Source organism: Nipponia nippon, unplaced genomic scaffold (genome assembly GCF_047370975.1).
Source record: "Nipponia nippon isolate SJK-2023a ecotype South Korea unplaced genomic scaffold, ASM4737097v1 scaffold_8, whole genome shotgun sequence".
Classification (NCBI taxonomy): Eukaryota; Metazoa; Chordata; class Aves; order Pelecaniformes; family Threskiornithidae; genus Nipponia; species Nipponia nippon.
Genome location: NW_028262402.1, coordinates 40468224 through 40612402, shown reverse-complemented (window position 1 = coordinate 40612402; position 144179 = coordinate 40468224). Strand labels below are relative to the sequence as shown.

The 144179-nt window shown below is 39.6% G+C and overlaps 2 protein-coding genes across 4 annotated transcripts in view; both read left to right on the top strand.

Moving 5' to 3' along the window:
- Positions 1–8320, top strand: part of CNTLN (centlein) — a 196653-nt gene extending 188333 nt beyond the window's left edge. Inside the window, exon 27 of the mRNA XM_087741617.1 lies at positions 7578–8320. Within this exon, the coding sequence (XP_087597743.1) occupies positions 7578–7679 (102 nt within the window). The 3' untranslated portion in view covers positions 7680–8320. The remainder of the gene's footprint in view (positions 1–7577) is intronic.
- A 29390-nt stretch (positions 8321–37710) lies between these two features.
- On the top strand, positions 37711–140983 carry SH3GL2 (SH3 domain containing GRB2 like 2, endophilin A1). Of its 3 annotated transcripts, none has more exons than XM_087741659.1 (9): positions 37711–37878; positions 118030–118098; positions 122598–122670; positions 127702–127845; positions 129688–129821; positions 131126–131284; positions 132786–132889; positions 136244–136374; positions 139500–140983. In XM_087741659.1, exons 1-9 carry the CDS (start codon positions 37834–37836, stop codon positions 139697–139699), a joined length of 1059 nt encoding a protein of 352 aa, XP_087597785.1. In that variant the 5' UTR covers positions 37711–37833; the 3' UTR covers positions 139700–140983. The 3 variants fall into 3 exon arrangements, with proteins under 3 accessions (XP_087597785.1, XP_087597788.1, XP_087597786.1); XM_087741662.1 differs by lacking the exon at positions 37711–37878 and adding an exon at positions 38114–38156; XM_087741660.1 differs by lacking the exon at positions 37711–37878 and adding an exon at positions 63322–63343.
- Positions 140984–144179: the final 3196 nt, after the last annotated feature.

Here is a 144179-nt window from a genome sequence, read left to right as displayed (position 1 = left end):
AGGAAAAAGAGATTTTTTATTATGTGCCTTTAAAGTTAGTAGTTGATATGGACACCTGAGGAGTTCATGGGTTTCAGTGACCTTTTACTGTGGACCTGTTTCCAGTCAATTCATGTTTTCCTCATAGCCAGACAGCTGTTTATTATCGTGTCTTCCCGCATTCTCTACAATATTTTCTACTGAGACCTCGAGCAGCTTGTTAGTGGGAAGTAAATATTGATTTGGCATCCTGTCAATGCAGAAAGAATGAAAAAATTTCCACCAGAGGCCCCTCAAACATTTTCCTATCGACATTTTCTGGGCAGAGAGGAAAGCTGCATAGAGGATGACAAGGCTGAGACTAGCAGAAATCCCTGAGGGGTCCATTGAGACTGCCGCTGTGACCTGTGTGATACTTTTTCTTCTCTTTCAAGTCTTTTTTTTAATACACACAGAGTCTGCTGGGATGCTCCCCTCTTGTAAGTGATCAAGGGCAGTTTATTGGCAGGTGAGAGCCCTGCTTTTCTAGCCATAGTCAGCTTTTGTTTGGACATCACTGACAACATACACTGACTCTTGAAACTTTTCCACTATATTTTAGTTGTCTCCTTTATTCAGATGATGGGTAGCTGATGTCTGAAAAGAAATAAGATTTGATTTATAAATCCAGTGTTCCTAATGCATATTCACTAGCATGAGTCCATTAGCAAGGTAGTTAATTCCTGTTAAGAATGTGAATGATTGAAAATATTTTGAAAGCCATTTCAAGGGAACAACAACATTCAGATTTATGTATTTTATCATTAATAGCTTTTGTGTCTAGATTGTGTCCTATGACCAGATTTTTAAGAAATGACAGTTTTCCCTCTTTCATTATCAAAGCTTACTACCACTAAGACTGCTTAATTGCTGCAGTGGAGGGGATGGAAGTATCAGTTTGCTTTTGCTGGCTTCGTCAGAAATACGGGCATTTTAATTTAACCTCAGAGTGTTACATGGAAGTCAGCACTAAAAGCACGAATATTTCTATTCACTAAATTGCCTTAATTTTAAGAATTTTTAAAAAATCTATAAATTTCAAGATTCTGTCTATATTATGGACTACAAAATAGGAATCAGATTCATGGAATACGACAGAGAATTCTTATTCTATTTTTTGTTATCATTCTTTGGCAGATCATTAAAAAATCCTGAGGAGAATTTCATCACTTCTCTTTGTCTGATACAGACAGCAAAAACCGGGGCACGGAGAGTGAGGGTGTTGTTGACTATGTAACCAGCGATATTAGGATTGCAAATGTTAGCTAAGGGTAGGGGAGATCATTGCTCTTAGCTGTATCAGTTTGTGGACAAGTTAATAGTGGTTTTCAGTGATTTTTGCTCCATCTTGTGGGGTTCCTCAGAAGGAGCTGTGAGGGTAAAAGTAATTCTTGGCAAGCCAACCATCTTTAGAATCATGAGGAAAATAGTGCTTTTTGGGAGCAGCCAGCTCTGCTTTTCATTGCTGTCCATGTTAAGTTACATGGATGGAAACTGCTAAGATTTCTGGGTCTCTCTCTTAGGGAGCAGCTCATGGAAGAGCTCTATGCCCTTTGAAATGCTTAACTGATATCTTGTAGAGAGTTTGGTTGTGGTTTCCTTCAGTAGGTGCTGGTAATACTTCTGATCAGAAAATAAAAGCTTAAAGTGAAATGAAAGCTTTCTGTCAGGACTTTGCTCATAACAGACTGCTCGCTTAATGATACAGGTTGGCAAACTGTGTACCCGTTTGCATCCTGAACAAAGATGCAGGCTTGCCCTTTTCTGTTATTCTGAGAAAATGTTCGGTTGAAAATTGCATCAGATCACTTAATATTGCAGTTTGATATAGTGTCTTTTTGTGCCATTGAGCCAGGACTTTGGAACATAATTGCCCAGCAGTATTGATTTAATTGCCTAGGTTTATTTGTGGACTCCTAATTATTGACTGGAGGTAAATTTAATGGAGAAGCCTTTATGAACACTGGGAAACTGCTGCTGTTGCTGTTATACATAATGAACTGCATCATATCCCTTTAGATCATTCTTCAAGCTAATTTTATTCCGCTGTGACAGTACGATAACATTTAAAATGTCATAGCCATTTTATTTTTATTACTGACATACGCCATTTTACTGCTGCATTAGAATTTTGGGGGGGACTGAGAGAAGCACTAGTTGCTTTTTACTGTCATTTTATAGATTCCCCTAAAGTGTAATGATAAAGGATAGCACAACTCTGTCTTACACTTCATCTGTACCTTTATTTTCCATACCCCTATGACTTAAAGAAGTCTAATTTCTGTCAGCTTTACAAGAATGTTAATATTTCAGTGATAAATATTTTTGCATTCCTGAAGCTCACAGGCTCCACTCAGACTTTGTGTCTCCTTATTTTATCAACTACTGTAGAAACACTTGTGAAGAAACTACACCACTGCTAAGAAGCTTACAATTTGATAGAGACGTCTCTGCATCAAGATGTTATTCTGTAATTAAGAATCATACAATCAAAAAGTACAGTCATGTTCTGAATTCTGCAGAGCTGGCAAAAATCACTTATTGTGATTGTGAAATCACAATTGTGATTGTGAAAACCTATGTCTTAAATGGCCAACAAGTGTTTTTTCAGTTGCCTTTTTGTATTTGTACATTAACACCCAATGACAAGAGTGTTCTCACTAAAGTATAAAAATGAAACATCTTAATAACTGACATTAGGATAAAAGGTAAAAGGTTCTCTTGCTTATGAAGAACCTGTATATGGAGAGGCTTCACAGGAGTGCATGCAGATATCTGCTACCTGCACAGGGGTATCTGAGACATGTATAGAGACATCAGGCTGATTATACATTAGTGATTGGGCATGGGAGAAAGAAGCTGGGAGAGATATCACATTATAGACCATTGAGTTTTGAGCAGTTCATGGTATTTGGGAGAGGAGGGAACAAGTATGGTTATCCATTATGTACATGGTTTTGCAGCTTGTATGGCAAGTGATGAGGCTTTTACCTACTTTCTCCCTCACACCTGGGTGTGTATGTCTTTATTATTTGAACCTGGCACAGTATAGTAGCACTGTCTTTTCGTAATCATAAAAAGAAAAAAAAAAAACAAACCATCAACCTTCTCTAGCTTTTTCCCATCATAGGAAACTTATATAGCTATATCACGACGATGACTTCTTTTCACATAGGTTAGACAAGATTTCTTGTACTACCCAAGGCTTTCACTCATTGTGACTGTAAGGAACAGCATCTCAGAACAATCCATTAATAATTTTGCACGTGAGTACAGCATGTTAGCCCAATCCAGATTACTGCCTGTAGTCTCCAAGAACTATTTTTTAATAAAATACAAATCATCTGCCTAACTCTTCCAAGCATTGAACCAAATGACAGCATTAATTTAGCAAGTCCCTTATCAGATATACAGCAGCACTTGCCTTCCCTCCCTCCTCATGTACTGCTCAGGGTATCACATCTCGCCAAACAAAACTGCCTAATAAAATCTTTCCTTTCATGACCTCGTTATGAACCTACAAATCATATTCCAATGGTGAAGACTTCCAGAAAAACTGCCTCCCCTCTGTTCTGTGGGGTTTCTGTAGGTATGTGTACAATCCATCTCTAGAACAGGGCTTGGAGCAGTATATTCACTCTTCATCGGTAGGGATTTTACCCAACCCCTTTTTAGGATTTGAACTGGCTTCTAAATGTAGATTTCCTCTGGTGTCATCTAGGAATGTGCACTACAGCTCTGGTTGTTTCCCCTCAAATTTCTTGGGTTGGAACTTGCCTGCTTTGCTTTCATTAGCGTCCCTCCAGCCTGTGTCTGTCTTCTTCTCTTTGAACAGGTCTATGGTCATTGCCTGTCCTCTGCTCACATGCACCCATGTATTCACGCATGCATAAACACACATGTGCACGCTGGCCACTGCCAGCATCACCAGGTGTTTCAAGTACTTGCACCTTAAAAAGCAGCACCAGTGCAGTCTGAGCCATATCCGGGGCACCATTAACATTGGTATCAGACCATCAGAAAGTAACCATGATTTTCTTGTCATTACGAGAATAGGAGCTCAGTCCTGTGCACTGACAATCCATTATGGTATAAATCTATGTTTTATCTTATGCACAGAAACAACACCACATTACATCACTTGTCTTGGACTGAAAACAAGGAGAGATTGGCTTGATGGCTCAGGATAAGAATACAGACAGGCGCATATATAGTTATATAATCACATATATACAGCCATCACAAAGCAGAATGGACAAAGAACAATAGTGAAGTGAAGCATTTCTCTATTTTTTTTAAACTTTGACTTTTAGTTTATAGTGAAATTAGGAGGTTTTTGTCATTATAATCTGAGTTTCTTTAGTTTTATTTCAGGATGTTCTTTGTGGTTCACTTAATTCAATTTGAGGCAGCTTTGCAGTGTGTTTCAATAGTTTTGTTGGGCAGATTATACTGATGATCCATATAGGGAGATTTAAAATAGGTGTAACCACTAATTCATGTATTCCAGAAATTAAATACTTTTATTTTTATGTTAACACATTTTAGAAATTGTGAAGCAGAGGCCAAGTAACATTGTACTCTGTGAAAGGAAATGTTATGTCTCATTAGAATAACAACATTGCCTTGCATTCATTATGTGTCTTTTCACTGGCAGATCAGCGTATATTTATGCATTTGGCTGAGTGAGACTCAGTTGTGTCGTGTAAAGTCGATAAATATTACTAGTTTATTTTTTATGAAGGGATCTCCGAAAGAAGTATACTCAAGGTCAGAATAAATAGGTGAGAGAAATAGCTCTCTGCATTCCTGACTCTTTAGGATCATATTACCTTACAGTTATCCATACACCAAGATATCTGTCTGATAAGTTGTGTAAGAAATACGCCATTTCATTCATATGGCTTTCTATTATCAAAGAAGAAATCTATAATTCTGGTAAAGATAAATAAATAATATAGTTTGCGCTATCAAATTTTCTGAATTTATACAAATCAATTAAATACTACTTCTCTTAAAGCCTGCTATAATGTACTGATTTAGGATCGCTATCATTGTTACTGCTTAGTATTCAGATAAATTGGCTGTGGCACAGATAACTGGAAAACATTTGAAGAAAGTATCATTCTGTATTAAAATATATAATTATCAGTGGTATAAACAAGCTTTCACTCCTTAGGTGTGCATTTAGCACTCACTGAACTCCCAAAGCCTTCCCCAAGCATATGGCAGGTTTGGAAGCTGGGATGAATACTTTGGAGTAGAGACATCTTCAACGGTTGTGAAGTTCTGGGGAGAAATGTAGAGGGAAGCTTCCCAGGATAGTTACAGAGCCATCATTAAAAGTAAATCTGACAGGCTTATATTAAAGATGAAGACTGTAGAGATCATCCAGTTCTGGGTGTCTGTATGGAAAGAAAACCAGATAAAAACATTAGGCACTTTCTCTGAAACCAACAAATGTTGAAAGAATGACATAACGTTCAACTTTCAAATGCTCTTGATTTAAATGAATGATTTAAATGGAAAAAGTTCTTGAAAGATCACTTTGCTATGACATGGAAGCCACAGAGAGTAGTGAGCAGCAAGTAAAATGTAGCTAGAATTATATGAGCCAGAGACATCAATAAGAAACCATTCATCTCAGGCACAACATTAAGGAGGTGAAATGTATCAGAAATGAATGTAGTCAAGCTAGGGAAGAAGAATTAGAGACTTTGAGGTAATGGTATAGTGTTCTCATAAAAAACATATTTAGACAAGGAGGGAGAGCAATTAGAGTTAACGGGATGCTGGGGTCAGTGTTTTTAAAGCACAGTAGCAAGTAAGTGTCACAGCATTTCAGATAAGATTATGTCTTATATTAGTCTGAATACATTTGTGCTCAGTGAATTGCATCCCTCTATTCCCCAAAAAGTCATCACAGTAGCGTACAGGAGAAAGCTGACAGGTGTAGATGTCTACTAGAAAATTCGTACCATAGATAGAAGTTACTTATGACAGATGGAGACATGTCTGGCCAGCAGGTACCAGCCCTTCAAAACCCCCTTTCCTGTAGAAAAGGAAAATAATGCATATTATCATCCTTTTTCTGTAATTGCAAAGTGACTGTTGAGCAACATGTAGGATTGCCACTACAGCCACTTCATGACAGATGCTTGCTATTAACAGGATTTTCCTTGCTACCATTTTAGATTTTTTTTCTGACTTGTTAGTAATTATAAATATCAGTATTTAGATTCATATCTGTATATTAGTTCAGACATTGCACCAGCATTTGTATTTGATGTACTTTTATGGCTGGGTTTTTTTGTTTGGTTGGTTTATATTTTTTGTTTTGTATATCTAGGAAACAGGCAGTATTCTATCTGATGTAAGTACCATACAGTTTTCTCTTTAAGATGAAATATTGCACTGAAAAATAAAATCAGGGCAGCAATACTCAAATGTGGAACTAGAAAGTGGTTCTAGACGCAAAAGTATTGCCTTGAACTACAGTTGTGAAAAGCAGAGGAAGCTGGTGATTGGCCTGCTCAACCACCTGCTATATTTTACCTAATTTATTTCTGGTGGCCTTATTAAGGTAAAATTATCTCTCCTTCTGATATGAGCATCAGCTGTTACTTCTGATGTGGGACTGACCCCTTGGTCACCGCTGGTCTCACCAGGAGTTCAGGAAAGCTGACAGAGCTCTGTGAAGCTGACAGAGACTTTCCAAGGGTGAATGAAAACTGTTCAGCTCTCCTCTGGTGCTCTGCCAACCACCCTCTGGGTGGAGCTGCAATGACTAGTGTTTTGTACCACCTCCAAAAGTACTTTGCAGCATACACTGCACTGGTGCACCAAGACTGTGAAAGAAAACCTCTTTAAGCATTATAGTAATAACACTGAAAAATAAACCAAATAGCTTTCTTTGAAGATGTCCATTGTGCGAATACATCTCTTGTATCAGAGGAGATATAAAAGAGATTTTCACTTTTCTCTGTAAATATGTAAATACAATTTTTTAGTATCATGTTTTAGAGGAGCAGACATTTGTGTAACATCCCAATCAATGCAATTGGAGCTTTTGGGGTTTGGGGTTTTGTTTTGCTTTGTTTTTTTTTATTTACAAGTTTTCATGTGTGAGTCTAAGGCAGTTGCCGCAGCATTGAGAGCTGTACTGTAGTTCTGTCTCATCCTCCTGAGAGTAGTGAACATACACTACCATTTCTGCATGCCCTAGAGTTGACTGTAACCTCTTATTGATCAGCTGATTGAAGATAAATGACAGAGATGCTGGTACTGCAGTTTACATCATTAACACGGTCAGTAAAGCATGAATTGTTCAATAAGGCGTTTATCTTTTTCATTTTACTCTGTTCTTTTATCATTTTTATGATAGAGAGCAAATTTTCAGACACTAACCAGGTGGGTGAACTTTAAAGATCAGATGTGTGCATGTGTGGTAGTTGTCAGAACTAAGTGAAAGCTAATGGTTTAAAGATATTTAATAAGTGTTTTTCACATGAAGAAAATAAAGTTCAATGATCATTTTTCTTACTATGTTTCTTTTTCAGTTTCCGTTTGCCTCATACTTAATGGATGCTATATTGGAAAAATTAAACGAGAAGAAGAAACTGGTAGAAGAGTACAGTTCTCTCATGAAACACACTGTATGATGTTGCTAAGACCTATCTTTGCAAAGTGTGACTGAAATATGTGTGCTGTTTACTCATGTCTTTCCTCTTCACATAAAGAACTGTCAATATGCATGTTCAATACATAAGTAGAAACTGTGAACTAATTAATTGTTGAACAAGAGGAATTAATTACGTTCCTATTTAGAAAGGAGTGTGGTGTTTGATTCCTGAAGACAAAAATTGCTGCTAATCAATACAAAGATAAAAATTATTTTCCTTTAAATGCATTAGCAGTGAACACCGGTGCAGGCCTTGTAGAGAGAGGATGTTTTTGATACGACCAATACTCATCTGTACAACTCAGAAAGTACAAAAAGCAGCAAACTAACTCCTGATTGTACTTGTCAGAACATTAGAAATAGGATTTACAAAGGAACTGGGAATATCATTGGGATTTTGAACACCTAATTTCTTTTAGCTTCCTTGTAAATCCCAGCTTTATGATATATGCTACATAAAATGATATGCTTTCTTTATGTTGGAAAAAATGAGAAAATTAATGATTGTAGAAAAAAAGTATTCAATGTAGAATAATACTCCTGGGAAAAGCTGTATTTTCTTCTGAGTTGGAGTGTATTGTGTACAATGTATTTCAATACAATAAAGTTATTTCCAGTGTTGTTTTTTTTTTTCGTAAGTAGTCCCAGTTCTTTCTCAGCTGCAAGCCATCACTTTCCTTGGGAAAACAATACATTTGGTCAGTTGTTTCCACCAAGATTTGTCTGGCAGTACTAACAAATTATTGTTGCTTCTTCACATCTTTGATCTTAAGAGTTTGTATTCCTCTGGACTAACCCACCTGGAAAAACGAAAGACCCAGGTTTCTGAATTCATGTGGTAATAACATTTAGCTCTTATAAATAGCTCTTCACCTACGGATATCAAGTTGTTTTACAACAGATATTATTATCATTATTCATATTGGGTGGGGAATCAGAAGCAAGATCTATTTGGCCTAAGATCACTCAACAGAAGCATGAAACAGAAAAGTTTTCTGCATGTCAGTCCAATGCATTTCGTAGCATGTCACTGTGCTTCTTTTAATTTATGGAGTATGCTATTTGGTGTCTCTACGAAAGGGATGAGGAAGGGAAGACATCACTAAACTTCTGCTCAGTTACACCTGGTGACAACAGGGGCTTGAGAGATTTTTTTATTGGAATTACTGAAAATCATGCAAACATATTCCACCTGCACCTGTAAATTAAGACTTGAAACTAGCCCTACATAAAAAAAGAAACACATGTTTAGGAATGGTTGACCACCACCTTTTCCAAAGCAAGAAATAAGTGACATCATATGAAACTATCAATCAGGTGACATATTCAAAGCAAGCAAAAGGAAGCTACTCCCATGCAAAGGGAATTGAGTTGTGGAACTACTTGCCTCAGGGTTTTACTGAAGCTAAAAATTTACACGGGCTCCAATATCAATACAATTATGCCGATAAAAATTATGGAAGATAAATCCATCAAAAATACATGGAAACTATGTTCATATGATTTTCAGCAATTCCAGCAAAATGCATTTGAAAATAATTTCAATGTAACATCTATTGCTGGGCAGTGGAAAGAACTTCATGAGGCCAAAGCTCTGTGAAGATTAGCCCCTTTGTCTTCATTTCCATGCTCTGCAACACCTGCTGGTGCAAGTCTGATCTTGGTGCTGATCTTAGCGCTTGCTGATCTTTTGTCTTAGTGAAAGAGCAGGGAATATCAGCTAATTCACATAGAAAACAAGGAACTTTTGGAGGCAATTTCCCAGACTAGTACCTTTTTCTTGTAACTCAAACATCTTGCTTTACTGGCCCTGCAAATTTCTGTATCTCCTGGGTGCCTGGTTATGAGAGCTCTTTTCTTGGACTGAGAGTAAACAAGACTGGTGAATGCTGCAGAACCAAATTATTATCTACTTCATCTGAAGAGAGAGAGTGAGGAAAACAAAATCCTTAAACCCAGGTGGTGCCAGAATTATCACTATTTTTTTCAAGGAATGGAAAATACAGCAAGTGCTATTTATTTGCAACTGTTTCCCTTGTGCATCATGTTACAAGAGACCCAAAAATGCTCTACAAAGAAAATTATTTCTGCATAAATCTCTGTAGCGTAGGCCTTAAGGGTGGGATTCATTTTCTCCTTCTTTTGAAAATTGTTAGGATTAATAAGCCTGATAAGTTTACTTGGCCAAAACATCGTATTTGGACTCTTTACCAAAACAAGCTCTGCAGGACATACTTCAGTACAGATACATCTCTTTCCTGCTACCCAAGTCTTCTGCAATTGTTTGCCACTTCTCTGATGAGACTTTAACTCCTTCAAGTAAATGTTTCCTTGCTAACTAGTGAGCCTGCAGAGCTGCCATCAGTGCTTGTGCTCCATGGAAGAGGCAGATGACAGCTCACTCTGGGAAAGCGAGCAAGCCACTGATGGCAGCAGCGCAGTGCCTTGATCAAGTGAGGAACAAGCTGGCTACGTGGGGACTGCACATCATACCCTTCCAATGAAGGAAAGAACTTCTTCACTTGGTCCAGCAAAAGGCCTTTAGAAAAGATCACTTAAAGGACTTTTGACCTATCTTGTTGTCATGGGCAACAAAACAGCTTCATGTAGGGGAATTTCCATCAAATTAATTTATTGGCAATTAACAAGCTTTTATTTACAGGAACAGGCTGCCCAGGGAAGTGGTTGAGTCCCCATCCCTGGAGGTATTTGAGACAGGTAGACGTGGTGCTTAGGGACATGGTTTAGTGGTAGACTTGGCAGTGCTGTGTTAACGGTTGGACTTGATGATCTTAAAGGTCTTTTCCAACCTAAACAACTCTATGATTCTATGATTCTAAGTGCTTAGGGCAGTCCCAGACCTGGTCCCACACACGTCGCCTGCAGCCGCCACCAACACCTGCCAGCTGTGCCTGGTGCACTCATAAGTGGATGCTCTGTCCCTCCTGCCTGCGTGTTAACCTGGAAGATTTACAACTAGACAAACTTTAAGGAAAGGTCTCAAGTTTATACCGAGGAAGCATGTAGTTAAGTACCTGATTTAAAGGTTGGAAACAAAATTACAAAAATTTGCATTATTTTAGCTGCCTTAAGTCTGCATGGCATCGCATCCCCAACTGCTGCTTTGGGATTTTGAGTGGGGTGGCAGTCTTTGGCCTGCTCTAGCAAGCAGTCCTCAGAGAGCTGCTCTGGAGACCTGGCTGCTTTCTTTGGTTGTAGGTCTTAGCGCTTGCTAATCCAGTAGCAGAGTGAAATGAATTCCAAAAATAAATCATGGCCGCTATAGTGTTGCTTTTTCAGTTTCTAAATTTAGAATTAGAAAATACAGTCCATTACTACCATTCCTGCTGTTCTGCTCAGAGAAGTTGGTGCACACAAGCTTTGTGAGCCAGGAAAAATGCAAAATGAACAGTTGCCAGGTCTGTTTTCCTCAGTGCCTCAAGCAGCCTCTTTCTGGCTGGTGCTTCCCCTCTAACGCAAATGCGTGTAGAGAGGCAGAAGAAATCTCTTACTATGTTTTATTTGCTACACCAACTTGTTCCTTCTGATGCAGAGAGGATTAACTTAAATCGTGTTTTTTGAGAAATGGTTTTTAAAACCCTACCTCCAGAACTAATATCTTGTTACTTTGTCCCCTCTGAAATGTAAAAAGAAAGCATTTTGAAAATAGGAGCATGCAGACTAAGGGATGTCTCCCCTTGGATTCTGGTGTGTTTGGTGTTTCTTCCATGGCATTTATCACTTTCTTGGGTCAGTGGTGTGCCCTTTATCTTACAAATCAGCTTCCAGCCTTGAAGAGCATCAAGCTGGGGGAGCAAGGCTCAGATCATAATTTACTGTCTCAGTTGTGCAGTGAAAACGCTGGATCAACCCACTTGGATCTAGACTCAGCCTAGAGCCTGGGAGCTCAGTGTCTTCCTCGCTGTGCCTCAGGGATGCCTTCCCTATGGGAGGGACAGGGCCTGGGCATCAGTGAAATAGCTCAAGCTCTGGCCTTCAACCTCCATCTCCAACGCCTGCCTATAAACCATGCTGCAGCACCTATTGCACCTATTTCCATTCAACTTTTCTAATTTGATATAAACAAATGAAAATGGAAGTATCAGTCAGCATTTCTCAGTGAAAAAATTTTCATCTAGTTTGCGGTATTTTTGTAAGGGAATAAAAAGGCTGCAAGTCTGAAGAAAACAAATTTTTACCTTTCTCTGTCACAAATGTTGAATTCTGTCTCTGCAATGAACATATTTGTTTTTACTGCGTATTTAATCTTTGTTCCACCAGCAGAAGAAGAGAGGGCTTCTGAAACAATCTTTCTTACTGTAAAAGGACTAAAAGTATTTATCTTGATTATGGTTTATGAACATTTTAAAAATCCCTTTTCACTGGAACCAGGCTCCGATTACATATGCATGTTACAAATTTAGTGAATAACTGATTCTGCTTTGGGAAGAAGCATCAGCTCAACACTTTCAAGATGATATTGCAAACAAAGCTAAATATAAAAGATATTAAGGGCAGTGCTGTTTTGAACTAACTATACCTACTAACATCCAGAAAATTCACTTAATCTGTTTTCCTTTTATTAAGGTAGTCGTTGTATATCTGATGCTTCCTGATACAGTCTCTAGATGGCAAACTTTCACAAAAAATGGGTTCAATGCTGGCTTCTGACGGCAGCCGGTGCCGGGTTCCCTGCGCAGCCTGGCCGGGACCTTTGGTTCCTGCAAGCTCTGAAGTACTGTGTCAGACAGACCTGTCCCTCGGGCAGCAATAGCTGGTATCTCAATATATTGGCTATTTACAGCCATTCTGTACAGTGTCACAAGGGTGAGTGCCTAAAATATAGCAACATATATATATATATATGCAGACATATGTGTGTACGTGTGCATGCATATGTCTATATACATATATAAATATGAAAGCTTCAGAGTTGTGCAGAGCTTCAAAGTTGTTTAAATGTTCTAACCCTTTAAAAAAATCTTCATTATGTACTCTAAAATGTTAAAATTAAAGTAACAGTATCTGTCAATAGTGATTTCTCACACTATGTTTCTGTAGTGCCATCTGTTGAACCCACACAAATCCTAATTTACCTTGATGGGAATCAAAGACATGAGTCTTCCAAAATGTAGATCTCTTATTACAAATGAGATCTATCTGCTACTGTCCTGAGGATTCTCAGTTAGAGAGGGCACTGTGTATATCTCCCCATGTCCCTCAGCACTTCCTCATTGTCTGAATAATCCAGTTATCTTCTGAGGTGCAATTTTTAAGGCTAGGTATTGTTTACATGAATGAAACTCCGACTGGTAAGTGTAATTATATGATATGACCTAATGGTTACAATAAAGATGAGTTCAGGGAGAAATCAAAAACATTTCAAAGTGTTCATGTAGCTATAATGCAGTGTCTTACTCCATTCTTGGAAAAGAAGAAACCTACTTACACCATTATTTTTTCTGTGTAGTGCCCTGAAGTAAGATACATTATATTCAGCAGAATAAAGTATTATTTTAGGTCTACAAGTCCTTGAACCCACTTCATTTACTTCCATGCTTTGCTTTGTTTCATTATGTACTATTCTCATATATAAAATAAGGGTCTATTTTTGAGATTTCCTGATCTGAGATTTGAGAATTCCCAGGGTATAATTATTTGAAATTTCCTGTGGTATAGTGAATGATTGAGAGAGCTGGGAACACACCCTGACTTCTGCTGTAATCACATATTTAGAAATTAATTCAGTTGTGTTGATAGCTGTGTTAAGTTTTTGTTGTTATCTTCAGGAATGCAGAGAGGCTATGGAGTCAAGAAGGTCTGTATTTTAATTCTGGCTGTCATTCCTTCAGTTAGGTTAATTGCCTTTTCTGTTTCACCTATACAGTTGAATTAATATTTAGCTAAACTAAGAGCTGAAGATCAGAACAAGAAAAAGGGGAGCTAATTTCAATAGTTGTGTGCCATTGTACACAGTTTATGAATAAGCATTGGATTGCTTCATATGATTAAAACTGAATGTGAAACTAGTATATGAAAGGAAGATGTCTCCAAACAGGTCCAGAGCCAGATAAGCAAAGAGTCCAGCTTGTTGAGGATATTGGCTCAATATCTTGAGGTCTTTTAGTTTGAGATAACAACCCTTCTGAGATAAGTGGATTAGTATTTGCATCTTGCTCAGCTATATAAAAGTCCAGCTTTCTGTGAGGGCCACTGTACAGCATGTTTAACTGGTTGGGGAAATTTAAGGCTCATGCCTTTGGAAAATCCAGGCTAACAGCCTATACAGATATCTGTTATCAGATGCTATAGAGAAGGTTCAAGTGACTCCAACCTATTGCAGAGCACAGATTTGACATCTTCCTGAAAGAGGGTAACTCCCTTGGTAAAGGAATCATACATCATTATAATTCAACCGATCCTAGATTTTGAAGGATGACAGTCAGATTTCCTTCATGGTTGGTTGTTGTTGAATGAAACAGAACTTGCAGCATAAAACGTTACAATTTGTATTTAAAAAGGTACCCAACCTGGGCTGAAGAATTGATGTGATGGACAATCCAGTACAGTAGCCCTATGATCAATAACTCTCACAGCTCGAGATTTCCCATTGAAATTGTCTAGATTCACTTTCAAAGCCTGGCATTTATGACTATCAAACAAATCCCCCCGTGCAGGTAATCAAGGCTGTGAGCTAGACAAAACTTTAATTATAAGTCAAGGTGTGCATTTGGGGAGGAGGGGCATGAGTGGACCACAAGCATTGTGATGCATCTTTGCTACATCTTTACACATTGCTCATTCTGCAGAAAACCTGTTTAAAATATGTGCCAAGTAATGATCTTGCTACATGATTATTATTCAAAAGGCAGTGCTATTTCCCTATTCTATTTGATCTCTCTCTAGTTATACATGCAAGGAACACATTTACCCTCTTAGCTACGACTTTGCATTAGGAACTAATGCTGAACTGGTTATTTCAAGGGATTAACCCTCATTCTGTAAGTATGACCAAGGTAGTTTTTCTTCTGCTTATGACCACACCTCAGAAATAACTGTAGTCAACAGGAGCTCTACCTATAGCTTATCAGTGTGAAAATCAGGGTTTACAGATGTCAATTGAAAATGCAGTGATTTTTACTCTAAAAATATTGATTTTCTTTATGGTGTACCTTTTACAAATGTAAATGAAAGAATAATATTGACCTTCTGGAAAAGATAGGATGAATGGTTACTTAAATGCTTATTTATGTAACTTAGTATGTATATTAAATTTAATTTAAGGTGTTCATAAAGTGAAACTGCTGATTTTGCACTTGTTTTTCAAATTTAGACTTTTAACTTCTGAAGAAAAATAATACATTAAAAATGAAAACTGGTTGTACTAGCAGGATATCATATACGTAAGAAATTTACTGATTTAGGAGCGCGTTGCTGTGTTCCCCATACAGCCTACCTTTGAATATCTGGCTCAAGACAGGAATTTCTCTTGCCAATTTCTCTTACTGTCATGCACGTTTTCCTAGCACTAAAAAGTGAGGCTACTAGCTGGCACAAGCAAGACATGAGCTAGCTCCATGGACCTGTGATCTGTTTCAGACAGAACAGACTAGCCTAATGGCCTGAAAATTCAAAGATACTGTGAACTAGGGCTCCACCCCACTGACTTCCCTGGGCCCTGCCATGCCTGTGATGGAGGCCATGTGCTTACTCCAGAAGCACAGTCTCCTCCAGCACCTGGTCCCAGACATGGTGAGATGGCTCCCATGGCATGGGCCAAAGAGCTGCAAGGGAAGTGTTCTGACAGTCACCGTTTGAGTGACAGACCTGCAATCATCAGGCAAAGTGAAGTGATGACTCCTGTCCCACATCAGCCCAGGAAAGCCAAACAACAATTCAGCAGCAGCAGGAGACAGGACTGGAGACGGGCACTCCTACAGCATAGCTCAGCCCAGGACCAGTGCCTAAGCCCGAGCTCAGGTGGGCTCCTGAACTGAGGGGCTGGGGGTGCTGGGTGATGGTTCCCCAAAGAGCCTTATAGTTCTGAGAGCACTCTTCCTTGCTTCTCCTGCAGAGCAGAGTTCACTTCCCACTTCAGGCCATGAGGCTGTGTGTTGGCCCTCTCTTAGCTTTGCTTTGATTCCTTGCTCTTTCTTGGCTCCTGCTCACATCCTGATCTGGCTTTCCAAGCCTTCACAGGTAGGACTACATGGCTGTGAAGTTAATGAATGTTCATGTCATTGATCTAGTTATTGTTGTCTTGATATATTATTTTAGAAGTAATGCATACTAGGTAAGAACACCTGTGAAGTGTGAGTTTGAACTACTAGAGCTCATGAAAAAAATCTAGTACATCTGTTCAGGACGGACTGATGGTCAGAGTCATCATCTTCAAAAGACAGCAAAATGAGACGCCATGGTCTCTTCCTCTGTCTGTCAGTTCACATGGAAAAATAACCAGTGATAATTTTTTAAAACATTCTCTCAATAAAATAGTCTCCTTCAGAGGAAGACTTTAGCGGGGCTTCTTATGGAAGGAATTGATTACAGAATAAATTCTCAGTCTTTCAAGACTGAAACAGCCATGTCCTCCAGATAATATAGACCTCCCCTCCAAACAATGAATGAACAGGGAGCACATTGTTTGCAATTGATCTGAACTGCCACTAAGACAAATGGGATTCAAACGATCTTTTAATTTTTCAGAACATAGAATTGCTCAGATCACTGTGATCCTCTTCATTTTCTATGTTTAGCATTTGAAATTCTGTAATTGAATTAAAAATGGAATGTTTCTAAAACATTTTAAAATAGCAAGTGGGTGGATATTGGACATATGTACTGTAAACTTGCAGAGGTAAATCAGGAACAGAAATATTAAAGCAGCAGATTACTTTTTTTAGGTAAATGACCTTGTGTCTAACACTGGATGGCACTGAAGTACACACTATAAAGCCAAGTAGGGTATAGGAAGTGTCATAAATTCCATTACAAGGCTTCTTTTTACATGGAATTAACTGGATAAGGGTTTTTCCTGGTATTAACTTCCCCCAGAATAGCATCTGTATTTAAGGTGCTATGCAAAGAGGATTTATAAGTCACTTGCGAGGTCTGATTCAGAATTAATCCTGGCATTATGACAAAAACTCAGCAGACACTTGGCATAGTGATGATTTAATAATTTAGATTGAGGCTTCAAGGCAAAGTATAAACTCTATTCTGATACAATGCAGACTAACTTTCTGTGTGGTTTCATATGACCCTGGCTTACCTACTGACTGACATATGCAGTTTGTTGAGAGTTGAGTATATGCTCTCTATTTAAGAGGGAGATTTCAGTATTCATCAATATGAGTGGTTTGCAGTGGTGCAACCCAGATGAGGAGGAGAATTGAGCATGTGTTGAATTGTAAGCACACTACAAGTCCCCTGGGTATTAAGTAGCCTCTTGAATTGCTACTGACTCTGTTGTGAGAAGAATGAAGACTGATGATGCAATGCAAGCATCAGATGAATGGCAACTCCTCCTTCCTGCCTTCTCAAATCTGCATCTGCTGTGTAGTCTGCAGAAGGAAAGTCTCAAAACAATCCATTTAGGGGTGGTTTTGAAGAAGTTGTCTTGCCTATGTTTTAAGTTTTGCATTTTTGTTACTCTTAGAGCTCTTTTGGGTCTTGACATGCCTTGTGTTCAGCAGAGCAATGAAAGGGCAGGATCCCTCCTATTCTGAATAAGTCTAAGACCTTGTCAAGTCACTTGTTGTTTGTTATGACACAGAGGCTATTTGCAGGAGGTGGTCTGATTCCCTCATATGACTTTCCTTTTTTTGTAAATTGTAATAGGCAGTATTTTCTTTGATTCACTGTTCTTTTCCAACCATAATGATACATTACAATTTATTTCTACTCTTGTCCTTGGATGTGTGCTGTTAATTTTTATCCTTGCACTAACTTGGAATATGATTCTGTATTTAGTCAGAGATAGGTAAAGTACCAGAGACTGCTCAGTTCTTCCAAAAATCGCTTTCCTTGAACAGTATAACATAGCCTAGTAATAATTTTAATATTATAATTTTTGTTGCAATAATTACCAGCTTCCTGTATATGCAAAGTCTATTCTTCAACAGCTTTCCAGCAACCTCCAAAACACCTTATTAGTTATGACTTTGAACCAGAGGATGTTCTGTGTTGCAGGTGTAAGCTAATCATAGCCTAATTCTGACACTCAATCTAAGAAGCACCTTTGTCCACAAACTATTGAGATCAGTAAGTTTTCATCTACACAGTTGTGTGATGGAGACTGGCACATGGTGGCAGCATCTGGAACCAGACTAGCATCAGCATCTGGCTGGTAATTAATATTTAAACTCAGTGATAAAAGCCAACACACAGATATGACCTATCTAGTATTATTTATGTCTTACCTTTGAGAAACACTTTACACCCAAGGAACTGAAATCTGGGGACAAGACTACTGTGTCCATCCAGAGATATAGAATGAATCAGTCATAGTCCAAGTCAGGCATAAAAACCAGAACTCTGTTTTCCAGTGCTGCACAATGCAGATCACAGATCATAATCAGATATGACAGCCTGTGGAGTTCATGTTTCTTTTATCTGAGATGGGCACCCACACTGCTTTTGCTACGTTTTACTTCTCCTGGCATGCTGCTTTGCTGTCCTGTGCCGGTAGGTTATACTTCAGATGCCTGAACCTAAATGCCTAGTTATTCTGTTTTGAATCTATGCTCAAAAAACTTGAAGTCTGTGCAGATACTATGACAAGGATGGGAAAACTCTGCAGCAAGGAGGTAACCTAAGAAGCACTTTTTAATAGTTAGATTATATCTCTTACAAACAACTCCAAGGAAAAAAGCACACTAATATAAAATATGGTTTTAAAAAATATTTTGATCATTCATAAACAGAGATGCAAACCTATCATATTCTAACATAACTTTTACATTATCCAGTAATAAAATCTGATGTCAGTGACTCACTCCTTCACTCCCTATTCCCTCCAAACTTTTATGAAGATTTTGTGACAGGGACAAAGAGTGGCTATTCACTTTTAAGCCCTATTCCTCTGAAACTTGCTAACTGAAAAAGAGTAGTGACTCATTGTTCTTGTGTGTGGTTCTTTACTTCATAACATTTGTTGATAATGTGTGAAGTGCTACGCACATAAACCAAAAAGAATATGCTTCTTGTTATGGCCTGTGGGTTAGAGTCATAAATCCTAAAATACTGCTAAAAATACAGTGACTTTCCAACAAGTGAATGAAAAGTGTCTCACCTTTTCATCAGTTGCTGATATCCCCTAAGTAATCAATGAATTGGTTTTAAAGAAAGTGCGGATGGAGAGGAAAACAAGCCACCCTTCTTGTGAAATATCCGATGGCACTTACTTTACAGGGGTTACACAGCAGTCTATCAAAATAGAGAGAGAAAAATAAATCAGTTGTAACATGTCTATAGATGGTCCCACAAAATAATCCTGATCGATGCTCATGTAATTTTCAGTAGAGTTCAACCCTGAGTAGCAGTAAATTGCTTCTGACATTGCAGTGGTTTATATATCATTTTTATTGGCTTAATGAAATATACATGTGTACGTTCTCCCTTGTCTGCCCTTGGCTCTTCCTAATGAGCTCATCTTTTGGTAGCCTTCATTTGCCATAACAACCACATTAAAGCAAAAGGAAAAATATAAACCATTTGATAACTGCTGTGAGTTAAACTTGATATTAGATGTATTCTAGGTATTAGACATGTTCTAGGCTTCATACAGTTGCCCATTCAAGCTACCTGTCCTAATTCTGCTTATGAAAAAATATCAGATGTCATTGAAAAAAAAAATTTTCTTAGAGAAAATTATTTGGCTATAATTATTCTGATCAGCTTATTAATTATTGATTACTAATATTTATATTAAAATTTTATAACCCACCATAAAACCAAGAAGGCAATCAGGAAGAAGTGATAGTTTTTAATGAAGAAGAGGACTATGCTTTAGATGGTGATTCCTAATCAAACTCAAGTCACAGGATAAATGATCGAGTTCACTCTGGGAATAGGATACTGCTGAGATCTTTGAACTTCGGTAACAATTTAGGACCAAAGAGCAGCAGTCTGGGATACTTTGCTGATTGGTTAACCCATGAATGAGGTTGATTTAAACCATGGTTTTCATACTAGTGGTAGCTGAAGGGGAAAGTGCACAGAACAGAATTAATTTATTTAAATTCTGATGGTATTGCTAGGTCAGGATAAGCTCCTCACTCTGAATCTTATTCACCTCCTCTACCATACATTCTGCTTTGCTGTGACACCATTTTTTCCTCCAGTGTCTGATGCATAAGTGTCACAATTGTCCAGCCTTATTCCATTGCCAGAAGAACTTATCTGAGCATGTGGCTGATGTCATCTTTGTACAGTGAACATATTTTTCTGATATTTGTAAACTTCTGAATTTTATTTCATGATGTTTTTCTTGTATATTAAGAATTGATTTGACCATATATATGTTTCTACTTTTTTCTTACAGTGTGTAACTTTTACCCATCTAAACTTTTGTACTTTTTTTGGCTGCAATAGAGTTAATTTTACTTCATAGCAGCTCATATGGTGCTGTGTTTTAGATTTGTGACTAAAACAGTGTTGATAACACACCAACATTTTAGCTATTGCTGAGCAGTGCCTGCACAGCATCAAGGCCTTCTCTGTTTCTCAAGCTGTCCCCCCAGCAAGTTGGCTGGTGATGCACAGAGGCTGAGAGGGGACATAGCCAGGACAGCTGACACCAAAGGGGTGTCCCATACGATGTCACGCTCAGCAATAAAAGCTTGGGGAAAGAAGGAGGAAGGGGAGACGTTCGGAGTGATGGCGTTTGTCTTCCCAAGTAACTGTTATGCGTGATGGAGCCCTGCTTTCCTGGGAATGTCTGAACACCTGCCTGCCAATGGGACGTAGTGAATTAATTCCTTACTTTGCTTTGCTTATGCATACAGCTTTTGCTTTACCTGCTAATCTGTCTTTATCTCAGCCCATGGGTTTTCTCACTTTACCCTTCTGATTCTCTCCCCCATCCCACTGTGGGGGGAGTGAGTGAGCAGCTGGGTGGGGCTCAGCTGCCCTCCAGGGATAAACTGTCACACCTGTCTTCCTCAGATATTGTTTCTTGTAGTATTGGAATCTCAGTTACAGAGCGCTGTGAACTCTCACTTAGCTTCATTACAGACTCTGACTTCTTGTCCCTTATTGTTCTGTCAGGAATTCATTGTGTTCTCCTCTCCCCCAGTAACCTCTCTGAGCTTCTTGTCCCAGAACCTGCTCCTGATCCGTTATTTTGGTAGGTGTTCAGCCCTCCAAAATTATGTGACTTTTGGTTTTGTTTTTGTTTTTGTTTTTGTTTTTTACTGAGGTTAGCCACACACTCGCTTTGCACTTTGTTTAAAATAATAGAACTAATTTCTTACATTTCACTTTTATATAGAGTGCCATGTCCCTGGGTTCATAGAATTCAGTTGCCATTGCCCAACTTAACTAAAAGGCATTTGATTTGTCATGTACTTCAAAACCAACTACTGTCTTCTTTTCTGCCTGCAAAATGAACTTCTGTTTAAAACTTCCAATGTCCATCTCTACAGACCCAAAGTCTGTGCCCATCTGCACAGATTTTAAACTATAGTGGGGCTTTTAACTGCTTCATTTTCCCCATTAGTGTTTGTTTCCTCTCTACGTGGTGACCAGGCATTGCTCAGGTTGTGGTTTTACGGTTACCCTAAACCAACAGAAATGCTGGCTGCTATTAAAAGTGATGGTCTCTCCATCACTCCCTGCTTTGGCTGCATGTCCTGCTACTCCCTTTGGGCTAGTGCTACCAGCTATGTAGGTAAATGCGAACCTTTTTTCATTCCCTTGGTTACTTTTCAGCTGTGTCTGTTTCCTGGCACAGCTTGCTGTAGAGACTCAGAAATCCAGACAGTTACAGCACTGAGGGGGAGGGAAGGAGGCAGAAAAAAACACAAGCTTGGGGAGGAGGAAGAAGCAGCATGATCCTCATGTCTTAATCTTCCTGCGAGAGATCTGCTTACTTTGTGATCACCTGCAACAGCTCTTGTACAACAAGGCACCCTGTCCAGACCTAGATGTAATACCGGGCTTCTAAATTCAGGTTCTCCTACGTGGCAAGAATGAAGATATGGCTAGATTCTTTTGGCATTAGATGTAAGATCCGCCCCCTTTGATTTAAATAGAATAAAGATTTCACTTTGGGAAACACAGAAATCAAAGTAGTCCTTATTGGTTGCTGTGTGCTAAACCTATCTTTTAATCTATTTAAGCATGCTTAGAGTGCTAAGGCTGGAGAAGATCTCAAAAGCAGAATTGATTGGAACCTGTAGAAAACTATGTAGTTTTCATATACTATGGACAAAGTAGTACAGGCAAGCAAGACAGTCCCACTGTTAAAACACTGAGCTTTATGAACACAGCCCTCAGTTTTACCTTTGGGTGTACAGATGGTTTCAACTCTGATTCCGACCTTGCGGATATGGCTATGCTATAGCTTTGGTAGGGTACCTCACAGCAGTGTAATGGAAACATTTTAGCAAGTGCACCATGGAACTTTTAAGATGCCTCCTGCAAATTTACCCTCCTATAGAAATAGCCATGTGAGGCCCTACATACTGGCAGAAATGTTCACAAATTAGTCTTAAGTCCAATAGAAAAATTGATGGCTCCAGGAAGCTTTGGATTAAATAGCACCTAAAGCCCAGTTTCAGTAAGTGCTAATGGCATTGTAGGCATTAAAATAGTGAGTGCCCTGTCTCATTTAAAAAAAAAAAAACAACAAAACCCTGTTGTTACGGCAATGTTCAAAATTACTTCGTGATACAAAGTTTCAAAATGTTTTACTCTACCATGATAAATGAAAATTGTTTGTGTGTGAAAAACTTTTCTTCCTTTCAGACCAGTTCTCAAAACACCTAAATAACAGGACATCAATTTTTTTTTTTTTTTTGAGGAAGATACTAGAGTGCCAGGATTGGTATGAACAGTCACAGCCCTCATTGTAAAGATCATCACACAAAGAAACAGAGTGCCTTGAGGTTAGCTACTGATGTTGAAATTCCTCTTAACTCAAACAAGGTGTTTTAATTTGAAATCTAAACACAGGACACTGCTACAAAATTTCTAAAGATACAGGGAGTAGAAATGAAGAGAACAATGCTTCATATATTTGTTTTAAAAGGCAAATCCAAAGGTTTTATTTCTTTATTTTCAGCTGAAAAGCACAGGTGCTTATCCACTGATAACTACATCATAAATGATTCAAAGTTGGCAAATTATTTTTCTGTTGTGCTCAGTTTTCTCTTTGGAAACTCCATTCAGATTAAGATCACTGCGCTTATCAAAGAGGAGACAGCTTTGGAAATCATCCTAGAATTCTGCATCACCTTTGGAAATTACTCTTTCACTTTTGCACAGGTAATATGCCACTTCTTGTATCTGAGGAACCATTTTGCAGTAATCAAAATCTTTCACTAATCTTGCCCTCATCTACTAAGTAAGGCAATATGTAAATTTCCATCTGAAGCTTCTCCATGTATTGGCTTTTATCTTTCAAATAAAAAAAAAATATTGGTAACCATTATCTGATAGAAGCATACACATGAAAATCTTATTCATCCATTGGATGACACCACACACAACAGTGATCAACTTCTTTAAGATGATAATGCATTTGGAGTCACTAATCCCCCAGCTTTTATCTCTGAAGGAACACATAAGCACAGGCCATTATTTTTAAGCAAGTTTGTTTGAAGATTTGGACATCAATTTTTCTAGTTTCCTTCCTCTCCACCATGAGAAAGAATGGTATCCTCCCACCAGATGCAGGTAACTTCTTACCAGATTCTTGTGACTGAAGGGAAAGAAATTGAAAGCTCAAAGGGCAAAGATTGCATACAGATGCAGTCAAATCTAACATGTGAATTGGAAAGCAAAAAAGCTGTCAAGAGCTGTCAAGAGGAATCAAGGCAAAAGTATAACATGGCACCCAAAAGATAAAATATGCAGAGAAAGAATGATTATGGAAGAACAAAAAGAAGACAACAGTAAGAAAATTGTTTGTTTAATGAATGAGGGTCAGGAGGATTTATACAAGGAAAGACAGCTTTCATGGCTGTGAGTTTGTCAATGACAGCTTTGAAAATTTATGTGAAAGACTGCTCTTTGTATGAGTAATACAAGTTGGGTACCTTATCTGATACACTAGAGTTCTTCAGCCTCTTTTTATACTGGCATAACTGGAACTATCTAAACACATGATAAAAGTAATGTTAAAAGCAACATAATGGAGACATCACACTGAATAGAAATTGGGAAGATTTGGATTTGGGTTTGGGGCTTTTTGTAAGTACTCCTTAGACTAACAATTGTGCTTGGCCTTTTCCCACATGCTATGAGTAACTCCAGAAAGCACAATATCGAGATTTTTGGAAGTGATCTAAAATAAGAACCTGTAAAGAGCTCTATGAACAAAGCCGCAAAAATTTTAGCCTATTATTCTTTAAGGACAGAATCACAATATATAGCTGAAGGATTTAATTCCTCAGTGGCAGTTATTCTATACTTTTTTTGCTTTCCACTCAGGTCCACTAATTATGATGATGTGAGAGTTTAATGGACTAATGATTGTTCACCGTTAATGCTAATTCACTGACCTTAAGCAGCTTGAGCTGAAGATATTTATAGTTTGGCACTGCCTGCAGTCTTGGATGTTGAATGGGAAAGCAGTAAGTGCTTCCTTCAATTGTTTATTTCTGACTATCAGCTTGGACTCTTGTCATGCCACCAACATCTCGGTGCAGCTCGCCTATATTTTCTTGTATGCACTAACGTTGACAGAGTATTTAAAATGACATTAGTAAGAATGGTCTGGTGACAGTACCTTGCTACACAACCCATGATCCAAGGTCAGTTTCCAATTTTAAAGCATTATGGCAGAGGCAAGTGCAGGGCAGTACCACTTTAAGCAGTTCTAGACACCCTAATGGTCTCTGAAAGACCAAACAACAGATGGAAAGAAGCATCTAAAGCATTTCTCTTCAGAGCAGGCCTAAGGCAAGTCATTGTTCAGAAGAAGAAGAAACTAAAGTAGTTTTTAATGCTTGGATTAGTTCATTGCAGAATGTGCCTCTTTTTTTCTTTTTTAAATTTTACTTCAAGAATCCAAATGTGATCTTGGGGGAAGACACTGATTCTTCACTGCTTCCATCTCCTTTACAGCAGGCCTGACTTTCTCACTAGGTGTAAAATTCAGTTTGCAAACGGAATTGTGCACAAAAATAGGGATTCTTAAAATTGGTTTTCCTTTTAATATGGACATTTAATTTAAGCAGCATAGACCAAGAAGTAATAGAAGCAGAGTTCAGGGTGGAATATCGGTACTACATTTTACTTAATGTGCTGAGCCAAGGCTGCACCCTTGAAAGTTTAAAACCATCTTTTAGATGGTCCTTCAAGTACGCAGATACTCCCTTTTATTAGATATCCAGCCTGGCATACTTGGAAAAAGAAGTCTTCTGCAGAAAATCATTGAGGCTTCTAAATGTACCAAAAACTTGCCTGATTTTCCCAGTCATATCTTTTGTTCTAACAACCTGCCTATAAAATACGCTCTGTGTGCGTTTCAACAATATATCATGAGTACTCCATTAAATACAGCTCAGTTTTGCTCTTTACATACACAGTGTTTATCTCTTATGGAAGTCTCACTGGGACTTCAGTAAACCATACCTACATTTGTTGAACTGGGAGGGGAAACACCATCCACTTCCTAACATGTTAACCAGAGCTCTTTTTCGTTTTATCAGTTCCCCTCCTCTCCCAAAATATCATCAGCCTGCAATCTTTTTTCCTCATTCCCACCTAATATTTCCTTTAGAAAGTGAAACACTCTCCAGAAAATATATTATTTTAAAAATGTGTAATATTTTTAACAGCATAATTCTTATTGATTTTGAGGTATCGTTTTGGCAGTATAGAAGAACCTCAGTGTAAATTGGTGCTATATGTAAAAGACAAATTTGCTGATCAGTAGTGAATGTAGCATCACTGGCAAAGAGCACAGAGATATGTTGCACTGAGTACAAACCCACAAATGATGTTTCTTTCAAGCCATGTGGAAAAGGCATGATTAGAAAGAGGTTTTTGCTTCCAAAGGTATCATACATTTTTAAGTTATTGATTTCTTATCTCAAGAACTTTTCTTCCAGATATGATGTAAGCAGCCTTCAGTTCAAGACTTGCCTCTTTAAACTTGCTATTTGACAGGAAATATAGATCACTTTGAAGTTAAAAAAATCAAAAAAGTGAGTTTTTCAACAAGTAGCTGCAGTCTTCAAATGGTAAATTAGATTGAAGGGTATCTGAAAGATCTGCAAACTAAAAAAAAAAAAAAAAAAAAGCGGAGGAACTTTCAAATTACAAGGATTCTCCAAATATTACAAAATAGGCAACACAAGTTAAAATGCTTCTGTCTCTAATTATTTCTCTAATTAGCTCTTCAGTCTTTCCTCTCCCCTCCATTATTATGAGGTTCTAGGGTTATTTTTGTAATAATTTAAATAATCTTTTCATAGTAGTTTGCAGAGTCTCTCCAGGGAAGGAATTGCATCCTGTGGGCTTAGCAGGTAAGTTGTGAAACCTTGTCTGACATCTCTATCTGGGCAGCCTAACATTGTCTGATACCTGAGTGTCAGCAACCAGTTTAATCACACAACCTCCAGTTAGCAGTAAGTGGAAACATCTCTGTTTACACCTGTACCACCGTGAAAATCTGTCTTCTGCATATCTTTTGTACTTTTAATGCAATAAACAAATGTACTTGCCCCCCTCCACCCATACTGTCTTCTCTTCTTCTCTGTCCCCAGCAATATTATTGCGACCTAATTTTAGGAATCTGCTTTGTAAAAAGTCTATATCTAAGCTGGTTGTCTAGTTATCTTTTAGAGTCCATTGAGAGAATAGGCATATCTGGAAGGCAATTCCTGTCATCTGAAAACAGACAGATAAACCTTCTGCTCTAGAAGTAAATATCTCTCTTTATTAATTAAAAAGAGAGTCTGTAGAGATAGCTCAGATGTACCCTCAGCGAGTTTGTGGATGACACCAAGCTGAGTGGTATGGTTGATACTATAGAGGGAAGGGATGCCATCCAGAGGGACCTTGACAGGCTAGAAAGGTGGGCCAGTGTGAAAGTCATGAAGTCAAGAAGACCAAGTGTAAGGTCCTGCACCTGGGTCAGGGTAACCCCAAACATGGATAAAGGCTGGGGGATGAAGAGACTGAGAGCAGCCCTGTGGAGAAGGGCTTGAGGGTATTGGTGTATGCAAAACTGAATAAGACCTGGCAATGTGATCTCGCAGTCCAGAAAGCCAACCATATCCTGGGCTACATCAAAAGAAGTGAGGCCAGCAGGTCAACGGAGGTGATTCTCCCCCTCTACTCCGCTCTGGTGAGACCTCAGCTGGAGCACTGCATCCAGCTCCGGGGCCTCAACTATAAGAAAGTCATGGACCTGTTGGAGCAAGTCCAGAGGAGGGCCACAAAGACGATCAGAGGGCTGGAGCACCACCCATATGAGGACAGACTGAGACAGTTGGGGTTACTTAGCTGAGAGAAGGGAAGGCTCTGGGAGACCTTATAGCAGCCTTCTGGTACTTAAAGGGGGCCTACAGGAAAGATGGGGAGGGACTCTTTATCAGGGAGTGTAGCAATAGGACAAGGAGTAACGGTTTTAAACTGAAAGAGGGTAGATTTAGATTAGACATTAGGACGAAATTCTTACTGTGAGGCTGGTGAGACACTGGAACAGGTTGCCCAGAGAAGTTGTGGATGCCCCCTCCCTGGAAGTGTTCAAGGCCAGGTTGGATGAGCCTTTGAGCAACCTCATCTAGTGGAAAGTGTCCCTGCCCATAGCAGGCAGGTTGGAACTAGATGATCTTTACGGTCTCTTCCAACCCAAACCATTCTATATATCTAAAGCCAGGTGAGAAGAGTACTTATTCCTGAATGCTTAGACATTTTTTTTTCTTGTTTTGATGCAATGAAATTACATGAATTGAGGATGTCCTTTTTTTTCTACCTTACAGATTTCCATAGTCTCTAATACTGCAGCACCTTCATGAAAATTAGAGTTGTACTTACAAGGTAGTGTGGGTTTAGCCTTGTGACATCACACTTGGACACAAAGTAGAGGAACGCTAGCCCATTGGGAAAAATGGGAAAATGCTTATGAGTTTGCTAAATACTGTGTCTTTGGACTGTATAATCCACCACTGAACAGTAAAAGACACTTTTTTTGCCTAACATTTCTTCTATGCAAAGAGTTGTGGTTCAAATATTACACAGAAGACTATACAAGAATAGAGGAATGCAGTTATAGCGTGTGGAAAAAAATGCATGGCTCTCAAATTACAGGCAGAAGTGGTTGTGAATCCCTGCTATAGTTGGATATTAAACCTCTGGCATAAGCAGATTCATGAGAATTAGCTAATTTCTGTATTCTCCTCAAAAGCATCACTATTGCACTTTGGAATAAGGATGCTTGTTGTAAGCATATATGGTAGATGTGGGACAGGAAACACAAAACTGTAAGTTTCGGCTATAATCCAGACAGGAAGGAATGAAACGAGCTAGCCAGTGCTTCAAAGAGACCATGTATCACAGAATTCCAGAGATGATGTTCTGCTGTAAAACATAGGCTAGGCCATAGTCGTGACCTCTTTAGGCTGCTCAGCGAAAAATGGGTTGAGAAGTTTGCACAGTGCTCAAGATTCACTCTTTTCTCATTGACTTTCTGCTCCCGTTTCTTGTGGGCCATTTACATTTATTTTTACAGAGTACTGAACACTTGCACTGCTATCTACATTATTGCACTTCTGGAGTTAATGAAGTCTAAATACTGGAGCCTTTCTAAAAAACCATTGTGCTCTGGCAGGAGTCTGCTGCCTGCTTTTATCAGGCTCTGTCTCCTTTACAATGCAGTGCAAGCTCAGAAGAGGCGAACAGGAACCCTACCTGTTTTACCCTGCCCACTCAGGTCGCATTGATTCCCTCATGCAGGTGTAGAAAAGGTTATGAGAAAATACAGCATGATAATCCCACAATATTTTTGTGAGTTACCCTGTCACGTTTTTGGGGACAATGCCTGAGATGCCCTGTAGCAAAGGAGCAGAGGCTGTAGGGAAGAAAGAAGTAATCTTTGTTTCCACAGCATAAGAGCAGAACTGTTTCTTGGTTTTTGCAGTTAGTGGAGGTGGGGGACTTTGTTATCTGTTTTTTGTAGAAGCAGGAAAATTTATTCCTTTTTCTTTTTCTCTCTAGTTTAAGCCTTAAGGTTAGTTGAAATTGTGATTCCTAACCAATTATATAAGCCAATTTTATTCATAGAATGACTTTACTGTAGCCACTGGAGATGCATTGGTGGTCATTTCTTCACTTTCTGTACATACTCTGTTATAACTTGAGTACAACCATACAAATGGGACAAAAGCCCCTATAGCGGAATTCTGAAAGCCCCTCTTGCGCAGGGAAGAGATGGAATATTAATAATCTTGACAGCTAAGAGAAGTGTACTGGTTATGTAATTAACAGAGAGGAATCTATAAAGTGAAAGCTGTGTGGATGATGTCAAGCTCCGGCTTGGATGCTCTCCCTGCTTCAGCTTCTCTTACTCAGCAATGTGTGCGAGTTTGCTCACTAAGGGGAGGGTAACACAGGACTGAGGACCTGGGGCATCCTGGGCTCATATTAACACAGGTGCTTTTACAGCAACAAACCAAGTGAGTGTAGGAACATTCCACTTAGTGGGAGCATGATGTATGCTGCATAGCAAAGGCATCTTTCTTCCCATCAAGGCTAGAGAACTCAAGGCATGGGTGTTTGTGATTGAGGTCCCTGGCTAAGTACTTAGTTGGGATCTGTTACATGGTACAGTACAAAGCATTTCTAGGTAATAATTACTGCAAGGTTTTTACTGGAGCTAGTAATCCTTACCTAACTAGTGGAAAGAATAAAAAAAAAAAAAAAAAAAAAAAAGAGAGAGAGAGAGAGAGAAAAGCTTGGAAAGGAGGCAGAGGGATCTGGGTGTTTCCTTCGCACTACTAAATATCCAAAGCAGCACATCAAAATCAAGATATTTCAGGATCTTTTTATTTCAGTTGAAGCCTTTGACTACACTAATTGCTCTTTCATTGCTTCTGTTGTCCCTCTTCTGGCCTATTTGATCCAGACAAAAGTCTTAGAAACACTCTTTCTGCAATTAGACCAAACTAATGTTAATTTTCATGCTTGTGGAGCCATATGCTTGCATTAATGTCTCAATATCATTCTTGCATTAAGGACTGCTGGGAATAGGTCATAACACCTGTGAACTTCATTACTAATCTGTGTCAAGGGTGGCAGATAATTCTTCTCAGTACATCAAATAGACACAGCTAGGGTAGCCTCTGAACGTGTGGACAACAATATGAACAATTGGACACAGTATGATTTTAATGCTGTCTGATTACAGTTATTACTGGACATGCAACAGTACAGAAGGACCAGTCTGTGCCCAAAACCTCACACAGATTTGTGGTAATACTGTGAAACACAGATATGTGGGCAAGAAATTGTGCATTTTGTTCTGACAGAGGTTAAGATCTAATGGCACATCACTGAACTGGAATTCACTGCTTCAGCTATTGCTGCAGAGCTGAAAGAGCTGTTTGGTCTTTAAAGCTCATATTCTAATATAATTTTCTATGAAAGTTTGGTTGTTTCATGCTGACTGCACTGGTAATTTGAATCTCTGAAGATATTTTCACCTTAATAATGTCCCTAAAAAAAGAGTACCTTGGAGGTTCCCCAGTTCCATCTAGTATTTCTGTAATTCTCTCCCACCCCACCTATCTTGGAATGTTTTGTTCTCTATTAACCATCCTATGCTTCCACAAAAGAAAAGAAATATGAAAGGTGAGCAGAAAGTCTGGAAAAACCGGCCACTCACTGATTCTCACGGCTTGTAGTCTCAAGAGACAGAAGCTTCTTTAGAAGGTCTACGTTAGTTTGTATTAGCTGCACATGCATCACAGTGAGACAAAGACAATAGGCTAAAAGCTTCTGAAGGTTAAAACACTTAAAAATACCTCCAATGGATTAAAAATAAAAGTAAATATAAAAGAGTCACTTAGGTACAAGTGGAATTATAGCACAGAAATGAAAAACTGTCCATCCAAATGACTGTGATGAGTTCTCACTCTGCACAATCTCTTTCTGAACAGATCTTAATTTATCTATATGTAATGTAAACTGTAATGAACCAAACAGATGAAATATATCACTATGCATACATTAGATTGTTGTCTGAAATAAGACTATGCTTGTTGCAGTGCTTTATTTATGACAGTCTTGCTGATACAGTACTGCAAGGGACTGCTCACCAACACAGAGATCACAAGGAGCACTTGTTAATTTTGTCAAGAACAAATGATTCTTGCCTTTTTGCCGTGCTCTGCCTCCTGGCAGTTGGGGATATGGCTGTGCTAACATCTGTGCAGCTTGGTAGCTGATAGTCTGTTGCAAAGAGGCAAGGGACAGAATATGAACAATTAAGTCTTACTCTTCTGCTGATTAAATTTTTCATTCAAAAATCTAAGCTAGCGGCACACCTAACGCAGATTTCTTATTCTACCGCATACACATAAACATATGCATGTGTGTGCACGCCTCTTGTCTGCACAAGAAACAACCAGAAGGTATCCAAAATCCACTCTCAGGATTTCTGGACTACTAAGACACCAATGTCTAGGCAGTGCAGCAAGTATACAAGCAGAGCAGCTGTGTAAGATGCTCCGGCATCTCTGAAATTGAGCTAGGTTATTCTGTGCCGCTAGCTGCCCTAGCTAAAAACTGGTGCTAGATCTACTGGCGAAAGGCCTGTGTCCTGTCTGCAGACATTTTTCTGATATTTCTTAGTTGTTATGATGAAATGACTGCTGCTGCAAAATACAGATAAAAATTGCTAGTCAAAAAACGAAGATGGCTGAAAATTAATTTTATTTATGTATCTTAAAGATCTATTTATTATTCAGACTAGCCAGGATCCAGTGAATGAGGGATCTCACTAGTTATTTAACTACTGGCAAAGCTGAAATTAAGGGAGACTTGAAGCTTGAAAAGAACCAATACAGGCTATCTCTTCATAACCAGTAGAGCAATTCACACAAACTTATTAGATAACTGCTGGTGGTCAACCACAATGACAAGATTCATGATTGCATTGTCCTGCATTTTCCAAATATGGAATTAAAATGGACAAGGCAAGACATATGTGCAGAACAGCAGGATTAAGAAGAGACCTCATTCAACATGGAAGGGAACTACACAAGTATCTTTGGGAACAGACAGGACAGTGCTCAGCAATAATTTTATCAAAAACGTGCTGTGAGAAAAGGCTCTCATCAGCTAAGACAAACAACAAAAATGCCTGTTAGCAAGGTACTAAAGAAAAAGAAAGAACACAGACCTCGGTTTCTATTGAGCATGGTGACAAAAAACCTGCAGTGCCTTAATAAACACATGTTGAGGAAGTATGCTATCAGAGTATTGGTACTGTGTCCAGTTAGGTTTGTGTACTTTTATAAAGAAGAACTCTTGGACTTTATAGGAAACCTCATCTGTCAATCATCTACCAAGAAAGAAAACTGAAGTTGTAAATCCATGAGGCTGGAGATGGATGATTTGGAAGGGTGAATCTATCGGGACTGAACCTGGATAATCGATGTTATGCTTGAAACAAACATGAAAATTCAGCTATGTAATTTGTCTGCTACTGTGTTTGGAAGAACAATAACACTTAAGTGATAGGAACAATGCTGTTAATCCTGCTTTATTTTATTGGTTTGTGTGAAGTGAAATGAAATAGCTCCTGTAATTCAAACAAGAGGATGGGGGTTATTGACATTTTTCTGTCCTGCTTCTCTCCTTGTTAGACATTTCCATCTTCCTTTGCTTGGAACTTATTGCCTATGTCTTGTGTAGCTTCTTGCCTTCAGAAGCTGCCGAGATATTTCCTAATAAGTGGAGGAAATCATTTTTTAAGAGATAATGCAATAACGGATTTGTTTGTTTCCTTTATGTCTCACACTTACATGGCCATGATGTTTCACCCTTTTTTAAAATTAAGCTTTGGTTTTATGTTCATATGATTATTTAGTGCCTGCTGATTCACACTGCTTGAATTCACCCATCGTTGCTAGCTGACCTGTAGCAGAGTAGCTCAGATTAGATTTCAAATGAGGACTCTGACACATAAGCTTTAGTTTCTGTCTGAATTTCTGACTGAGCTACACAATTCCTGAGCAACTGTGGGGGATTGACTAAACCTTCCCTGGAGCCTTGAATCCCCATTTGTAAGGGTGGTTTACATTTTTCTGCCTTACACAAGCATTGTGAGGATAATATCAACAAGGATTTCACATAACATCATTGACAGAGCACCATAAGTAACTTTTTAAATATCCAGATTCTTCCTCAGTGAAATGTGAGTGAATACTGTAAGTACATTTTGGTATTCCTGCGTTACTTGTTTGGAAAAACTTGTCTTCATAATGCCTGATGGTTTCTTTTTTGTTTGATTATATTGACCTTTGGTTTCTCAATGTGCTTTTATTACTTAAGTGCTGAATAGAGTGATTTGCTTCCATTGCACATTCTGCAAGGACCTAGAATATACAGCCACACCATATTCTCCTGGAATTAGTCTTCTGAATTCTCTGGCTCAAGTACTTTTTCCTAATGTTTTTATTGTATTTTTAGCATTTTATTTTATTTTGGTAGGCATCCTATCAAGGGATTTTATTATGCCTTACATCCCTTTGTGCTGTTGAAATATAAGCTAACTGAGTTTTAAGGAAAAAAACTTCTAAAAAGGAGTTTGTATCAAAAAACCATATGGATCAAATTCTTTGGGATGACTTTCAGAATGAGAATATCTGTACCACCTTGCATAGTAGGAACATACAGTTTCTCACAGAGATATTTAACTTGCACAGAATTTGGATGTGAGATTTGCAAAGCAAACTCAGGAGACAACGGTGCCTTTCTTCTTTTTGACTAAAGTTCTCCAGCATGAGTTAGTGAATGCTGCTGCAGATTCAATTCTTACTGGCTTTAGAGCTCTGTTTTGTGCAGCAGAGTTGCATCTTCAAATCATCTTACTTCCAAAGGGAGTTATGACAGCTTGGGGGCTGTTCTGTCTCATGCCACTGCTGGCGGATTCCTAGATTTCTACCTCTATCTCTTTTGCAAAGACTGTACCACCGATACTGTATCTGTAGAGGCTGAAGTTGCTGGAGTTCTGCTGTGCATCTTCATCTCCTGACAATGGAAAGCAGACCAATCCCCAATCCCTACAAATGACCTAGTTGTTTTGCCCCTTTGCTCTCTGTCTGTAAAATGGATTTAAGTTCCTTGGAGAAAAATATGAGGGAGCACTTGAGGATTAATCTAAGAATGGCCAGACAATAGGAGTGAAACATCACCGTAAAACAATGAAATGAGGATTTTGAGAAAAATTGGGCACATCTAGTTTGTCTGTGCACAAATGAAGTAACAGAAACATAAGACTGAAATCAGGGCAAAAAGTGAACAAGGCTTAGACTGTGTGTTACAGAAAATATTGATTACAGCCAACATTCAAATGTTGCAAAAAATTAACGGAAAACCTGTTCTGTCATTAGGTTTAACACTGTAGTGAGCTGCAAATTGCTACAATGACATTTATAAGGAATTTGTTTACTATCTAGATAGTCATAAAAGATTTTTACATCATATTTTGCCAAGTAACACAGTTTAGATGACTTACATTTTCAAAAAGTTTGTGAAATTTTGTGCGTTCTGCTAGAGAAAGCTGAGGCACAATTTTCAGAAATGTTCTGTCCCAGTAACTCTGACAATGCTTACTTGTCAGAGGTTCTGAAAATCAGTCATCTTGAATCAGTAGCTTAACATATTAACTACCTCAAATTAGGTGCTTCTTTGAAGATAAAGTACGGATTTTTTTTTGCTTGCGTTTTTTTTGGCTTGTTTTCTTCTTTCCCTTCTTTAAAAAAGTGAAGAGTTGATGGCTGGGCAACTGGCAGAATGGAGAGGAATCTTGTTCTTCTGAATTCTTTGGAATGATATTATCACGTAAGTTAATAAAAGCACTTCTTGTAAGATCTTTGCCACACTATCAGTATTTACAAGGTCACACTACAGCTCTTTGGTAAGCAAAAATGCAATTCTTTCTGTGACAGATGGGATATTTCCTATGTATTGCTCCCCACTGTACTTGCATGACAGGTTTAAGTTAGCAAAGATTTTTGCTCTCAAAATCATGAGATAATGCAAACAAATATTGGTAGAAGTAGCATGCAGTTCTACATCTGCAGAATCAACTGTGTTATGTAAGAACAATAGCGATTAACAACCTAAAAAGAGACAAAATTAGGGTTGCACCTACAAAAGTACTTACTGCATTTGGTTATTTCTCGGATATGCAACAATGACATTTTCTTAAGTTTTTTTATTGTTAGACTTTTATTTTGCCATATGGAATAAAAAGAAGTGCTTAGCCTATTACATTTATTTATGTTAAAATGGAATTTGGAGCTGGAATATATATAGATAAACATATATACACATAGATCTCAAATATACATATAATTATTTTTAAATTAGATATATATTATAGGCAAACATCATTTGTTATTGTTCACTACACTTTATTAAAAACAAAAGTCATCTCACTGAAGCGGATTTCAAAGTATTATTCGCATAGATTGCTCCAGGAGAAGAAGCCACGAATGACATGATATACTGAAGAGCAAACACTAAACTAAGTTCTCTTTGGCCAACAAGTGTCACCATTTAATTTACTCGAAGTAGTTTTAAGTCCATTGACATTGACACACATAAATTGTGTTTTAATAAAGATAATACTTCCTGCTCCCAGGAATATAGATGTTCTAGGAAAAAAAAAAAAAAAAAAAGAAGTGGGAGCACAAGTAAAAGTGTTAGATTCAGCTGTGAGAATACAAGTATGCGCTGCCAGTAATATAAGGTGAGTCAGGGCATTCAACTACTACTTGGGCTGATTTATAGCCAGGCAGCATATTAGTAATTTCAATCAACATGCAGCGGGAGCTGCAGGGAAATAAGACCATTGAAAATGAGGCCTTGTATCTCCCCCTTATCACCCAGAAACTGAATTTGGTGTCCTTTTCTATGCCTACATTGTCTCTAATTTATTCTTTTATTCATCTAATTTTCACACAAAATCTGTCACAGACAGGAACGTAAGGAGTGTACTCTCTTGAAATAGCCAGTAAATGCCAGATCCTGAAATGTAACCATTCCATTCCGGTGATTTAGTAACACAGAAATATATTCTTCATTTTATATACATAATTAAAATTATGACATTTATAACATTCATAGGTCTACTTTCTACCTCTTACTGCATTTGCAGACCATAGAGGCCTTTTCCAAATACTAGGTACAAGGGGAGTTTTCTGTCAAAAGCACAATGGCTAGCACAAGAGACTCCCACTCCATCCTTGGAATCTCCATATGGTCTCATTTTTCATCCTTTAAAATAATATGAATACTAAAGTGGATGGAAGCATTTCTATGCGGACCCGGGACTAGGCCAAAAAGCGGTGCCTCCTGCTGTGCCCAGGACTAGGCTGTTACAGTCTCCCACTCAACAGTGAGCAGAGGGATGCTCTTGGTTTGTCATTCTTCATGATGAACAACTCTGGTAATACTTCCAAAAGCACTGACGTGACTTGCGTTCAAGATCCTTTCCCTCACGGCAAGTGGCTTCCAAGAACTGCATTAAGTCAGTAAAACTCAGTGATCTGGGGGCATTGCTCTGCCTGTGGATGCCCAGGTATCTGGTACAGTTGCTTCCCCCGTGCCTCACGGAGCTGAGGCGATACGCAGGCCTGAAGAGCGCGGCAGTGCAGTTCGGCTGGGTACACCAAGCCTGCGTGGCGCACCACGGCGAGTCCACACGGAGTTCAGAAACAGCCTTAGGTACTTCTGAAAATGCCACCATCCTGTCTAACTAGCTTGTGCTGCGTGTCCGTTGTGATGGAGTTACAAAGCCGACATAGCACGGCTGCTTTCAACCAGCGGATAAGAGCTCCTTGCCAGCGCGCCTCTCGCCTGTGCTCACTTGCAGCACACACACACAGTGCCCGGTCCAGCCTGCAGGGAAGGATCGTTGTGTTTGGATCACATTGTTCACATTGTTTAGGCTTTTGCTCACAGAGCCTAATAATTGTTAATTACTGTTCTGCTGGTATGTATAAGACTGAACTGCTGAAGTACCTGACTTTTACCTGGGTTCTAGGCTTTTACCGTCAAGCCAACAGCCACAGCAGCAGGTTAGAACGGACCGGCTTTAGATTTGCTTTTCTACACGTTGATGACATTGCGACGGGAGAAGAAAAACGCACTTGTTGAGGGATGCCAATCAGCCAGGGTTCGACTGCCAGCTGTGGGCCGAGGCACACCGGGCCCGACCAAGCCGGTACGGATGCAAATATTCCCTCAGGTGTCTGGAGCACCGTGACCTTCCCTCCGCTACTGCTCTCCCCTCTTCTTCCCGCTACCGCTCCCCCAGTTTCTGACCTTCGGGCCCGTTTCCAAGGATGATGCCCCGCGGGGACAGGCGCACCCCGCCGCGCCGGGGGACGCTGCCGAGGCGCGGCCGAGGTCCGCGCCGGGCGGGCAGGGCCGAGGACCCCGACACCCTCTGGGGGGGGCGGCGGCGGCGGCGGCGGCGGCGGCGGCGGCGGCGGCGAGGGGCGGCCCCGCGCGCCCGGGGGAAGGCGGTGCGTCCCGCCCTGACGTCACGGCGCCCCCCACCGCCGCCGCCGTCTGACACAGCCTCCGCCGGGCGCGCGGGTGCGGGCAGCGCGGGCAGGCGAGCGGGCGGGCAGGCGGCGTGCGCCGGCTGCGCGGCGGCGGGACCCCCGCATCGCCTCTCGGCTCCCCTCGGCTCCGCTGGGCTGCAGCGCGCCGCCCTCGCCATGTCGGTGGCCGGGCTCAAGAAGCAGTTCCACAAAGCGACCCAGGTACCGCCCCCTCCCCACCCCGCGCCCCCGCGGCGGCCAGGGCTGCGCGGGGGGGCGCACGCGTGGGTGCGTGGTGCCCGGCTGCGCGCCGGGGCGCTCGGCGGGGCGCTCGGCTGCGGGGTGCGGGGGGGTGCGTGGTGCGGGGCTGTGTCCGGCTGCGCGCCGTGCGCCCGGCTGCGTGGGCATGCACGGGTGCGCGTGGGTATGCACGCGTGTGCACGGGTGTGTGTTGTCCACGAGTGCGCACGGGTTTTCGTTCGTGTGCACGGGTGTGCGAGGTGAGTGGGTTTGCGCGCATGTTGTGCACGGGTGTGCGCGATGTGTGAGCGTGCACGGGGGTGCGTGAGTGTGCACGGGTGTCCATGATGCGCGGGCGTGCGCGGTGCGCGAGTGGTTCACGGGTTTGCATGAACGTGCAGGAGTGTGCATGGTGCGGGACTGTGCACGGGTGTGGGCGGGTCTGCACGGGTCTCCACGGGTTTGCGTGAGTGCGCGGGTTTCCGCGCGTGCCTGGGCTGCAGGGTCCACGCGTGCGTAGGGCCAGGGGCTCGCCGTCCGGCCGCATCTCCCCCGGCCCCCCGGCTCCAGCCGCGCTGCGGCAGACGGGCAGGTGCTCCCGGGGTGCGGGGGCAGGTCCTGGGCTGCCCCCGCGGGGCCAGCGCGGACACGGAGCGGGCTTCGAGGCAGCGGGGGCGGCCGCTGGGGCAGATGCCCGGCGTGGGCCTCCGACCTTCGTTACCGAGCGCTCTGCACCGTGTTGCCATCGGCGTTTGCTCAGCCTGACTTTGTAAATCAGCAGTAAACACGACCCGTTTTTTTTGTTTTCTGGCTCCAGAGTACAGCTGAAATCTGAATAATGAGGTTTGGTCCTGTTGCTTTAGGCATGTTGTGATATTGCAGGAAGGTCAGGGTGGATGTTTCACCAGTCTTCGAGTTGTTTCATAATACAAAATCTGTGTGTTACAGTCCATAAGGGTACAGTTTCTGAATCAGGTTCTGACTCAGCGTGCTCTGGGGATAAATCTAGAATGGTTTCATAGAAGTCAGGGGAATTTCTTTGGATGTAGAGATTTGAGACCAAGACCAGTGTAATGTGCCTTTTTTTTTTTTTTGTTTGCAACTAAATACAAAATCCCTGTTTATTTCCTACTAATCGTCATTGCAGGCATCTTGAGGTAACAATCTTGGTCACTGCGAGCAGTCTGTAGGTGCAGGCACGCAAGATACAGCAGCTGTTACGCTTTTCAACACCTGCATTTTTCCCTTTCTCATCCATCTCATCTCTTTCATCTCATCTCTTGTTGCACTGTGGTGAAATGTTCCTGAAAGAATGATTCTTAATACAAGAATTCGTCCCCATTCTGATTCTCAGTGCCTTGCAGTTACACCAAAACCTGTTATGATGCCGACTGCAATGGGATATGTCAAGTCCTGCATGGGCCCATGCAGGCATCGAATGACATTGTGTCTCACCTTTCATACCACATTGTGCTGCATCATTGGTAGAATAAGCTTCACAAGAAACCTGCCATACTCGTGACGGATGCGGTAAGGAGCAGTTCAGGGTGCCTGAGCCCGTCCTGCAGTGCCCATCTGCTGCTGCCACTTTGTTTTTTCTCCCCCTGCTACCTGCAGAGCTACCAGAAGCCCAGGAATCATCATTGCTGCACTGAGCTCTGGTACCGAAAATGAAAATTACCGTGTCTTTGTCATCCCCATTTAAGAAGCAGGCAAGCTGAAGTTCACTTTTTAATAACAGAAGTCTCAGTTCTCCGTTATTGTAAGCTAATGAGTTTGCCTCCGCAGCAAAAGAGGTAAACATCTTTTTTGGAGGGAGCATGGTGTGAAAGGTCTGTGCATGCTGTTCTGTCCTTCAGATGATACTCTCACACTGATTGTCAGCAATATTGTCATATAGAAGGAAGGAAGAGTTTTAGCTGGCTGGAACCAAAATATTAAGTTTCTGATGCCAGATTTAGCAGCCTGACATCAGATGACCCAGGGATTTTTGCGACCAGCCTTAACTTTCACAGATTGTTTGTATGCAGGCCACGAAGACACATTCATGTATGAGAATGACTCACAAGTAGGTTGCAAGTCTGATCTGTTTATTGGCTTGTTTTCAGTATGAGTGAGAAATCCAGGACTTAGTCGTGCTGACCTTACTCTAGGGAGTAATCCTTTTGACTAGGGATTAATCCCCAGGTGAAATATGGATTGACATTGCCAGTATGAATAAAGCTCCCCAGATAGAACCAAACAAATTGGAAGTTTTAAAAATTCTGAATTATTCCTTTGGTTCTTATTCACGTAAGAACTTGTGTTTGATGTGCTGTCATAATAGAGTCCTAAATCATACCAGGAACAATTTCAGGTTATTTCTCAGGTTGCTGTGTCCTTTAACTCATCTTAGCATTTTGAAGTCTTGAAGTCTCTGGTTTAATTTCTTTCTATCTTTAATGCTATTATTCTTGTTGTAACATTAGTACTGCTTATACACAGAGAGTTTATGATTATGAGTGCAGCATACTATTAATACAAAATACAGTTCCAGTTAGAAGTATAAAGATTTGTGGCACAATTTAAATGTTATAAAAAAGTTTTTCTTTCATCCAGAAGTCTGCTTTCTGTAGCACAACTTAAAATTACGTGACTTCCATGTCTGGATTGTTTTATACAACATAAGCATTTTGTTTTCATTCATCATTTTTTGACTTGTAAAATGTCAAACTAACCTGCATGAAATACTGCTGTTCTGGTTTTTTACTAGAAGCCACACTGAAGAACTTAATGCCTGTCAAATTCTGTGCGCCAACTGCAACAGCAGTGAGTCACTGAAAAGCAGGAGGAAACTTTGCTCCTTCTGGAATGAATGGAGTGTTCACCCTTTTGCCTTTCAGAAAAACTGTAATGGTTTTACCTCTGTGCAACATCATAAAGTTTAGAGGAAATATTCCTGAGTTTGTGAAAGGAGGGGGAGTCTGGAAGTCGTGACATTCATGCAGAATTACAAGATGTTAGACTGACAAGTATGGAGCAGGTTGGATTATTCATTTACTACTATTACCCACAGAGCACCTAAGAAGGAGGCATAACCCCATCTGAATGTTAACTGCGCTGCTGCAAATCTGTCAGACATCCTGGAGCTAAGAAGATTGTTCCAAAGAGTGTTTTTCCAGAAATGGGCAACTGAGTGCTGTGCCACCAAATGGTCTCTTTTTATTTAGGCATGCAAACTCCTGTCCCATTAGCGCTATGTCAGTATGACGGAGAGACTGTTGCTTCCTACAAGTTTGTGTACAGTTTTAAAACCACCAGAATCATTTTGGGTGATACAGATTTGACAGTCTGGGGCATTTGAACAGAGTTGTTTTAAAATAGCATGAGCTTTGTTTCCAGATGACTGCATTCATTGCATAACATGGCTCTTGTGAGGCACAGTCAAAACTAAGCTTTCAGAAAGTAATAATTTCATAGGGAAAGAAATGAAGAAAAATGCTGGGAATGGCCGCATCCAAGGTTCCCCTGGGAACCAGTGGACAAATGTGACTGACATTTAAATAGCAGTCCGAATGTGGTGATTTGAACCAAAAGGCCTGTAATATGATTTATTTTCTACCAGTCTGTTCTGCTTTTATGATACAACATGATTTAATTTACCTTAACAGCAAGACAGAAGTCACCAGTTTATACAGTTTTATAGAGAAACAGGTTTATTACTGAAAGAAAACGCTGAAGGAATGACTTCCACTCCACTCCACTCATAGTTGTCAGTAGCTTCTTACATGCCCTGACCTTTAGGTGGAAAGTACCATGCTTCCCTCTTTAACAAGGCAGCCTGTGAAGTGCATAGTAAGAGACTGACCCTAATATTTAATAAGAAACAAATGAGACTCCTGCATTGCTATGCTATTATCCACATAGCACAAAATCCTGTGGGCTTTATAGGGATGCTGCATTGGTTCAAATCTGTCTACATAGGTTCATTTGCAAAAAAGAGCACATTAGGGTTGAGGCAGAGTTTGAAAATGTTGATAATCTGTTTTGAAAGTGTGCTGGAAGAGTGTCTGCTTATTAGCATGGATCCAGCAAACCTTCTGAGTGTGTGCATCACCGTGAACTTGTAAGCAGTTCCGTTGAAATCAGTGGGAGTGTGAGTATGATGGAAATTAATCTCCTTGTCAAATGATTTTTATATTGTGATTCATCTAGCTGAACGTTTTTTAAATTCCTTGGTCAGAAGCGTGTAAAATATTTTTCATTGGAATAGGTGAAGCAATCCTCCTTTATACACAACATGCTTTCTACACTTGCTAAACTGTCAAACTGCAAGTAACCAACTGTTACCATTCCTTTCATACTGATAGAGAATGTGGACAGTGACGTGTTGATATCAGTATTTTCCTAAATCCTGGTCAAGCCCCATATTCATAATATGTTCCTGACTGTCCCGCAGTGTTGAGTGGGACCTGTGCGTGCTTACCATCTAGGCTTTTCCAGTGAGGGCACCTCACCTGTCTTTTCCAGCTGACTGTGATTGAAGCTGGACTCACAACGGGTCTGCCTGTCTCCTTCCATGTTTCCTCTCAGCCTTACCCACCAAATTATGGTCAGTTCCCATGTATGTAAAGGTATATGTGTGAGCTGGTCTGGGAAGTTGGACAGTGCTAGTCCTAGTGTGGCTGGTGCACTGTGTGTTGCTTATGTTGGACTTAAAGAGGTCCCTCCTGCTGTGGTGTGGAAACTTGCAAGCAGGTGGAGGAAAGAGGAAAGAGCTGTTTGCAAGGCGGTGTGGCTCTGAGGATAGTGCTCAAACTGTCTGTTAGAAACCTCTCTTCAAGAGCCATGTACCACCGGCAGTCTGTTGGTTTCTCTCAGTGCAGAGTGGTACATTTTGAGATCAAGGAAAAGGAGGAAATTTTTGATCTGGGAATAAAGACTGTTTTTAGAAAAAATATTTACTTCGCTGTGGATGGAATTATTTCCACCGCAGGTAGGGAAATTCCTTCTGTTTGTGCACCCCAGCTTGATTGTCAGATACAGTATTCACATTTGGCATCATTCCCATGTGTCCTTTTATTGATATTACATAATTGAATGGGTGAAAAATTGACCTTAATCTAAATTGCCCTTTAGTTGGATACTGTGTATGGCTTAAACAGTCTGCTCTAGTTTCTAATGCTGTTTCTAAATCTAATTGAAAGAACCGCTGCTTTGTGTACAAAAAAGATAATGGCTTGTTTTTTGGGGAGGATTTCTCAAGCATCTGTCACTGCAGTATCTTTCCACCTGATATATGCGGTTTCCATTTTTATGTGTGTATGTATGTATATATAAAGCTGGAGCACTGATTGACACCCATCTGCAATTTTTCTCCCTGTGATCTGTGGAAGCAAAGAATATCTCTGGATGCTATGCTCAAAACACAGCCCACATCAGATTTTTGTTTTATATCTTGACTTTCATCTTCACTGGAAGTATTACACAACAAGGAAGAACTGGCTGCTTTTGGTCATTCATGCAAAACAGTGTCTTTAGGGTTTAAATGTGCGCTTGTGAGTAGCATACTGATTGATAGCATGCTTCATAAAAGTGCTGAAGCAGCGTAAACAGGTTTAGCTGAAGCAGATTTTGCAGAGGTTACTGTGCAGAAGATTCTGTAGTTTTACATAGCTGTCAAGTGCAAATGTAAGGGAGGTGCTGGGGTGGTCTTACACATTTGTTGTGGAGAATGGAGGGTCGAGGAGCTTGAACACTGACTATCATGACCTAGCAGTGTGCCAGTGAAGTCTTTGACATTTAAAAGCTCAACAGGAGGGAAGGAGTTGAAAATCTGCTTTGCAGGCCACAAGGAACTGCTGCCACTCTGTGAGTACATTTGAAGAGAAGTTGTGAATGGACAGCATTTGGTGGGAAGTGCCCTGATGAAGCAGGCCCGTGGCCCTCTTCTCAGTGAAAGTCTGTGGTACCCTCAGGGGCAGCCGAAGCATCCTTCCAACAACCTTTTCTCCTGGAACTAAAAAGTCTTGCTTTGTGCTGCTTTCTGGCAACTTCTGTGACTCTGGTCCTCATTTTCTTGTCACTTAGTGGTCCCTGATGGACAGTGGTGGTGCTGATCCTCTCTTACATATATGGAGGTATGCAGAGAAAAGAAAACTGAGCTACAGCATGGTATTATTGCGATGATCTTTGCCACAGCAGAATTACCTAGCCTTCAGTGCTTATCTAATCCTGCACTTAATCTTGCAGACAAAATAGTAGCTTTTTTTAAACCTGAGGTTATAGCACATGTCACAGGAATCCATCCAACCTGTCATAGAAGTGACAGGAATTAAAATAACTTTTCTTTTTCTCTCCTGAAGCAGAGAAAAAAAGGCGGAAATTCATATTTACTGTGCTAATGTTTTTCACAGGGTTTCCCTTTGTGGAGGGTCTATAGACCTGCACGGGAGAAAATAAAAAATAAGAAGTGGCTGTTTGAAGTTCAGCATAATTTCAGTTTGTTTGTAGATGGAAACCACTTTGGTAGACCTGGACAGAGTGATTCATGGATATGTAGTTGTAATTAATGTAATATTGATGATGCTCTTGTGCCCATGATGGAGGCCATATCTATATAACTAAATAGCATTTAAAAAAATTTCCTATTATGTAGCCTGAAATTGGGCTGAAGTAGTTGTTGCAGCATCGCATGGGTCACACTGAGGGGCAGCAGTTTGCTCTCACCTTCTTTGCCCATCACCATTCCCCCACCAAAGAAGGGATGTTATTTGATCGCAGCAAAGGTGCTGCTGAGGCAGCAGCAGTGTAACCTTGCTAGTGGCAGTCTGTAAAGGTGGCTTGGTGTAATGCCAGAGGGCCTCCTGAAAGAAGGAGAAATTCAGCCACTGATTTGGCTAATGGGCCTGTCACCAGGGAAGGGCTGGTGAAGTGAATCCACATATGTTTCAAAATAGGTAGGTGCCACTAGATGAGTTCATTGTCAGCAAAACAGCAGGTATCATATTGATGTGATTTCCATTGGTCTGTGTTTTGGTCATATGTTCCTTGGGTATGTTTTTGTCAAATGGGGATACTATACTGAATCCTTTGTAAGCAGAAGTTCTAAAATAGAGAAAAATGTTGGCTTTCCTCCTCTTTTTTCCCCTACTCTGATGGCAGAAAAGTGATTTACGCTGTTAAAATGTTTACATCCTCCTCTGCCTTCTTCATCTTTTTGTGGATTTCAGTTTGATTTTTTAATCATTTGTGTTAGTTAGCTAGTTATCTATCAGTTGTTATTTTTTTGATTGCGTAAGTTCCAGTTCTTATTGGCTGCAAAAGGTCTTTAAATGTGGAAACAATTTATCTAAACATTTTGAAATAGGGCTTGTTTTTCACCTTTGTGTTAAGAAATTCACTTACTGTTGTGCAATAACACTGAGGACACAATTTGTGTTCCATTATAAAGTGTCCTTGAGCACTGGACATCACTTCTGCTCTGCTTCTGTGGGGAAGAGTGCCACCACAACAAAACGGGGTAATAACAGAACGTGTTCCAAAAGCAATGAAGGTTTGTGTTTTGTTTTTTTTTTTTCCCTAGAAAGAAAATTCTTCTGAAAATTATTCTTGATTTCATCTGTTACGACTTTCCATAGACTAACAGGACTTGCTCTTTTAAGTAGCACTAGCCAATTAGATATTTTTGCTGAGTTCTTTTCCAGTCTGTACAATTTTCACCCTTCAAGGTATGTGCCAAAAATTCCTTTTCATGCAAAATCGGTCTAGATGCAGCAAACTGAGTTAATAATCGTAAGGTACAAATGTCAAAAAATAGTGTTTGTCTTTCCAGATGAGTCACTTAGAGCTTGTCTGTCTTGGAAAGTTATGGCATCATAATCTAAGGACTGCATTTGAAGTGCTGCAATTTTACAAGTATAACTCAACAATGGATGGATGTCTTTCTGCCAGTAGAAGAACAGCTTTTCAACTTAATTGATTTTGTTTGGAAAGGGATCTGAGGACAGCAGACTAAGCCCCATCCTTCCATTGGAATGAGAATGTTTGCACAGATCTGGACGAGGCATTAGACATGACCAGTTAGTGTATTTTTCTCAACTAATTCACCAGCTGAATTTGTGTTTCTCTAGGAATGCTATCTTTGGCATCCAAACAGAGTTAATTAAACCTGCGTCTTGCTCCATTTGAAGTGAAAGGAGGTTTCAGTACTTAGGAGCAGGTCCTAATTGAGTTTTCTGTTGGTTGCTTTATCCCATTCCTTGTGTTGGCCAGGAACGGATGGAATTTGACTTTACTTTCTACTGTTATGAAAGGTAATAAGAACTTCTAAAACACAGCAGAGGTATGAGGAAGGTTCAACTATATGGAGATATTTTTAGGAACCAAAACATCTGAATGTGGAAATGTGCCTTGACATGCACAATAACCACACGCATACATCGTTTACTGATTAGACTCCATCATCCAGGGAGCCTTTCACTAGCATTAAGAAACAAAAGTCTGTCTCTCAGGAAGGATGGCTGGATCTTACGGTACCTCTAATATTTATGGTCCGAATTTGGTTTTTAAAATATGACCATATTGCTCTGAGGCTGGTGGGGAAATTGCCTTCCTTTTCCACAAAAGTGCTGAAAAACATCTTGCCACATATGAGGCAAATCCACCACTGTCAGAAGTTGATATGACTGTTGCTGGCAGTAGTATTATGGCATAATATGCCATGCATCTGGCCTGTCTTAAGTATAGACAGGTAAAATGTGAGTTTCTGGAGGAGACGAAGACTTAATTGCTGAAAGCAGACACAAGCGTAGATAAATAATGTAGATCTTTAACTTTTTTATGCAAAAAAAAAAAAATTTTCCTCTGTCAGTTTTGTCTGGTTTGTTTCACCTATGTAAACTGCTACAAAAAGGGCACAAGGCAGCAAAAGTTAAGCTTTGCATGGTAGGAATGGGATTCTCTTACTAAAGTAAGAGCCACAAATACCTGATATTGAAAGATATATAACTTCTTTTCTTTGTTTTGCAACGTTGTAATTAAAAATAATTTAAGTCAGGGTGATTTGGAACCTCTGATTTTCACAGATGTCACATCCCTCCTCAAAGGTCTGGATTGGCATGTTTCAGAATGGCTGCATTTTGATGGCCAAAAAAACAGTAATGCTTGAAATAGACTGTAGAACTTTCGGTGTTCTCTGGAGAGCATTCTGGTTTTTATTTAACTTTAAAGATGGGTGGGAGTAAGATACCCAAAAGGAAGATGAACGAGGATGAAAGAGTGGGGAGGTCCTCAATATGAATCCTTGAAAACTTAGCAGAGGCAAATTCTGTGCTCCGGTATGTATGGGTAACTCTTGACTAGAGGCAGAAGAAATGGCAGGTATTAGTGAATGAAGACAGCACCTGCTATTTCTTGCTTCATTAGCCTACTGTATCCAGGATCCTCAGTTCCTGATCTGGACACTGTGATACTGTGTATTGTTCCAGCCCAGAAGAAAAGACGACCAGTGTTCCCAAAACACATACAGGCTAAATAATACCAGTGGGTTGAAGAGGTCAGTGTGGATTTAATGGTGTCCATCGGTATACATGGAACCAAATGTGACTAAGGAGAGGAAAAGCCAACATTGTTTCTAAGATGATGACCCCATCTGTTGCAGGTTTCCTGTCTCGGGGAGAAAGAATAAGGAAAAGAAAATACTACTACACTGCTCTGATTTAACAAAACCTGCTGGACAATCACTGGAAAATAAGCTCTCCATGACTCAGGTGCTCGTTCCTTCCCCTAGGGAGAGTTTGCCGTCCTGAGCAGGCTGGCAGAGTCATTATGTTGTGCATGTAGAAAGTTGCCCCAGCGCTGACTGCCAAAAGTTCTGCTAGGTTTTGATCAGCAAAGTGCCTGCTTCAAATCATTGATTCATTCAAACAGTTCAGTGAAGTTCAAAACTGTCCTGGGCAGAAACTGAGCTCTGTGTTAACGTATTCCTGGGGCTCTGTGCAACGCCATGACATCTGACTGGGGCCTGAGGTGCTGTCAGTGACTGAAACTGCCTGGCTAGGTTGCAAAGGCAAAATGCGCTTAACAGATTTACCAGCTATAGAGATATATGGCTTTTCATGATTAAAGGCAAGATTGTCCCCGTTTATCTTGCTTCTCCATAACCCTGATGTGGAGGGAAGACTGTGTTACTTTAATGTGAGGAAGCATTGGTGCAGACTCTAAGAGTTTCAGTGTATCTTTAGCAAAAGACCTATCCTTCTGCTCTGTGCTGCTCAGTGCTTAGCATAAGTGACTAAATTACATATCCTCCTTCCCCGTATCACCGTTAATCTCTGGACATACGCGTGTTTGTGGCACTTAAGGTCTAGAAAGCTTCAGCTCCAGGAGCTGGGGTTTTGGCTGTTGTTATTTCTTGATGAACATCCTGGATGTGCTGGCCAAGAAAGCAGCCGAGCATGCTTGGGTTGAGTTTCTGACTGGGGCCTACTGGTACCCCTGCAGAATCCATTTTAATAATAAAATAAGATGCTGAGCTGAAAACAAATTGGAATGTGGATGGACTTAAATATGAAAATATCTGCCAAACTGTAGGAGAGAATTCAGTGATGTCCAAGGGCTGGCCTTACTGTCATTTCTGTTGCTGTAATTTTGGCTATGATAGGGTAATTGCTGATTTACTCCTCTCATCTTGAGAACAAGACCACTTTCCAAATCATACATTAAAATCAGCTATATGGCATTTCTAGCAACTTCTGTAAAAAGCATGCAGTCTTCCTGAGCAGGTCTGGGAGGTTCTCTAGAGACATGCAGACATGGTACTGTTATATCTTGCTCACTTGCATTCTGTGAAGGACTTTTTCTCTCTCTTCTTGCACAGCACATTGGAGCAAGAGAGATGTGAAAATTTAATGAAGCTGCAATAAAACAGACTATTCTAGTTCCATATTTTTCTCATTTGTGTTTGCAGATTAACTACAATTGTGTCCAGGGAAACTTCTTCATCTGCAAGAACTTAGACAGATTCACTGCTGCAGACTTTTTTTTTTCCTGATTTCCTTCTGATATTTCTTTCAAACCTTTGTAAAATATTATTACTGAGAATTTTATGTCCTTTAAATGCTATATTCATTTTCTTGCAATAAAATTAAATTTGGGAAGGTAAATTAAGCAGCTCGGGGAGAAGCCATGCATGTTAAATGAGTTTTTTGTTAAAGAAGGAAGACCAGATGAGAAGTATGAGTAACAACCCTGTGGATGGCTGAGCCAGAGGCAAAACCTACTTGAATCTTAGGGCTTTTGAGAACATCTGAAAGAGCAGGTAGCAGAGAGCCAGCAAGAGGGAAGAGTGGGACCAGGTCTTAACTTTGCATGCCCTATTTTAGGAATTTTATTAGCACTACACTGAAGACTTAACAGAAGAGCATGTGAGGAAGATTATGGCTCTTTTATTGTTTCTTCTATTCTCTAATGCAACATCATGCAAGTAGTCACGGTAGGACAGCACACTGTGGCAGTATCACTGTCAGAAGTCAGCAATTGGTTGGGGTGTCTATTTTCTGGCTTGAAGTCTCCACTGTTCCCCTTGAGAGTGGGTTTGTGGTTATAGATTTAAGATGGGCAATGTTGAAACTTAGCAGTATGAATAAGCATGGATGAGCTAATGCCAACTTCCTCCTCAGTATTCCCAGGTGAGAGCTGAGAGTGCTTTGAAGTGTTGTTGCCTCATTTTTGCTTGCATGGGCTTGCCTTGGAGGCTACCTTCTGTACATTGAAGAAGGAAGTAATAAGCTGTGGGGAAGCCTTGAGGGCAAGGTAGAGGAACTGAGTCCTATCCTATCATAGATAAATCTACCTCCCTGACAAAAAAGCCCAGGGATGAGGGAGGCGGGGGGAGGGAAGAAGAAAAGAAATTAAGGCATAGTTACAGCAACTTTGTTTCCTGCCACAGCCCTCCCCAGCCTGTGCCAACAGGGAAAACTCTGCAGTGCACTCTGCTTCAACCATTTCTCTTCCCACGTCTCTGCTGCAAAGTGGCCAGGAGGGAGGAAAAAGTGACTTTTGCCTCTCTCTGTGCCATCCTTTGACATCTGAGGAATTTCTGGCAGGGTTTGTGGGCCTAGTTTCCTCTGCACCATCTCCATGTCACCAAGGAGCTAGGACGTAAGCAATTCATTCATTGTGACTATGATTGTGGCTCCTTGGCTCTACTGAAATAATATGTTTGGTTTGCAGGCTGGAAAGGTTGCCGTTTGTCCTGATACCTTATTTATTCTTAAACAACAAGGGTGCTGTCATTAACAACTGCTCTAAATTATAAAACAGCGTACTATAGCTCTTAATTTTTAAACATAATATTTAAAAGGTAGATAAATCAGTTCACAAAAGCAGAAAGTGTTCTTGTAATATCAAAGGTTTTGCAAGCAAGCAATGCATAACCAAGACTTTCAAAAATTTTCCCAGAATCTTGTCTCCTACTGAGACTTGTTGCAAATGAACAATGGAGCTGAGCTGGCTGTTGATAGGAGACATTCACTAATGTATGTGCTATATGCCTTTACTCAGCAGCAAGAAAACATTCTGCAGACTAAATTCTGCTGATTTGGGGTTTTTTGCGTATTTATTTTATTTTAAGTGTTCAGAGGTAATTTTTAACAAAGCTTTTTTTTTTTTTCCCCCAAGTGTTCCAAGTGTTTTTGTAGCATATAATCCCAAACATTAAGAAAACATTACAGAATCAAGGTGTTTCAGAAATTAATAATGCTATCTCCTTTTTCTTCTTTTCTGAATTGTCTTTACTTCAGGGTTTAAATTTTCAGTTCTTTTAAGGGTAAAAGCTAATGTTTTCTTATAGCCATATGATTATAAGACTTAAGAGTTTTGAGGGGAAAACAACACATAGCAGGAGACAGATGACAGCCATTGCAAAGACCTGGCAATAATTCCTCTGAGCCATTTTGTCTCCTTACAACTTACCTCCTCTGGGAGCTGTTCCAGTTTAAAATGTATGCCAGATCTTTGGCAGGTGCATGGTTGTGGTCCTCCCTCTTGCTTTCATTCAGACTGAGTGATGTAGCAGCTGGCCTGAACTTCTGAGGCTATGTCTATGTTGGAAAGTCATGCAGTGCAAAGGGCATGTGTCTGTAGAACAAAACAATTGGTGCAGAGGATGCAGTGTCCCCCAGTGGAGGTTTACGATTTATTTATAGTTAGATTTTGGGCTAACTCTAGTCTTGTCGTGTGGACTGAATGCCTGCTAGTGGTTGAAGCACAACAGGTGAGCTCTTGGAGAGAAATTTCTGCTTCAGCTTCATTCAAAAGGAATCCAGGTTACATGCTACAAAACTGCTCTGCAATCTTAAGTCATAGTGAACTAAGCAGGGATGACCATGAGATTTATTTTAAAAAGTTAACTCCTGATCTGCACTCAAATACTATTGCACATGCAATCTGGAAAAGGTACTTGGTAGTTGGTAAGCATTTATCTTTTCAATTTATTTACACTACTTAAAATACTTCCACAAGCCAAATGCTTGTGAAAACTGCAGGAAATAATCCAAGTCCAGGAGGGCTTTTCTATGTCATGTGAATATTTAAAGTCTTGTTTTCACACAGCTGTGAAAAGCTGTGTTTCAGTTGATGGGTTCACTTGAGTTTTAAATTTAGTAAATTGCTTGGCTACTACTAACTTGCTTTGCAAGCAAGGGTGTAGGTAGATAAGAAAAGTAACATCATCCACAGGGGAAAGAAATCATATAGATTTATGGACAGAGAGGGCTGTATTTTGAGAAACAGTGTAATAGTGAACAGATGTGGCATGGCAGGTTTCTTTACTTTCAGTGCATTTTAAAGAACTAGATTGTATCTTCTGAGGCACAGACCTACGGGGCGACTGTTGCAGAGCTATGAAATACTAAGAGGCCATTGCGTCCTGAAAAGCAGCATGCCTCACTGTGATCTCTGGTGCTCTGGGTAACACTGCTGTCTTGCCATCAAGGAGTATCATCTTCAGCAGATCTGAGGTACTGGGTGCCATGCTACAGCACTGATTGTTCACATCTCCAAGGTTTGGATCATGCAGACCCAGGAGGCTGGTGAGTAACCACTTCTGTGATCTGTTGTGACCTCTGATATCTGCCTTAGTTGGCCTAAGTAGTAAGGGATCCTTAACCACTCCTTTTCTGTGTACCCAGATGAAAGCTGGGCAGTAGATATTCCGAGTAACGAAGGGATCCCCACTGGCAGTGCAAGCTTTGCTGTGAATTCCTCTCCCTGTTTTGCATCACTTTTGTCTCACCAGTATCCCAAAGTTGTGACACTGAAAAACCAGCTGCAAACTAGTGAGGAAACTCTGTGAAATCTTGATCTTTTGGTATGCCAAGAAGGATGGCTATTGTAAATGTGGCCCTAAGGGCAAATGTCTATTTATCCTGTTTTTTATTGCTGTTACATATGTCTTTGTTTATCGCTGATGGGAGCCATTGCTCTCATGCAACCAGAGCCCAGTGAGTAGAGTGGCGTATGAGCTTGCCTGATGCTGGTCTTGCTGCAGAGGTGTGCTGTGTAATTCCTACTATGCTAAATTGCCCAAGTGTACAGTGCTGGTGAGTAATGGTACTGCCACACCCGTCTCTTGCTAGTGATTTGAAATACATTGTTTTAAAACCACATTTTTCAGCCAGAGATAGACCTGCTATTTCTCCATGAGATGCCAGCTGAGATTTTGCCATTGATCAAGTATTCAGTGGGGCTGGAAGACCTGATGGATTTAACCTACACTCAATAGGCAAAGCTTCTTGTAGGAACTGGAACATCTTAGGTGAGCGTAAGAAGTCCCTGGACTCTGCATCCCTCTGAAGAGTCAAAAGCATGATGCCTCCTGGCCTCTGGAGGCTTAATCTTTCTGGATACTTCCAGTCAAGCAGTGCACTTCATCTGAGCCACATTGCATGAATTTTAACTACCTTCCTATCCTTCATTTGCACTGCAGCTAATTTGTGGTGCGTTGTAGGAGAAAGATGGGGACATCCTGTAAATTTCTGTTATTTTTAAGTCCTTGTATTTAATTTCTTTGTAGAGCTGAAGATTTAGATGAAGAAAGTTTATTTGGAGAGGTAAATTTTCTGCATTAAGAATGAGTTGATCATAATTCATCATCTTTATAAAATTTGGGCTGTCGGGCTACACTTTCCCCAAGTTCTCACAAAAGCTTGACAAATCGTAATAAACACCACTTCTTGTGAATAATACTTTAATCCATCAAGGAATTTATACTTTTGTTAATATATGTGGTGAGAACCATTCTCTCTTTACACAGATTGGTGTACCTCCTATTTAATCATAGCTTTACTCAAGACATGATGGTTAAAGGCTTTTCCACAGGGACAGTCCCAGAATTTGCTTTTTTGTGTGGGCTTTCTTAACTTGCTAGACATATAGGTGAAGCAGACTTGGCCCTGAGATGTACAAATGTGACTTTCAGGTTTAAAAACAGAGAAAAAGAGCACTTTAGGGTGTCTTCTATTTTATGCATGCAAAAGCTACCTGTCAGCAAAAGTGTGTTCTTGGTGAAAGAGTGGGAGATGCCTTGGAGCACCCCGGGGTGTGTCTGTCAGCTGTGGGGCTTGGAGAAACCCTAGATAGTCAGGCTGTGGTTTACATTATTTGCTACAATGAAAGGAAGAAATAATTCTTTGGTATGTAACCTTTGTGCCTGTCTTGCCCTGCACTGTCAAGAGGACTGTGATCACTCATGAAAATGAAGTTGTGGGAAGACTGGGGTATTTCTTCTACGTCTGTGCTGGCTGTAGCAGTTCAAGTGCAGAAGTCCTATTGCTAGTACGTTATGTGAAGCAGTGCCAGTCTGCAATTTTAACCATTGTACCTACCCACAAGTATATTGTTCCTGATCTTTGAACTGGAGTTGTGGATTTCAAAGGTTTGAAAGACCACTGGTGAGAGAGCTGTTTGAATAAACTTAGCCTCTTCTTTTTTGATTATGAATTTCATTACGAATTTGAAGAAGATAAAATGATTTTTAATGTCAGAACTTCTTCTAATGCATGCAAGGTCTAAATGGTGCTCTACAAATAATTTTGAGAACAAAAAAAAGCTGAAATTCAGGAGACAAAACAGCTGTTACTTTTTCTTCTTTTTTAACACACCATCAGCATTCAACACTACAGAAGAAGTTAAAGGTCATGCCAATAAAATATATAGGTAGCTAATACTTTTCCTGGTTCAGTTAGATATCTTGTGTTTGGTTTAGCCTGTATTTGCTATTGATGATACCGACTCCCAGAGCTCAGCATGCGTTGAAGCCTGAATATGTTGATGAGTGGGGTGAAGAAACCATTAACAATGCTCTAATTCCTTTTCTTTGTGTGATGAGACATTTGTATCCCTGTAATAAGATGATGTAGTGTATAGGAGTAACTGCAGCAAACACGCTATTTTACTATATCTCTCATTATATGTCTCTCTGGTTCTATGAAGTCATTGCGATCTCTGCAGTCTTGCTTGGTAGGGGTATGTGGATGTCAAATTTTCAAGGCTGCATGGATCTTTGAAGTTTTCAAAAAGCCCTTTTTGTTACAGAGTGCATTCATGTAAAGTGGATAAATTTTTTTTTCTTTAAGTCGTTCTAAATCAAATGTTTGCTCCGTGGTACTTTTCTGTCATGTTGCGGAAAGGATGCTTATCTATACTTATGCAAATAGCCTTCAGGAGAGCTCTCTTCCTTGTGTTTACTTGTGTTTTCTAGGGCTATTGTAATTTTTTGCACATAAAACTAAATGGCATTGCTGAGCAGCATTGCAAGTGATCTTGGTTCTTTAATGTGAACTAATCACTTGCAAAGAATTGTCCAAACAGTGGACCTCAACCTGAATAACCTGTGTTGTATTTTTTCAGTGGAGTGTTCACGGGAGCTGCACACAGCAGAGGTCCAGGAGGGTGTGTGTCTAGGTAACAACACAGAGATTGCTTTGCCCTCAGACTGCTGTAGCTCATGCTGCAAATAACAATAAGGACAGGTGTATCGCAGTGGCACCCTGCATACACATCCAGTCCTCTACCTGTATCCTTGCTGCTGTGAGGACAAAACCAGACAAAACCAGAGCGTGACAGACACTTTCTTCATGTACCTTTCCAGACACTTCCTTTAAACAACACTAACTTGCTATGCACAGTTTTACACCTCGATTGCTTGAGTGACATCATGAAAAGCAGCTATGCCACTGAGACTAACCCAGCTTTGCCTATTTTCAGATGCCTTGGCAGTTTGCTGCTTTTGGGGTGATGCTGTATGTGGCCATTACTCTTCCTCTGTTCCGGTCCTGGTCCTCTCTCAGGAACTATGAAGCTCTTAGGAGCCATATAAACACATTACCTGTACTTGGTTTTTTACACTACAAATGTGTTTGGTTTTATAGCAGTTCTTCTGCCCACATAACCTTTATCTTCCCTGTTAATTTCACCTCCACATGCTCTGCGGAAAGGTCTGTGAGTCACTCTCTGCTTCTTTGCATTTGGAGATGGATTTAAAATTCTGGAATCCAATTAGAGTCTCCCTGTAGACATGCAAGCCTTTTTCATTTCATGTTTCTTTGCTTTACGTGTCCTTGTGGAACTAGCAGTGAAATTACTGCAATGCATCCCCTATTCACAGATCTGTATATGATTATGTATCAAGCACTCCCAGCCATGAAGATGTGCACATTATACGCAGACAAAGGAGACACTTGCTTTTGTGTATGCGTCCATTTTTTTCATGTGTCAGCATAGGAGATATTTACGTGTATGCATCCTACCTTTGGTAATCTGCAATACCTCTTTGGGCAGACTTTAGAATTAAGTGGTAGATGTCCACTGCAAACACAAACAAAAGGGCAAAATGTGGATACCAGCAGAAAAGACATTAGCAAGCTTTTTGGAGCAGACTTAAGCAGAGCATTATCCTGTCACAAATTAAGGGATGAAAGTGGCTTCTGAAGTGGTGATTAATATTTTATGTTGCATATCCAAGTTGCAAATTATGGTATTTTAATGAGACAAGCAGTACTATTTTGATACATAGCATAGTCAGCTGTGAACATTTAAAAATCATGAGGTGGGCCATTCTGATACTGAGGGGCTGGAGTAAAAGCATGAGTTTAAAAAAAATACTTCTGGACTGGTTTTGTATTGTTCTTGATTTGAAGCTTTGGGTGTTCATGTTTCCAAACCGTCCAACATAGTGCAGAGTCCAAATGCTTACTTTAAAAGTCCATGAAGTAGACATTTTCAAGTAATTATTTGCCTCCAAGTTCTGGAGCTTTTTGGAAAATACTATATAAAATTGCAAGATTTCAAAGTAACAAAAGCTCAGAAATTTCAAAATCAATGAAGTGAGTTCCCCCATAGAGTAAGTATAGTATGTGGCCTTTTTGTTCCATTGTTGGTGTTGGGATAATATCCTTCTCAACAAGTGACTTCAGCTGCTCCTTGTTAGTCTTGCCCTCAAGGCCTGTCTTGGCCATCTTGGTCGCCTTCCTCTGCACACGCTCTAATAGTTTGATGTCTTTCTTGTACTGAGGTGCCCAAAACTGCACACAGTACTTGAGGTGGGGCCGCACCAGGGCAGCGCAGAGTAGGACAATTACCTCCCTTGACCGGCTAGCAATGCTGTCCTTGATGCACCCCAGGACACAGTCAGCCCTTTTGGTTGCCAGACCACACTGTTGACTCATATTCAACTTGCCACAAACCCAAACCCCCAGATCTCTTTCCTTGGCACTTCTCTCCAGCCTCCCGTCCCCCAATTTCTATGTATAACCAGGATTACCCGGTCCCAGGTGGAGAATCCTGCACTTGCTCTTGTTAAATTTCACATGGTTGGTGATTGCCCAGCTCTCTAGTCTATCCAGATCTCTCTGGAAGGCCTCTCTACCCTCGAGGGAGTCCACAGCTCCTCCTAATTTAGTATTATTGGCAAGCTTACTTAATGTACATTTGATTCCTGCATCCAGATCATTCATAAAAACATTAAAGAGCACTGACCAGAAAATTGAGCCCTGGGGTACACCAGTGGTGACTGGCTGCCAGCCTGATGTGACCCCATTTACTGTAACTCTGAGCCCAACCTGTCAACCAGTTGTTCACCCAACATATGAACTTGTCTAGCTGTGTGCTGGATATTTTGTCCAGGATGCTGTGAGAGACAGTATCAAAATAATGAATAATGGATACTTTAATTAAAGTACTACACATCCTCTCCTTTGCATAATATGTTTTTAACTATTTATGTTCACAAAAGCAGAATGTGAAACTTCTTTAACCAATCATTAATGCTGTCAAGAAAATTATTCTTGAGTCCCCTATAAAGTTTGCTTTAAATCTCACCTCCTCCAGTTCTACTTTGTGAATTGTTTTCCCATATATAAAACTGCAGAGATGACTCACCTGTGATGGGCGGTATCTTGACCCCAGTGGAGTAGTTTTATAAAAACAGCAGGATTGCATCTCGGTTCTTCTGCACTGAGTAGAGGGAGTTAGCTCTGGATAAATTTCACAAAATGAGCTCTGCATGTCAGAGACTCTGCCTATAGGGTGTTGTTCAGTGGCAGTGGGAAAGGAAGCTCTAGCTAAACAAGGATCACTCACCAATATGGAAATATTAGTATATGACTGTGGCAAATACCTGTGATTGCTGTATTAACAATACCATTGTGATTAAAGCCACTATGGAGCCCATAGAAGTGAAAAAAACTATAGAAGAAAAAATTGCTTTGCTGCTTCTGTGCAGCTTCTTTTGGCAGAGGTCTGGGGGACAGGAGTGAAGTCAGTTCCCAGCCAACACTTACATAGTTGTGTCAGGGCAAGTATGCAGCGTAGATCTGCCTGAAGTGGTGGGTGTGAAAAAGGAAGAACAGGAGGATGGTCACGTAGTGTCACTCACACTGGCCAAAGCACCTGAAGCAGTGATGAGGTATGGCTATCTTGGGGGGATAGACCAGGGTGCAGAAGGCTGCTCAGTGGTACAATGTCTACATACGTCTTGAGAGATCAACCCAGATCTCCAGGTTCTTAGAGGATGCAGGGCCTGGTCTTCAGGCACTGTGTGGGTGATGAAAATGTCATGCTTCCTGAACTATTCAGTTGTGCTTTCAAATTTTTCATCTAGGCTCAAGGTTTTGATTTAAGGCTAGGAAGACAGATTTTGATACATTGAAGTAAACAGGAGCTTGTGAGATAGATATTTATACATAACATATCAAACATTTTTGTATAGGTAATTTCTGTAGCTTAATTCAATCCAACTACAGAAGATGTATGGAAATTTTTAAGTTTTTAAAATGGTAATGTTTATTATTACTTTATTGTAATATATTATAAAATATTTGTTTTGCGCATTTTGGGAAAGAAAATAGATGATTTTTCTACTTCAAGCTCTGCACAGTGATTTTGTTTGAACTTGAATACTCAAATAAGTGGTTCTTCCTTGAGCTACTTCTGACATGTTGAAGAATATTCAAAACACAAATCCTTTAAAAGTTTGGTGAGGACATGAAATAATATATCCAGTGATGATGCGGTGGTAGTGGGAACACCTGTCTGTGATTCTGAGGTAAGAGGTAAGTCAAACTGAGAGGGTTATGGCATCTTCTTCCACTAGTAAACAATAATTGAATAATAGTTAAAGCCCAATTAGGCTTGTGATGTATTTAAAGCACAGATATGTGCTTGGGAGTAAGTATTCTCTGTATGAGTAAATGAAATATAAGTAGATATATGTGGTTTTGTATCTTGCAGGACACTCCTCTCTCATTGGTTTTCCTCCCTGATCCGCATGGGTAAGTTCCAAATCCAGTGGTTCTTCTTTTTGCTGGTGAGGCCACTGGCTGATTTGTCCTGTGGAGACAGTTCTTGCTAACAAGTAATCACGTGATACAAGAGTAATGCTTTAACACCAGCTGTAGAACGGAACAATTTTTGCTGAGAACTACAAATTTTCACACAATTTTTGTCAAGTGTTGATAGACTGCAACATTTATCCGTGGGATGTAAAAGATGTAGACAGAAAGTTCTTATAAGCATTTGATTGGGGCACAGAAGTTTCAGTTTGCGTTTGCAAGCATTTTTTAAGCCAGGGTTTCATTGATTGTCTGCTGTTCTTTCTTAAGCAGCTTCAGTTTCTTAGAGTAGAAGTTATTTAGAAGTGAAAGACTCTGAAAACAAGACAGACATCCAGTCACACTGCAAACCACAGCCTGCTTGTGAGCAAGTAGGGTATAGCATTGTAAGAGCAATGGAGCTTACCTGGTGAGAAATTCTGTCCCTCCTTTCATAATGGCAGAGAGGACCACATCCTCTGGGCCTTTACCTGAAGCCCTGATGCTGCCTCAGTCAGCAAAGTCAGTTTTGATTCAGATGGCTAAGTGAGGGACCCCTCAGCATCAGGGGTGCAAGTGGTAGCAGAATTACTGTTGGGGGGAAAAAAAGGAGAAGGCTTTGGTGGAGTACCACTTTGGAAAACACTGTGTTCAGGAGACAAAAACAGGTTGAAGATGAGGATTAGTGGGTGAGACTGGTAGATACAGTCTCACTGGCATTTAAAGAAAATAAGACTACTATCCTTGTTCTCAGGACCTCCTGTGGAAGCTCTCTGGTTGTGCAAATACGAGAACTGGAGATTTAATTTTCCTAAAAAAGGTATATTGAGTAAGTCCTTTCATATAAAAAATGGCTTTTTCCTAGGAACAGAAAAAAAGACTTCTTGAAAATTTAAGTTTCCATTGTAAGCTGTCTAAAAGGGAGAAACAAAAACATTCAAAACACAAATGGTGGGGTTAAAAAATACACATTTTTAGAGTTCGTCCGAGGGAGGAAAATTGCTGATGCATTTCCAGAGGGGGATGCAGTCTTTATAGGAAATGCTGACATACCACAATAATCTTCTTCATGTTCACACAAGTAACTTTAGGAAACAGTGGTAAACAATTAGTTAAGAAATGAGTCATGCGTGGTAATACACAAATACTTTTGACTGTACAGTCCAAATTACACCAACGACAATTAGTCTTTCAGTCTTGTTTTGTGCGATGAGAGTGTCTTTGTGACGTGCCGATGGCTACAGTTCTGACACATCTCAGGCTCTGACACATTCAGTGATGCTCATTATCAAAGTGCCACAGCACAGCTAAGCCACAGTAACTGTTGTATTGCATGCTTTTAGTCTGCAGCAAGCACAAATTCAACTTAATTTAGTAAATAATTTTAAACTGCTTTTGAGCACTAACCTCTGCAGAATCCAGCACTGTCAAAGAGATTATTCATTGTTCAAGGCTTTTAAGCTTATTATCTTTTCTCTGCTTTTCTCCCCCCCCAAACTATGTGGAGGCCTATGAAGGGAATCTGAAGAAAGTGGATCCGTATGCAAGATTCAAGATAGTTGTGGGGTTTAGGAATAGCATATCTGATTAAGACAGAAAGGGAAATGATTTTTTTGCAGGGTATTTTGGGAGTTCAACAGCATCAATAAAATAACTTTGTGATTTAACTTTATATAGAAAAGTCCATTTGACATTTCGGTCATGTTCAAAATACCCACATCTCAGTGCACATACTTCAGATTTAGGTACTTGCTATGCCAATGAATTAGATGAATTATCAGTGAACTAGAGGGTTAAATGAGTCCTGATTTATTGCAGTCCATAGGTAGAGGAAAAGAAAAAAAGCTTACACCATTTGTCAAGGCAGTTTTCAAATGAGACAGTAAAAAGAAGTACATTGATTTGTTGCCTTTATGTATGAGACGAAATAAATATATTTATTTTGAGTTTTGGCAATTCGGGAATCACAGAAGATACTCAGCTCAAAAGCCAGTACTGACCTGAAATATGCATCAGTATGTTAATGGTGCCTGTCTGTGGGACATTACAAGGTCACGTTTCTTCTAGGCTTCCCGAGAACACTGCTGATTTGAAAACTGAGTCTTCTACTGTTCTTGCCTTTGTGCTTACTTGCACAGAGATCAGTGACATTGGAACAGTGATGCCTGTTTTGGCTGGGGGCACTTTCAGTCAAGTTTGTGGTTTCCAGTGTAGAGTGTGCGATGTGTTGGTGTCCCAGAGCATATTGCTCCCCTGCGACCTCTCCTTAAAGGGAAGCTGCACTTACTCTCAGCTCTTGCTTTTGTTTTATTTAAACCTAAGAAAAAGCTCTCTGTGGAGAGGCTTGACTGTAGCCTACTTTTACCTTTCTTCCAGCAGAACAATGTTTAGTTCACATCCCTTTTCCATTCAGAAATATTTTAAATGTCCGCTACAAGAGGGAGACTGAAGGAAATCTTGTCTTGTATTTCTGGGTTCCATCTTTCCTTTGAACTCCCCTGATACTGGTCTTGAAGAGACATTGAAAAAATACTAATTTGCAGGATTTAACAACACATGCTAAGAGAAGAAAAGAAGTTCAGACTTTTTGAGAAGTCCATCTTGGCATACTTATGTTGCAATGAGCTGGTGGAAGACAAATCCAACACTGTTCATGTATCTGATTTGGTGGCGTGTAATGACACAAGCATACAGAAAAATACAGAGTGTTCACAGAAATATCAATATGACATCTGCTTTTCTCTAAAAACATGTAATAGTAACCTTGTTGAAATAAGCTGGTCATAGTAATAATATGTAATATTAGTATTCTCATTTAAGATTAATTCTTGCCATGGTGGTTAAGTCCAATGAAATTTAATAGGAACTTAAATTCCTTCTATCAACATGACATTTCCTGTTTGGTTCTTCAGTCTTTTTACAGTACATTCTGTAGAGCTCATTTTCATTTTTGATGGAATCACATAAATTTCTCATAAACAAGTACACTGAGAAGTAGTTTGCTTTTAACAACAAAACAAGAACTTAGCTAATTTGTACTCTTGAACTAGTGGAAAATAGTCGCCATTTACAGCATCAGATAAAAGGTTTATTTTCTATTTTTTTTTCCTCTAAAAGATTTATTTTTTAAAAATAGCACCATCGGTTGCCTACTAGATGAACAAAATGATCAGTATTTCCAATGATGACAAACACTTGTTTCAGTGGGGAAATCCAGAGCTTCAGCCAAGTACTTGTGGATTTAATTTTTATTAATTATTACTTTTGCAGACTAAAAGGGGAAAAAAATGAAACAGAAATTTGCTTAATTGTTTATCCTCAGTTTTTTCTTGTCTGGAAAGAACTATCTGTTTCTTCCACAGGGAGCTGTGGAAGCTGGGAATAGCATTGTCATAGCCAGACCAACGGCCTGGCAGACTTCTACTAACAGCAGCATGGTTTAGCTTTTAGCATCATCTTTCACTAGGAAAGAGGTGAAATGCTGATGTAATAGAAAAGGGAAGAGGCTATTCTGAGTGCTTATGTTATATATACCATTGCTCTTCACTTAGTTATCAGTGCAGAGTGTTTCCAGTAGTCCAAAGGGAATTGAGAGTTCGCAACAGCCTGTTCTCTGCCTTGCCACCTTGTGGCAGCTGTCCTGTGGGTGAGCTGGAAGCAGTGATGCATTGGACACATACCCCAGGATTTGTTTGCTGAAAGTCTGCAGGGGTGTTTAGGGCAAGTTAGGTGATCTCAGTGGTAAGAGTGCCCCTGTCATTCTAGATCCTGCTAAATCTCTTTGAGAGAGATAAGTTGTCATTGGGGCTTATAAAAAATTAAAACCCAGGAGTATTATGCTGCTGAAATGAATTTTAGACTGCTGATGGGTTGAAGTGGTAGGAGACAGCAATGAGAATTTTTCACTTCTGGAAGTCCCATACTCCTACATACTGTGCAAGGTACCAGTGCAGTTTTTGTAGATGGCCTCTAGAAGGGTGCTCACTCGGCTCAGCATGATCATGTGTGGTATTTTAGGATAGTTCAGAGTTAAGCTTGGGCTGTGATACTGAAAGACTTTGAGCTCTCAGTCCATAAAGTCTTTGTTCAAGAAGTCAGTAGTATGTCTGCTGTCATTTCAGTACATTCTTAGAACAAAATAATCTGGGATCATTAGTTGACTTCTTGCTTGTCACAAGAGCCAGGAAATGGAAAAGACTTTGTTACTGTCATGTAGGGCTGGATCCCTTCTGTAATTGAAAGTGGTGGGGAAAATTGCAGTTGTCTTCAGTGATGGGGAGGTCAGTCTTAGACTGAGTGTGGGCCGGTTAGAAATGAAGGAATTTTTATTTTGTTACCAACTTCCCCAGGCATCTCAGGCCATGGTCTGTCTCTTGTAGCTTGAGAGGCTAGTAGCACAGACACACAGTGTGGGAATCTGAATACCCACAGGTAGCCAGAAAATGGCTTAGGGACAAAGTTATTTAACTGTCATTTTATTACATTAAAAAATGTGTTCTAATATTTTGTGTATTCTCTGTCCTGAGCAGAAGAGTGGCTAGCACTTTGAATAGTGATGTGAATTGAGACTGCCTGAGGGGAACAGTGACATCGTCAGTGTAAGTGTATCGTTCAATATTATTTTCCATTTAAACCTCGCACTCTTGCAAAGGAATAAAAAGTTAATAACACTTTGCTGTTTGGGCATGGCGTTTTTAGGGTACAGAGAACACAGCTACAATTTCTTACGCTTGCTGTTCCTTCACCTTCTCACTATTAATAGCTTGGAAGCAGAAGCACTTGGGAATTTGCAGTCAGATAAACACTGGTTCCTGCAAGGATTCACCAACCTAAAAGGAGATCTCTGCAATATCTTGCCTCCCTTTGCACTTCTGACTATAAATGAATGAACTGCACATTCAAGACTACATCTTGAAATGAAAAGTTCACTTTTTCAGTGTAAAGTAATGAATTCATGTTTATATGCATATAAACAGAGGAAGACTTGTTACAGTCTCAGTCAGAGACCTTGGCTCTGGCTCCTGCTTAAATGGTGATTATTATTGGGGCTGACTGTTGAGTGTTAAATGAGGAACATCTGTGACTAAAAGTGCAAGATGGTTCAGGTTAATCTTGGATCTGGAGGCTCCCTGGTTGGGGTTATGGCCAGTTTACATGCTGCAGAGATAGAGAACAGGAAGCAGCCGTCATAAGTGGATCAGAGCTGAACCATTCTGTCCAACCCTTCAAAAAAAGTTGTACTCTTTTTATTGGTGGTTGGCTCAAACAGGGCTAAGCCCTGGGACAATGACAGCAGAAAAAATTCTCCATTATTTTTCTAAGAGACAAGTCATTCAATTCCTGGTGAGCTGTACTTAGAACATGTTTTTGCTGTAGAGGGTTTGTCACTGTCCTCGTCTCCAAATAGCCTAGCATGCTGTTGAGGCTATGTCGGCAACATTAATTAACACATTCAGTTCTGCTAGGACTTAAAGCAACCATGCTGAACTCTTTTAAACTCATTCTTCAAAGAACCGCATTGGTTGTTTGCATCAGTCTGTTTTTAGGGTGTAGAGCAGCACATCAGCGTAAGAGTTTCAGCAGTTGTTAGGAAAATTTTAAAGATGGCACCTTTGATGCTTGCAATGCCTGTGCCTGAATGCAGTTTCTGTCTTGTGTCTTGCACTGTAAGCACCCCCTTTGTCTGTGTTTGGTGTGATGTGGGGTGGCTCGGGGCGGGGGGGCTGATCGTCGGGGAGTGGCGCTGCGTCCCACAGAGAGCCCTGCGCCGTGGGAGCCATCGGGGTCGGACCCTGAGCCCCGGGCAGGCAGCTGAGAGCTGCTCAGTGACTTCAACGCAGCATCAGGTCAGGCTCTCACTTAACAAATTTCAGTTACCATCAATTATACCCTCTGAAGGAGGAGGGGGGCGAGGGAGCTGTGCTTTACCCTGTGTCTGCCCTTTTCTAGTTGATTTAAGAGTATTACAGTGCTTTACGTAACACTGCTATAGCAGTGTCGCAGGAGGCACGGGCAGCAGATCATGTGCCAGAGGTCGCCTGATCAGAGAAATTACGGCTTATGAGCCCTTGTCGGACAGTCTTGCCACCTACCCTCCTGAACTAATTTATTGCCAGCTCATAAAGCGGTACAAGCTACTGTTATTTGCTCAATTTGCCTGATAGGAAGTAAGACTGTATTTAGTCACGGGGTATGATAAGCTGTATATGGCTTATGTGTAGGTTATGAAATGTCCTACAAACACAGGCTGGGGACTCAGCTGGTCTTGGGCTGGCTGTGCTGGACTTGTGCTGTGGCATTATTGTCGTGATCTCTATTTATGCATTTATTTAGAAACAGCTCTTCCATTTCATATAACCTTTTATAAAAGATGTTAAGGACAACTCTTAAGAAGCCAAGGCATCTAGAATAAAGCCTGTTTTCATCATTATTATTTTTTATTTCCAACACTGCATACATGAGCAGTTTCCACTGACTTGAATTTAGTTACCAAGGTGATACCATGAAATAGTTGTTGTCAATGTTTTGCCATTCCTAAACTTTCATGTACTTTGGTGAGATCTGGATTTTGCCTGAAATGTCTCCAATTATGTTTGCTTAAATACTAAATATTAATAATTTCCATTATAATTTAAAAATATTTGAGAACATTGATGTTACCAAAAGCTGACATGATATTCCAATAATAAAGACTTTTGAATCTTGGATGTTTGACTTATTAAAATTTAACCCTGAAAGGATTTTTAAACTATTTTGTTCGTGCTTTATGAGCACTCCTGTTTGATGTTTTAAAAGTTCTTTTAATAATAGTAGGCTTAAAATCAAGTAGTGCTGCAGGTATTTGTGAACTTTGTATCTCTTCTGCAGTTCATGTATCTTACTCCCTTTATTAAGCACTGTTTTTTAAGGCAACTTCAGTATTTCTGTAGTGTTCAAAGGCTGCTTACAAGACTTTTGCTTTTAATTAAAAGAATGAGAACAATAATAATTGAAAGATTCTTACTGGGGGATATTATACTGCTTCGATGCTGTTTAAAGATGTTTTTCCTGCAAGAAGCTTGTATATGGAAACTCTTTTTTTTCTATATATTTTTTTGTCCAACTTGGTATACACTGGCTAATGATTGTAGACCTACTGGCAAAAATCTGTGTTTCTGAAGTACACTTCTCGCAATTACAGCATCTTATGACATAGCACTACTGTAATGACAATACAAAGCAAGAAATTACATTTGAGCTTATCAGCCTTGACAATGTCCCTTTAAATCTGTGGGCTCTTTCTATTCCCTTGAGTCATTTCTCCTGGTTCCTAATCTACTAGAAAACGGTGTTTCAGAGACTCATCGTAATACCAGTGTGAATACTGTGAAAGATCAAGGAATCTGAGAATATACTACTGTAATACAACCAGTTAACCAGTAGTCAGCAAGTTACCAGTGTACAGCAAACGTTACTTTCTCCCAGGACTATTTCCATTGCAGTCATAAGCAAGGATAGAGCTGTGGCCCTCCTGTAACTACTTATAGATCGTGAATAATGTTTCAAAAGCTTTCAGATCTTGTAGAAATTCTTTTCATCATGTTTTGACAGATGAACTTTTGATGGCTGTAATACTAATGTGCATCGGGAAAGCACAATATTTAAATGGATGTGGATTACTTATATTTGAAGGCTTACCTGTGAGCTTTCACTGGTGTGAATTTAACTGCTTATTTATGTCATGAATGTGGTCGCTTCTGTATGAAAGATAATATTCCTGTGTTGATAAGCTTCTGTTATGCAGATGCTGTTAAACACATTGTGTTTCCAGGGAAATGACACTAGAATTTAAACATGAAAAATAAGAGCTTATGGTAAAAAATAATTATACTGTAATTTAACTGATTCTCAGATTCAGACTCAGAAACCTGTTAATACTGGAAAGATTATTTCTGAATATACAGAAACTTTGCAAGTCACAGTTGCACTGAAGTGATATTCTGACTTGTCATGGATGGACTTAAGGCACTCTGATTCTTAAGATACTGACCTATTAATTGATGCTTGAAGTCATCAGTGTGCAAGCATGGAGATACATGGTTTACAGATGAGATATTCCAAAAATAACTGTCATGACTGCCTGAAGAAATAAAAGATGAGTAAGTAGTGAAGATGTGAAAACTCTTAAAGAAGAAGCTCAAGTTGTCTCAAAAAGTTCTGTCCATATAGGGAAAGATGCCATCACTTGTGCTTTGATCACGTAAGGAAATTTTGCAAGGCATGATTCAGGTTTCAGTCAAAAATATGTTAGGGTACAGGTGCCCCATTTTTGTGTGGAACTGGTGCTTTAGCCATGGAATAGTAGTTTTAGTCAGTCACTCCAAAATTGGTTAATATATTCTGCAAATAAATAAATCAAACTGCAATAAAGCAGTTGGATACTCTTGCAACAGTATTCGTCGTTTTCCTCTCTCTGCCTTGTCAAGAGTTTCTGAGGAGTTACCTTTGATAGGATGAAGCCTACACCCTAAAATAGATTCTCAATAAATTAAAACATCTCGTGAAGTTATGTGTTTGGCACATGGCAAGTGCTTGGAGTCAAATGTGAGTAATCGATGAACACATTTCACCATAAGCTGCCTTCAAGTATTTCAGCAGAATCTGGTATCCAGTTTACTGTATTCAGATGGAAAAACAAAACAAAAAAAATCATTAAAATCAGAAACTGGCAAGTGATTACTTTGTACTAAAAACTAGATAAAGATTTTGATTTTAAGCTTGTATGGCATCATATCAAACCCTAGGACTTTCAATAAAGATTTCTCTAAATATCCCATGGAAAATATGGCAGAGAACCTTTTAGTGCCTTTGTGCAAGTCAATGTATAACCAACTGAGATTTCTGACAGGAAAGGAGTAGATAGAAATTGAAATTGAGACAGCTGGAAAATGAAAGTAGATAGATTGAGATGCTACACCCACCCTCAAGTAACCCTGCTATTTCCTACTATAATGCACTTATGAGCTAAATAAGAAAAATTTATACCATTATCTGTAATAATAGTCCCTTCCCAGAGTCTTTTCCCGATGTGCAAAGATTTTAGGCAGAAAGTGGCAAATCAGTTACAGAGTAAAATATGCGAGATATATGCAAAGTGTTCTCAAAAAAAGTTGAAAATGTCAAATTCTTGTGCTTTTAATCTCCTTAATTTATTATAATGTGCAGTCTTAAGAATAGTAGTTATTTTTGAGAAAGAATTGTCATTGTTTACAAATTAAATTTATGCCCCCCCCCCCCTTTTTTTTTTCCTGGAAAATAGTAGCCTTTTAGAAATATTCCTTTAATGTCCTAAATAGAAAAAAGCTGGACTTAACAGCTGGGTTCAGTAATAGCAGCAGTGCTAGCTTTCACCAGCCTAACAGTGGTTATCTTTTTTGAGTGAATGAGTAATCTGCAACCTAAATTGAACCCAGCTGTCTTAGCTTGTTATTTAACTGCTGCAGCTTCTGGAATAAGCATGTGTTCGGCAGAAGCTTCCTGGAGATTATCTGTGCCAGTGAATAGAAAATTATAAAACTCTGATACGTGCCTAACAGTATTGGAAAAATTCATTTGCAGTCTGATGATCTGGGCCAAATACGTAAAGTTGATTCAGCTACCTTCTAATTTTGATGTATTATGATTATGTCACTGATCTTGAGACCGTTTTTTTACTTGCCATCTTCATAGGTTTTTAACCTTTTTTTTTTTTTTTTTTGAGGAAATAAACTTCCTTGACTCTTTGTAAAGCAGATGGAAATTAGCAGAAATACTGGTCAGTATTTCTCAACGTTTAGTAAAATACACGAAAAGCTGTCCTTCAAAAATTGATGCTTCTTTCTGAAAAAAAGGAAGGATAAACTTTGAAATCTCTGTGGCTAGCCGAAAGCAAAATCCCTGGAAAACAGACATCTTAAAGATGCCATTACCTCTCTGGATCTCTGTGTCAACTTGTATCAAAATGGAAAGACACCAGTAATGTCCACTCCAAAGGATTTATATGATTTGTTTTTAAATTAAAGCATAGATTTTGGGGAACACAGGAAAGTGCATCTCTCTGGAATAATGTTACATGCTTTGTAGACTTAAAAAGGTATAAACACCATTTTTGGTTTTTATTTGTGAGTCTGTGAAACCTGCGGTATGTATACCCAAAACATTTCTCCACCTATCAAAAGAGATACCTGCAATTCAAAACAACTCTCCTTTTGAATGGCTTTTGTAGTCTTCCTAAGTTATTTCATGTTAGTTTCCTGAAAGGATTAATCGCACTGGTCAATCTTCTTTCTAGATTTCTCAATATGGCTTCATTTTGAAATTATGTTTTATGGCAGGAGCTGCATGGATCTTATGTCAATCCCTTATCAGTTAGTGATGACGTCTAGTTAGTGATACAGTCTTACTCTTCCGCTCTCCTATTTAATTTCCAGCTTGTGTAGGAACCAGGGCCCCAAGAGGATGTTTCCACTTCCCATTTTCTTGGATTCTGACTTGATTTTCACCTTAGTCAAAACCATAACTGAAGGAGAAGTTAGGTGAAGGAGACCCATACAGTCTTGTCACTTCACACTAATACATCCTCTGCTTTCTACTGTGATGGTAGTTGGCATTCTTTACTTGATAAGAATACGTAAGGATCATGGAGCTTGGTATGTGTTTCTTGTCCAGACACGAACAACTGTATCCAAAAAAGATTGACTTTTTTTTCAACATTTGGATAGGGGTTGTAGTTTTGTTTTTTTGGTGGGGTTGTGGTTTTTTTTTTTTCCTAGTGCAGGGTCAGTGATGTTCACTAGAAATTAATTCACAGACCATGCACAACCCATCTTCAGCAGAGCTGGTTCATGGAAGTAAACAAGCAGCGTTAAAATGTTTTCAATAAAACTCCCTTTCTGCTTATGTTTTGTATTTTTCATAAAAATTAAACTTTCAGGTAAACTTCACTTTCACAAGAATTGTCAGCTTTTTACGTAAATTTTAACTTCTTTTATTAAATGTAAAAAAAAGTATGATCAGGAAAATTTTCCACTGCTTGGGAAAAGTATTTCAGGTGCATTTAGCTTAGCTTGAGGCTAAGCTCTCAAGCTGGACTACAGATGTGTGAAAAGGGGTATGGTCTGGGGTGCTATAAGTTACTTTGCTTATGAAACCTTCCAGACAAGGGTGGGCTGTAGGAGGCTCTTAGATTATAATTCTTAAGGACACCATAATACCTTTTCTGAGTCTTGTTTTCCTACTTAGAAAAGGGTGGAGCATGCGTAAAGGTGATGTATTTTAACTGTATTTGATTTGATGCTAATAAGAACATTTTAAGATGATTATCAGACAATAAAACTAGCTTCATTCAGCAAGTCTACTAGTTCTATTGAATGCAAGAGAGATGCAAATGATACCTTGAAAAGTTAATCTGTAAATGTTACTTCTTAATGCAGTCCTTTGGGTTAAAGTACTAATGAAATGTTTGAATTTCTCTTTGTAGAGTAAATCTTGATGCCTTTATTCAGTCTGTACACAAGAAATAAATCCATTGGCTTCAGTAAGACCTTGCCTGACTAGTAACTGACCAAAACCGTGGACATTTTATTCAGTTGAGGGTGGGCAGCTCTGAGTTTAAATCAGCTGGTGAAGTGGTGGAGACACCAATTTTGTGACATAATATTTTACTTATATTTTCTTTTCCTCACTGCTGATTTGTTTCTGAACATACGCAGACAAACAAGTAATGTTCCTGTCAGCTGTGCTTTCCTGCAACACAATAGCTGCTAAAATAGTATGTCATGTAGATGTCTTTCAGTGGCTGCCATCCTATTGTTTCTGCACTTATCTTCACAGACTTAACCTTTTTTGAGTAAATAGGAACAGAGACTGAAAAAAAAACTCACTAGCCCATTTTTTTCCATGGTGGTTTTGGTTTTACCAGCAGAAGTCGCAAAGTCAATTTGTATCATTCTCATCTCAGTGTCTCCATACTTAGGTCAGCTGTATTCCAGTAGTTGGAAATGTGTTGGAGCTTCAGTATTTTGAAGGAATGTAGTGTTATTTTGAGTATAGGATTATTTAAAGTGCCCAAACTTCAGTGATTTGAAATCTGCTTGTGTGCCACAAGCTACCTATCTCTGATGCTTTATGCAGACATACGTAACAAAGAATTCCAGCTAATGGGAAAAATTTTGTTTAATACTTAATATTGGAATCTATTAATGGCATGCTGTTGACTTTTATGTCCAAGAGCAAACCAAATCATCTGTCTTTTCCCTGGTTTCCCCACTTGGAAAATCAGTGGGATGTCAATCATTCATCCTGAAATCCAATTTGTACTGATTCTTGGATGTCTGCCACTGTGCTCCCAAAATGAGTCTTTTACCACTTTCTGCAGAGAAAACCATAGGCAGAAGAAATACTAATCAAATTCCTCATTACATAATGTAATGTGGTGGTACTGTGAAACCACCAGAATGTATGCAGTAAGGAGTATCTGTTAAGTATGTAGTTTTAATTACTTGCTTCTACAACTAAGTGTACCCATCCTGAGCTTCCTCATAGCTCCTGTGAACTACAGAAGAACCTTTTGTTTTTTTTGCACAGAATCTTTCAGTTCTGTGATTTTTCTCAAGAGTCTATGTAGGCATGCTCTTTTCCACAGGCTTTTTATTCAAACATGAATCATAGTTGAAAAGCAAGGCAGAAATACACATTTTTGTTGCAGTGGTGTGAAGATTACACATACATAGTATCCTAGCATCATCTTCTAATACAGTCTTTTCTAGGCTTCTCTGAGGTCCGGACTTTCTGCCATCTAAGGACTTGGCTGAATGTTTGTTTTCAATTAAGGACAAGGAGGAACAAGTTTAAAACATTACGGATACTCCAGAACAGATCTCTATGCTCTAGAATAAGAAACCTTTTGCCATAGCTACTCTATTAACTGGTAACATGGCTTACCGTACTTTTAAGTTATACCAGAGGATCCATCCATCATTTGTTATGTAACAATTAATTTTTTTGTGGACTAAAACAAAGTGCATTTTTGAGACACTTAAAGTTTTATCAAGCAAAATAAAAATGAGATACCGAGAAAGTGATATGGAGTTTATTGCTTGGCTGATTGCAATATTTCAACAAATGCAAACCAAATCTAATAAAAAGTTGGAACCCACAAAAAATCGTTGTCTCACTAGAGACTATCAATTTTTCTTGTTAGCTGCTAAATTAAGCAGGCAACAGCTGCTAGCTGAGATGCATATAGGTCTGCAGTCATGTGTTCTTAATGAGTCATTCTGATTATGCTTACCTTTGTGTTACCTAAAATAAGTATCTATCTCACCTAGTCATTGCTATATATGACATTCATCTGCTTATTATACCATTTCTTCAGTCTGAATTTCTTGCTAGAAGATACATTATCATGGCCTCTTAGCAATGAATCTTCTTAAATTGTTATATTTGTCATTTCAAGGGGTAGATGCTTGTAAAACTTTCTCAGATGGTAAAAGTTGTGCTTCTGAATTGCTTGCAGGAGCATGCCATCCACTTAAGTATCAAGTTTGAGTAAATATTTAGGATTTCATAGAAATACGATAGTTACACAGTGTTCTGTAATGTAAATCCAATGTGACCTGAAGTGGTTTATAACGCTGGAAGAGCATTATGTTCTGATATTAAGGAATAAGAGCAGAAAAAAGTGTGTCTCAATCACTAGGCTGGTTTCCCCTCTGATTCTTTCTGGTCTGTTTGGATGCAGTTTGCACTGGTCTTGTACTACAAGTCATCACTATTTTTGGGTGGAATAATTTGACTTTTGCTTCCTCCAGACTGGAGAAGAGTCAGCCATAGTTCCCTGTTAGCTGACTTTAAGTACTTCTGTGGGCTAGTCTTATTTTTGACTGAAGAGCTTTGTGCTCAGACAGTGATGGCAATCAAAATCAGTAATGAAACAGCTGTCTGTTATTTTTTATTTGGGGCACATCCGGGAAAACAGATCATTAACTTATAAGCCACTTTAATTCCTGCATAGGTTTGCTATTGTCTGGGTCTGGGGGAGGATCTTGAAATTCTCCATATAATATGACTTCTTGACTAACAAAGTTTTGTGAAGGTGCTGTGTTTCAATGTTAGGAGATGCTTACCATACAGTTGTTGTAGTTTTACTTCGGAAGGTAGCTAAAGTTGCCTTTTATGGTTTGTTTTTTTGGCATCCTAAATGCAATGAATTTTACTTAACAATGTCAGGCTTCAAACTCAACTTGAGAAATAAACATCAGGCAGATTCTTTTCTCCAGTACAAATGGTATTAATATATGTTTTGCAGGCCATTTGTCCTTACAGCTGGATCTGAAACTAGATTTAGCTGAAATCTGTCCCTGAAATTCGAAACTTGAAATCCTGAAAAATCCTATTCAGCTTACCCCTAGGCCAGAATGCATCCACACTTTTACTGGCTTTTAAAATCTCTCAATGACTTTAGTTCTGTTTCTACGGATAACCAGCTGAATTCTAGCCTTCAGACAATTTAGTAGCTGAGCACCTTGCGTATACTTCAGAAGAACTGGGCTTAAAAAACTTGATGTCCATCTGTCTGAAGCAGTCAATGCTTCATGCCTTCCATGCAGTAAGAAGATTTGATCTCATACTCACTTTGGGATGGTCATCTCTCTTTTTGTAGTGGATTCATTGTGCCACTTCTCTTACCAGGCCTTATAACACTCATTCAGAAAATGGGAGAATTCTGCTTGAGGCTTCCAAGAGTCAACGTCTGCATCTCCTATTTTTCTTAACAGTCTTTCAGTCACCAAAATGGGGATCATAGAATCATAGAATCATTAAGGTTGGAAAAGACCCTTAAGATCATCGAGTCCAACTGTTACCCTATCATTGCCAAGTCCACCACTAAACCATGCCCTCGAGCACCACGTCTACCCTTCTTCTAAATACCTCCAGGGATGGAGACTCAACCACTTCCCTGGGCAGCCTGTTCCAATGCCCGAGATGTTACACCTTATTCCTGATGTTACACCTTATTCCTGAAGCAGATCTAACAAATTGACAAGTGATCTTTTGAGTGACTGGGAACATGACTGTGCGATGTGATGTTCCCCTCCCTAGTTTGACCATATCGGATTTGGAAGATTTGTGTCCAGGGACTGAGGGGACGGCAGGGAGTCAACATTTGTAACACCTCTTGCTTAAATTATTTTATTGCCGTATCATTTTCATTATACCAAATTTTTATTTAATGCTAACCAAGACTCTCCAAAGAGTCTTAAATGTTAGTGTTGTAATAAAAACCTAACTGAAGCCATAGAAGTGTGCAGTTACTGGAAGTATTTTTCTCTACTCCCTTCCCTTAACCATTTTCCGAGGGCTTGGAAAGCTGCTAATGGAACAGAACCCTGGCTGCAGACGGAAGGTGAAACACGGGAAGAAGAACAAACAAGACTGAAAATTGAGCTCACTCTGGTGCACGTGTGTGTTAGTGGAACTTGAAATGGTCTCCAGATGAGTGGATTGGTACGTTTTCCTTTTCAGCAAAACATCATGAACAATTCATTCCACAGGACACCAGGGCCTGCTGGCATCTGTGGGAGCAAAGCAGGTTTTAGCAGTAACTACAGTAAGAAAAGGAGGAAAAAAAAAGGGAAATCTAATGTTGTGGCTTCCTCACAAGCTATTTAAATGCCTACTGTGTTCTGGGCCAGCTGGTTACAACTAACCCTGTGCATTCAGAGCAATTGGTTCAAGCAGGTTTTGGAGACATCTGGTGCAGTATAGAAGGAGAGGAGTGGGACTGGGAGGGAAATCAGTTTACAGAATATGCATCAATGTGTCCAGACATTGTGACCAGAAAGGTACCCTGTCTGTCAAATACAGTCAAGCAAGAAGTTTATGTATCTGTTCCTATGCTCTTTATCATGCTGGTGTAGTGAGGCCCCACAAAGGAGAACTCAACAGCTGTTTGTCTTTTTCTGAGAGGAACATGCGTAGCATAGTGTCTGCTGAGTCTAACTTCACCCACGTTTTGCTTTACGTTAAGAAGTTGCCTATAATTTCCACTGCTTCCATGAATATTTTCGATGAAAAGTTGTTCTAGAAATCACATGCAATCATTTTTGTAAAAGCTGCTTTCAAAAAGGGGAGAACCATGTAGAGAAAATGGTGTTGTAGGAGACTGGGAGATTCAGCTGAACAAATCCACTTTCATACAGCAATAGCACTTTCCATTTGCAGTGCCTCCCGTGGCAGCATCTTGAAGATTTTTACCTGTTTTTCACAGATGAGGAAACTGAGGTAATGGGATAGGAAATTTACTTGGGTCAAATTGTAAGACAGCTCTCCTGTGCAAGTATCATTTGTATGGGATGTGCATTTTACATTAGTAAAATCAAAGGCTGTTTTGTTATTGCATTCAGTGGGAGAATGGATCATGCAGAGCTCCCTCAGGATTTTGGATGCAGCATTACTCAGATCCGTTTATATCCAAGTAGTAAAAATCCACCCTAATAAGCACAGTTTCTTTGGCAAAGGTATATCATTGCTACTGATGTGGAGACAGAGAAAAAACTTCTTACACGGTTATTGCTCTTACAGCTTCATCTGCAGAGTCAAAAAGCAGAATAAGTCCATGACATACAGATTGCTAGCACATTATTTTTACCTTCCTGGACTTGCGAAACCCTTAACACAGAAAAAGATGTTGCTACTAATGTTTCAGCCATCAGTTTTAAGAGATATGTTAAGAAAGAGAGGGAAGGGAAGTACGCTTACTAATTCCTGGTTTTGTTAAAAAGTTGAGCTTTTCCATTTTGATACTATTGTCATGATCACATAGACACCTGCACATTTATTGCTGTTTCAGTTAAGCCACATAGACTTAACACCAGGCAGGATCACTCTAACAGAAGTTTTATTTAAAGACTGTTGTGGGCATGATAAAATCTGTTTCCGGAGGAATGGGGCAGAGACATAAGGATAAAAGCAGAGGTGTGATTATCTCACAGCTACTCACATCTGTATTAGTCAAAATCCCTGGTAACCTATCCAAATGCACTTGTTCCCTTCCAGATCAACAGACACTGCATGTAAGCGAACAGCTTGTATAAAGAATGTCAATCTAATCTGCTAATTAAACTCTGCATTAGTTTTCACATTTATTTCATTTAATCACGCAGTGAATATAATCCTCATAAGTGTCTTGCAGGAAGGAAATGTACTTTGTGAAACTCCAAATCCATGACAGACCCAGAACAGTGAATGGCTGTTGACATCGAGGTATCTCCCTGTCTGGTTTAAAAAAAGAAAGTCTGCAAGTGCTTGACCTTATATTTGATTATTCACATATCATCTATAACAAACGGAAGCAATAAATCATCTCCAACTCTGATGATCCTTTATAATACTTATAGCTTAAGAAGTTGGTTCCTATCTTAAAACTTTCTAAAAATAACCATTCAACAAGTGTCAGAAGGACCTCTGTCTCTTTTCTTTTGTTTTTGCTTTATGATCATCAGCTGTATCAGTGAATTTGAAATGAACTAATAGGTGGCACTGAGAACTCATTAAGAAATCAGTCTCTTGGAAATTGGACATGAGTAATGTTCCCCCCTTAAGAGATTGCTCTGTGCCAGTTGAACATAGCAATGACAGACGATGATCATAGGCATTACCTTATGATGGAGACACAATGCTATGTAATTGAAGACTGTGTCTAGGTTTCTTCAGATGACTGAACAGTATCAGCACTTGTCAGTGGAAACTAACTTATTTTTACTTGATTTTTAAAGAGACTGAATATTACAAAACAAGTCTGTCACATAACTTTAGCACATGGAATATCGCAGGAGAGCGTGGTGTGTAGCTAATATTATGCAGACAGGGAGTCTTGAAAAGTATTCTGTTTCTTTTGGAGCTGTATTTAGGAGAAAGATTGCATCTGTTTCATTTCAAGGAAAAATTAAAATACATAACTTGTGAAAAACATTGGGGACTAGTAAGTGGTGCTTTTTCACCTCCTGCTTTCATGCTGGGTGTCCTTAGAAGTGCTCATTTTTTCCACTGGTACACTGTCTTTTGATAGTGTTACTGCAGAATAAAAGAAAATTTGAACATTTATTTGGGAAATTTTAAAAGTGCGTTTCACTTCATCCTTTAAATGCAAGTGAACAGGTATGGAAAGAGCATCTGCTATTGTACTGTATGCACAGCTTTCTTTGTATGTATCATATGATTAAGAATTGCATTTTTATTCTGTTGAATTTTTTCATGATTATAAAGTGCACTACTTTGTACATTATTTTGTAAGTAAGTGAATTATATTTGGAATTCCAGCACTGGCTTCAATTACTGCTGGCTAATACGGTGGATGGCATATTTCCATATGGAGCCACTAAGGAAGAATAACTAAGGAGTAGGTGACTTCATATTTGGTCATTAATCCTTCAGGGAGGTGGAGAAGACCTCAGATATCCTTTTCTTCAAGCTGAGAAAGACATCCTTGGGAGCTAAGTTGCTGCACCAGTGTAAGTTAACATCCCTCTGCAGCCGCAAGACACAACACCCTGGACCTGCAGGCTGCAGATGGGTTACACAGATGGCCAGGAAACATTTTAATATGTATTTCAAATGGCTGACTGTGAAAACTCAGCTGAACGGTAGTCAGCATTCTTAAGCTGACTCTATTTAAATGTGGAGGACAGCAGTTTGCCTGGGCTGCACGTTGCTAGACCCAGACCGGCAGCCTCCCTGCTCCTGGCAGTAAGTCTCAGGTGCTGCCCTGCTTTGCTTTAGGGTGGCATTTTTCCTTTAATGAGGAAGGGGACCACAGCCAAAACTATCTCTTTCTGAGACAGTTTGACCAAAGTTGTATTCTTCAACATTTCTAATGGAAAATACTGTAGAAGTGTATATAGCATGAAAATACATGTTTCATGGCCTAAGTGGAGACATGCCCACAGCTTTACAATGATAATGGCAGGTATGAACTGGCACAGTTTTTGTATTGATTAGTTGCACCTCGAAAGAAAAACGATTTTCTTGGTGGTGCCTTCTCTTCAGGACTTTCCTGGCTAATTAAGACCCAAACTCCTCGTATCTGTTACGTGATGCTACATGTCTGGGTTTGCTTCTGGGTCCTGGAGACGTGGATTTGGCTTTGAGTGCTTTGTTTGTATTTTTACTGGTAGTATCCTGGAAACCCCAATTTCCCTATATTGATATGTTTTTACCAGCTTTAAAAAGCAGCTAAGATTTTAATGCTGCAGTAGGACATTTGGGATAAGACGTAGTACCTCATACAGCACCTTACAGTAGCACCAGGCCAGACAGTCTAATAGGGCTTTGTAATGCAGATACTCTCAGTAGAACCAGGTGAAGCTGCATAGTCACATTGCAAGTGCCAAGGGTAACTGCAGTAAAGGCAAATTCAAAGACCAGAAGTCTTGAGTTCCCATCTCAGTATTCCTGTGGGGTGTCTGGACTCAGTTTCTCTGCTGTCCTCTTCCTGCTGTAATCTATCACTCACTTTCTGTGCTGTATATTCTTACAGAGTAATGCTTAAATTCATTTTTATGGCCTTTCACTAGTATCAATGGGTATTTGCACTGATGTCAATAGCAAGTGCCAAATGATCATTCAACATAATGGTTTATCAGCAGTTCCTTCCCTTAAAAATCAATCATGGAAGTGGGGAGAGTGTTATGGTCTTTAGAGCATGTTTCAATTAATATAGGTCTCTGAAGGTTAAAGGCATTGTCTTGGACTGTATCTGAAAGAATATGGAACTGATGCAGATCTTGAAAATAGGTGTCAAGCACTTACTATAATGTACTCAATTTTTGCATGGGCATTTCAGTAAAAACATGCAATATTCTTTTTTTATTAAGCAGTGCCCTTTTTCAGTAACAGGTGGTACACACAACTATGTAAGTCTTTGGTATGTGAGCTTCTCTGTTTGCCATGAGCATATCGGTGTAAGCCATTTTCCCATTTGCTGCCATATTGGCCAGATAATGAGTGTATTTCCGATAAACGAAGCCCCCTACAAACATGTAGGAATTTACATGTACATTGATTTTGTTAAGAAACAGTTTGGCTTAGCCATTAACTGTCTCTTTTTAATAATACTGTTCTTCATTTTATATTGATACTGACAAGAATTGTTCTTTAAAGAATTACTTAGAGCCCAAAGATTACTTAGAAAATACCAGACTCTCAATGTGCAGAAGAACAGCAGAGTCTTGTTCAGCTATTATAAGTATCTTAGAAAGTCATCTCTTTGGATTACAGTTACAACAAGATATATTCTTTTTTCTCCTAAAGGGACATATTTTTGGATACATATTGAGGAGAAAAGTCCTAAATACTACAGTTCAGATAGATACCTTCAGAAATAAACCCATCTCTTCATTCTTGTTCATGTTAAGGTTTTCAATGATAAAGTTTTGGGTTGATGTCTTGTCTTTTTTTTCTTTTTTCTCTGGAGGTTAGTGGGTGTTACTTGGCAAGGGTGCTGTTGAAATTGTGCAGAACATTAGAGGTCAAAATCAGCTTTGCCTTGTACCTTTTGCCTCCATCTGAATTCAGAAGTGGCAGTTGAAGTTAGCCCTTAGGATTCTCATTTGCTATTAGGATTAGGAGCATTTACAAGGTTAGCTTTTATTAAAGCTGATCGGTGTGAAGCTAGATGGGTGCTGAACATTTTGCCCTTTTGACATACTCAGTAACTGCATCATCCTGATCAGAAATGAAAATGTGTACATGTTACCATTCATTGAGATGTAGGATGCTTAAAGTCTTAAACTACTGAAGAAATGGAGCCTTACTGAACCTTTTTTTAACATGTCTCTGATTCTGTGCTTTGCAGCATTGTCCCACAAATCTAAAATACAGAATGAGAAAGGAAACATTGCTGCTGAATGAAATAGCATCAAGCCCCTCCCTACAAGAAGGACATTGAGGTGCTGGAGCATGTTCAAAGAAGGGCAATGAAGCTGGTGAAGGGTCTGGAGCACAAGTCTTATGAGGAGTGGCTGAGGGAGCTGAGGTTTTTTAGTTTGGAGAAGAGGAGGCTGAGGGGAGACCTTATCACTCTCTACAACTACCTGCAAGGAGGTTGGAGCGAGGTGGGAGTGAGTCTCTTCTCACAAGTAACAAGTGATAGGACGAGAGGAAATGGGCTCAAGTTGTGCCAGGGGAGATTTAGATTAGATATTAGGAAAAATTTCTTCATGGAGAGAGTGGTTAGGCATTGGAACAGGCTGCTTAGGGAAGTGGTACAATCACAGTCCCTGGAAGTATTCAAAAAACATGTGGATGTGGTGCTTAGGGACATGGTTTCGAGGTAGGCCAGGCAGTTAGGCTAACAGGTTGGACTCGATGATCTCAGAGGTCCTTTCCAACCTTAACGATTCTATGATTCTATAATACAAACATTTTTAAAAAGGATACTGCATCATCAGATTAATCCTTCCATATTCAGAAGTGTAGTTCACATTTCAGCCCTTTAACTCTGAGGTTAGACAGTTCTAGTAGACCCTCCTGTAAAGTCCAACAAGTAGTCTTACCTTCTTGAGAGAGCCTCTGACTGAAGCTGGCTTTGCCACCAGATAAATGCAGCTGGACCAAAATGCACATTTTACAAAATCTTGACTCCAGGTGGTATGTTTTCACCTTAAAATGTTCATCTTCTTTTTTGAGTGTCTCTCTGATGTTCTGCATGCTGCCGTTCAACATCTTCCTAACAAAGATAATGGTTTTATTGCAGATGTTTAGCAGCCACCATATCCTAATATATTTCTAGGATTGGGGTTTTTGTGCTGTACCTCTGTTAAGTAATAATTATTCTTACAATCTTTGCCGCAAATAATATTGGATTTTTTTTTTTGTTTTATTTTAAGATTATTTTAAAGCTGTTTTCATAGAACCACAGTGTTTCTGGAACACATTCGTGTTTAAGCAAGGCTTGTTTTGGCTTGGTTTAAATAATTAATTTAATTAAATTAAATCACATTAAATGTTATAAATGGTGCAGCTGCTTATGGTAAACAGACTCTTCTCACATCTAGATAATCCATTTGATGTTAGTTTGGAAAGCTCACTGCAGACAGGGAAGAAGAGGAGAAAGGTCTTGACCTTTCCTTTCGTACTCAAAGAAAACCCCCAAGAACTCACAGAGATGCTTCTGCACAGCCCTTACTTGTTTTTCTGCAGGTCACATCTTCAGCAGGTAGGGAGAGGGGTAGCTTCAGCAAGGAGCAAGAACAAATGCAGCATAAATAGTGATCGACCTAATCAAAAAGTGGGTTTTGGTTCTCTCCAGCTGCCAGATTTCAACTGATGCAGAAATGGTATAGCTTAATTGATTTCACTGGAGATATATTCTCACTGAACTTCATCTGGGAAATGAACACTCAGATTCTAAAACCTCTCCTTACTGACTGTGTATGCACTATCAATATCATTATGAGGAAGAAATGTGAATTCACAAGAGTTGAAGGTAAATTAGGGTCAAGTCCTAGGGTGGAGTAACATACCTTACTGCTGTAGTGAGTACCAAGCTTTTATGTACATCATTAGGAAGTAATAAAGGCTCTGAAGTTGGCTGTTTCAGCAGGGAGAGATCCCCATGAGTCGTCTTGCATAAGTAGACTTGAGTCCTTATGCCCAAAATAGAAGAAAATACTTCCAGTCCTTGAAGTGAAAGCAACATAGTAGTAGAAAAATAATCTGACTCTTGTTTTTACTTTTGTCCTTTAGATTTATTTCAGTCATGATTTTGTGGCTCCTAATTAAGCAAGACTAACAAATTCATAGAGATAAAGTCTCCGCATGGTATTAAAAAAAAAAAAAATATCAGTCAAATGTGCTTGCACGTGTAACAAATCGTTACTACAACCCGATCATACAGTAAAAATTATTTTAAGAGTGATAATTTTTCAATTTTTTGTGTATTTTATTAAAAATGGACTTCACCCTGTGTTCCATCATGCTTTTAGAAATGTTGTCTTTTTAAAGACATTAAGGAGGGCTTTTGCTACATGTATGGAAAAGCAATCCAAGTAAGTTTTTTTTTTCTTTTATATAGTATAATTGTAAATGGTTTAGAGAAAAAAAAAAAGGCCCATCTTTCTTCTGTATTTGCATAGCACCATGCCCAGAGATGTCTTTTTTGTCTCTTATGTTTTGTCATAATACTATTTTTAAACATAAAATGTTAGTCATAAGAAGTCAAGACTTTTGAAGTAGCAGTAGCCATGACAACCTTCACTCTTGGGGGTGCAGTACAAGGTCTTTCACTGTGTGACTGGACAGCATGTGCTGCAGGTGACTGGATGGAATGTTACTGTATGTAGTAAAAATAATTATGACTTCATTAAGGACTACTTTTTCCAGGTTATGCAACAATTTAGCAGCAAATTGCAATTCAGGAAATCAGTTGTAAGTGCTATGCTTGTTCCATCAAACAGTAGGTAGAGACTCCTGTGCAAGCAAGGACTATTAAAAGGGGCACGTTTTTTGGATTTTTTTCTTTCTTTTGCTTTTCTGTTTTCTCCTTCTCACATTCTGCTTTCTTTTCTTCCTTTCCTCTCTTTCTTTTTCTTCTTGTTCTATTGTTCTTCTTTTTTTGTTTTTCTGTTCTCTGCTCTTGATCATCCTTTATACTAAGTGCACACTTCATGGCTGAAATCAAGTAGGCAATTTTGTGTGTGTTGGCTTAGGTCTTGGGGAGAGGGGTATGAATCACCTGAGGTGGCATTTCTGTTGCCGGCCTCTTGAAGCTGAGATTAATTGAGAATAATATGAAGTCAGAAACTGATAAATTTGCTGCAGTTACAACTTGAAAATGTAATTAATACTGCTTTCGTATATATAGTGCTGCATAAGGTTAATATTAAAGATCTGAGTTTTTCAGGTGAATGCCTATAACAGTAGGTCTTGTAGTTAAAGCCATACAGTAGCTTCTATAGTTTTGATCATACCTGGGAGTCAAAGGAAGACCTTTCATCCATCACTATTAACATTTTAACTCGTCCTGTGAATTTGAAACAGAAGTCTGGGTGAAAAACAAGCAAATAACCTTTTTTTTTTTAACTTACTTGAGAGGTGTTCATGTTTTTTAACCCCATTTGAGTTGTATTGATCTTTAGCTGCTTAATTCTCACTATAGTCAGTTGGAATAATTCAGGTGTCTTGTGATGCTTACCTTTCATTACTTCGGAATGAAAATATGAGCTATTTTCTGAAGGGACCTGGGGACATGTGGGGTTCATCAAGGCTATATTTACATGAGTGATGTTCTCTTGAGAACCTTTGGTAGTCAGCAATGCAGCTAGAAATGGCTGAGTAAAACTCTGAAGCCCCTGTCTCTACTGTAGTGGGAAAAAAAATTCTTTAAGCAGGAGTTAAGCTTTGTACATAACCCCAGAGGTGTTTATGACCATGTATTCTTGTCACTATAAATACTAGATTAAAAGAATATCAGGAACTGTCATTAGGAAACATGAAAAATTAAAGTTTTCCACAATCTCGTAGAGTTGTTATTAAAATAAATTAACCCATGGTTTTGTAGCACTCAGTTTAGGTATTAATGAATGTGGTTGGGAAACAACATTATGAAGAATTTAATCTTTATGCCGAATATGGTTTTGTGGTAAGACAATTGTCCACAGATTGCATAGTAGAGCTAAAACAAAGTAAAAAACAGGTTTTTGTTAAATGAATACTGCCCATTCTGTACAGTGAATGAGAAAATTATAATGAAGCTGCAACTAGTGCAAAAATAGTAAAAGTTTATATATCATAATGCATATATACAGAGAGCCAAATTAAAGTTACATAATAATTTTAATTGTGTGATTTCTTGTTTCTTTGAATATGTCTGTATAAATCCTCCATTATCGTTAAAACAACTTTATGCATACAGCTGAGTTTATTGCTTTTTATATCTGCAAAATGCAAAGTTATGTAGACAGTATTTTAGAAATAAATAGACAGTATTTTAGAAATAATTGTAGATTGTAAATAACTTGAGCAGAAATAAAATTTATTATTATATATAGAATTAATTATGGTTAGAATATATTATAACCAATTTATAAATATTAATTAAATTTAAAATGTTTTCCTATATATCCAACCAAAGAATAAATATTTTCAATTGAAGACAATTGCTTGATTACTTCTCTGAAGTTTAAGGAATTTTTACTTGTCAGTTGAACAATAAGAACAAAGCTAACCTGGATTTTTTTACAGAGTCATTTGGGATTGAAATAGGAAAAAATTGTATCCAGGCAACAGCACTTTAGTAATTTTATAGTTTCTTAGGTCCACTTGCTCAGTGCAAAACCATTTTCTGAGCGAAAAAGAACATCTTATATAAACCACTTGTTTTGTTCCTCTTCATATATCTTCATTTCTGGTAGATGGGAGAGTTCCTCCTCGTTAATACACAGCTAACAGTTAACAAGTTAACAGTTAACAGTTAGTTAACTTGTGCCTGTGTTCTCAGAGCTGTGCATGTCAAGCTCCGCTGACAGCAGCATAAAGCGTAATGGATTGACAGGCAATGGCCTCTGTACTTGAATGCAAATATTAGGCACTGGCTTTCAAATGGCAGGAGGAGATTAGTGTAAAAAACATTCTGCCTTTTCCAAGGGTCTGGTGGGATCTGCTTCTGCAGGGAAACCAGTGTGAGAGCCTGGTGTTCTTGCTCTGTTGGGGTAGCAAAGACCTGCGGACTCCCTTCCCTGAGCCCATCCGTGGTGACCCTGTTAGATGGGAGGGAAGATGGTGGGGCGTATGCCCTCGTTCCCCAGAAATAGCCTTGGAGGGCAGGGGACAGGGTGGTAATGCACCGTGGACCATGACAATTAATGAAGTTGTATGTGCTGAGCGAAACGCCTGGGAAATTCCAGATGGGGAGGAAGAATCTGGGGAAGAGCAAGGTTCACTGGGGCATTTCAGATTATCTGTTGTGGGGACAGACTGGGCATGGCAGGCCTTCCCCAAGGGAACTGAGGGACAGCCTGGCACTTGCAGTGGTGCTGCCCAAGAGGTGTCAGTACCAGCTTCTCTGTCAGCCAGGTCAAACTGGTCTCTATTGGAAGCACCCACAGAGGTTAAGAATCCTGCTTGTGATCCAGCATTTTCAATTAGAGTTTGCTTTTCTTTTTTGTTCATTTGTACAAAATAAGAGAAGAGATAAATATGGCCCTAGGAGAGCTCCTTGTGATCAGCACAGAACATCCTGATACCATGCACGGACCAGTGACGTGCTGCACGTTTGTATCTCACATGACAGTGTGAGAAAGCTGACTGATAAGATGATTGTAGCGGTACAGTTCGTATGTTAGTTATGTAATATCCCTTATTTCTTTACTGAACTTGGACATAATCATGTTCTCCTGTATGTTTGACTTCACACCTACATGATAGATCAGTAACTTCTGTGTTTGAAGACAATCTTCTTTAAGGTGTTCTAGCATACAGTATGTGAGCATGTGAAAGGTGAACATGGACTGCATTATGTTTACTTTAAAGGGTGATGTATGTCTCTAATTCTGCTTTTGAACTGTGGCAGATGTGACTACTATGTTTCTTTCTCTTTGGCATAGGTACATAGCTGCAAGTCTGTGACACTCCACGTCTAAATCTGTCCGTAACAGAGCTATCACTTCCAATACTATGTTTTGTCAGGACTACCAGCTTTTGGTATGGCTTCTCTGAAACACTTATGATAAAGTTCTAGTATTTAATGTTTTCATTTCCAAGGCTGTCATTTGGACTTGAAGGTCTTCTTTTTTTTAAACTATAAACTGTGCTGTATCAGTGTAAAAGGAACCTGTCTCATATACTAAGAAGAACATGCATCTGGAGGGCAAAAATGGGAAAAGGGTAAGTACAGGAGTATCCTATGCTCTGTGGTGCTAGAAGTTTCATTATTCCTTGAAAGGAATAGCCTAGTCTTTTAGGAACTAATGTTTTCAGCTAATTTATTGAAATAGAATGCACTGACATTTTTCTAAGTATTTCAGAATGGCTCAGGAAACTCATTAAACAGCCTATAACCAATGCTAGCGTACCACAGTGGAAAAAAAACTGCTCGTAATTAAGTTATATTTACTGATGGGAAGTCAGTATACTTCTCTGCTAATTATTCTAACATGATAATGCAGAATAACTCATAGTTCTTAAAGGAGAATGGAATTTCGTTTTTTTCTTATGTTTTATAGCTGCTTGGGAACACCTTATTTTGTAACTTTGGAAGAATGTACCTGTATTTTAACTCTTGTCTGAAATCTGTTTTTTAACTTCTACCTCATTGAATGCTTATGACAAAGCCACAGAGTGAATTTAAAACACAGATGATTTATTAATGATCAGGCAACGACTTCTATTTAAAAGCTGCTAAACTTTTTTCATTGCAGAAGTGATAATGTTGAAGTTGCGTATAGGCAGTGTGCTGCACATAGCAATCCCATGTAAATCATGTGTTATATGTTCTGAAACATTCAGGCAAAACTGCCTGTGAAAATTATTTCTTTTTAATTGCAATTTACCTAAAAATCAGTGGAAAATTGTTGATAAAATAAGGCTAGCCAAAACTGAAAACTGACTTCTGGTTTTCCCTGCCTGCTTTCTCACAGTTCTGAAGGTATGAAGCATCTGTCCGTGGACAATATTTGCTTCAGAGACTCCCAATGCCCACCTACCTTCTTTACTTTGTAACTGCATGTGCAGTGCTGCACTGCACTGCATAGGAGATACAGCATAGGCTCAGGCCTGGGGTATTAATTTTCAACCTTAGTAGGCCAGGTTCTGTTTTTACAGTGTGCAGAGCTCTAGAGCAAGAGCTGTCATAGCTTACTGGGTTCTGTATGTTTCTTCAGATAAATTATTTTCTTGTTACATGAATGACTCCTATGAACGATGAAAAGTTGTGAGGGAGATCTGGGACCTCCATCACTGATAATCTCACAAGACAACAATTTAGTCTTAAAGCTAATTTAAAACTTCAGCAGAAGAGAGAGAACAGAGCTGACCTGCTGTTCCTGGTGAAGAACTGATGAGCTGTGTTCTGTATAATGAGCTTACGGAGGTCACTCTGAGCCTTGCAAATAATGAATTGCAATAGCGAAGCTGAGAAACAGCAGACTGTTAAATCACTGTCTCAGGACTTTCCTGCCAAATAGGCACCTCAGCTTGAAAGCACTCCACAATTGATTAAAGTGTTTTGCTCAGTGCTATGTTAGAGAGGCTATGAAAAAGCAGATACTTCTTCCAGAAAACAAAGCAGAATTTAAAGCCTCTTCAGGGCTGAGAATCTAGTGTCACCATTATCTAAGTCAGAAAGTTTTTGTAAGGTGAGAACAAGGACTGATAGTTTCCTGAAGCAAAATTCTGTTTGGTATAAAGAAAAGAGGATTTAAGGCTAAAAGTCTACACGATAAAGAAACAAAAAAAGACTTGTCTGTCTTGGCTTTTATATCATCAGCCGTCACAGTGGGTCTCTGTAGGCAGAGGACTTTCTGCATAGAATGTGGTCATAACGTTCCTTCTCTTTTGCAGATAGTGGTAGGAACACATTTGAGTTGTGTTTTTGATTTCCTGCTTTAAGAAAGCACAATAGTTCTAATTCTTACACTGCTGCAAAAGTGTAAGAATAAAATAAATAATTATATTGTAATAATAAAAAAATAATAAAATGTGTAAATAATATAAACTGTGCAAAGGAAAAAAAATGGAAAATTGGTCCTGTAAGTTGAACTGATGCTTACATGTTTGAAGAAATTGCTTCAGGAAAGCTGTGATAAAAGGATGATTTTGGATTCTATGAAGCAACAGGTGGACATACAACAAACCAATTAATGTAATCTAGGGTAACATAAGATCTGTGAATATGTTTTTACATGTTTTATTAAGGTCATTAAGTGACCTGTCTGAAGGTGGTTAAATAACTCAGCACTGGTAATGAGGTTAACAGAGTTTGATCTTTAAGTCACAAGTTTGTATCAAAATGAATTGTGTAGGTGAAGCTAAAAGTAATGATGCTCTTGGTCTGCTGCAAAGCACTCTGCTATTCTGCTTATTCTTACTCAGAGAAATGATAAAACAAAACCGACCACATATAGGGAATTAATTAGTCTTTTAACTTCCAGGGGTGTTGGTGTGAACATGGAGTGAGATAGCTTACAAGCTGCTTCTCTTACCATTCTGGATATATCTAGGCTGTTGTAGGGATTTGTCCCCCCAAAAAAGCAGTCTCTGTGACAATTTATCTGAGTCTTCAATTAAAAAAGAGCAGTGTTATTTCTAATGGGCCTGTTTGATAGAATCCCTGGGACTGTGTGTTCTGGTGTGTCAAAAATGTTAGAATTCAGTGTAGGGTTTTGCCTGTGCTGTATTAGAAATGGAATCTGGTAATGTAGTATAATTTCCTGGCCCATTTCCTATTTGTGACATAGAATTTGTGTGATATATTAGTGTACAATGATATTAATACCCTGATTCAACACCTACAGAACAAGAGCCCTGTTTTTCAAGTTGTGTTCTTTGTGGGCCAGTTCCATAAATTGAAATTGCTTGCTAATGAACTTGGCTTTTCGTGGGTTTTTTCTCAGCAATATTGTTTATAGATTCAAGGTTTCTTTGATATTCAAATGTATTGCTATTGGCAGGAAGCATATTCTAATGTTTTGTTTACACTGCAGAACTTGGAATACGTTGTTTGCTTTTGCATTTTCCATATAGACCTTCTGGTGTTTCTACCTGTTGAGAGACTTGACCTTGGCTGAATTAATTGGTATATGAGCCAGCATTTGCTAACTTTCTCAGGAAAGTATAGAGAACGGTACTTACTATTTTTGTTTCAGCAATCTGATTACACAGGATAATTAGTTTCACGTTACTTTTATTCCATTAAGATATACTGTTTTAACTTTTGGAGAATAATTCTGCACTGTTCATTCATCTGTAAATGTTTTTAGGGTCTTGTTCATGGGAATAGCAAATTTGGGGATCAAAAATCCCAGTTTAGTATTTTCAGTTATATAGGAAATATTCTTGCAACTAGACAATTAATTCCCATTAAAGCTAATATAATGTAGGAAAATTAATCCACCCTGTATATTTAGTTACCTAAATAACCAAACAAGTTTTAACCTTAATACCTATAAAAATTCATGGAATTCAATACAAGTGAAATTGAAGCTATTCAGCTTTGAGTAAAGAGATGCCATTAAAGACTTGCTAAATAGTAAAGAATTGGTACAGAATGCCAAGATGAGAAAACTGTGATTTGTGACCTTCTGGTGGCATTGGTAGATGAGATGTGTGCAGGCACTACATCATTTTGTTACAAAGGCATCTTTTTACATGTCAGGAGGCAAAGGGAGTGTTTATTGTGACCCTCACTTTCCCATCAGTCTTTTGCATTTGTGTAACAAAATAGAATCATGGTGTTTACTTTCAGAACTGAAACCCTATGGGTTTACAAACTGCCCGGGAGTTTGCAGGTGTTTTCTACAGGGCATGTTGTGCAACGTGTCCTGCATGTAGGATGCGGAGCATGGTAAGGCCTGTTGTGTAGGTGATACTTCGGAGTTATTTAGTGGGTTGGCAGTTAGCTGTTTTGGGATACTGGCATTATCCAAAGGTTCTTTCTAACGTACTCTAGGATTGAAAATACTCCAGAAATTATAGTGGGGTTGCGAGATTTCAAGTATGTCATAGAGAAAAATGTGGGGAATGTTTTTTTGGACTAGTAACTTTGGGTTGGCATTTTTCAGTTTTACTTCCAAGCTGTGTGCTGCTCTTTTCATTTGGGAGGAAGTATGTATATTCTGATGAGCAGCTATTGAACTGCTATATGTTAGGCTACCTGGTTAACTGCTGATCACAATAAACACAAAACCACACCAAGGATCAGGGAGAGATCAGAGGACTGATAATGGGCAGAAGAGCCCCTGTAACCTAGTGCAACGTACACTGAATCAGGGACTTGGTATCAAAAACCACCAAATAAAATCAAAGACCATCAGAGGTGAATGGTTGGACTATTGTCCTTAGTGCAAAAGCTAAGATGATTTCAGGAAAAAACCTCTCACCCCACTAACTAATTGAGGGAGGTCCTCCTTATCTGATAGCAGAGAAATCCGGTACTTTTTTGGGGGAACTCTTGCACAACTTACTCTATTATCAGTCTATGTCACTTCAAAAGATACAGTTGTTTCTCTGACCCAGAGGCTCCTCATCCACTGCATGCAAGAATAACAAGTATGAGCAAAATTGCTCCTCTTGCAGGAAGTCTCTGAAACAAAACTGATTATAATGTCTTGCAAAGACCATTGCCAAATGCTTAGCTGAAGGTGAGACTGCAGATGTTGAGATGCTCTTCCAGTTCAAAGTCATACAAAAATTCAGCTTTATTTTTGTTGCCAGAAGGATCTCTTCCACCATAAAAATAAACACAGCAAACAGATAGTAGAGAAGAGCTAAATGGATGGTATATAAAAAACATTTTGTACTATTTCAGATTCCAAGTGTTACTGTAATTTTCATTTCATACTCAAAGGAAAAATGTCTTAGCTAATGGTTTATTTTTACTTCCTGTGCAACTACAGGAAGTACTTTGGTAATTTCTCTTCACAAAAGTCCTAACATTAATACTGCAGAAAGACAGCGTTATAATCATGCACATCTTTTCTTGCTGTTACACAGCCAGCCAGTGCACAGAGGGATTAATGTGAAACAGAAAGAAACGTTGAATCCATTCAGGATACTGAATATTTGCCTGGGATGTAATCCTTGTCCAGTAGCTTTAGATACTGCTTGGATAAAAAGAAATATTTCGGGTCTGTGTATGACTGAGGAGAAGTAATAACTTGAAACTTGTTTTAGGTGGTTATTAAAGAGAGGGAAAGAGTTCAGTTAAGGGCATGATAAAGCATTTTAACACAGTATTTACTCCTTTTTGGTCCAAGTTAAAAAATAAATGATTGCTGCTTCTCCAACAAATACTCTGTTGTATGTGACTGTTGTAATAGCACAAAAAGATCCTGATCCCTGCCTAGAGCCCTAGGGATTTTTTGTAATAAAAATCCTTATTCCTGGGTCTGTGGCACCACATGCCTTTCTTATTTAGTTTCTACTTAATAGAATTATTTTAATTCAGCTGCTGCCTATCTGGAAACCTTAACTCCATCACAAAATGAAAACTGGAGTGTGGAGCATGTGAAGGATTCAGCTCTGCAGAAGACCCTCCCATAGCTTTGCGAGTGCTGTGTCAGCATTATTAATCACAAAGATCCTCCTGAAAGTATGAGCAACACATCCTTCTGTTGGCAGGTGTGACTGGGTCATGTCCTTGGTGCTGCAAGTCTCAGGGCAGGCTGCTTAGAGCTAGTGCTGTCAACAGTTCAGCTAGCCAAATTCAAACCAATCCTTTCTCACTACCTGAGGCATTTTGATGCCTGTTGCAGAGGTGGATTCAGCTCTGTACTGAACTGTAAGTGGAGTATAGACCTTCAGTTTATAAAGAGGGGTAAAATTCACCCCAGGAAGAAATTGGTCCAGTCTCTTTAAAAAAAAACCCAAAACCTAGAAATTTTCCCTCCTGTCCAGCTTAGCTGAAAAGTAGACCACAGAATAAGCATAATTGTGCATATTCTCTTATTCTAGTAGAGATTTTGCTCATATTGCATCCTTACCTGAAAACCACCTGTTGGCTCTCATTTTCCATGCTCTCCGGGACCATCCTCCCTCATATTCAAACTGCCTGGGCTGGTATTTTTTATGCTGGTGAATATGAGCTGCACAGCTCCATGCTATATTGCTGTTTCAGGTGTCCTTTTCCATTTTACATTTGTGTAGCTGAAAAACCTCTGCATGCATTGGCATTTCTTGTGCTCCATGTAAGTTGTTTTATTCTTGCTTCTAGCAATTCCTCCTCAGTTTTCTGTTTCTGCACTGTTTAATTTTCATCATTCCTTAGTTTGGTACTAGTTGCTTTTCTTTACCCTATTTTCTGCAGCTTTGAATATTGTTTTTATTGCCTTTACAGTTCTGTTCTATGTGGTTTTAATTTGTACTTTTCAGTAGATCTCGCTTTCATTTTGGAAGTCAGAAAAAGTAAAATTTTAACTTGTGTTTCTTGGAAACAATATTATTGGCAACTTTACTGACGGTTTTGAGATTTGTAAAATGACATATGTTTGAGAAGTATTCTAGAACTGTCCTTGAGCCTAGCTCGAGACATTGCTTAGGGAACTGGCAAAGACAATACTTAACCTGAGTTTTTTAGCATCTGAAGAGAGAGAGGATGTTAGAGTGAACTTCTTTGAACTGCTTATTTTCTCCAGAAGTGGGGCTAAAGTGCAGTCATCATCTATAGTGGAGAAAAAAAGGAGAAAGGGAGGAAATAGCAATAAATCCTACGCAAAGGAATACGTGCTTTGTTTCATTCTGCATCTAAGAGTCTGACCTGTCCCATTTCTGGATCCTCTCTAGCTCCCTGGCTGGTTTGTACCTCTTGCACCTTCAAGGTGACTTCCTGCTTTTATCTTCCTCTTTTTCTCGCCCTATTTTTTTCTTTTTCTTTTTCTTTTCCTTTTTTTTTTTTTTTTTTTTAAAAAAGGACTTCCATGCAGGAAATGCGTAGCAATGTCTGGCAGGTAGCTATTAGTAACAGTGACCTGAAAACTTCTAAGCCTTTAGGTTTTCAGATCACACCACTTCTGCTACGTCAAGGGCACTGAGAGTATTAATGAGTGCATGTGAAGTTGTTGCGATGTCACGCAGTTGATAGGGCTAGATCATGACCAGCAGCAGTCTCTCCATCTAAGCTAATGCACTTCAGCCATTCTGGGACCTTTCCTAGACAGAGATTATTAACCCTGGGTAATGATTTCATTATAGGAGCGGGTGGTCTCTAAAAGTAAGCTTGAAACCAAACACATTTTCCTTTGTAGGGTTAAACAGGATGTGAAATTGAGAACTGAAGTGAAAGTGTAGTGTACACACATCAACTCTGCAAAAGGTGAACCCAGGGAGAATTCTTTCCATGCACAAAGTCTGTAGATGCTCTTTAATTGTCTATTACAGAATGACATTTAAGCATCTACTGCTGTTTTTAATTTTTGTTTTATAGCTACTCTCTGGAAAGTCTTTATACAGCCCTTACAAATTTCTAAAAAAACTTTCAGTTTAGTAGTGTTAGATGTTAGCAGTGTATATGAACTTGCAATAAATCAGTGGCGTGTCCAAGAAGAAAGAAACCCACCACCATCTGTAACAAGGAGAGAGCTTTGTCCTGATTATGAAACACAGCTCAAAGATAGTATTCACTGAGTCATAGCTCTGCCACAGTTCATACAGCTGATGTACGTGAAGCTAAACTGTGTACAGAGATACGTCTTACAATTTTTCAAATGAAGGATTAGCTCAGCTCTGTTACAAATACAGCACCTTGCAAAATGAAGCCATTCATCCTGAACAGTCTTCAGACAAACATAGTAACTTTTAGCATGTCTCTAATAGCTGTGGCAGACAATAGCAGAATATGTTCTGTGTCTTTAAAATAATCAATGTAGAGCTTCACATAATGGTGGTGTTCTCCAAGAAAATAAGAGTTTCTGTATCATCATCTTGAATATCAAAGAACAGTTCTGAGATATCCCTGTTATCGATACTAGCTGGCTAAACTGACGACAGCAATTAAAGGCTGTACACCCTTATTATATGATTTAAAGCTTAATCAACATAGAGTTGTTTTAAGGAACTGTCTGTAATACAGTTTTGGTATTGGTGCCCCTGTAAAGAAGGGAGGAAAGTATCTAATCCCAATGTAAAAAGAAGAGAAAGCGTTCTACTGGAAATGTTGTGTTGTTTTTTTTTTTTTTTTTAAATATCATTAGGCATATATATTGTGAATACACATTGAATATATTTTTCATCTTAAAGTGTAAATAGGGATCCTGAATAAAGGAAGAAACACACTATAAATACACACATCTTACACAAAGGAGAGTAGTATTATTCCCCTTTCTCTGAGAAACTAATATACTGACAGGTGAAATAATGTGCCAAAAACAATGCAGCACTCACCAGTCCCTGGCTGAGACTTAAGACAGGTATTCAAATTTTTCACTGTCACTTTACAGTGGCTTTCCTGAATTTCCTCTATGTGCATGCTATATATGTAAAACAAACAACGATAGTGACGTAATGTTGTTATCTAAGGTTGCTGGTTACAATATATGTTTGTTGCCTCGTGGTAAAAAGCATTCTCTCATGTGTCTTTGCAACTCTATATTTGACGCAAATCATGTATAAATACGATCAAACCGTGCAGCCACACAATCTGAGGCTTTCAGGTGCATCTTTTCCTTTTGTCTCATCAGAATAGCAAATTGCATATTTTATGTGCAGGAGCTTCAGTGTTTGCGATTTCTGTTTCTTTAGTGTCGCTCCTGCTGCACATAGATTGTTCACCAGAGGTCTAGTTAGTAAAATATTTCAATAGCTGGGATCACTGGCAGATAGTTCATCTTTTTTTTTACAGATATTTACGGGACAGAGACCTGTGAGAGGGTGGGAGAGAAGCCTCTGCAGTACAGAGAAGGTGGGATTTGAAGAAGGGAAACGCAAGCATGTGTAATGGCTGAGAAGAGCACTGAGTAACCTGCAGACAGTAAAAAACTGCAGGGGAAACTCAGGGGGAAGAATAGAGTTCAACGCTCAATGGACCTTGGATTATTATTTTACTGTAGGCTAGGGGTACAGTATGGCCACATAAGGGAGCTGCCTAAAGCTGAAAATTTTTAGGCCTGAACAGGGCTGAATGTCAAATACTTTTATAGTACCTGCTATCTGTCATCTTTTACAGAGACAGCTTTTAAAAATAGCCGTGCCTTCTAGTTGCAGCGATTACTTCAATAGTGGGGAAGTTTGTGTACAAAAACCATGTCAGGCTCCATTTTGTATCAGGGCTAGGACTAGTCCAAGATGCTTCAAAAGTTATCCACAGAGATTGAGCCTTTTTTTCTTTTTTTCTCCTTGCATCTTGTTATTTTTGTGCATGGCATTGTATAATGTTTCTCTTGTGACTTGTGGCTTATCTGACATCTTCCTAAACAAAACAAAAACAGTTGTGGCTGACCTGATAATAAATTGGACAAGCTAGTAATCAATGTTCTTGTGTGGGAAGTGAGATCAAGATTGTTTGTATAAGACTGAGTTATGATACCTCAGAGAATGCCCCTCAGATCCGAACACTAGGGAGAAAGCCATGTCAGGATGGATATATGGCTGACAGCATACCTGGGACTTCTCTGCTCTTTAGCTGCCATTGAAAGTGCTTGCAGACAAAAAACCAAGTTGTGGTGTGGATAGTGGTTTTAAACCTTTCTACTGCTATATTGGTAGCATATTTGTTTTCTAAGGGAGACATTTTTATAAAGCCTAAAATTGTACAATTGTAATAAAAAAGTGAAACATTTTGAATGAAGACACATTTTACATATGAGCTGTTGCATTAAACCTATATCTATGCTGATTTCTGTGCAGTAATGGTTATTAAAGAGATTGTACAAATTTCTGTATGATGAATACTGTTTCCTCTCTGTGCAATCCTAATTTAGATCTAACACAGGAGTGGGGTTTTTTTTGTATGTGAAAATGGTGACAGGTAGGTTTTAAAAATAAAGCATATGTCCACTGCTTTGCTTGAATAAGTGTGTTTGCATGAGTTAGTGACCTTCCTTGGCATGAATTCACCATTTCTTCAAATAATTAGTGCTCTTTTAAGAAAAACAACAAAAAAGTTCAGTCTTCACTGATTTGAGGGACCTGTCTTATCTCCCAGTGTTTTCAACAGGCATCACTATTGGAGAGTACAACTTCTAAAAAGATGGTTGGGTTTTTTTCTTTGAATGTGCATGATTTTGGATCCTAGCACTCTCTTTTCAATTTTTTTTCGATGCACACTCTGTTTATAAATAGGTACAAGATGATGTACTGTGCTTCTGAAACTTTATACTAACCTATGGTATTTGGTGATTATCAGCCTTGAAGCCAGCAGATTTCTTTTTCTGCATATATTTTGAGATGATGCTTCTATAGCTCTGCACTGCAGTTGTGGCCTAGTGATGCCCTGCTTTCTTAAAAGCTTTCCTTCTCTAAATATTTAATTTGAGCCCAGCTAATTTAGGAAACCTGTGCCACTGGCATTGCTACTGAAATTGGCCTAATGCCCAAGTCAGCTTAATGAGCCTGAAGACAAGAACTTAGGTCTGGGTTTGCATGCATTACGAGCATGCAGCAGCTGCTCACCTGTCAGGAAATACCTTGTATTCAAATTAGTGAGACCTACCAGCTGCATTGTAACAGTAAGCAATTAAAAGTTAGTCTAGCAATGATCCACACAGTGAAAATATTATCCTTCATCTCTTTAACAATAATTTTTTTAATTGAAAAATGGTACTAAACGTGTGCAGTCTAAGGACGTATGTAGGTATTTGTACACTTTTTTTATATGCAGATATAAACCAAAGGAAAGTCCGGAGCAATTGCTACAGCAGTAATTCTATCTCATATTGTATAAAACATTATATGATTTTGTGTGCTGCATTTCTGTGCATAGTGTTCAATTGGACTCCTTACTGGGAACAGAGCCTGAAGCTTAAATACAAATTTGTGGTATGTTTTCTACAGCAATCAGCATGCTTTTCATCAAAACAGTAGCCATCTGTGCTGATGGGTTTTACCACAGATTACCACAAACTGCTGTTGCCTTCACAGCTTACAAGTTAATTGCATTGGTCAAAATTTTGTTTCCATAGGGGAAAAGCTTGATCTGTTCCCTTAATGGTAATTGATTTAGGAATGCAGATACATTGCTTACGATTTTCAAATGCAAATTTAACTTAAAAGTTTCTAACTTAAGTTTTAGAGTATTTACATATTCTGCAAGATGATGTGGACATTTGCTTTCTTTTTTGCCCAGAAAATCAACTATCTAGCTATTGCATTTTCAAAACAAATAGACTGTTCTTGTAGTAATTTTGCACTAATGATAACTTTAAATTCAGATCTTTCCAATTTACTTTCTCTACCAAAAAATTCTTAAACTTCCCTGAGCTTTCTTCTGATGCTGATGCATCCTATTCTTGTTTTAGGCAGAGATCCTCTAATACATTGAATCTGGTAGGATGTACAAAATCAGTACTTTACCATATCTACTTGATATGTACTGATGTTTCCACTGTTTAATTAGTCAAACAGTTCTTAGATTACAGAGATTTCAGTAGTCCTAAGAACAGGATTGTAGTCCATAAACAGAACTAGAAGCAGAGAAAAGGACATGAGATGGTCATTATGGCTTGGACAGGCGTACTCTTTGCTGGGTAAAAAACTGGCTGGACGGCCGAGCCCAAAGAGTTGTGGTGAATGGAGTTAAATCCATTTGGTGGCTGGTCACAAGTAGTGTTCCCCAGGGCTCAGTATAGGGGCCAGTTCTGTTTAATATCTTTATCAATGATCTGGACAAGGGGATTGAGTGCACCCTCAGTAAGTTTGCAGATGACACTAAGTTGGGCGGGAGTGTTGATCTGCTGGAGTGTAGGAAGGCTTTACAGAGGGATCTGGACAGGCTGGATCGATGAGCCGAGGCCAACTGTATGAGGTTCAACAAGGTTAAATGTTAGGTCCTGCACTTGGGTCACAGCAAGCCAGTGCAATGCTACAGGCTTGGGGAAGAGTGGCTGGAAAACTGCCCAGCAGAAAAGGACCTGGGGGTGTTGGTCGACAGCCGGCTGAGTATGAGCCAGCAGTGTGCCCAGGTGGCCAAGAAGGCCAATAGCACGCTGGCTTGCATCAGAAATAGTGTGGCCAGCAGGACCAGGGAAGTGATTGTCTCCCTGTACTCAGCACTGGTGAGGCCGCCCCTTGAATACGGTGTTCAATTTTGGGCCCCTCAGTACCAGAAGAACATTGAGATGCTGGAGCACATCCAAAGAAGGGCAACGAAGCTGGTGAAGGGTCTAGAGCATAAGTCCTGTGAGGAGCAGCTGTGGGAACTGGGGTTGTTTAGTCTAGAGAAAAGGAGGCTCAGGGGAAACTTTATTGCTCTCTACAACTGCCTGAAAGGAGGCTGTGGTGGTCTGTGTTTCAGTCCCTTCTCCCAAGTAACAAGTGATAGGACAAGGGGAAACAGCTTCAAGTTGCACCAGGGGAGGTTTAGATTGGCTGTTAGGAGAAATTTCTTCACTGAAATGGTTGTCAAGCATTGGAACAGGCTGTCCAGGGAAGTGGTTTAAATAGTGGTTTAAATACCTCCATCCCTGGAGGTATTTAAAAGACATGTAGATGTGGTGCTTAGGGACATGGTTTAGTGGTGGACTTGGCAGTGTTAGGCTAACAGTTGGTCTTTATGATCTTCAAGGTCTTTTCCAACCTAAATGATTCTATGATTCTATGATCCTATGATTATGGCACAAAATGTGAAGCACAGATTTCAGCAGAATTTAAGCACAGTTATACTCACTATACTAAAGCCTGTTTGACTTGGGGAACCTAAATCTTAGCTCCATAAATTACTTCAGCAGAAGTCCCAGGAAAACTCAAACATTTGAAATCCATGTTTAAGCAACTCATGCACAGAAGGACCAATTGTTTCTGTCACTGTAGTGAAATTGTTTTACTGCTTCATGCTCCAGCTCTAGCCCATGACAGACGCACCTTGGGAGGTCTCTAGTCCAGGCCCCTGCCCTGGTTCCACTGCTGGGTGATCTTCCTGGGGAAAAAGCTTCCTTTTTGGTCCACCCTGAGCCTCTTGTCTTTAAGCTTGTGCCGCTGTGTTCATGGGGCCATGCCATGCTCACACCACCCTGGGCACTTCTGACCCCTGTGGCCGCTCAGGCACACATCTGGCACTGTCTCAGCTCACTACCCACCAGCACCCAGGGCTGTCCCCTAGAACTGTTTCCCCAGGCAGCCAGGTCCCTGATAAAGACGATGAACAGATGATGAGATTCCAGGGCAGATCCCTGAGGAACTCCAGCTGTTACGAGCCTATAGGTAGCGTATGAACAATTAGCCATGACCCTGTAAGACTGATGATCCAGCCATTTTTTCACTCATCTACTTGTTCATGCAGACTGTCAGCCTGGTTACTGGGATGCTCTCAAAAGCCTCAGTAAAATTACTGTAGGTGACATCTGCTGTGCTTTCTTCATGTCCAGATGTAGTCATTCTGCCACAGAATTACAGAAGGTTGGTCTGCCTTTGATAAATCCATGCTGACTGTTTCCAGTCACCTTCTTCTCCTTCATGTGCCCAGAAATGGCTACTGAGAGGACCTGCTGTATGATTTTCTTAAGGACTAAAATGAGGCTGTGGTTTCCTGGATCTGCCTTCCTGTCCTGTCTGGAGATGGGTGCAATATTTACACTTCTTCTGCACCAAGGCGTTCCCCCGCAGTCTCCATGACATTTCCAAAATGATAGAGCGCACCCTTGCTAAGACATTGGCCAGCTTTCCCAGCAGCCATGGCTGTAGCCCATCTGGTCACATAGATTCATAGTAATCATATTGTCTCAAGAGAGCCCTGACTTATTTCTCTTCCACTCCCAGTAGCTCCTCTCCTTTTTGAACTGTGGCATAAAGGATGGAAGACATTACTGGTGAACAGCAAGGCAATGAATGCACAAAGTATCTTGGCCTTTTCTGCATCCCTTGCAATAATTCCTACCCCATTCGGCAAGGGGCGTCCATTTGTCTCGTTTTTCTTTTGATACAGTGATAGAAGCTCTTCCTGCATCTCTTGGTGTCCCTTGCCAGTTCTGGCTTCAGCTGAGCTTTCAAGATTTCCAACATTGTCCCTGCATACCCAGGCAAGGTTCCTATATTCCTTCTTTGTAGCCTCTCATTGCTGCCATCTCCTGTGTACAGCATTGAAGTTCAGCTATGAGTGCCCTGCTTAGCCAAGCTGATCTCGAGATATGTTTGCCTGTGGTCCTGAGTATGGAGACCATACTTGTGCTCAGAGGGGGCTGCCCTTCAACTCCTGCCAGGCTTGCTGCACTTCTTTACCTTCCTTTATTGCCTCCCATGGGACCACATCTACCATTTCCTGAACAAGCTGAGGTCTCCTGCTCTCCAGAGCACTGTGCTATGCTCTTGTTGATAAGCCAGCTTTCCAGAGGTAGCTGGATATCTTTGATGTGGTGCTGCATTATGCAGTACACACATGCACATGTCCCTCAGCAGTGTCAAACAAGACATGTTTGATACTAATCACAGTTCTGCAGCTTTGTCAACATCCTTAACATCAGCAAGTTTCGTTGCCTCTGTTGGTCAAAGTATTTCCATGAGGTACTTAGGCATAGAATTGAAGATAAAGCACGAGAGCGGGATGTCTAGACACCAGGGTTTCACTTGCTAACGTAGTCCTTAAAAAATTTTACCCATACCACCTGAGATAGAACCCAGCAATCCTATGCACTGCATTGGTGCATTTGTCTAAAATCTCCACAAAGCAGCAAAACCTTTCTGAAAACCCTTACTATTTTCTCCGTTGGAAAGACTGACAGAAGTAATGGAAGATTATCATTCTGCTGTGAATAATTGGCACTTATTTTATCCTTTGTAAAAGCTGATGATTTAAAAGTAAAACCTTTTATTAGGTGCAGCAGGCTACCATGAAGTAATTCAAACATCTCATTACAGTGCAATTGAAATATGTAGTTTATAACTTGTGGTTACATACAAGAGAAAGGAAGATTTGCTGTGTCTTAGCAGTAGCAAACTCTGTAATGAGTGCCAGAATGCCTTTGCCTGAGTAAGCACAGTTGATCACTTAACTTCTCAAGAGCTATAGATGAATGGATTTTTAATGGGTAATTAAATTAAGAAATGCTATATAATTAAGTTCACAGATCATGAAGAATTTTCCATTATATTTTTGCTGTGCAAACAAATTGTTTTTCTCTTGTCTATTTAGCTACTGTAGCTCTTTCTGGTACCTTTTTAAGTGGGAATCACCTGGTAAAACCTCACTGATGCCATGGTAAAGCAAACCAGGCCTGGTGTTTTTTGATTTACACATATGGAGTGATTCACACATTCTGCATTTGTAATGTTATCTTCTACCCTTCTTACCTTACTTTGTAACCTGCACATATTAACTGCTGACTTAGTTCTCAGCACTGTCAATGTTGTGATAGAAAAGGGGTTGGCGAACCAACTTGTCACCAACCTCCAGAGAAAGGTATCTTCCATAGGGTCTGTTAAAAACAGGACATACCTAGAAACTCTGTAAGGTACAAATTCATCAAATGAGGAAGAGCATGATTTTCTTGCCCTGTGCAGCTTTTCAAGATTACAGAAGATTTCCTAACTTGCATCACACTGAAAACAGTTCTGAGGTAGGAGAGAACTTTTGTGGAAAAAGCTGAGAGCAGCCTACTTAAATATCTACTGTTCTATTCATGCAAGTTTCTCCTATGACCCGAATGATATTTATCTTTTGGACCTCCTCCACTTTGTCTGAGTTCCTTCTTCTGCCCTTCCCTCGCCTCCAAATGTTAATTCAGCCAAGCATAACTTTTTTACTGAATGGCTAAGGCTGTGAGATGTCAGAGACCCACATTTTAGTCTCTTTTGTAAAAGATACTGTCTGAGTGAGCTTACAGGGTCACTTGTTATGTCCAGTTTTGAAAAAAATTTCTATCCTAGCATGGACAAAACATTTCTCAGGTCATAGTGAAACTGGTAGAATGCTGTCCAAAAGAAGTCCTTTTGGCCAACTAGCATTACCTGTCAAACTGTTTCAGAAATTCTTAAGCATCTCTAAATTTACTCTATGGTGTACTGGCAGTTACTATTTCTGGTTATCATTCACATGCCCTAAACTATAAAAATCTTTCTGCAGTTATTAAAGGCATTGATCTTGTGGGTTCCCAACTGTCTTTACAAAGGGCATCTGAATGATCAGAAGCTATTACGCAGAAGAGATTCCAGGGAAGAACAAGACATCTTCATGCTGTATCATTTGAGCTGTTTAACAGAGGTCAGATCAGTCATCTCCTTGATTGGCTTACACGAGATGCCCAGTGTCATAATAGCTTCAGTTTTATTGCTCTTGTCCACAGTTTGCAGGAGGCTATAAAGCTCACATGTAATGAGGAATGTGAGAGGATTTTAGTTTTTAGACGTATCCTTGGGCGATTTGGTGTTGGAAAAGTTTCACTGCATTTTTCCCATCAAAATGAAGGTACACATCTCTTCAGCACTAGTGCCTAGGGAGTGCCAAGCCTATTGTCCTGATAGATTGAACTAGCATGATGATGTATACTCTGCATAAAAATAGTCTCAGCTTTACCCAGGCAGACTTACAGTTCAAATACGCAAGAGAGAGGAAAATTGAGGAAAAGTAGATATCAGTCTTCACACAAAGAACAGTGCAACAGAAAAATTAGCAGCCTTATTTCAAGAAATGGCTAGCTCTGTCAGCTTGTCTGGTTAGTGCATCTCATCCCAGTCCTGCAGTATTTTACGTAAAATTTCTCTGAATTTTAAATAGGAATTTTTCCCGTGTCAGGACAGCAAAACTGGAACTTTTAATTGGTTTGTGTTGGTTTATTTTTCCAGCTTCAGATTTCATGATGATTGTAAAATTTATTGTTGATAAGCTATTCAGGGCATAGTGTCCTTATTTTAAACTGTTTTTTTTTTCACTGATATTCCCACGGTGTAAGAGAAGGAAACACTCATTTGCAATTCTAACCATTCACTTTGCTCTGTTTGACAGAAGCAACTTCATATGTTAAAGGAAAAGTGAACTGGAAAGAACCCAAACTTCACAAAAGAACGTTATACAGCAAATAAGAATTAGAAACTTATCAGTTATTCCTAAAGATAAGTACAATGTTTGTTATAAGAGTAAATTACATGCTGTTTTGCATTAAGCACAGTAATTCTTTCTTCAATTTCCTCAGTAATTTAAAGTAGCATTATCCCTCAGAGTGGCTGTGCTGTGGTAAGATAAGCTTGAGAATGAAATGGAAACTGTAGAGCAGCAAAAGCTTCTCATTCCCCCACTTTCTGCTAAATAAAGTAGGTCATCAGTCATGAGAGTGCAATGCACTGCCAGGTTATCCCAGCAAAGAACTCCAGTTGTACTGATGCTGAAACTATAACAATACGAAGTCAGGGTGGCTTGTGGTGGAAGTGGTGCACGAACAGATTCTAGTGTGGTATGTGGTGATTGGAAATGAAAGCAAATGGTTGGGTGGCCACCAGGTCATGAGAGCTTGTAATGATTTTTCTGACAGCTCTACCACTAGACACTGCCTCATGTTGCTGGTGAAAAGCAGGAGATGGTGCATAGCTGGGGGTAGCCCTTGGAAAGAAGACTTTGGCCTGTGCATTTTTGGCATCTTTAAAAGGAGATGCTGTTGGCCTTGGTTTTCCTAATCCCCCCAACATGCTGTCCCCTTTCAGAAGCATAGTTGCACTACCAGTTGTCTTATTGAACATTTCTGTGGTGCTGGAAGGCAGTCTTCTCCAGGCTTCTGTTTCCCCACTGCTGCTAAGGCCACAGCTTGATTTCCCATGTGGCTGTTTTGAAAGTCCTAACACAGACAGGATTCAATGGGGCATGGCCCACCTTGTCATGGCCCACATATTGGTAATGGAGAACCTAAGGCTTGAAGGGTAAGAAGTGGATAAGTTGTGTTGAGAGCATCACTAGTATATATACCCATACAATTTTTTTAATCTGCCCTGATTTGTCAGATTGCATATACCAAGCTTATTTTCACAGTGTTGTTTGTGTGGCGTTCTTTTGGCTTTTGAAAAGTACTGCTAAATTTGTATGTTAAGAATCTTCTGGTTTTGTAGCTCTTGTTTAGCAATTATTCATGCTTATGTTGGCATAGGGTGGCTGGCATATGAGATTATCAGATCATAATCAGAAGGCAGAACACAACTGATTTGTAGATCCCATCACAGCTCATGCATACCTTAAGGAGAAGATATAAAAATGGTTTACTCTTCTGGGTATTATTTCACACCGTAGCTAAGGAACTGGGACACAGAGAAAATGTTATTCACAGGTTCATGCATATTCACAACATGGCTTATTTATTGTCCACCAGTTTACAAAACTTCAAAATGAGTGACATATTCAGCATAAATGAAGCACGAAAAATGAGATCTTGCAAAAACCAGTATGGCTTCTCTGTCTCCATACTCCCTAGAATCCATAATGACCATTTCATGTCCTTTTCTCTGCCTCTAGTTGTGTTTGCGGACTACAATCCTGTTCTTAGGACTGCTGAAATTTCTGTAATCTAAGAACTGTTTGACTAACTAAACAGTGGAAACATCAGTATATATGAAGTAGATATGGTAAAGTACTGATTTTGTACATCCTACCAGATTCAATGTATTAGATGATCTTTGCCTAAAACAAGAATAGGATGCATCAGCATCAGAAAGCTCAGGGAAGCTTAAGAATCTTCTGGTAGAGAAAGCTTAAGACTAGCAAAGCATATTTATACATTTCAAGCCAACCACCTCTGGATATAAATTCTGCTTCTACGTTGCCTTTGGAAACTAATTCAAACACAGTATTTTAAAGCAAGAAACGACAGGGTAAAAGATTTAGGATTTCTCGAGAATTACTTTTTACCTCAGACTGAGTTCACCGCTAAGCAGCTTTCAAGGCAGTATAAGGCAGTGAAATATTTAGTGGCATTTCTATGTCTATGTTTCTTTTACAACCAACTACAGGTCTGAAGGCTGTGAAAGAATACAGAGCCCAACCTATTCTTCCTCCCACCACCCCAAGGTAAAACTGCTTGGCTATAATGAACAAGTTAGTGGCATAGTTGTCTGCACAATGGCCAGTAACTCTGAACACATGGGTAGTTAGGTTAATTAGGCTCATTAATTAATTACATCAAGAGGCTACTGCTGTATTTTTATTTGTGGTTGTGATGTTTGAATTTAGACATTTGAAAATCTCACCTGCTCTGCACTTTTTGTTATTTTTTGCTTTTACACCACCACAGAATAACTTGTGGTAAATTTCATATTAAATATAAATGTTCTACTAAATTTAATTAGCAGATTGACATAAAGGATCATACATGCTTTAATATGTCCCATGCAGACTGCAAAATATTTACATTCTAAAATTCAAGACGAATTTTAATGCTTGCCAGTATGGGAAATATGGGGGGGGAGGGGGGGGGGGAAGTGTTATTTTCTCCTGTAGTGTAAGGTGATTGTATTTAAAAACATTTTCCATTAGGTTATTTCAAATGGAAGAGAAATCCTGCGGATTTAAAAGCTTTCTTTTACATGCCCCTTGCATGTCATTCTGTCAAGTACGTGGATTCCTTTTGATGAAATGTGGTACCTCTGGGATAGAACCTGGCACAAAACAGAACAACACCTGGCAACACAATATAAATGCTCTTAAGAAAACAGATGAAAGAAGAGGAGATGGGTTTTTCATTGACAGGGGCAGCATAGAGCATGTTAGGATTACTTGTGTCGTAAAATGGAAGCTGATTCGTGTACGTTACACCAACCAAAGATCATATCTCCTTTATGCTCAGCTTTCCTTGCTCTTTTTGCATCCCCTCTCTCCTCCTGCCAGGTAGGAGGTGGTAACCTCCATGTGTTTTCCAGAAGCTGCAAAGTTCCTGTGCAGGTGGCAAGGACTGTATAGCATGCCTTAGGTCAGCTATGTAGCGCAAAATAGACTCAGTCCAGAGAAAATAGGTGTCAGTGTGATAGCTGTGGATGTGCAGGCAGGCAGGGTCTGTGGGAGTGGGCCACAAGGGCTGCCTTCCCTAGTCTGTCAAAGACAGACATGGTCTCTCTAAATGGGATGAGACAGGCTTAAACTATTGCTGTGTAACTGTACTTGACATGAATACGCAGATGTCTTTCTAAAAAGGCACTCTTAGGATGGCCCTTCACCTGCATTAACCAGCTGAAAGAATCAGGTGGGGTTTTAGTACCAAGTAGTATATTCCCATGTATACCTTTCTGCACTATAAGCTTTGAATATTGCTCCCTTTATGTAGCTCTGGTTTTATTTTGTAGTGCGCTGTCAAAAAGGTGATTGCCATTTTTTTGTATAGGACATGCCTATGGTGCAATTTAGGAAAGATGAAATGTCAGTGTTGATAAAGTCTTGCCTTTATTTTTGATGGAGGCTTCAGCATTTTTCAGATGTAATTTATCTGTGAAAGTAGTCTACCCACATGTGCATGTGCACATGGGAGTCTACGTTGCCTGTTTCATCTTCTGCGTGGGCTAACGCAGTGTGAAGATACTTTCATTATGGTAGTGGACTTGCAGAGGACTTCCAGACACTGAGGGGAGGGAGGGAGCTAACAGTGGATTAACTTTCAGAAGGCAATTCGGAAAAGAATCTGTTGTCACTTTTCATATTTTTGTATTAAGCAAGAAATGTAAGCAGTTCCACTTTTGCATCTTCCTAATCTATTTTTAAAATTCAAGGGCTGTAAATGAGCCTGCACAGCCACTTCATGAAGACTTCATAATATTTTTAGGAAAAGTTAATGGAATCTAATAGCTTTATAAAACTGAACTTATTCATTGCAATAGTTTATTCTCATATGACGTTAAAATTACAGGGGATATAACCTGGCAAAAAGCAGCAACTGAATTTGCACTTTAAGAGGAACATGTCTCTTTTCTGTGAAACTTCCGGTATGTATGTAAATTGATCCACAATGGCTCAGAGCTTCAGCTGCTATAGAAAACTGAAAGACTCACTGTAAAATACTAAAAGACTGTAAATATCTTAAGATATTCAAAGGTGTAAATACTTACAATTTTTGAGCTGGCCACAGGTCCTTTTACCAAGCCCAACATTCTTTTTTATTATATTTTCATCTGGATTCCATCATTCAAACGAATTCTGAGGTAACATTAGCAAAAAATCCCTATTTCATTGTTCTCTCTCAAAAATTTCTATATCCCTCCTGGTAATAAGACACTGCTTTGTAAATGAGGTAAAAACCTAGCGAAAGGTTTTCATTTCCCTTTGTCACAGGAGCCTTCTTAGAGCATTAATATCTTGAATACCAGCTAGAACCATAGACACATACTATTACCGCACCTAAAGCAGAGTTTATTGTGTTGATCCTTGTTGTATTATGATCAGTCCTGACAGTGGTCGTGAGCCAGTTAGTGAGATCATTGTTCTAGTATATTTTGTTTCCGGGGGACTTTTGGGTCATTTTTCTCATTTCTTCGGTACCTCTTAGAATTTCCAAGTAAGTATCAGAGAGCAGCAGGCTCAGCTCTGCTTTTGCTTAATGCAGGTATGTTTGTGTAACTGCCTGGACTTCAGGGGTGCTGCTGGTGAATTGCAGTAGTGTTTAGGTCAGAGCTGTCTTGGGTGTCTTGTTTGGTTTTGCAAGTTTTGTTCGCTTACGTTTTAAAATGTCCTTTGTCACAGGTAGCTGATAACACACAGTGGTGAAAGGAGGAAAATTATCATCTTCAAATTTAAATATTAATCCCTTAGCGCTGTGGCTAGGCATTCATTTTGGTGGGAAGGGGCTGCTCCTCCTCCCCACCAGGGACTCTGACAGAATCCCCTTGCTGACCTTGCTGCAGCTCCAGAAGCAAAGCTGCATCTGCTCCTGACCATTGCACTGTGCAGTGTGCTCATACACAGTACGGCATCAGGCTAAGTGGTGCTGTCCATTTTTTTTTTCTTATATCTGGATATATTTCATCCCATCCTAATTCATCTAGTCCCCTTTCTCGTCTCCTTTTTGATTTGCGTGCTCAGAAGCACAAAAAGGCACACCACCGTAGTGAATCAAGGGCGTCACCCCAGAAATACCCAGAGCTTGCCTGGGCGTTACTGTTGTACTGTTCTGCTCTCCTGCTCCTGGAAACAGGCCAGTGCTTTGGCACATATTGCTCTTACACAGTGAGAGTGAGACACAGGACATGAATTTAAGGAAAGGGCATTCAGCTTAATTTATCTAATGCTTATGTAAAAAAGTTAAAGCTTAAAGCAGATCTCAGCAATTTCTAAATATGCTACTATAAAACTGAAAGTGGTAGATGGCTTTGAATTGCTCTGCTTGTAGTTAATAAATTATCAGCACTGCCAACAGCATAAGAAAATACATGAATAGTTTGGACTGGCACTTTGTTGTGCTGTACAGCTTGCAACTTTTAGACATTGTGGCAATAGGAACACCAGAAATAAAATGTACGTCAGTACCAGCAACAGCTTATAGACATGCTTTCCCTCACACACTCCCTTTAATGTCTTGTCTTTGGCAGATAACAATTAATTCACTGACAGATTCCAGCAAATGCACTTTCAAATGTAGAAGGGACAAGTTCACAATAGCACAGTTTGTACAGCTGTTAAATTGATGAATGATATTTAAGCCATGTTTTGTTCTCTTGGCCTCTAGCAGCTTCTGAATGTTGCTGGCATTTTCACATTTCCAGATGTTAAGGACTAGGCTGACTTTCACCCAGCAGAAGGCATGTAGACTGGTATACATTATGTAGAGTTATAAAATATGCCTTACATGGGATTTAATTGCTGTAAATTTCTCATGCTGTTATTTTGGCCCCCCCCCCCCTTTTTTTTGGCCTGAGTACATCCTGTTTATTTCTGCTAAACGTTATTTCATTCCTGTACTGAGAGAAAGAAACTACAACACACCCAAAGCTTTATTACTCCGTAAAAATGAGTAGTTGATTTGCCTAACAAAGTTGTATGTAGTAGAGTTAGCTTTACTAATCAACAGTATGCGTCACTGCTTGCTTAATTCTGACCAGATATTTGGACTCCATGTTTCGTGGAGATCTTAGCAAGGTGTAGACTGTGCCCTAGCACTCTTCACCTGCTATGCCTGCATGTGAAATACTCTAGTGTTTTTCAAAGTTGACATTTAGTGCACATAAGTTAGCTGGATCTGTAGCCAAGACGTTATTCTTCATGAGGAGTGAGTGTGAACTCTGCCTCCCAGCTCACAGCTTAAACCACTGCTGCAGAAAACAGAGTTTTGTGCTGAAATGGAGTAGGTGAGCTCAAGCAGTCGGGTGATGTGGTTTAAGAAATCATGTGCTGGTTTAAGCCACCTGTCACTTGTACCCAGATTGGGTTTGCTATGTGGTGAGGTATGCATGTGAGCAGTGAAGCAGTAGGAAGGAAGGGATCATTGTTTCTGTTGAACTTAGAAGCTATGTGGATGGAGCAACTATGTGTTAACGTATGGAGTTGAGATAAGATGGATCATGATCCATAAGCATGCTGTACCTCAGCTCCAGACTAGGATGCTAGCTTGATGGGTACATGCTTTGTGTTCTCTTTCCCTCTTTTTTGCTCTGTGTACTGTCATACACCTCTGTATATGGTTTTAAGACCCACAGCTCACCTGCCTGAAAATACAGCAGTAAAATTTAAAGCTGCAATTCTGTCTATCCAGAGGCAGCATCTTCCCCTTAAAGCTTCATAAAATTTGCTTTGGAGGCATGAGAGAAGAATGAAAGTTTGAATGAATGTGTAATTTCATGGTTTACACTCTCCTTCTAAAATACAAAACATTATTTATTTATGGTAACAGAGCATGATAGGTCAGGAGCTGGCAACTGATAGCATTCCAGATGAGAAAGCTGGTGCTGTGCACCTCTCTAGGCAAGAAATCTGAGACCCTCCAAAACTGTTAGTGTTCTTGTATTAGTTTTGCCCTTCCCTCAGAGTTTCCTTATCACCACCCAGCTGAGTGAGCCACTTGCATTGAAGAAACACTCAGGTGGCTACTGAATTTTTGGCATTCTGGGAAACAGAGCTCAGATGTCCTCTTTTCTCTGTGGCAGTGCAGTGTAGGGCAGGGCTGCCACTACTGCTGTGTGGAGAGCTCATAAGGATTGTGGGTCTGAATCCAGATCCCTTTGCACAAGAGTAGAAAACTTGTGAGCATTTTATTGCCCACAGGTCCCCTAAAGGGACTGGGTCATGGTACTGTTGTCATCTGAAGCAGAAATACCATGTGGGAATAGATAACATATGGGAATAGATTCTTTGCTCCTTTTCTATACTGCAAAAAAAGCACAGATTGGCACATCTTCTAGCTAATACAGGCACCTTTTTAATGCCAATTTATTCTCTGTTTCTCATACTGGTCACCTGCTGGGAACAGAGAGTGTTAAAAAAGCACAGAGTGTTCTGACTGTCATCAGCTCTCTGACAGCTTTTTAGCTTTTGCCAGCCTCTCTTTGCCAGCTCCTGAGGGCCCTCTAAACTGCGAAGGTGCTGGGGTTGTGACCAGCTTTCTGTCTGAACTTAAACTTTGCAGAAAACCGACCTCCTAAAGTGTGCGTTTGGTAAACATGAAAAACTTCAGTAATAAGTTTAAATGTGTGAAATGGATTCTCTTGGTTATTGTGGATGCACTGCAGTGTCTCACCTCTCAGCACACCTCTGTCACTGGAATGCATAATATTGATTTAAATTATGTCTGCCCTAGGGTGGTACTTTTCTCATCTGTCGTGGTGGGTGCCTCTATGCAGGGACTTTCCATACCTAGATGCAACGCAGGCCACTACTACACCAGCACTTCCTCAGCAGTTCTTCCCCTCTTCTCACCCTGCTTTATTTCATTTACTAGTAGACAGGCTCCAATGTAATGCAGTGGCATTGCAGCAGAGGCTCTGCAGTAACTCCTGTCAGTGCAGCAGCTTGCGGCATACTTTCATATTGTGCGCTAGTGATGAATGTGAATGATTCCCCCCGTGATGCTGGAGTTGCAGGAATTCTGCAGTGTGGTCCTTGCTAGCAGTCAGAAAGCAAAATGCTAGATCAGATTGGTCGAAGAAAGGATTGATCCAGACACCCTCTTCCCTCCCCTTTGACAGCTTTAGCTGAAAATGGAAAAAAAAAGGCAAATTAGGGATTGATTCTAAGTGAGGAGAGTAAGAACACAGGGCAGTTCACAATGCATATTTCTTACACTGCAACAATGCTGGAGGTTGGGATCCTGATCTCTTTTTATCCTTCTTGGAGAGAAATAGTTCCACTATTTCACTAAAGCCGTTCTGCTTTTGCTCTAGACTATCACTGGTGTTACTGGAGATCCTATCCCAGAAGAATTTCCTTCATTTCACAAGCTTTAGCAATGGCTTGTCTTTAGCATTGCCAATTCCTGTGTCTTATGTATGTCACATCTATAGCCAATTTCCTTGGCTTTCTGACCTGCCTTCAGACTGTTAGTGAAGCTCTTAACAGAAAGGCCAAGCTATTGTATGTGTGTAAAGGGTACTTAAAAGGTGCTCTGTGGGAAATGAAGGGAAGCCTTTTGGAGTCCACTCATAGCCTTCCCTTTTCTTCTTGAGTTTCCAAAATTCAGTTCACTTCCTGATCTTTGAATAGTGCACTTTATTGTTGACATTCTGCACCCAACAGCAGGGTCAAGGGAACTTTTAAGGGAAGATAAACCTACCCAGCCTGTGGCTGGTGTGGTGGTGTGGTGGAACAGGCCAGCGTTTCTAGCAGCAGGAAAGTTATTTCAGTGCTATCAGGGGAGGGAGTGTATTATTTCCTGATTAAATATATCTGCTGAGTGACAGAAGGGAAAAGGAAAAGATCATCTCAGGCTTGTCTGGCAGATGCTTACCTTAACTACCTCATGAACATTTCTGTTAGATATGCTCCTGATGGCAAGCAGTAGCACATGCAAATTAATGCTCACAATTTTCCCATGTGGTAGGCAAGTGTATTTCTTCATTTTGCCAAGGAGAAAGCAAAGCCTCGGTGGCATGATCAAAGTCTCAGAGCAAACAGGAGATAAACAATGAAGTTCCCTGGAGATTCTCGGGTCTCTCATTTTTTCCCTTTTGCCTTTCACACTGTCTTCATGACCCCTTACAGCCTCTGTGATAGCAGTAGAGTCATTGTGCTCCTCAGTTCTGCAAGGGAAGGATCTTCTGCTGATGAGCTCCAGCTGGCATTGTGGACTGTCCTGGTAGCCGTCACAGTTGAAGAAGAGAAATTTACTAATGAAATGTAAATGGGCATTACTGTGTCTTAAATGTATGTTAAGTTGTGATCCTATTTTCATTTTGCTACTAAAGTGGCTTGTTCTACATTCTCATGCTATGACCTACTGACAGTCCCTATTTTGCACAAGGTGTTTACGAATTAAAAGACAAATAGAATAAAATTCAAATAATTTTAAATGCAAGGGAGAGGATGATAAGCTTGCCTGTCTTGTGAAATCTTTTGTGCTTAATGAAAGTGTGGATTTTGCTCAGTTTCTCTAACAAATGAGTGCAATGTAAGTATAAGGCTAATGAGACACTTCTGGCTTCTGGTGAGATTTATCACATCTGTTGAGTTTCCTGAAGCTTTCCAAGACTAATGATATTGGATCACTTGGCTTGTAAATCAGGACTTCCCTCATCTAGATGGCTGTTATGGAAAAGCTTTAGCAGGATCACTCCACCTCAGTTGAAATCAGATGTTAATTTTCTTTCCAGTACAGGATAAGGTGCTGTGAACCAACAGTGATATTTTCTACTCCCTTTTATTTTTTGTGAAGATAAGGTATCTACAGACTAATACTGAAGAGGTCCTTCTTTTCTTTTATATGCTGATGTCAGTTAGAGAAGGAGAAGTCTAAAATACAGCTAATTTACGTACGCTTTTGAGGTGGGGTTTTTCTTTTAGTCCCTATTCTAATTTATCTGAAATCACCAGAAAATCTCTTCTCTTGCTTACTCTTATTGCTGAGAATGTGATTTGCCACAAGCAAGTATGCTTCATTATTTGCAGAGAAGCAGGGCCACGACCATAAATTTGAATTACAGATGTCACATGTTTTCTGTGGTAACAAATTCTGGTACCTTAAATGCCAAACTGTGCAGAATCAAACAGACAGAAAAATTAGCCTGCAAGTGGCAGTTTTGTCTTACTGTAGCATGTGAAATGACAAAAATAAAAAAAAAAAAATCTTGATTAGAGACTGTGCTTTTTATAAATGTTCTCTTTCAAATGTTTTCTCCTTCTGAAAAGGCTACAGTGTTGGCAAACCTTCACCGTGTGTACACAGACTTCTTCCCATTAAAATGACAGACTTCTTCCCATTAAAATGTGTATTTCTCGCGACTTTCTTTTGCAAGCCAGCTATGTCTTCCTTGTGTTTGCAAAGCTAACAAAGCATCACAGCATTTTAGAGCCTGTTTGAAAATCTTTAACAAACCTGAAGATATGTCTGTCACTGTGCTTCCAGAACACGAACACTTATAGTGACAGGCAAAAGTCAAAAAGGGAAAAACTGCATGGAAGAACTATAGAAACCTGTGGAACTGATACTAAGCAATCAGGAAAGAGAAGTCAATAGGGTGACTTGCATTTAACAAGCATGAACTACAGAGAGCAGTGTTTTTCTCCATCATGAATTTGTAAGCTCCATTCATTACTGTTTTCTGTAGTTTTCATATTAATAAAATTTTTGTTCCTACCACTTGGTCTGCTGTGTGGCAATTTGATAGGACTATAGTGTCAAGAGCCTTCCTTTTAGGGATACAGAAGTTATGCCATGGAAACTGAACTATGTGGTAGATAAGAAGCATTGTGGAAGGACGATATCCAAAATACCCAAATGGGAAACCCAGTCTAGGATGACGGTAATGATAAAAGGTATAAAGCAGTATAGCACAGTTTGCTGTGTGCTTTGAGCAAAAATGTTGCTGTGCTCCGTATTTGGAGTTATGAATGCATGCCATAAGGAGACTGTTACTTTTTCAGTTTTACTGTGGTGTGACTGCTTTGCAAACAGGTCATTCAGTTTGCATCTTAGGCAGTGTATTGTGGTGGTAATCTGTTGAAAGCTGGTTTTCTCCTGTGTAGAAGCAAAGCTGCTTTCTATACATGCTGCCAAAGTAGTATTTCATGAAATTACTAGAGCTGCAGACTCAGGTACTACTATTGTAGTTTAATGCTGATCTTGCTGCATTTTCAGGTTTGGGTAGTGACATATGCTGTGCAAGGCTTTCTGGTAGCAGTTGTTTGGACTGTGAATTGTTCAGAAGGCACCCTAGTACAATGCAGTGTCGTAGTACTGAAGAATTACTGAATGTAATTCTCATGGCGTAGCTATCTAATGCACATTTGATTTACATTAATATCTTGTGAGTAGTGAGAGATGAGAGTGTCAGATTCATATCGTCATTAGTTAGAGGACTGCTGTATGGGATATTGTACAAGTGATCATCAGTGTATTCTATAAAAGGCAACTGGAATTTTCAGCATATTCATAGTAGCTGCACAAGCATTTTTTTTCCCTGTGTGACGTGCTGCATCATGACACAGTAATTAAAAAAAAAAAGTTAATCGCACAGCTATATGAAAAATAGAACAAATGGCTCTATAACTAAGACCTAATAAGTTTTGTTGTTTCATATGAAATCCATCTACCAAACCACACTCCTGTCACTATGGTTTATATTCCAGATCTGTCAGCATTTACAAAAAAAAATGCCTTTTTAATACTATCTGCCAGGAAAAAAACAAGTTTATTTTTTTCCCCTAAGTGGGTGGATTCATGCTGCTTTTGTTCTCCCTATTGAAACCATTCTGACCAGCAGATCTTAAGTTAATATTCTGCCTGAGTGGAAACGGGATCTTTATATAAAATTGGAGTTTGCTCTGAGGCACATAGCAGTTTTTTTTCAGTCATATAAAATATGGAGATCCTGACTGTAAAACATGACATTGTTAGGTGTAGAAAAGGTCTGTATATTTTTGATGCACAAAAATGTTTTCATGACATTTTTTCCTCCACCCAAAAAATGTTGGTATGTTACTTTTCACGAAAATATCTTGCTATTTTAATGATAATTTTATTGTAAAGGCTTTTGGGAGGCAAGATGGAATAAGTAATCAATATTAGAAAAAGAAGGCACAATCACAAAATAACTAAATAATGTTGGCTGTGGTATCAGATGAGGTCTTGATTCTTCCTTATGATAGGCTAGGAGGAGATGTAGTATTAGCATTTTTAAAGACAACTTAAAGGGCTTAATTTTCATTCTGTTGTAAAGAATAAAGAACCAAAATGTTGAAACGTCAACTCAAATGACATGGCAAAGGAGACTTTTGTTTTCTGGCTAGCTGTAGCTGTTACCTGGAGATGTTTCTGACTGCTTCTGAATCTTTAGCACGAGAGCATATTCTCAGCTGATGTAAGCTGGCATAGCTTCATGACCTATGATAATCAAATCTGACAATCTTAGAGAATGGTGGAGCGGTAGCCTTAATGAAATGCTTTAACAGTTGATTTGGAGGATGGATATAAACGGGCTGAAGAATATCTCTAACATTAGTCAATACAGTGATGACATAGATGTGGGCTCTTTTGCAAATTAAGCTGCCTTTCTTGGGCCCACTGCTCCTACCTGACGGCTTTAGATTATGGCCTTGAAAAAGGGGCTTAATATCCTCTTCTGAGTAGATTTCCCCTGTTCAGCCCTAAGGGGCAAGAACTTTTGAGGGTTTAATTTTTTTTTTTTTTGTTCTTAAATTTGAATCCTTAATTTGAGTTCTCATCTCTGATTGCTGAGGGGCTGTGGCCTTCAAGGAAAAAAAAAGTATTTAAATTTTCAAGTGGGATTTTGGTTCAGCTGCTCTTTTCCTGTGGTCTGTCAGTGCTTTTCCAAATCAGATTTCTGTCTGAATAATGGAGGTGAAGGTACTTCCTTCAGGGCCTATGATGTAATTACCCCGAAAGAAGAGTCACCCATCTCAAGAAGGGCTGAAGACTTCACAGCTCATCTCTTTCCTTTGACTCACCTCCATGGTCTGTAAGAGTATTTGATCCAGATCCTTACAAATGAATTTTCTGCTTGGTACATAATTTTGTTAGTCACCTTAAATGAGTGACTCATTATTGTAACAGTGAGGCTAATATTGACAAAATGACCAAAAATGGAAAGCATGTGTGGAAGAGAGGGATGACCTGCCTTTTTAACTTAGCAGTGACCACTCAACCAGACTACAGAGCTGCACTGTTAAGAGTGTCATACATTCCTCAGCTAGAGTAATGATGAATATGAAGGGAAGGAGCAATTGCTATGGTTTGTAGATGTGAGGTGGGATCTTTCAGGCATCTGTGGGGATGATATGCCATGTCTTTGCAAATCCTTATCAACTATGAAAATACCTCAAAGTGATGAAAAGGAAAGCTACAGCTAAAAAGGGCTGCAACATTAATTACCTTTGGTACTTTGTATCCTTAGAGTTGAACTTAAGTTATTCAAAATCTGTTTGGAATATTTAAGTACTAGCATATTTGCATACTGTTGTTTTCAGGGACCTAAAATCTTTGTGGTAGAAAGCTCCTGTGAAGATTTTGCCATATCATCTGTAGTAGGAGGTCCATTCACAGAAGATTCATTCATGGATGGGTGAAGAAAGCTTCTGGTCTTTTATGCTTCGTTTGTTACCATTTTTCACAGAAACTGCAAATGAATAGCACCTTTTAGGACATCGAATCTGTCCCTTGTGCACTGCAGAATTGTTCCTAACGGCACTGAGTTTGAAATCTATGATTTTTTGTGGCATTTCACTAATCTCTGTAAGGCACAAGTTCAGTAATACAGACCACACAAATGAATGCACATCTGCATTCAGATTAATGACAGAGTGTCTGCACATCTCTTCTGTATAGGAAAGAAGGCATAAGTAAACTTCTTTGTTTTTTTCAGGATGTTTCGTAGTATTGATGTCTCATTAATGCACCATTTTGGCTACTAATTTGCAAGGATCTGACAGAAAACAAACAGAGCTGATAGCCATTTCCTATTGCACAGATAATTATAGCGTGCATTACTAAGTGCTTGGCCATGCTGCACTTGCAGCTTTGTTGGAGTGAACTGGAGTGAATTTGAAATTAATCAATTGTCTGGATTTTATTAGTGGGAATGTGACTGATTGACTGTGAGTCTTCCTTCTCTTTGTGCTAAAAGAAAGCTACAGAAGACTTAACGCAGTGGTTGAAACCAAGAGAAAAAAAAGTGCAATTTTTATCTCATTTCTCCTTGTTTATTGCAGAAGTCACTTCACTGAAATCAGTAGTTACACTTAGTTAAAACAGCCTAAAGATGATTCAGAGGCACCTAGGAAAGTTTGTAAAATTAAATGGTGTTTTGGTGTTTAGATTAGTACATTCCCTGGATCATATGCACCTGAGTTGGCTGTGGAATTACTCCACTAAAACACTTCGTGACTGACAATGCAATTGCTAAAACCCATTTTGAATGCTGCTGCATAGCAGTTAGCATTCAAATCTGTTACTGTCACTTTTACTGACAGTAAAGGGAAACTCAGTTCAATGTGTTCCACTGAATCCAGGAAATGAAATGGTAGCACAAAATAATTTTCTGATTATTTTTCAAACTGTGTATTTTATAAAAAAACAGAGTATTTGCTAAAGACATGACACCAAAGTTCCCTTTCATTCTTTGTAATATATCTGTCAGCTGGGTATTTTATTTATAACTCATGTGAACCTCAAGCTCTTGCATGGTGTGAATGTAGGGTTTTTTGTATCTATCTGTCACTGTTATTTATAAACGTCATTTTTAATTGTGAAGGCCTGGTTGTGGCTTGAGTACTATGTTTCTGAGAGTTCTCTGGCGTGGGTGCCTGTTGCCTTCTGGGTGGCCTTGCGAGCTTCTTCTTGCTCTGTGCTTAGGCATGATTATTACCCTTGATGTTGCATTGATAGGCACTGGACAAAGCAGCTGGGGCCATTTTTCAGCTCTGATGAGAAATTTTTATGTTCCTTGATTCCTTTCCCAGTTCATTCTATCAAGTCACCTTCTTCATCAGCACACATGACCATAGATATTTCTGTCTACTGAATACAGATCTGTCATTGTTGATGAATTGCTTGATATGTTCCAAGATAGAGACATTAATTCAACAGAGAAATAGAGGTGTGATCTTGCAAAGACACAATAGTACGTACTTCTGACACCAGCAGAAGATTGGGTCTCTGAGACTTAAGCAGTAATATATTATTTTCTGATTGTTTAACTTAAGTTGAAGTGTGTTTTAAATAAATTTTTCAGAAAGAGTGTCTGAATGTTGTACCAACTGATAGAAAAAAAAAAAACCAACATTTCCTCAGGAAATACAGTGGCTAGATTTTTCAGTTATTACTAAATCTGTTTGTTGTTCTTTTTTTAACTGCAGAAAGTGAGTGAAAAAGTAGGAGGTGCAGAAGGAACGAAGCTAGATGATGACTTCAAAGAAATGGAAAGGGTAAGTCTAAATACAGATGCGTATATTTATTATTATCATTCATCTTTACTTTCTAGGACAGGAATTACAAAGCTTTTGTCCCTGAATCACTCGAATAATTTTGAAACACTTTTATTCAGCAGGACTGAGCTTTCTGTTTCTTATTTCTTTTTGTTTTCTAACCAAGGCATACATAGTATATGGCACTCTTTATAATGCCAAGATTTCATTCAGAGATTGAGGCTGATGTCAGCTACAAATTAGTTTCAATTAAACCATTGCAGAGGATCTCTGAAAAGGATCATAGAATCATAAAAAGATAGAATACCAGGTTGGAAGGGACCTCAAGGATCATCTGGTCCAATCTTTCTTGGCAAAAGTACGGTCCAGACAAGGTGGCCCAGCACCCTGTCCAGATGAATTTTAAAAGTGTCCAATGTTGGGGAATCCACCACTTCCCTGCAGAGATTATTGCAATGGATGATTGTGCTCATTGTGAAAAATTTTCTTCTTGTGTCCAATTGGAATCTCCCCAGGAGTAACTTGTACCTGTTACCCCTCATCTTTTCCATGTGACTCCTTGTAAAAAGGGAGTCTCCATCTTCTTTGTAGCCACCCTTTAAACACTGGAACATGGTGATGAGGTCTCCCCTAAGCCTTCTTTTCTCAAGGCTGAACAAACCCAGTTCTCTCAGCCTTTCCTCATATGGCAGGCTTCCCAGTCCTTTGATCATCTTGGTGGCCCTTCTCTGGACCCCCTCCAGCCTGTCCACATCTTTTTTGCATAGCAGGGACCAAACCTGAACACAGTATTCCAGGTGTGGCCTGGCAAGTGCTGAGTAGAGAGGGGTAATGACTTCTTTATCTCTGCTGGTGATGCCCTTGTTGATGCAACCCAGCATCCTGTTGGCTTTCTTTGCCACAGCAGCACACTGTTCACTCATATTGAGCTTCCTGTCCACCAGGACCCCCAGGTTCCTTTCCACAGAGCTGTTCCCCAGCCGGGTAGATCCCAGCCTGTGCTGCACTCCTGGATTATGTTTTTCCAGGTGCAAGACCTCACACTCGTCCCTGCTGAACTTCATATGGTTCTTGTTAGCCTACTCTTCCAGCCTATCCAGATCTTCCTGCAGGGTGGCTCTCCCTTCCAGAGTGTCTACTTCCCCACTCAGTTTGGTATCATCAGCAAACTTCATCAGGGTACACTTGATCCCATCATCCAGATCACTTATGAAGATATTAAACAGCGTTTGGCCCAATACTAATCCCTGGGGGACCCCACTTGTGACAAGTTGCCAGTTTGAAAAGGAGCTATTTACCACCACCCTCTGGGTGCAGCCTGTCAGCCAGCTCCCCGCCCACCACACAGACCACTTGTCTAGACCGTAACACATCGGTTTCTCTAGCAGGAGGCTGTGGGAAACCATATCAAAAGCCTTGGAGAAATCCAGGTAGACAATGTCCACCGCTCGCCCCACATCAACCAAGCAGCTTACTTTGTTGTAGAAGGCAATCAATCAGGTTTGTCAAGCATGATTTGCCCTTTGTGAATCTGTGCTGGCTTTTCCCAGTCATGTGCTTCATTTGATTTGTGACAACCCTCAGGAGGATTTGTTCCATAATGTTACCAGGGACTGAAGTAAGACTGATGGGCCTATAATTTCCTGGATCCTTCTTTAAGCCCTTGTAGATGGTGGTGGCATTAGCTTTATTCCAGTCTTCTGGGATATCCCCCGATCTCCATGACTTCTCAAAGATTATGGAGAGTGGCCTAGCAATGATGTCAGCCAGCTCTCTTAACACCCTCAGGTGGATAATGTCAGGGCCTGTCAATTTGTAGGGGTCAAGCTCCTGTAATAATTCACATACCAACTCTTCCTTCACTGACGGTGGGTCTGTGTTTGCATCAACCTGGATTTTTGTTGCCAAGGCCTGGGGCCCAGCAGTGCTGGTAAAGACAGAAGTGAAGAAAGTGTTAAGAACCTCTGCCTTTTCAGCATTGTTGGTGACTAATTCACCTCTCCTGTTTTACAGCAGGGCAATATTTTCCTTCTGTTTCTGCTCGTTGCCTATGTACCTGAAGAACCCTTTCTTGTAGTTTTTGACATCTCTGACCAGTTTCAATTCAAGCTGAGCTTTTACTGTTCTAACTGCATCTCTGCACACCTTGGCAAGGCCCTTGTTGTTCTCAAAGGGTATTTGTCTGCTTTTCCATATCTGGTATGCTTCTCTTTTGGTTTTGAGCAGACTCAGAAACTCGCAGTTAAGCCAAGGGGGTCTCTTGCTCCACCTACTTCACTTACCTTTAAAGGGGATGAACTGGTTTTGACCTTCCAGGAGAACATTCTTGAAAAAATCCCAGCACTCACTAGCTCCTTTATCCTCCACAGAGGCTTCCCACAGAATCCCTCCCAACTGACCTCTTGAGTGAGCTGAAGTTTGCTCCTCTAAAACCGAAAACCTTTGTCTTAGTACTAACCTTCAGCATGCTCAGCAAACTCCACAATGTTGTGATCACTGCAGCCAAGGCTGTCACTAAGATATTACAACAGAGAAAGTCTGTCTAAAAGATGGTCATTTCAATGACAAAGGGTGCCAATTCTCAGCTCCTTGAGCATCTGTCAAGAGGAGCAAGAGCTGTCTTCTGAAGAGGGCTGACAGTGCACTGGAATATTCATTCATACATTCAGAGATCCTGTTAGGCAGCCTCCACTGGCAAAGTGCCTTGGGTAGCTGGGGCTAAGCCCCCAACAGACTGCTTGGTGAGGCTGGCAGTGGTAGCACTCAGTGTTTCTATGGAGGGCAAAAAAAAAAAAAAAAGAAAAAAGCCACAGCTGTTTGTGATGGTGATAATATTTCAGTTGGAAGGATCAGTAGGGGCAGGGGTTTTTCTGGCTTCAACTTTGAAAGGTATATCAAATCTTGTAAGGTGATTTGTAGACTACATAGCTGATACATAACTCTGATCAAAAGAAACAGAAGCTATTTATCTGTACATTTGTATAGTGAGATGGGGAAAAAAACTTGGATGGAAAATAAAGGAGAAGGGCATATTCTTTGTACTTCTTACAGCGAAAGTACTGCAGAGTTGGTTTCTCCCATTCCACCCAGTGTCCCTTTGAATGTGCCGCAAGTATAGGCACTGCTGCCCAAACTGGAAGATGTTAACAAAGATTCAGAAAACTGATGCAAGGTTTAGAGTGGAAAATAGGAGACTGCAACAGCCAGGGGTGAGTTCCACACAGTGCTTGTGGGCAGCACGGCTTGGCAGCCCACGAGATAAGTGCACTGAGAGTTGAGAAGAGAATGGAGTAAACTCATCAGTTGCCTCCACACTCCCCGCCTGGGCCTGTGTCCCTTGCCAGCTTTTCTACAGGCAGTGGATGTGCTCCTTCTGCCTATCCCCAGCCTTCTGTTCCCTCAGCCCCACTCTCCTCTGCAGTCTTCTAGCCATTTCTGTGCTCCCTACCAGGCAGTTCAGCTACTTACTCAGCCAGGGCAAGCAGACCTCTTCTGCTTGTTTGTGTAAAGCATAGAGCAAGACCTGGCAGATGGCAGTGGCAACAGGAAACAGGAAGGAGGTCAGTCACAGCATGCTGCAAACAACCTATCTCAGGTGTTATTTTTTAAAATAGGAACTTGCCATAATGGTAAAGGAGTTCACTCTGTGGGACACAAGCTACCCTGCAGAGAAATACAATGTGTCTTCATAAATGCAGACTACAGGACAGGTTATGGGGATCCCCAAATCTGCCAAAACAGCATTTTTTTCTTTGAGGCCTGATTCTGAGAGGGAGAGTAGTTGCATAGTTTGCTATATGTAGCTTAGGCAGCTGATGCGGTGTACTTCTTAAGAAAGCAAGAATTCCTATTACAGTAGAAGAAAGTAATGCTATTCAGTTCTAAGTATTTTAAGCTCCTAAATGTAAAATACTTCTTCATGGAGGCAGCCAAGGGAAATAAATGGTGTGTCCATGCTGATAGGTTTCTTTAAATTGGAAACTGAGTGATACCTTCTCTTCCTTACCCCGGTTTTATCAGACCTCACTCTGAAAGAGGCAGACAGCCCATTTTATCATTGGTGGTTGGTTTTGATTGACATCTGCTTTCCCCTCATTTTGACAGTTATTAGGTGGTCAAAGATGGCTAATTCTTAAAATAGTTTTCAGTGACCATTCTATCAAAAAGTTTTCCCTGTTGCGGATGCTTCCCAAGGTGATGTAAAGTATCAGCACGGTGCAATGAGCCATATCAAATTCCTAACACATCCTGAGGTACTCTGTACTAATGGCCTCACTTGAGAATGGATCTGCTGTAAACTGAAATGCTGGACTCATGTTTTGCTAGTTTTCCAGGTATTATCACCATTCTGGTACCAGGGCTGTTCTCAGGGACACAAAAATAAAATTATAAGAGGAGTTAAAAGAATTTATAAGAACAAAAAGAAGAGAGAAAAAGATCTTCCTTTTGTCTAACACCTTTTTTTCCTGTTTCTTTTTGTTTAACTCTCTGTCCTTTAGAAAGTGGATGTTACCAGCAGGGCAGTTATGGAAATAATGGCAAAGACAATAGAGTATCTTCAGCCCAATCCAGGTAATGTAATTTCACAGTCTCACAGTACTTGCAGCACTTTTTGAAAATACTCTTTCTCACCAATATGTAGTCTCACAGATCTCATCCTCACTGGTGGAGTTAAGATTAACACAAAATTGGTGAAGTTACCATGAAGTGAAAGACAGAGATGAGTACAGGCTTCTGGGTTAGGCTGTCAGGGGGAATGGAGACTGGCTTTGGGAGGCTTCTTTTCCTTTTGTGTGTTCTTGCTTTAGGTAAAAAGGCAGCATAAGCCTGGAAACCAGTTGTATTTACTTGCAGGCATCTGAATGTCAGCACTGTGAGCATGGGGTACTCCCTGGGAGCTGGGGATGGCTGTGGATTCCCCAGGGGTGGCAGGGCAGGGCCTGGCAGCCATGGCCCATCCTATTGCTCCATCCAGGAGCAGGGCAGCCAGGGGGCACTGGGGCAGCAGCAGCCCTGGTCATCAGGCACCTCCCTGGGTATGGGGACAGGTCGAGGCCAGCAAGTAGCCCACAGGTGGGGATTAGGATCAGGCATGGCGAGGGTGTCTGCATGAGACATCTCTTTCTTCTGCAGTCCCAGTCATTCACCCTGTGTGAGGGAAAACGACCAGGCAGTCCTTGCAGACCATGGGGAGAAAGACAAAGTTCTGAAGAAACTTCCCCCAGGGCACAGGAAGAGATGTAACAACACCTTTCATGTGGTCCTCTAGTGGTTTCCCATCCTCATTAGAGTTACTACAAAAGAGAGGGTGCGAAAGAGCTGTTGATGCTGAACTGGAGAAAAGGACAGATAAATGGACGTAATCAGAGATGACTAAATTGAACTTTCAAAATAGAAATAAATGATTGGTTTCCATGGGGAGATGAAATAAAGGTTTTGTGATTGAGCTGATGGAGAGCTGCATGCTCCTCTCTTGCCAAAGGATCCTCACAAGGAGGGGTGATGTGGAGCTGTTATAATCAAGTAAAAATTAAATTCAAGAACTTGAAGATTTCTATAGTGATCTAGGAACACAGACATAAGTCAATGCCAGCTTCACTGATGGGGTCAACGGAGTTATGCTTGTGCAAAATTAGCGTGAAGGTAAAATGAGGCCCTCTACCTACCATAAGTATCTTACAGTTTCATAGAAGTACAGACCAAATTCACTCATTCACTCTGAGGAATTTTTTTCCTAATAGCTGGAAACAAACTTGAACCGGTGTGAAATATTTTAACTCCAGTGTGGTAGGATGAAGGACTGTTGCTGGTATAGCTTAATTGGTGATATTTTTATGTTAGACCACAGAGGAAAGGAAGATAATTTGATGATGCTGCTAGTGGATTGGAAAAAGGAGGAATAATATTTACAAGTTCAAGAACTGGTAGAGAGAAAATAATGATGACTAGAACAGTTTCTGTGTCAACAGATGAAATACTGTTTATGACTTGAGTCCACAGCTTCATTGCTCATCGTCAACAAGCACTCTGCAGGAAAAGCAACAGGATTGACAAACATTATGGGGCTAGTGATAAAATTGTTAACTACTGTCAAGCTGCTGTTGTGCAACATCGTATAGACCCAGTAATAAGCTTTGGCTCTTTAGTGCTTTTCTGGCTGCCTTCCTGACACATCTGAGTGATTATGATTGCTGTGAATCATGAAAGAGGCTCACAGCAATGGCTGAGAATAGAATTTCTGGAAGCAGCTAAGACTGTGATTTCAAGCACCTCAGGCTGATACAAGTTTGCAGTGCTGCAGGAAAGAGCAGTTTCCATACTCTAGCTACACATCCCTTCATCTGCTTGTGCCATGTGCAACTAGGATCAGAAAATTAAAATTGTAATAGACAGGAGGAAGATTTACTTTCTTGCTTATCAAATGAGATCGTGTTATTCATTCCACAGCTGGGCAACGGTAGCAGATGGAGTAAGAGGAGGACTGACTCTTTTCAGCTCTCACCTGATCGTAGATTGTTTTATGCCAATTGCAAAAGGGCTTCCTACAGTGAGAAGAATTGCATGGAAGATTGCTTTTTTTCAATAAAATAAAAAATTTCTTCTTTAAATTTCTCCCTACAACTATATTACTATTTACCTGGGGCACCAAAAATGCTGATTTCCAGTATTTCCTGTTTGCTGTCTCATTTTCATAAAAAATAGAAACATTACGTTGGGAAGAGGAAGGAAACTTAACAGAAGATTTTCTTTAAAAGTTTACTGGGTTTGGTAGGGAAAAGAGGGTTTGGGATGTAGCACACATTCCTTGATAAGTAAGATTTGCCCTGAAAACATCAATATGCTTGGATAACATAGTACTGCAGTGCTAGAGATCAATTGGCTTCATGTTGTTTTGAAGGATCAATAAATTAAGTATGCAGCATTGTCTAACTTCACTAAACAGTTAATTAAGTAATGCTGGAAGGAAAAAGGAAAGGGGAAAGGGAAAAGGGAAGGGGAAAGGGAAAGGGAAGGGGAAGGAGAGGAGAGAGGAGAGGAGAGGAGAGGAGAGGAGAGGAGAGGAGAGGAGAGGAGAGGAGAGGAGAGGAGAGGAGAGGAGAGGAGAGGAGAGGAGAGGAGAGGAGAGGAGAGGAGAGGAGAGGAGAAGGAAAACGATATTAAAGACAAAGGTGATTTTATTGAAAGAGATGTTGGGTTGAGGTTAGTGCAAATGAAAAAGATAGCTTTGTAGACTTCCCAATTACGAAAAAAACTTAAGGGCAGCTGAAAATAACTAAAATTGAACATGATGAACGCTCAAAGAGTTTCCATGCAGATCTACATGACCATAATTTCAAGAAAAAGAGGTGCAGGATGAACAAGATTGAAAGTACAAAAAATGAGCAATTGAACCCACTGCTGAAGTTTCTTTCAAACTCTTTTGGCAGTATTCTTATGATTCGCTACGGCTCTGTTAACACTTAATATTAAGATGAATCGTTAGAGACACAATGAAAGTCCATGTAAAGGAGAGGGAGTGGAACTTGGAAAAGAATCAAGCATTCAGGTCATTTCCATGTGGTGTTTTGTACATCTCTGCCTGTCCTCACTCAGTTTGAAACGTAACTTAGAGAAGAAAGTACATGGCACTAGCACAATAAAGCAATAGAAACGAAGGGGCTCAGGATGGGATTTTGAGATTGAGCACAAGCTTAACTCTGCTCCCATGGAAATTACTGGAATCAACTTTAAAAGAAGTGGAATGAGACCACTGGTGGATGTATTCTAAGATTTCCTACTAAATCATTCTAAGGATTCTAACATAATCATTATTAAATGATTAGATGAATTGTTGAAACATTAATTTTCCATGCTTACCTTTCTTCTCTTTATGATTTATTTCTTGCCATTCCCTTATTGCCCTTTCATGTCTTTCATTCTTTCCTGTACCTTTTGCTTTCTACTCATACCTGTCCAGAATATAGCCACTTCATTTTTTTTATATTCCCTTTTACTTTTTTTCTTTTATTTCTGAAAATACTCCCATTTGTTCCTGGTTTAATGCAGCTTGCTGCCTCCATTCCTCTGCCTGATTTTGTTTGTGTCTTAGTTTCTTTTGTGCTTCTGTATTTTCCCATTGCCACCATCATTTTGATGCCATTTTTAAAGGACAGACACTTCATTAAAATGCAGTTTCTTATACTGAACAGTCAGCCAGTCTGCTGACTGTAGTTTTGTAGTGGGTAGAAACAGAAGGCATCAAGAAATTCAGATGCTGAAAAGCATGATCTGGTGGCACTTAAGGGTAGTGAGAAAGCTTACAAAAACATAATTATGATATGTGAAAAATATGTTATCCTTTCATAGCTGCTTCTCAGGCAAAATAAGTACTATGACACTCGCCTGATTTTCTTGTGTCTGTGTCTATGGCTGTGCATACATTTGTATGCCACAAAGTGAAACGTATTCAGGAACTGGAACCACCTCTTGATATGCACTTTCAACAATAAATTAAGAGCAAAATACTTGTTGATTCCAGTCTGCTAATGTTTTGTTTCGTTGCAGAAATGTGTGCAAGGTTGAGTTTTGACCAATGAAATCAGCACACAATAGTGTGAACTACTAATGTTTTGTAAACAGAACATATTTTATACATATATATATATACACATACACACTAATGCATAAGAGCAACTAACAAAGCCAAGCCTTTGCAAGGAGGAAGGTAGAGGCATTCATAGCTGCCCTCCTGTAGCACACACAATAATGTAGGTAGAAACACTCACTGAGTCAGCTTTGCTGGCAACAGGATTTAGCTGGCAAAATTTGAAGTCAAGTGCCATTAATTTATTCACTCTCTGCAGGCCATTCACATTCTGTAGTTGCAAAAAATTCACTAAAACACATCATCAAACAAATTAGTTCTTTTATGTTTCCTGTCTTTGTTTTCATCAATTATGGCAATTGTGTGCTTTCTTCTGATCTGCAGTTGTGTATCTGAAATAAAACATGAGCTAAAGTACAGTTGAAAACAATATTGAAGTAGGACTTTCCCCAAATCCCCATAAAAAGCAAGAAGTGTTTCAAAGGTTGTTGGACATCATGTTTGAGGACATAGGTTTTATTTAATATTCTACAACAGAAAAACTGAAACATTTAAAAAATGTGGGGCACCACAGTTTAATCTTGAGGGTACCTAGTCTGGACTTTTCCTTGAGAGGAAGGCTGGCTCTATCTGCAATCCATCTGGTAACCGAGGATTTTAAGATTAAGAATTTGGGGACAGCTTCAAGTTTTTTCTACCTGAGTTGTAGCACATGTCAAACGTTATCTTGGGAGTGTTCCTGGGCTTTCTTATGTCCAAGTCATTTCAAGGGAAGCTTTGACTTAAAGTTCAGGACAGAGCCTCCTCTCTGGCCTACCAGCAGAAGAAAAAAGTCAATGACCAACAACATTTCATTCCTTTGCTCTAAAAATAATTGATGAAAAACAGGGCTTAGTCCTAAACTTAGATAATGTCCTTCAAATACATTGTAGGTAGCTCAGATAAATTTAAAGAGTTCATTCCTGTCTGTGTAGTCAAACTGTTGCATGTTTGTAACTGCTGTCACTTGCCTGCTTCAGCTTCCAGAGCTAAGCTCAGCATGATCAACACTATGTCCAAAATTCGAGGCCAGGAAAAGGGACCAGGTTACCCTCAGGCTGAAGCCTTGCTGGCAGATGCGATGCTGAAATTTGGCCGAGAACTTGGAGAAGAATGCAACTTTGGTAACTTGATTAATTCCCTTTCTGTTATAATGCAATAAAAATGGTAGTAAAATTTGATAGAACTTTCATTATTAAAGTGTTGCACTCTTATAAAGGAAGAACTTCTGCAAGCAGCATCAGAGTTCTGCTTCATCAGACTTCTCCTTTAAGGTCGGTCTAGGCCTGTTGAGTATCTTTTGCAGATTTGGACTAGATATTTTAGACTTGTGGATGAAAGTCAAATTGTTTCCATTTGAACCCATATCCATATAGCCTTTAGGCTCTCTGTCATAGATTATGTTACTGGGGATGTGTTGGGATGAAAGATGTACATGTTCAGAAATGGTATTATTGTCTATGCATGTGTACAATAAAAATCTTTTGTCTTCAGAATCCTTATATTAAATGTTATTGTCTTCATTATAGGCAAGGAATAAAGGCTAATACATTTTTAATAGACTTCGACCCTTTTTTCTGACCAAATTCCACTTTTTAAGGAACTAGCGAATATTCCTGTCTTACCTGTCAGCTGGTCCTCCCTCCAAGCCCCAAATGAGTTTACAGCTGCCTGAGTTAGAAATGTTAAACTGAGACTTAACATTGTGTTCTTCCACAGTAGACGTCTAACTAAAAGAGATGACAGTCATGACAGGGTCCTTAGTCTTTCTGTCCTATTTGTGTGGGCTTCTCTGTGGCCATTTTTATATGGCAACACAGAGGACCCTCAAATAGGATGGTGAAAATTCTATTTCCTATTTCAGTCCTCATAAAATGTTGTACCTGGCATAAAGACATCTGCAATAGAAAAGGTAATTTCTTGTTTGTTTTATATAATTTACTAGTTAGCTTGGCAGATGTGGGTTGATTTGTGCTAAAGACTACTGAATTGTTTTTTTAATTGGTTGCCTCTCAGTTGCTAAATTTCAAAGGGAAAATGAAGAACTAATAGAATTTAGTTTGTGCAAATTGCTGTATATTCCCTGATGATTGCAGTAGCATGCAGCAGAATAGATATGGCAATTATTTTTACATTCATAACTAATAGTAGCTATTATGGCTGTTTGCCACTCTTCATTCAGGTCTGGCAGGCTCTCTAGTTTTGCAGTGCATTGCTGGCATCCCCTGCTTGGGAAACAAAGCTCCTTCTGATTTCTCAGATTTTTCGGTTTTCAGACACTTTGTATTCTTTGAAAGTGGGGGTTTTTTTCCACCAACCTACACCTCAAACCAGGAGGGTATTTTTGAGCTGCTGCTTTTGTTTTTATCCAGAGGATGTAAACCGGAGTGGTATTTTTTGTGGCCCTGAAGTTAATCTTGGAGGAAATCTCAGAAGGCAGCTAATTCTTATTGAAGTTTATGAACTTGAGTAAGTGTATGAAGTCGATACTTTCATCAAAAAAATGTTTAATCAATAAAAAAATCAGTGAAATTGTTAAGAATTTTTACATTTGATACTGTCACTAGTCTCACTGAAACAAACAGGGAGACCTAGACTCGCATTAGAGCTATTTTTGTATGCAGTCTAGTGTCTGGTGATGGCAGCACTGGACCAAATACAGATAATTCTTTTCTAGCGTGTTTGTTTCACCAGAGTGAGGAATGAATGGACAACAAGGGCTGTGGAGGAGGCTGTCTTGACGCATTGTGGATCCTCAAGTTCAGCTGTGTTACAAGGCATAAACTCTGGGGGCTGCAGAAGTGTAAAATCCATGTTGCCCTTTCACATAGTGCATCATACTCTGTTTCTTTCATAAACTTAAGACTTAAAATGAAATGTTAACTGAAATTTCCATGACTCAGTTTCATTCTACAGTGATTTGGAACTAAGTTATTTTGAGATAAACCGGACATCTTTTCTTTCAGGACCAGCACTTGCAGATGTGGGAGAAGCTATGAAGGAGCTTTCTGAGGTCAAGGACTCTTTAGACATGGAAGTGAAACAAAACTTCATTGACCCACTTCAGAATCTCCATGATAAAGACCTGAGAGAAATACAGGTATGTGGCATTTTAATAATGCCAAATGTGCAGATTGTGTATATGTTCAAAATTTATGTTAGTTGTGTAGTTTAAAGTGGGCTTTCAGATTTGCAGATTATTTAATTTTAGTCTCTTTTGGCTTGAGTTTTACTTTTCAGTTCTGTCTCTCTTGTGGATGGTTCAGAAAGGGAAAGATCAAAATTCTAACATTTTTTGATGGTAGCATCGTTAAGCTTATGCAGGCATAAACACAGTACTCTAATCCTACCATTTGAAAGCTCATGTCACAAAATAGATTAACATATGTTTACATTCAGTGTTCTAGTGTATGACATGTGAGGGTGTTTTGATAGTTGCCTCTACTGGCACTAGTCTTTTGTCTGTAAGAAGACTGTGTCTGAAACATTCCCAGGAATTTTGAACACAAACACTGTTTCCTTGCATGAATTACGTAATTAGTAATCCAAGAACCAGCCAGCATTTACAGAGAAAAATCTGTTTGCACACATACTTCTGTGGACACAACCTAATTTTATAATTGTGGAAGTGCCTCCCAGTTCAGCAAATGCTTATCTGTATAAGTAATTGTTCTTCTGAGCTCAATAAGACATTCATATTGTTGAATATATCTGGAAGAAAGATGTCTTAGGCAGTTTGATATAATTTACAAAGTTGATAAAGTTATAAATGTCATAATAGATGACAAATTGATTTTTCTGAGGGAAAGTAAACACCTAAAGTATTCATGCTTATGCTGGTAGCATTAACTTTTGGCCAGCTTGATGTGGCAGCTGCTAAACAGATTGACATGAATGTTACGTCAGCTAACAAACTAGAAAATCTTTAATAAAAGATAATACTGAGATCCTTTGGTGGTCTGATGGAAATGATAAAAATATTTTCTGTGTTGCTTTGTTTATAAGAACTGTTACACAGGCAAAAATGTACTAACTTGTGCTTTTAATAGTTTTTTCTTAAACACCTAGGGAAAAACCATAGTGTTCAGGTAATTTTGCATCAGAATTAAAAAGCTAGAAACTGGCATATCTTTTATACAGGTGGCAATTGCAGTTATCCATTCTACCTGGCCTTTTTTAATGTTGAAGCTCTGTCCTTTAGACAGCAGCATGCCATGGCTTCTTAAATGATATGTAAAACCAGCTGCTGCCTTGTTCTGTATTTCTCCCCGCTGGGGAAGGGTTGATATACAGCAAACAGCACATGCTTGCAAATGTACATGGACTACCTGATTCCAATGCAGTATAAGGAGAGTTAGGGAACATCCTTTATTCTGTGCCTGCGTTTGCATTTTTGTTTTTTAGCACCACCTAAAGAAAATGGAGGGTCGACGCCTCGATTTTGATTACAAAAAGAAAAGACAGGGCAAGCTCCCTGATGAAGAACTTCGCCAAGCTCTGGAGAAATTTGATGAATCAAAAGAAATTGCTGAGTCAAGCATGTTCAACCTTCTGGAGATGGATGTGAGATATCCTTTGTTAATCTTTGAGATGAATCTTAAAAAGAGAAAGATACTCGTTCAGCAGTGAAGGCAGTCTAAAGCAGTCTAAAAATTGAAAGCCTTATTAAATCCATGATGGCACAGATTTGCTGTCGCTGTACAGTGGGGAAGCAGTTGCCTCCTTAGTGGATTCAATGAGAGGCTCAGAATCTATAGTAATGTACATCATGCATATGTAGAACTCATTTCGTAGGTATTTTATAGGTAACTGAGCTAAAGAATATAAGTCCTCTGTACCATCATTATGCTTCCTAACTGCGTAGTGTTACTTACAGAACCAAAATATCTTCCTTATTAGAATTATGCAAATGTAAGTCATGACTTTTACTTAGCTGTGGTTTTAGGGTTTGAGCCAAGGCTTTTGCTCAAGTGTGTGGGCTGCTGAAAGGATTGGTAAAGATCAGAGATGATGAACTCACAACCCCATGGTCTCTGTTGTAATCAGATGCAATAGTGAATAGGAAAGCCAAAGTTAATGGGACTGCTCAAATCTGACTCTGCATCATATTTTTGGTTACAGACTGGTTTAGGATTGAGCATCTATTAGGTTTTTTTAAGCTATTTATAATTAATTTTGAAACTGTAAAATCAAGCTAAGAAAAATTTATCACTTTGGGAGGAAAAAAACATTTCAGCTGAAGTCTGTCTTATAGAATATGTGGTCAAAAGAAACTCAGTTTAAATATTTCTGTTGAAGTAAATGATTGGATTTATTTAAAGTTTAAATACACACCTAATTTAATTCTTCATTTTGTTAACAGATTGCTGTAGAGGGGCCATAACAAACCTGAAAATATTTGCATGTTAGAAATTAAATATAGCTGTGCTGAAATAAAAGAAGTATAACACATTTGTAGTTTTAATCCTTGTAGTAACATCCAACCCTGTGTGTCCAGATAGTGCTGGCCTGCATTACACTGTTGCGGCATTGTATATTATGGAAACTGCTAGCAATTGCATTGCCCACAGAAGAGTTTTGGATGTTTTTTTCCTCATGAGGTAGAATCCTATCTGCCTTCACTACAAATATTGTGCATCCAAGAGTACGTAGTATCTTCCTGTTTTGGTCTGCTTCACAGGCCAGAATACAACAGAAGCATGACCAGACTCCCTATGGTTTTGTGCCTCTGAAAGGCAGGGAGGGAGAAGGTGTATTATGCTGTTATTACAGTCTCATTTTTACTTTCATAGTGATTTCTGAATGAGGTGGGTCTGTAGGTTGCTGTTCATCCAAATCAGCCATGGAGGTGGTGCTGCAGTTACCATTCCAGATCAGGTCATAACCAGACATGGTAATGAATAAAGACTGATATGTAACTATTTATGAACTACTAAGATGAATCAAGTTTTTAGAGAGAGAAGTAAAACTGCCTTTGCAGTGTCAGTGTGACAGTGGTCTTTACTTGCTGTTGCTGAGCTGTTAGTACTCACCTAAGATCTGATGTTTTAATGTCAATCCTCAGATTGAACAAGTAAGCCAGCTTTCTGCTCTTGTGCAAGCCCAGCTGGAGTACCACAAGCAGGCCACACAGATCCTACAGCGAGTTACTTCTAAGCTGGAAGATAGGTAATGCACTTCCTGTCAGTTTGTTGAATTGTTTTTTTGTTTTACAGAGGCAGAAAACCTATGAGTAGAATGCAACGCTGTTATCTTTTGCAACTTGGTAATTGTATGAAAACAAGGGCCATTTCATTAGGCAATTGCAAGCTGAGGTTTATATCTTTTAGAGATGCATATAATTCTTAGTATGACTGAATGAGGACTGAGTTCAGGAAAGCATGTCAGCTCAGTAAAGCTGTTAAATGTGATTTAACTGAAAGCAAGTGTTTATAAATATTGGAAGTGAGTGGGACTTATTACAACTTTGGATTCCTTACCATTCCTGCGTGTAGACAAAGACATGAAAGACAAAGTAGTTTTTCTGAGAGAAGATGTTAATGATTGCTGTTGAAAAAGAGCATCTTGTTAAATTCTCATCTACCTGAAGATCTTACTGAGCCAGGTAGAGAGGACTCCATCATTTGCCACCTTATTAAATACCCCTTTTTTGAGCTTTATTGCCAGATCACACTTGATACAAGGCTTAACTGAGTTTACCTCTTCCAGCCCCTTTTCTATAACTGTGAATGCTATCTCAGAACTGATAAAACATCTTTTTAATAGAATTTTAAAATTTTAAGTTTAGAGTTTTTGTTTCTATCAACACAAAACCCTGGAGTGTACCCTCTTGAAATGAGGAAAATAATGTTTGTAGAAGTTTGTCAGCTTCCCCCACACATGTCTGTCTTCCAGGGAACTTCACATACAGGAAAGATTTCTTTAGTCCACATGGTTCTGGAAGACTCTTCCTAAAAGTTGGATGTAATTGCCAACAGCAAATAATGCTCACATACTGTGTGAAGACAGCTTTTTAATCATGTGTGAGTCTTTGCTGTTTTCTGATGTCATTCATGTATATCTAGTTTCTGGTACTATTGGGTCTGTCAGTGTTTATTTTCTCAGAGCACACAGTCTGTAAGCCTCATCCAGTTCTAAGGCTTAAAATTTCTTGGCGATTAGGAGCAGCACTTGTTTTGGTAGATAGGCTGCCCAGCAGGCTGTTTCTGGATACAGTTTGCAGTACTGTCTAAACAGCTAACAGAAGGATTTTCAGCACTTCCAAATGAATACTGCAATTCATTTACTTTACAGAAGCATTAAAAAGTCTTCAGGAGCAGGTGGGTTGTTCTGTAGTCCATAAGTTATGCCATAAAGTGAACATACCTCTCTGCAACAGATTTCTCTTTCTGTATCAGTTCAGATAATCCTTTGCCCTTTTGAAAATTCAACTAAACAGTCAGTATCTTTGCTTTAAGTTTCAGCTCTGAGTGATTTTAGCTTTTCCAGAACCTTGCGTTAGACTGTTATTATAATCAGCTGAAGTAAATCTTTTGCATAAACTTCCTGTGCATCCCTAATTGTGAAGAGTCTGCTGGCTAAATCATCCTTTGTCCACACCACTGGACACAAATTAGGGCACTGTGATATGTTTATGCCAGGGATTAAGCAGGGATGTAGAGCTGTTACTATTTGAACTACTAGTCTTTTCCTGCTGGTGGTAGGCAGGTGGCAAAGAATGCATGGCCTTGGGTTTTGGGGGTTGTATTTTAGACCATATGGACCAGAAAATAAATAATGCTTTACTTTTAAGCTGATCAAATTTTTTTACTGTTCACTCTCAGTGATGTCTACAGCATATGCTGCCCGTTTTCTAGACAGTTTTTAAAAGACGTGAATGGAAGTTGTTTGTGTTGTTGTTTGGCATGGACAATGTCTTTTAACTGCTAAGACTGTCCTGTTTAAAATATTGCCCAAAGGATTAAAAAAAAAAAAAAAAAAGAATTAGACTGCAAAAACCATGGAAAATATAAAAATGCACTCAAGCCTTATATTCTTTCTGGGCCCTTTAGATGAGGCTTCAAAACTTCCTTCAGGAACTGCAAGTGCAAGAATTTTCATTTTTCTTCTACACATTAACGGAAGACATAAACTTCCTTAAAATACCATGATTCCAGGAACTGGGGCTTTAGAAACTTGGCAAACATTGGGAGACTTTTATTAATAAAATTAATAAAATGTGGAAGGTCAGCAAAGGCTTTTCCTTAAACTCCTTTTTTTATGAAGCAAAAGGAGGCTGTAGTTTTCAAGACAGAGTATCATGACAGAGCAGCTGGGAAGCAGGAATGGTTTCCTTGGAGATGTTTCTTTTCTTAAGAGATGTGGGTCATACTGAGCTTTTGGGTAATTTTTAGCAAGTCACTACAACTGTTACCGTCTAGTTCATAATCTGTAAAAAATGGTGTTTATTTCACGGAAGCATTAAGTGTAGTAGAACTTGTTTAAGTATTTCTTTCTTCAACACTTTACTGTTTTGAAAAAGTAACTTCTGTTAATGAGTGAAACACAGCAAAGCCTTTTTATTTAAGTTTATTTTGACAACTTCATTAATTTATGTTTTTAATATGCTTATGTTTTTGTTTATGAAGAAGAAAAGCAGTGTCTGACTGACTAATACTGATAATATTTTGGATGGTGAGGAAACCCTTGTATCAGGACCAAAACTGGTTAAGTTAGAAGCAGATCTTTTCAATAGATAAACCAAGGTGTGCTACAAACAGCAAGTCTGGAGCAGATCTAGAGAAGGTTAGAGAAACCAACTTGTCCTTTAAATATGGAGGTCTTGAACCAAGTATTCTTCCATATGCAGTATTAGAAATATATGTTGCAGTTGATTCTGTCATCATCCCTTCCCTGGATTTTATCCTGGAATCTGAAAATGTACCCTTTCCTAGAAATTCTATATTTCTCAATTAGAAGAATAAGTTGAAATGAATGATGCATAATATTTTTATTTTGAGAGTCAGGAAAACTGGTTTTGTGTGCCTTTGTGAAACAAGCATTCCAAATTACAAATTAACTAAGTCTGCAACTGAAGTCAGTACATTCCCACACAATCTCCTCACAAAATGACAAGAGTTGGCATCCACCAACTGAATAGTTAAGGCTTGCCAGGGATAGAAGTAAAATCATGCTAAAAATGGGGGCAGAGATGTTTGTACAGGCCTTCTGTAAGCATTGCTAATCACGTAACAGGTTTTCCTCCATTAGAAGCTCTTTGTTATTGTTAGACAAAAGGAAGCCAGACAAAATGCTATGTTTCTAGAGCAAAAGAAAAATTATCAACCTCATGGCATTGTCACATCAGGTGATTTTTGGTAATTTAAACTGATGTTGTAAACAAAAAATTACTCCAAATGCCAAAACTTGTTTAGTCTGGATGACTGGCGGATGGGAACTTCAGCCATGGAAATAAAGATGTTTGGTGCATCTCATATGTTAACAAGAAACTAACTCTTGAGACTTAACTTCATGTTTTGGCAGAATAAAAGAGGCATCATCTCAGCCCAGGAGAGAATACCAGCCCAAACCCCGTATGAGCCTGGATTTCACAACTGGTGACAATACTCAGCACAATGGAGGAATATCCCATGCCACCACACCCAAACCGTCAGGTAATGGCAGTAGCAATGTGTGACATCCCACCTGGGGAGGAGGGGGGAGGAGTGACTAAGGTTCACAAATCCTCTTGGTATGGATTAAGGTGGGCCAACACTCAAGGTCCGTACACAAACACCAACTTCAGTAGAAAGCTTTTACAGACAGAGATGGAGTACAAATATTTGACACCGACCAATGCTCTCACAATTATATCTACCCCAGCTATGCAGCTAAGATGTGCGGCTTTATGGAAAGTCAAGGTAGGCTGTATAGTACTCTTAACTACAATTTAACAACTTTGATGACTTAATTACCTTAGGAGAAGTGAAAAAGAGAGAGGGGGAGAGAGAAAGAGGGAGGACGAGGGGAATCACCAGTCCTGGATCCAGCGTTGGACCTGCCAATGGGGGTATTCGATGGAGAGAGCCCCCGAGAGAGCGCGAGAATCCCTATTTATAGATTTCAGCCTTTGGACTTCTGGAAGCTTCTCTCGTCCCAGTTCCAGGAGTGGCAGAGATACCAGTCAAATTAGGAGGGGTGACCAGTCAGCCCAAGAGGAGTGATACTGGGACCCTCCCCCAGGCAGGAGGTGTCAGGGGGAGGGGGGGATATGATAAGGGGCTTCACAGCCCATGGGGGATGGGGCTGAGGCAAGGCTGCCCTGTCCACAGCGCTCCCTCCCTCCCTCACCGTCGCTCCAGGTACTGTCCAGTCCTGGGTCCTACCGACTGTCCCTCTGCATTCTGGTTTCAGCACCAAGGCTGTTTGAGACATCTCGTTGTTTTGCCCTAGCAGTTCTCTACACAATGTGAGAAGAAAAGCCAACTCTGTCCAATGTTTTGCTACAATGCAGAAGTTCCATGTTTTCTTCTAGAGATTAGTTCTTCCATAGTGAGGGAAAAGGAGAATGAGGATAGCACAGGAGAGAGCTGTTTGAACAGTTGTTTCTTTGTAAAGTGTTCACATCCCCAGGCAGGAGAACAGGGATGGATCATCCACTGCTTTAAATGTGTCTTTGTGTCAAAAATTTCCTTGGTCCTAGAAGCTCAAAAACATGCTGCCCCACTAAATTCACCTTGAAATATAGGTCTTTACAAAATAGGCATTTAAAAAACCAGGAGAACAACTGGAAGTTTTCCATGAAAATGCAGAACCCTGAACTCCCCCCAAAACCTCCATAACCTTATCCTGCTTTTTAAAACCAGGTATTACAACACAAAGAGCCTTAAAGTAAAAATCGCTACAAAGAAAAACAAAGCCATCTGAGCTATTTTCTTTCTCCAGTTGGGAGCGGCACAAGCAAGATCAAGCATTTATATGACTATGCATAATTATTATCTTAAAGAAGCATTTATTTCATATCAGCACATACTAAGAAAGCCTTATTATTTGTTTCTCACAGTAACGGTCAGTTATCCCATGTTATGGTGAGGGCTGTCCTCTGTCCAGACACTGACTTCCCTGAAAATTGTTTTGCGTAATTTTGCAAATTCCTAGCAATTTCACTATGATAGCAAGGAGGGTGATACAATGGACATTCCTTGGGCATGAGCGTGGCTTGAGTCTTGCATGCTAAAGCTCTCCTCATGCCACCAGTAATTTTCTTCTTCACTTCTTTTTTGTAGTGTCATGAACACTTGTCTGGGCTAAGGCAGTGCAGACTGATGTTCCTGTGTCTCGTCAGCATTCGTGTTTTCCACTTCAGAGAGCAGTATTTAGCATTTTCTTTGATAGGGGTTCTTTGTTTTGAAGTGTTCATTGGTTTCAGAGAAACACTGCCTTCTTTGAAAATTCTTTAATATATGTTTGGGTTGGTTCCTTCAAAGCTCTGATCTTCTATGGTCATTAGAGTTTATTTGCTAAGTCTTCTAAATTTTAGCTAGTAGTGGTGAGGATACCAAAAACATGTCATAAGGCTTGTTGATGCCAGCAAAATAGTCTTCATGACAAATAAAGCAAAATACACTGTGAGCGATATGTAAAGAAATGCAAGAAGGTTTCACTACAGAATTTAATAAATTAAATCTGGTATTTGAAAAGCTTACTCTATTGACATCTATAGAAATGGAATATTTTTGGCCTATAATAGCTCAAGCATGGGCCTTCTAGCCGTAGTGAGTGGTTGAAATGAATGTGGAAAAAGTTTGAATCTGAAACGTACTCATCCTGAAGCCAGTATACATGAAAAAGCTGAAATATGTATTATTAGAAGTGCCATTATGATGGAGTGGCATGTGTCAGTTCATTCTGACCACTAGAAGTGCATCAACTTTTACTATGGAAAGTCAGGTAGATAAGATTCCTTAGAATTTAGTGCTGCTAAATCCTAAATGTTTGACCAGTAACAATTTTGCTTTTGGTACGCTTGAAGCTATAGAGCCTTTGGGCGGGGGAATATGGGGGATGGGAGGAATATTTATTAATTTCATATAATGTATGAAAATCTAATCTATGTAATGACTTAATATCCATTAGCCATACTAAAGGGTTTACGGTCAGATGTTCATGAACTAGCATATTAGAAAGGTTTCAATTTCAAACTTGTTCTGATTCTATCCTGGTAGCCCTGCAATCAAATGTTTTATGGGAATGGGGAGAAAAGGTCTTTGGAAACCTCTTATTAAAATTCAGAGGATTAGGAGCATATACAGTGATTTACGGTATAGCTGTACCAGTGAAGTTTCCAAATAAAGGACAAAGACACGGTTATATCTTCACTGTTGTTTTAAGCCAGCTCTTACACTACCTACCTGAGGTAAACAGACAAAGCATCTTTGTGCCAGTAAAGCTGGAAATATATTAGAGCTTTCGCTTCATTTTTTGTGTTTTGTAAACAGATAAAAATTAGATCCAAACTGATCATAGCCATGCCTTTAGGTCTGGGCTTGACTGTAGCTTGGTTCTTTTAGGATTCTCAGACATTTACTAGCAGTCACATATGAAAACTGAAGGCTGCCAAAAGCTGACAGCTGTCTTCTAATGAAGTTTAGCAGTCCAAATTTAGATGTTATCAAAGAACTGTCATCAGCATATGAGTGATACCAGAAACAGCAAAATCTGTAGTAGGTAAGTGGTAAAAAGGATGCTATAACTGTTGAGATTTTTAAGCACATTGTTTCTTTGTGTTTCTTCCCCATAGGTGTTCACATGGATCAGCCATGCTGCCGAGCTCTGTATGACTTTGAACCAGAAAATGAAGGGGAGCTGGGATTTAAAGAGGGTGATATCATTACCCTCACTAACCAGATTGATGAAAACTGGTATGAGGGGATGCTTCATGGCCAGTCAGGTTTCTTCCCCATCAATTATGTCGATATTCTAGTTCCATTACCCAATTAGGATGACTGATCCACCACCTCTGACCCAGATAGTTGTGTCAGTACCACTGCTTTCAAAATGCTGCTTCTTATACCTTACAAGTGCAAACTGCAGTGGTTAGAGTCATCGATTCCCACTGAGCATCTTTGGTTTATGTGTTGTCATACTACGTGGTGGTGATGCATAGTATCTTCTGAGCCAGCATAGTGTGGCTTAGTTTATTGGCCATGCTGGCCTGGTGGCAACCAGAGCCATTACTGAGATGAAGCTGGGAAGATGATGGCAAGCAAAGCAGGTAACTCGTAGTGAAGTATCAGGAAGTGAAGGTGTGGGAAGATCATGCCTATCACCACTGTATTACTTTTCAGTCTTAGTCCTCTATAAAAAGAGGGAAAAGTTCTTGCCATTCCATGTTTCCCTTCCTAATGATACAGTTCACACAGGTCTAACATTGACTAACCAGAATTGTATCTTCCAACCAAACTGGCTTGCTGTTCTCACAGAGACAGTATAAATGTAAACCCTCTGGTTTCTCAGAAAGTGAACCACTGTACTGTGTGTCCTGCTGCTCTCTGCTCATTTTTATATAGTTAATTATAGTTGAAAGGCTTATTTCCATCCAGAGGTAAACTGTAAACCATAAAATGGGGATTCCTATAGTAAAAACCTTGGACCACAAACCGCCTGAATTTGCCCTTCAGGAACTTTGAGCATGCTCACCAAAATGCCAGTAAGAGGGCAAGATGGGGAATAAAACTGGCATTTGTTAACTGTTTCTTGTCAAGTCTTGGCACAAAATCATGCTGCTTAAGCACCAGCTATCCTTTGTAAACTCATTCACCGAGGAATACAATAACCAACCAAACATGACCCTCACTTCATTTGTTTCTGTCTACCATGTGTTCTTCGAACATCATTTGTGCATATTCTGCCCTCAATGAGGACTAAATAAAACTTGGTATCTTTTTGTGTTGAGCAATTAAAGACGTGGCTGTATATGCAAAAACATTTCCCATATGTTTAGTTGGTTCTCTTGTGTTCCTCTTTCCTGCACTTTGTGTGTACAGTGCTGTGCCTAGCTTCTTGGCATTCTTTTGGTAACAGTTGCAGAAGTTCTGTTAGTTTAGTTATCCAGAGTTCTATTTATCTAAATTGTACAGACTGTTTCAGAGATTTAATGTGCTGCTTCGAATGTGCCACTTCAGTACTGGATGATGTGAAATGAAGACAATTCCCTACTGCTTAATGTATGAACTATGTCATGGAAAGTATTGATATTTCAAATAAATGCTGAGAGAATAACTAGAATAATGCAGTGGATTATTACTTTGTTGCTTTCAAATCTTTTGTGCTAACTTCAGCTAGCAAGAATATTACTTCAGAAAGCACATTCCTCATTTCCTGCAAATGTGAAAAATACTTTTTTTGTCATTATCATATTGCTTCAGTCAATTAAAACTCATACATATAATGGCCCTCATAAACAGGATAAACTGAACACTGAGCACAGTGTCATGATGACCAGCACACAATCTTGTGGATACAGGTTGTTTCTCATTAAAGAATTCTGGTGTTCACAAACTCCCTAGTAAACCTTAAAGACATGGTAACTTATAATTTATTTTTTCTTTCATATGACACAGTATTTTATTTCATTTTATAGTCTTTGTTGTACGCATATTGTAGTGGGTTAGCTTTGGCAAAGAGCCAAACACCCACCCAGCTGCTCACTCACTGTTCCTCCTCAGTGGGAGGATAAGAAAGCTCGTGAGTTGAGATAAAGACAGGGAGATTGCTTACCAGTCACTGTCAGAAGCAAAACAGACTTGACTTGGAGAAAACTAATTTATTACCAATTAAAGTAGATTTGTGTAGGGAGAAACAAAAAACCCAAACATTAAAATAGCACCTTTCCTCCCCTGTTTCCCAAGCTCAAATTCACTCCTTCACTCCTGACTCCTCCCCACCAGCACCGCAGCGGGATGTGGAATGGGAGGTTTATGGTCAGTCCATAGCAGCCTCTCTCTGCTGCTCCTTCCTCTTCATGGTTTTCCCCTGTTCCAGCAGTGGGTCCCTGCACAGGCCACAGTGTGAGTATCTGCTGGTGTGTCATGGACTGCCTCCTCCTCATCCTTTGACCTTGGTGTTCCCTCTGCTGTTTCTCACTCTTATTTTTCCCCTCCTCCTTTCTCTGCCCAATGTGTTTTGCCCTTTCTTAAGTCTGTTTTCTCTGAGGTGCCACCATCTTGCCTGAGGGGCTCAGCCACGGCCTATGGTGGGTTGGTTGGAGCTGGCTGGAACCAGTTGTGTCCGGCACGAGGCAGCTCCAGCCTCTTGCAGAGGCTGCCCTGCAGCCCCCCACTGCCAGTGCCTTGTCACATAACCCCATAGGCCTAACTAAGGGATGTCCCTACGCACGTTGACAGAGATTCTGACAGAGTAGAACAAGACAGTCTGACAGAGATGGAGCCTCATTCAAGGCTCAGTTCAAGGTCAGGTTGGATGGGCCTCTGAGCAACCTGATCTAGTTGAAGATGTCCCTGCTTATTGCAGAGAGGGTTGGATTAGATGACCTTTAAAGGTCCTTTCCAACCCAAACTATTAAAAAAAAAATAATATATATATATATATATATACAACTCCCATTACTTTTTATTACAGTTCTGGCCTAAATCCTAGGACTGGCCTCTAAGGAAGTTCTTGTCAGTGATTGGAAGTAATCTGTTTCAAACGTGATGGCCTTGAAACTTTTAATGAATGCATTAATGGTGATGTACTACAGTTAAGAACTATGTTACAGTTAATTACCTATGTGAATTATCAAGGCCTAGCAGTCACAGGTAGTGCCTCTGGATCTGAGACACGTTTCTGGCCCTGGCACACCCCTGTTTTATCAGGTTATTATTTTGTAGTGTTTGTAGAGGGCATGCGAACATAGGGCAACTATCTTAGAGATAATTTTGCGTGATTTGGAGCAAAAGGATAATTGGTGTGCAGTTCTGTCCCACCCTGCTGAGCGGGCCTGTTTTTTAAGGTGTAGGGAAATGTTGTGTCTTTCAACAAATGGGGCCAGAAGGAATGCACAGAATAGTAAAAGAATCTGTTACCTGCCATCACTTGATGACAGGGGCCCAGTCTTGACATGTTGCACAATTCTTGGCAGTTCCATATTGCTCTGTTCTCTCTCTCATACAGGTAATCCCTGAAGAACACTTTATTCCTCAGGTGCTAAGATCAAAATCTGACTTAGCCAAGACAGAGATTACCAGGGTTGATAAAAGTTTGCATCTAAAGCTTCAGTGCTAGGATGAAGGGTGTGATCCAGAGATTGGAAGAAAGCAGGAGGCTGTTTGCTTTTACATCTTGGTAGTTCAAAGCTTTGCTTACAGAGCCCTGAATCTCTATTCCCTTCTAGAAGCACATAAGACGTTACTGATGGAGGCAACATCCTTTTTTCCCTGGCAAACTTACGACTTCTGTCATCCTGCTTCCTAAGGTGTATGTTTTCAGAAACATTTCAAAACTGTGACATGGGTTCCTAATTACCAAACTTGGCTGCAGAACTGCTGCTCCTCACAGAGGAAATTAGGAAGTCTTCCAGTGCTGAGCTATCAGGTGCCGAATATAGCTAAATATTTTGGGTTCGATGTTGCTTTTTTTTCTGTTGAACCCTAAGGTTTCATGAAGCTTTTACCTTCTTAGACTTTCTAATTTATTGCAAAGTGAAACTTCGTGAAAAATATAGCAAAAAAACCCAACAGTTCCCTGAACAGTTCTCCATTTAAATAAAGAAGTGATTGAACCAAATGAGGGTGCATTTTTTCGTCTTTTAAAATATCCTCTTCTTTCCAGAAAGAAAGAAGATGGTAGTCACACCCAGAATTTTGTATTTGAATCTTGGCTTAGTGATTCTACAGGCAACTCTTCCTTTACAGATAACCATGCTGCTTTTCCCACATGAACTACATGGCCAAGACTTGAAAACTGCTATGAGGGCTTCTTTCCTGTTTTCACATCTTTCGGATCTTTATGGCTACTGTTACACTGAGCAATAGTTCTGCTCCAGGATGTATCCTAGGCTTGCGTATCTACAGGCTGAGGAAACTGGCCAGACTCATGAAAGCAGGGAACAGGGTGTGTGTAGGTCAATGGGCAGATGGGTCTTCTTCCCAGCACAGCAGTAGGCTGAATTTGAGATGGACAAATGAAGTAATAAATTAGGGCACATTCCCAAGGTAACACTGTATAAAACTGAGTGCATTCTGTAGAAATGAACTTGATCTTAATTTTCTGTAAAGCACCAGTACATTGTCCTAGACTTAAGCTCAGAATTTCTAGAATGCTCTCTAATTATTTTATTATTTTTAAACTCTTAGCACTCTGGTAGTTCAAACAAGACTTGGAATTTCCAGAAGGCTTTGCTGGCTTTCCTTACCATTTGGCCTAAAATGTTGCAGAAGATGGGCACAGCTTTGTGACATACTCTTGCTGTGCACTGTAA

Excerpts from the sequence above, each read along its gene's own strand:
- SH3GL2 (XM_087741659.1), top strand. The coding sequence starts at position 37,834 with ATGTCGGTGGCCGGGCTCAAGAAGCAGTTCCACAAAGCGACCCAG. Across the intron at positions 118,099-122,597 it reads ACTTCAAAGAAATGGAAAGG|AAAGTGGATGTTACCAGCAG; the intron begins GTAAGTCTAAAT and ends TCTGTCCTTTAG. Across the intron at positions 132,890-136,243 it reads ACTTCTAAGCTGGAAGATAG|AATAAAAGAGGCATCATCTC; the intron begins GTAATGCACTTC and ends ATGTTTTGGCAG.